General features: G+C 41.5%; 2 protein-coding genes across 13 annotated transcripts; one reads left to right on the top strand and one right to left on the bottom strand.

Annotated features, from left to right (window-relative positions):
* Nucleotides 1-34,312: 34,312 nt before the first annotated feature.
* TGS1 (trimethylguanosine synthase 1) lies at nucleotides 34,313-85,748 on the bottom strand. Of its 4 annotated transcripts, XM_033203697.1 has the most exons (14): nucleotides 85,176-85,463; nucleotides 75,432-75,496; nucleotides 74,308-74,466; nucleotides 72,359-72,531; nucleotides 71,189-72,017; nucleotides 67,655-67,772; nucleotides 65,289-65,375; nucleotides 61,943-62,117; nucleotides 58,880-59,186; nucleotides 55,810-55,959; nucleotides 53,392-53,535; nucleotides 47,187-47,403; nucleotides 45,075-45,153; nucleotides 34,313-35,188 (listed from the first exon to the last, which is right to left on the bottom strand). In XM_033203697.1, exons 1-14 carry the CDS (start codon nucleotides 85,274-85,276, stop codon nucleotides 35,066-35,068), a joined length of 2,727 nt encoding a protein of 908 aa, XP_033059588.1. In that variant the 5' UTR covers nucleotides 85,277-85,463; the 3' UTR covers nucleotides 34,313-35,065. The 4 variants fall into 4 exon arrangements, with proteins under 4 accessions (XP_033059588.1, XP_033059590.1, XP_033059591.1 ...); XM_033203699.1 differs by lacking the exon at nucleotides 74,308-74,466 and having other exon boundaries at nucleotides 85,176-85,748; XM_033203700.1 differs by lacking the exon at nucleotides 47,187-47,403 and having other exon boundaries at nucleotides 45,075-45,138; nucleotides 85,176-85,465.
* Nucleotides 85,514-125,126, top strand: TMEM68 (transmembrane protein 68). Of its 9 annotated transcripts, none has more exons than XM_033203702.1 (9): nucleotides 85,514-85,626; nucleotides 96,961-97,005; nucleotides 97,890-98,283; nucleotides 105,053-105,220; nucleotides 110,097-110,290; nucleotides 117,219-117,279; nucleotides 120,151-120,290; nucleotides 120,678-120,788; nucleotides 123,653-123,770. In XM_033203702.1, exons 3-8 carry the CDS (start codon nucleotides 97,959-97,961, stop codon nucleotides 120,768-120,770), a joined length of 981 nt encoding a protein of 326 aa, XP_033059593.1. In that variant the 5' UTR covers nucleotides 85,514-85,626; nucleotides 96,961-97,005; nucleotides 97,890-97,958; the 3' UTR covers nucleotides 120,771-120,788; nucleotides 123,653-123,770. The 9 variants fall into 9 exon arrangements, with proteins under 9 accessions (XP_033059593.1, XP_033059596.1, XP_033059600.1 ...); XM_033203701.1 differs by having other exon boundaries at nucleotides 85,524-85,662; XM_033203703.1 differs by lacking the exon at nucleotides 85,514-85,626 and adding an exon at nucleotides 89,661-89,718.
* The last annotated feature ends 19,053 nt before the right edge of the window (nucleotides 125,127-144,179 follow it).

Here is a 144,179-nt window from a genome sequence, read left to right as displayed (position 1 = left end):
AAGCCTATAATCCCAGCATTTTGGGAGGCCAAGGCAGTCAGATCACAAAGTCAGGAGTTCAAGACCAGCCTGACCAACATGGTGAAACCGTGTCTCTACTAAAAATATGAAAATTAGCTGGGTGTGGTGGCGTGCACTTGTAATCCCAGCTACTCGGGAGGCTGAGGCAGGAGAATGGCTTCGAACCTGGAGGAGGAGGTTGCAGTGAGCCGAGATCGTGCCAAAAAAGAAAAATTAGTCAAATGCCGGGCGTGATCACTCATGCCTGTAATCCTAGCACTTTGGGAGGCCAAGGCGGGCAGATCACCTGAGGTCAGGAGTTTGAGACCAGCCTGGCCAACATGGCGAAACCATCTCTACTAAAAATACGAAAATTAACCAGGCAACAGAGTAAGACTCCATCTAAAAAAAAAAAAAAGAAAGAAAGAAAAGAAAAGAAAAAGAAACAAGAGAGAGAATGATTTCCGACTGTACCCATTTTCCCTGCTATATTTAACTTCTGGAGGGCAAGGAGAATATCTTGTTCAAGGAGAATGTCTTGTTCACTCTGCATTCCCCAAGGGTTCAGAACTTTCGAGCACATAGCATGAACTCAATAAGGGTTGAACTAAAGAGTGACTGCATCAGTGAGAAAGAGAAAGGGTCAGGCCGGGTGTGGTGGCTCACACCTGTAATTTCAGCACTTTGGGAGGCTGAGGTGGGCAGATCATGAGGTCAGGAGATTGAGACCATCCTGGCCAACACGGTGAAAACTCGTCTCTACTAAAAAATATAAAAATTAGCCAAGCATGGTGGCACATGCCTGTAGTGTCAGCTACTCCAGCGGCTGAGGCAGGAGAATCGCTTGAACCCGGGAGGCGGAGGTTACAGTGAGCCGCGATTGCACCACTATACTCTAGCCTGGGCGACAGAGCAAGACTCTGTCTCAAAAAAAAAAAAAAGGTCTTGCTGTTCACTATGTGTGGTTAGCTCCTGACCAGTTTCTGTTCTCTCTGTTCATGTGGTGGACAGTTTGGTGTCACAGCTTGGGGTTTTCTCCTAAATCACAGTCTACTTAGTTTTTCAAGATTCTCTAGGCTGGGCGTGGTGGCTCACGCCTGTAATCCCAGCACTTTGGGAGGCTGAGGTGGGCAGATCATCTGGAGCTGGGAGTCCGAGACCAGCCTGACCAACGTGGAGACACCCCGTCTCTACTAAAAATACAAAATTAGCCGGGTGTGGTGGCGCATGTCTGTAGTCCCAGTTACTCAGGAGGCTGAGGCAGGAGAAACGCTTGAACCCAGGAGGCAGAGATTGCAGTGAGCCGAGATTGTGCCATTGCACTCCAGCCTGGGCAACAAGAGCAAAACTCCATCTCCAAAAAAAAAAAGATTCTCTAGCAAGTACAAGAGGTCAAATGTAAAATTGCTGTAACTCTGATTCTCCCTCTTTCTTCTTTTGCCACTGGACATTTACTTAGACCCTAAAAAGTATAAAATCAGATTTAATCTTACAGGTGTTAATAGCAGCCTTTCATTCTGCTCTGTACTGGACAAGTGGCCGTAATTTCTCAAATGAGAGTTAGCATTTGCAAACAGAAAATTTTACATTAGTGAGCCCAGGAGTTTGAGGCTGTGTTGAGCTATGATCATGCTAACCTGGGCAACAGAGTAAGACCCTGTCTCAATAAATAAATAAATAAATAAACAAATAAATAAATAAAATTTTATTTTATTATTTCCTGTTGCCCAGGCTGGAGTGAAGTGTCACGATCTCGGATCACTACAACCTCTGCCTCCCGGATTCAAGTGATTCTTCTGCCTCAGCCTCCCAATAGCTGGGACTACAGGCGTGCGCCACCACACTCAGCTAATTTTTATATTTTTGGTAGAGACGGAGTTTCTCCATGTTGGCCAGGCTGGTCTCTAACCTCTGAACTAAGGTGATCTGCCTGCCTTGGCCTCCCAAAGTTCTGGGATTACAGGTGTGAGCCAACGTACCTGCCCATAAATAAAATTTTAAAAGAAACATTTTAATTGGGACTTTCTGTCACATCTGGTCATCGTATCACAGGAGCTGCAGTGGCGTTTCTTGCATATGCTGTGGAACAGAATCTCTGTCGAGCAGGAAGGGCTGCCATGAGACCAGCTTTGAGGCTGACAGGAGGAGGAAGGGAAAGGGTGCCCAGGGAAGGACATCATGTTCCGTTCCCAGTGACCAATCCTCCATGGGTCCTGAGGATGGTTGTGGACTGGGAAAGAAGGGGGAGAAGAAGGAAGGGCACCCCAAGATGATGAATGGGAAAGAAAAGGAACCCCGGGGTCAGAAAGCCATCTGGCTGGGACCCTGCTCCCTGGTCGGTTACTGTTCAAAGATGACCGTAGGTGGGGACATGTAAGACAGCTAATCACAGGCCCTTCTGCCACCCTCAGAGATACCAAGGATGACAGAAACTGATGAGTGGAATGTTGTATGGGGGCGGGGTGTGGATAGATGATTTTGTCACTTTAGAGGCATTCATGGAAGCTAGAACCCTAATGAACTATGCAGGAAGTGTGGAGATGCATGACTATTTGAAGGTGATGCCAAAGCTGGGTTACGCACCAGGCAGCCTGTGCAGGTGCACAGGCCATGAGCAAAGCAGGGAGGGCCAGAAAGAAGGGAAATAGAAGGTGGGAAGCAAGGGAGGGAAAGCATTACCTCAAATTTAACAATCTATTCAGCAAATCTAGGCCAGGCAAGGGGGCTCACGCCTGTAATCCTAGCACTTTGGTATGCTGGGGCAGGAGGATCTCTTGAGCCTAGGAGTTCAAGACCAGCCTGGCAACATACCAAGACCCTTTCTCTACTTAAAAAAAAAAAAAAAGGATATCTAGAATGAAGGTATATTGTTTCAGCATACATATATTTTTGTATTTTATGGCTTATTCTTCTATCCCTTGGGTTTTGCCCCACATGTGAAGTGTGCTGAGGGGCAGGCCAAAGGAGAAGGGAATGCAGCCACCAGGGGCAGACCCTGTCAGTGAGGGAGATGTCCGCCTGTCTGACCTGGCAAGGCATGGTTTATATTTACAAAGGTCAGTTCAGGCTGGGCACAGTGGCTCACGCCTGTAATCCTAGTGCTTTGGGAGGCTAAGGCAGGAGGATCACTTGAGCCCAGAAGTTTGAGACCAGCCTGGGCAAGGCAACATAGTGAGAATTTGTCTCTACAAAAAATGAAGTTCAGTTTGACCTTTCAATCATTTCAAAATAGAACTTTACAGCTGGATACAGGTTTTAAAAAATACTGGAAAAGCTTCACTGCCTTCAAGCCTTTGCAAAATTAAACAGCTACTTGCTAGGTGTTATGATCCTTGTCTAATTTGCTTCATCTAACTGTTGCAGGACGTGCGTGATTGTGTAACTAGGAATGTGAGACACTATTCCTTGAAACACTTTTTGGGGAAAAGCTACAGACCTGTGGTGACTGAAAACAGACAGCAAGGTAGCATGTCCTGAAGACAAATGGAGCAAGAGAGGGCTGGCTGGCAGACCTCCCTCTGTCACTGCAGCCATCCTGCAGGCTCCCCACTGAGGAACCAGTTCCTCCAAGAGACTTCCACATTTTCCTGGAGATTCCACGTCCCCACCCCACCCCTACCCCACCCTTACCCCACCCCTACCCCACCCCTACCCCACCCTTACCCCACCCCTACCCCACCCCCACCCTGCTGTCAGCCTGGGGGTTGGGAGACCTCTGGTAGGTTCTGTGGCTGAACTTGAGCTGGACCTAATCCACTTTACTGTGCTTTCCATGGGAAGGACTCTGCAGGGTAAGCAGGCTTAGGATTGGCTGGCTTGGATCATTTCAGGGGCCTGGGGAATATGGGCTGTTCCATAGTTGTTTGGTCCTTGGCCCTGGGCAATTAGAACAGGTACATAATGGCCCTAAGTGTGAGAGCCCTTTAATAAAGCAGATGGCGGGGAGAGGGCTCTGGATTGGATGCTGTGTTCTTCTCCGTGTATGGCCAACTGCAGCCTCTCCCAAAACCTTAGCAGATGGTTTGCTTTGTGCTCCATTCCGGAAATAACTTTTTGCCACTTGGAAAGGGGCCGGTCAATTATCAGAAGCCATCTGTATTTGGGTGTTGCTGTCTGTTTCCTCACGCTTCTATGACCAGGAACTGCCTTGGCCTGTACTGTGCTGTCTGTGGTCGGTATAAATCTAGTTTCCTACAGTCTTTTCAGACTATACCGCTTTAATAAATCTACAGCTGTCTTTATACCAGTTCCAAATAGGTAAATGAAAAGTTAAAACATTTAATCAGACGTGGTGGCTCACGCTTATAGTCCCAGCATTTTGGGAGGTCAAGGCAGGTGGATCACTTGAGCCCAGGAGTTCGAGACCAGCCTGGATAACATGGGGAGACCTTTTCTGTAGAAAAGAACAATAAGGCCGGGCGCGGTGGCTCAAGCCTGTAATCCCAGCACTTTGGGAGGCCGAGACGGGCAGATCACGAGGTCAGCAGATCGAGACCATCCTGGCAAACATGGTGAAACCCCGTCTCTACTAAAAAATACAAAAAACTAGCTGGGCGAGGTGGCGGGCGCTTGTAGTCCCAGCTACTCGGGAGGCTGAGGCAGGAGAATGGCGTAAACCCGGGAGGCGGAGCTTGCAGTGAGCTGAGATCCGGCCACTGTACTCCAGCCTGGGCGGCAGATCGAGACTCTGTCTCAAAAAAAAAAAAAAAAAAAAAAGAACAATAAATAAATTAATTAATTAAAAAAGAAAGCTTTTTTTTTTTTTTTTTTTTTTTTAGATGGAGTTTCGCTCTTGTTGCCCAGGCTGGAGTGCGATGGCACAATCTTGGCTCACTGCACCCTCTGCCTCCCAGATTCAAGCGATTCTCCTGCCTTAGCCTCCCAAGTAGCTGGGATTACAGGTGCCCACCATCATGCCTGGCTAATTTTTGTATTTTTAGTAGAGACAGGGTTTCACCACGTTGGCCAGGCTGGTCTTGAACTCCTGACCTCAGGTGACTTACCTGCCTCGGCCTCCCAAAGTGCTGGGATTATAGGCATGAGTCACCATGCCCGGCAAGGAAATATTTAATCAGATGTTTTGGTAGACAAAATGGACCATTCAGATGTTCCCAGACACCCAATTGTTCAGCATCATGTAGATGCATCCTAAGAGCGTGTTGTCCTAAGAGCATGTCAGTTATCTCCCTGTCTCTTATCATTTATCAAGCATTCTAACTCCCTAAAAGGTAGAGAAAGTCTTATCCCATGGGCAAGTCATAGTAAAAAGATCACACTTCATGGGCACCAAAAGAATGTGAAGTTAATTTTCCCCCTTTATATGCACCAAAAAAATATGAATTAGATAGCCCAGATGTGGAGGCTCATGCCTGTAATCTCAGCTCTTTGGGAGACTGAGGTGGGAGGATTGCTTGAGCCTGGGAGTTTGAGGCTGCTGTGAGCTATAATCTACCCACTGCACTCCAGCCTGGGTGACAGAGTGAGACCCTGTCTCTAAAAATAATTTGAAAAATAAAAACAATACAAATTAGATAGAAATCCAGACAAGGCTGGAACTGAGATGCCTGCTCCTTGAGGTCACCATTGCTCTCCTAAGCTCTGTGCCAAAGGATGTGCCGAGGCCCTCTGGCTCCTCTATGTAGACATGCACAGGTTGTGTTGGTAGAATGGGGTCCTTAACTATCCAGCAATAAACAATCATCCTGGATGTTGCATTTTCCTCAGAAAAGGGCTCAAGTGATTCTCCTACCTCGGCCTCCAAAGTAGCTGGGACTACAGGCATGTGCCACCTCGCCTGGCAAATTTTTAATTTTTCGTAGACACAGGGTCTCAGTATGTTGCCTAGGCTAGTTCATTTTTCATGTTCTAATAGCCACGTTAAAAAAGCAAAAGAAGTGGCCGGGCACAGTAGCTCATTCATGCCTGTAATCCCAGCACTTTGGGAGGCTGAGGTGGGCAGATCACCTAAGATCGAGAGTTTGAGACCAGCCAAGCCAACATGGAAAAACCCCGTCTCTACTAAAAATACAAAAAAAAAAAAAAAAAAAAAAAAGTTAGCTGGGCGTGGTGGTGCATGTCTGTAATCCCAGCTACTTGGGAGGCTGAGGCAGGAGAATCGCTTGAACCTGGGAGCAGAGGTTGTAGTGAGCTGAGATCACACCGTTGCACTCCAGTCTGGGCAACAAGAGTGAAACTCCATCTCCAAAAAAAAAAAGGAAAAGAAGCAGGCCAGGCGCAGTGGCTCAGGCCTGTAATCCCAGCACTTTGGGAAGCTGAGGTAAGCAGATCATGAAGTCAGGAGTTCGAGACCAGCCTGGCCAGCATGGTGAAACCCCGTCTCCACTAAAAAATACAAAAAACTAGCTGGGCGTGGTGGCATGCACGTGTAGTCCCAGCTCCTTGGGAGGCTGAGGCAGGAGAATTGCTTGAACCTGGCAGACTGAGGCTGCAGTGAGCCCAGGTTGTGCCATTGCACTCCAGCCTGAGCGACAGAGCGAGACTCCGTCTCAAAAAGAAAAAGGAAAAGAAGCAGGGGAAATTAATTTCACTGTACTATATATTTACCCCCAAACACCTAAAATATTATTATGAAATGTGTAATTAATATAATAATAATCTTTTTTTTTTGTAGAGATGGAGTCCCACTATGTTGCCCAGGCTAATCTTGAACTCCTGGGCTCAAGCGATCCTCCTGCCTCAACCTCTCAAAGTATTGGGATTACAGGCGTGAGCTACCATGCCTGGCTAAGAACTATTAATATTCATATATTTTACACTCATTTTTTTGTACCATTACTTCAAATCAAGTGTGTGTTTTCTTTTGTTTTTTTCTCTTTTGAGATGGAATTTCAATCTTGTTGCCCAGGCTGGAGTGCAACAGCATGATCTTGGCTCACTGCAACCTCTGCCTCCCGGGTTCAAGCAATTCTCCTACCTCAGCCTCCCAAGCAGCTGGAATTACAGGCATGCGCCACCACACTTGGCTAATTTTTTTGGTATTTTTAGTAGAAACTGGGTTTCTACAGGCTGGTCTTGAACTCCTGACCGCAGGTGATCTGCCCGTCTCAGCCTCCTGAAGTCCTGGGATTACAGGCATGAGCCACCGCCGCTGGCCCCGAGTGTGTGTTTTTGTCTTGGACTGGCCACATATTGCCCTTAGTCACATGTGGCTTTAGCTGTCCTTCCAGGCAGGCTATTCCGGGGCAGAGGTGACCATCCCTGTAACCTCGAGCTTCCAGCTCCTCTTCTGGAAGCAGAAAGCAGAGACTATGTCATTAGTACAATCAGAAGCCTGGTTCTTTGGACTGTAGTTACTATTTTTTTTTTTTTTTTTTTGACAGGGTCTTGCTCAAGGCTGGAGTGCAGTGGCATGATCATAGCTCACTGCGGCCTCCAACTCCTGGGTTCAGGTGATCTGCACACCACAGCATCCCAAAGCTCTGGAATTAAAGGTGTGACCTCTGCGTCCTGGCCTGTAGTTACTCTTTAAGTAGTTCCTTCTTTGGTTGCCCTCCTTTTTGTTTTATAAATGCCAGGCTGCTGTGTTGTCCTGAGTAAATCTTGGGAGTTCATTGTATGAACTTTTCATGGGAATACTTCAAATAATGTAGAGGGAAGCAGCCTCGGGCTGGAGACATGCTGGGTCGATGAGGAGGGAATCCCAGAGAGACGCACAGGATTCTGAGCTTCATTGGAGGATTTGCGGCCCTGCCTACTTGGGGCTCTTCCAGCATTTTCAGTGGAAACCCAGGAAAGCAGCCAAATCAATGCACTTCCAGGAGATCAGGTAAGTGGGACATGGAAATAGAGGAACATGGAGGGAAAGGGGAATAAAACAAATGGTCATTGATGGAAGATAAAAATAGAGAAACAGCAAGCTTATTAGTAATACAAAGCCAGTAGAAGCCACATGCTGGGACTGCCGCTCAATGTGGCACAAGTAATTCAGAGTGTGCTACAAACCACTGGAAAGAAAAGAGAAAGGTAGATCAATAATTACAATAAGGCTGGGTGCGGTGGCGACACCTGTAATCCCAGCACTTCGGGAGGCAGAGGCAGGTGGATCACAAGGTCAGGAGTTTGAGACCAGCCTGGCCAAAATGGTGAAACCCCGTCTCTACTAAAAATACAAAAATTAGCTAGGCGTGGTGGTGGATGCCTGTAATCCCAGCTACTTGGGAGGCTGAGGCAGGAGAATCACTTAAACCCGGGAGGCAGAGGTTGCAGTGAGCTGAGATTGTGCCACTATACTCCGGCCTGGGCAACAGAGTGAGACTCTGACTCAAAAGAAACACAAACAACAACAATAATAATAATTACAATAAAAGAAACCCTCTTGAAGGGCAGAGCAGCCCCCTGGGCTTTTCTGGACCATTCAGTGTGAATGAACACAGGGTGACCTGGCAGTAAAGGAAATAATTATACTAATCAATTGTTTGAGCAAAGCTTTTGACACCCCCCTGGTAATCAAAAATAGGCTCACAGGTAATTTAGTGTATAAAAACAAAACAAACCAAAAATATAATCCTGAGAAAGAAAATCCTTTTGTCCAAACTTCATTGCAGACCAGGCATTTGAAAATGTCATAAACTGTAAACAGCCATTTAAAGTGCTTCTGGGGAGCAGGCCTTGGGATTAGAGCACTTTTTTTTGGAAAACAGCAATTTAGAACTGAGGCAGCTTGCTCAGAAGTTCCAATCCAGTGAAGAGCACTCAGTCCCTAGCAAAGCAGATGGAGACCTCCTGCCCTTTTGACTTCAGCACCGGGACTTGCATGCAGGTCTGTCAATGAGCTTTCCTGCAAACCTCAGAGAAGAGCACGGGTTCTGACCGTGCCCTTCCCTTCTCCCCAGGAGAAACTCCCTTTGGTTTGTGGAGTTTTTCTCCTCTCTTCGTTCTGCAGAACTCCCGAGTTCACATTCATGGGGAACAACAGAGCCTCGTTCAGCGAGTTACAATGGGAAGTTGGCAGGGATGGCTGGGATACCGTGATATCCCACTGGGGTTTCCCTTTGAAATCGTCCTATGGTCTGAGACCAAAAACAGTAATCAGCGAGATCACTGGAAGGAGGAGAAGTTGCATGAAAGGCATTCAGAAACCTACACTTACCTCTGGGGGCCTCCACCCTGTCCTTTGAAGCCATCAGAGGGTTCTCTGGAGAGTGCATGGCAGTTGAAGTCACTATCTTCCTCCTCACTATCTCTCCAACCCTGCCCTGATTCCTCATGACTCAGCCTGAGGCTGGGAGATTAAGAATTCAGACTGTGTAATTACCCCTTTGTTAAAACACATCGCTACACATTTCACATATATGTGTAGATGTATATAGGTTTTACTTTAATTTTGAAAAAAGTGTCCACTTCTTATCTGTAAAATATTCTACATCTGCACATGGAGACAGATGCTGAATGGAAAGGGATATGGGATCACTTTTCACAGCCCACAGACACTTTGATTTTTTGCTCAGAGGACTTCATTAACCCAGCGCCTTTCATGAGGTCAACTTTGTTCTAGGTACCTTGCTAGGCATTGGGGATACAAAGATGACTCTCGCTGTATCTGGGTAGACAGCTCTTCATCCACCAACAGAAGGTCCTGGAGAGTTTTAGGGTTAAATGTGCACGTTAGGGCTGGGTGTGGTGGCTCACGCCTGTAATCCCAGCACTTTGAGAGACTGAGGCAGACAGATCACTTGAGGTCAGAAGTTCGAGACTGGCCTGGCCAACATGGTGAAACCCTGACTCTACTAAACATATAAAAAAAAGTTAGCCAGACATGGTGGTGCACACCTGTAATCCCAGCTACTCAGGAGGGTAAGGCAGGATAATTGCTTGAACCCAGGAGGCAGAGGTTGCAGTGAGCCAGGATCACGCCACTGCACTGTAGCCTGGGCGACAGAGACTCTGTCTATAAATAAATAAATAAATAAATAAAATAAAAGTGCACCTTAGATAAAGTAAAAATAAGGTAAGTGTGCTGCTGCATTGCAGATATACCTAGAGAGGTACATAACATATTTTTGGTGAGGTTAGAAAGATAAAGGTAGGGTAATTACAGAATATAGTAGAAACTTTTAAGCTAGAAGTTGAAGAGCATTTTTGGATTTTTGTTTTAAGACATGAGGTACAGCCAAGCGCGGTGGCTCACGCCTGTAATCCCAGCACTTTGGGAGGCCGAGGCGGGTGAATCACGAGGTCAGAAGATCGAGACCATCCTGGCTAACACTGTGAAACCCCATTTCTGCTAAAAATACAAAAAATTAGCCGGGCGTGGTGGCGGGCACCTGTAGTCCCAGCTACCGGGAGGTTGAGGCAGGAGAATGGCGTGAACCCGGGAGGCGGAGCTTGCAGTGAGCCGAGATCCTGCCACAGCAGGATCCAGCACTCCAGCCTGGGTGACAGAGCCAGAATCCGTTTAAAAAAAAAAAAAAAGATACAAGGTACTTAAGATCAGGTGCTAGAGACTGAAGCTGGAAATCTAAAAGGTAACTTATTTTTTATTTTTATGTATTTATTTTTTTGAGACAGGGTCTCTCACTATCACCCAGGCTGGAGTTCAGTGGTGTAATCACAGCCCACTGCAGCCCCAACCTCCTGGGCTCAGGGGATCCTCCCACCTCAGCCTCCTGAGTAGCTGGGACAATGCCTGGCTAATTTTTGTATTTTTTTTTAGAGACAGGGTTTCGCCACGTTGGCCAGGCTAGTTTTGAACTCCTGAGCTCAAGTGATCCTCCAGCTTTAGCCTCCCAAAGTGCTGGGATTACAAGCATGAGGCACTGCGCCCGGCCAAAAGGTAATTTAATAATAACCACAAGGTCATCCAAATTACAAATAAGACAAAGCAAAGCAATGATGGGTGGGGGGCAACGAATTTGAAAGTTCTTTAAAAGCATCAGCTATCTTCCTGAAGGTTATGAAACCGTCTTTGCAAAATTATAACTGAGGCAGTGAAAGAGATCTAACTTAACTAACTCCATCTTGCTTCTAACCTCTAAGCTGTCTTTGTTAATTCCTGGGCATAGGCTGAACTAATTTTGGGAGAAAGTTTGTAGTTTGTAGTTTATAGTTTGTTTATTTATTTATTTGGAGACAGAGTCTCGCTCTGTCGCCCAGGCTGGAGTGCAGTGGCGTGATCTCAACTCACTGCAACCTCCACCTCCCAGGTTCAAGTCATTATCCTGAATCAGCCTCCCGAGTAGCTGGGAGAACAAGCACGCACCACCACACTCGGCAATTTTTTTAAATTTTTGATAGAGACAGGGTTTTGCTATGTTGCCCAGGCTGAACTCAAACTCCTGAGCTCAGGCAGTCCACCTGCCTCTGCCTGCCAAAGTGCTAGGATTACGGGCATGAGCCACTGGGCCCGGCCTTTTTTTTTTTTTTACTTTTTTTTTTTTTAAGAGGCAGAGTCTTGCTCTGTTGCCCAGGCTGGAGTGCAGTGGCACAATCTCGCAATCTCTGCTCATTGCAACCCCCACTTCCTGGGTTCAAGCAATTCTGCCTCAGCCTCCTGAGTGGCTGGGATTACAGGCGCACATCACCACGCCTGGCTATTTTTTTGTATTTTTAGTAGAGAGCGGGTTTCTCCATGTTGACCCGGCTGTTCTCAAACTCGTAACTGTGATCTATAGTTTAAACAAGACCGCAACAGCCCTTTCCCAAAACAGACCTCCTTCTTGCCTGGGGACTAGACTAACATTAGCCACAAGATTAGAAATTATGGTTTAGGAGTCATGCAGCTGGAGGCTACAAGATTCTGACCCTCCCTAAACTGCTTCTAAAATCAGTGCTTGAGATATTTTGCAGACCCTGCACTTGATGGATCAGCTGGCACCACCCAGGTTGATAAACCGGCTCATCTGATCTTGTGGCCCCTACGCAGGAACTGACTCAATGCAAGAAGACAGCTTGGTCCCCCTATGATTTCATCCCTGACCAATCAGCACTCCTGGCTCACTGGCTTCCCTCCACCTACCAAGTTATCCTTAAAAACTCTGCTGGCTGAATGCTCAGGGAGACTGATTTAAGTAATAATAAAACTCCGGTCTCCCGCACAGCCAGCTCTGCGTAAATTACTCTTTCCCTATTGTAATTCCCCTGTCTTGATGAATCGGCTCTGTCTAAGCAGCGGGCAAGGTGAACCCCTTGGGCAGTTATATTTGGAGTGTTCTCTGTCTTCGTCATTGTTTTTAGTTTGCATCACCCAACCCTGAGTGGGGAGGGAAGTGGAGATAGGTCTTCTCAGTGTCTCAGGTGGGTGTGGGGGCTTCCACGGAGGCGGAGATCTAATTTTATTTACCCAAACCCTTAACTATTGGAGAAAAAAAAAAAAATCCCTTAATTAGCATATAAATCCTTCCTGACTAAAAGTGTTTAGCAGCTATTCTCATTTGTTTACTGAGTTTATGATGAGAGAAAAGAGGGCTTGCAGCCCCAAAGAAAGGCGGGAGGGACCCAGGGGAGCTGGGGGCTGCCCGCCCTCTGGCCTTCGCATAAAGAGTGCCTTAGGTCTACTGAGAAGGGGCCAGCTGTTAGCCAGCTGGTCACTCAGGAGGAAGCCCGGGGAAGAGAGAAGTGAGAACGTTTCAGCCAAGTAACTAAGTGCACAGCCACCCTGACCGTGGCCGGAAAACCGCGAATGGAAAAAGAAAAACTGCCCCGAGAAACTCTGAGAACTTGCAGTAAGTGCACAATATCAGTACCGGAGCTTAATTTCTTTACTTTGTTTTTTTAATTGTAGCGACTTCTCTCCTGTGCTAGCACGAGGTCCGGAGTCTTACAAAGGGCTGTCTTGCTCCTTTCCCTATCTTGTCATGCCAGCCTCCTCTACCCATCCTCCAGGTTAACATTAGGATTTCAAAACCAAAGTGGAATAGGTGCTTTAAATTCTTATCACACCCAGATGTGTAAAGAAAAGTGAATGCGTGGCTCAAGCCTGTAATCCCAGCACTTTGGGAGGCCGAGACGGGTGGATCACGAGGTCAGGCGATCGAGACCATCTTGGCTAACACGATGAAACCCCCGTCTCTACTAAAAAAATACAAAAAAAACTAGCCAGGCGAGGTGGTGGGCGCCTGTAGTCCCAGCTACTCCGGAGACTGAGGCAGGAGAATGGCGTAAACCCGGGAGGCGGAGCTTGCAGTGAGCTGAGATCCGGCCACTGCACTCCAGCCCGGGTGACAGAGCGAGACTCCGTCTAAAAAAAAAAAAAGAAAAAAAAAAAAAAAGAAAAGAAAAGTGAATGCGGCCAGGCGCGGTGGCTCAAGCCTGTAATCCCAGCACTTTGGGAGGCCGAGAAGGGCGGATCACGAGGTCAGGAGATGGAGACCATCCTGGCTAACACAGTGAAACCCCGTCTCTACTAAAAAATACAAAAAAAAACTAGCCGGGCGAGGTGGCGGGCGCCTGTAGTCCCAGCTACTGGGGAGGCTGAGGCAGGAGAATGGCGTAAACCCAGGAGGCGGAGCTTGCAGTGAGCTGAGATCCGTCCACTGCACTCCAGCCTGGGCGACAGAGCGAGACTCCGTCTCAAAAAAAAAAAAAAAAAAGAAAAGAAAAGTGAATGCAAATGTATGTGGCTCTCAAAGCCCAACCAGAGACATTGTACGGTAACAGGACTTCTTGATGCCCTTCTCTTTTGCTCTTTTTCCGTTTTGCTTGCCTTACAGTTTACCCCTACCATTCCTCTACCAATGTTCTTGCTGAAGGTGCCTACCTATCCTGTTCTCTTAGGGCTTTGCTCTTAACCAGCTGTTAGCTAACTTCAACTGTTATTTGATACTGATGAGAGTTTTTATTTCAAGAAGGATTTGTCTTTTAATGAGAGATTCTTCAACTAAAAAGCACTTATTATGCACAAGAATGAATTTCACATTATAGAAGGTCACGGAGTAAATTCTGGACAGAGTTTCTGCTCAAGATCTGTTGCTTGATCAGGTTATTTGTATTTACCAAAGTGGAGGCATGGAGTCTATACAAAGAAGTGGATGTTCAGAAACCAGAACAGAGTTTTATAACAGTTATAGCTGTATGTGGGACCACAGCCTCTTAGCTTTCATGTAAGCTTATACTAAATTTTCAGCATTTCAGTTCCAGAGGTTTTGTATTTATATATTTATATGATAATCAGGGCATTATGTCCATGAAGGTAAAAAAGGGTTTTTTTAAAAAAATGTAAGTGGACACATTTTTTGATATATTTAATTTTTCTTATTTTTAGTTGAGAGTGCACGATTTGTGAGTCCTCCTCAGCTTGGTGTTTAAGGAGAGCGGGGGTGAGCTCAGTGAATGTGGTTTAGCAGGAGAGCATTTGAATCTCACAGAGGAGTCAGCCTATGCCCTAGTTCTAAGGCGCCTCTGGTCCTGTGTGACCACGCCTGGGAGGCAACAGCCCCCTGAGCTCAGTTTCCTCCTCAGCAAAATGTAGCCAATGGCGGGTTGTGAAGTGTGAATGAGATCAGGTCTGTGAACGTCACTTTGTAAACCCTTAAAGCACCATTTCAATCTTTCATTAAATATTAACTGAAAGGAGCACTCACATAGAAATGTCACTGTCTACCCCCAACTAACTTTCCCCTCTTTTCTCACTTCTTCTTTTTCACAGAACCAGGCTTCATATCTTGTCATTAAATTTAATCAATAAACATCTAGTGAGTTCTACTCAAGACACTGAGCTAATTGGTTTATGTTCAACACCTTCAAGAACCTTACCATCTAGTGGAGAAAAACCACACAAAACACATTTGAAGTTTTTAATGGTACTCATGTCAAATTATGAAAGAACAATGGAAGAGGTCTCTCCCTAGCAAATGATTAATTACTGCATTAGTCTGCTAGGAGTGCCATAATAAAGTAGCACAGACGGGGTGGTTCAAACATCAGAAATTAATTTTCTCACAGCTCTGGAGGCCAGAAGTCTCAGCTCAACGTGTTAGTAGGACTGGTTTCTCCTGACACTTCCCTCCTTGGCTTACGGCCATCTTTTCTCTGTCTTCGCAGGGTCTTTCCTCTGTGTGCTCCAGTAGCTCCTCCTGTATCCAAATTTCCTCTCCTTATAAGGACACCACTTATATGGGATTAGTGCTCACCTCATGACCCCATTTTAACTTAATTACCTCTCTAAAGACCCTGTCTCCAAATACAGTCACATCCTGAGGGTCACGATTTCGACCAATGAATGTTTGGGGAGACAGAATTCAGCGCATAATCATTACCAAACCGGAGTTTAGATGCTGTCAGAGGAGTCTTCTTACAGAAAGATCCAAACATGCAATCCTTCTTGGGTTCTTTTGGTGACAGGCTGACTACAAATTCGTGCTATTTGTACTAGTGCTACAAATTTGGCTATCTTCTAGTTAAATAAATTCAATAAAATTACTTGTTTATTTTTATGTCTACAGGATATTATATTAAATATTCAAATTGAATAAAAATATTTAAATCATCATTTGAATAAACGACTTCTCTTGTGAAAAACAATATGTTTATTGCAACTTAATTATTTTTATCTTTTCCCTCTCTCCCTCCCTTATTCCTTTGGAATGAGGAGACCCCACGGGCTGTGGAGATTTTTGACCATGAATGGGCTGTGGTAACTACAGCCACAGACTACAAATGCTGAACCGAGGGGTAGGAGAGGCGTGGAACCTCTTAATAGAGGAGGTGGCCTTAAACTGGGGACCAGTAGATTGATATATCCAGAAATCCATTTCTGCCAGATTGTCGTAATGACTGCACAGAAGTTCTCCACTGAGTTTTACACAGCATCTCTACAGTACTTCTACATAGTGTTGCTCCACGTGGATGAACCACCACCTATTTCAAAATTCATGATTTTGTTGGGAAATTGGTATAGGGGAGTGAAGCACAGGTGCACGTGTTAGGACCCCAAAGATGGTGAACTATGCCTGAGGAGGGCGAAGCCAGAGGACACTCTGGTGGAGATCCATTGCAGTCCTGTCGTGCAAATCCATCGTCCGACCTGGGTATAGGGACGAAATTGAGCCATCTACTAGCTGGTTCCCTCAGAAGTTTCCCTCAGGACAGCTGGTGCTCTCCCAAAACCCAGCCCGCACAGTTCTATCCAGTAAAGTGAATATTTGAGGTCCGGGGGCCAAAATGATCTCAACTTATTCTCACACTTTAAATGGGTAAGATTGTTATTATTATTTTTATTTTATTTTATTTTATTTTATTTTTTTGAGACGGAGTCTCGCTCTGTCGCCCAGGCTGGAGTGCAGTGGTGCGATCTCCGCTTGCTGCAAGCCCCGCCTCCCGCGTTCACGCCATTCTCCTGCCTCAGCCTCCCAAGTAGCTGGGACTACAGGCACCCGCCACCACGCCCAGCTAATTTTTTTTTATATTTTTAGTAGAGACGAGGTTTCACCATGACAGCCAGGATGGTCTCGATCTCCTGACCTCGTGATTCAACCACCTCGGCCTCCCAAAGTGCTGGGATTACAGGCGTGAGCTACCGTGCCCGGCCTATTTTTGTTTTTTTTTGAGATGGCAGGCTGCAGTGCAATGACGCCATCTTGGCTCCCTGCAACCCCCACCTCCTGGGTTCAAGCGATTCTTCTGCTTCAGCCTCCCAGTTAGCTGGGACTACAGGCACCCACCACCAGACCTGGCTAATTTTTGTATTTTGTATTTTTAGAAGAAACAGGGTTTCACCATGTTGGTCAGGCTGGTCTCGAACTCCTGGCCTCAAATGATCCATCCACCTGTCTCAGCCTCCCAAAGTGCTGGGATTATAGGCATGAGCCACCCACACCTGGCCTGAATGGGTAAGATTTAAAAAAAAAAAAAAATCATGGCTTTGGGATATCTAGGCCTTTTTCAAGTCTTGACTCAAGAGTTCTCAATGAACATGTATTTATTTATTTATTTTATTTTACTTTTATATATATATGTATTTATTTATTTATTTATTTTGAGATGGAGTCTCGCTCTGTCCCAGGCTGAAGTGCAGTGGCATGATCTTGGCTCACTGCAACCTCCACCTCCCGGGTTCAAGTGATTCTCCTGCCTCACCTTCCAAGTAGCTGGGATTACAGGCAAGCGCCACCATGCCTGGCTAATTTTTGTATTTTTAGTACACACAGGGTTTCACCATGTTGATCAGGCTGGCCTCGAACTCCTGACCTCATGATCCACCCGCCTCGGCCTCCCAAAGTGCTGGGATTACAGGCATGAGCCACCACACCTAGCCTCAGTTTTTTTTTTTTTTCCAACGAAATTTTGCTCTTGTTGCCCAGGCTAGAGTGCAATGGAGCAATCACGGCTCACTGCAACCTTCGCCTCCCAGGTTCAAGCGATTCTCCTGCCTCAGTTTCCTGAGTAGCTGAGATTACAGGCATGTGCCAACACACCCGACTACTTTTTGTATTTTTAGTAGAGACACGGTTTCGCCATGTTGGCCAGGAGCTGGTCTTGAACTCCTGACCTCAGGTGATCCACCCACCTTGGCCTCTCAAAGTGCTGAGATTACAGGTGTGAGCCACCACGCCTAGACTCAATCTTTTATAAATGTGAAAATTATTCTTAACTTGCTGGCCATCCAAAAACTGTTGGGCAATGACTCAGACTGTGGGCCATAGTTGGCTAATTCCTGACTTAGAAATGAGAAATTAGAAATATTTACTGCTATCGTCTGCTTGGTTACAAGAAAATGAAGGATGGTTGCTTGGTGCAAGGTATATAAGATATGGCATGCCAGCCACAGGACGAAGCTTCTTGTTTTAAGTATTTCTAGAGACTGGCGATGGCCATGGGTGAGTCTGGACCTGCTGGGTCCCCTGGCTGCACTGGCTGCCTGTTGCATGACAGCTTTCAACAAGGGCCACAACATGTTTTGAGTGAAGGAACACCTGCCTATGATGCTACCCAGACGCAAAGGCAGAAAGCATAGCAAATGAAATCTTTCCATCCAAGCAGGCTTTTCCGGTAGTGAAACTAAAAAAGCAGCAGCACATACCAATGAATGTTTTAACATTTCTACTTGAGGGCATGATGCAGCGACCACACCTGGAGCTCGTCTACCCTGAGTGAACAGTGGAAACTAGCAGGTTTCCTAGGTGGGGGGGCTATTCATGAACAAGTCCATGGATGGGGCCCTTAACTGTCCTTCATATTGGCTCTGCACTGAGTCCCATTTCTTTCTTTTCTTTTTTTTTTTTTTTTGAGACAGAGTCTTGCCTTGTTGCCCAGGCTGGAGTGCAATGGCGCAATCTCAGCTCACTGCAACCTCCACCTCCCGGGTTCAAGTGACTCTCCTGCCTCAGCCTCCTGAATAGCTGAGATTACAGGGGCATGCCACCATGCTTGGCTAATTTTTTTTTATCTTTAGTAGAGACGGGGTTTCACCATGTTGGCCATGCTGGTCTTGAACTCCTGACCTCATGATTCCCCTGCCTTGGCCTCCCAGAGTGCTAGGATTACAGGCATGAGCCACCGCTCCCAGCCCCCATTTCTTAAAAGTTGTTTAGGAAGTAATAGGAACAATAAGCTGTGTTTTCTTAGCACTTCCATGCCAGTACAGCATCATTACCATGTCACAGTTTAAGCAGAGGAGGTTCAGGGAGACACTGAACCACAGACACAGGTATTAATGACTCTAAAGTTGTTTGTTTGTTTTTGATAGAGTCTCATTCTGTCACCCAGGCTGGAGTGCAGTGGAGTGATCTTGGCTCACTGCAGTCTCCCACCGCAGCCTCCCAAGTAGCTGGGATTACAATCATGCACCACCACACTCAGCTAATTTTTGTATTTTTAGTACAGATGGGGTTTCACCATGTTGACCAGGCTGGTCTTGAACTTATGACCCGCCTTGGTCTCCCAAGGTGTTGGGATTACAGGCGTAAGCCACCACGCCTGGCCGATGACTCTAAAGTTTTTAAGCACTAAAATTTTTAAGTACACAGTCTCTTAATTTATCCTCCTGATAATTTTGTAAAGTGGGATTTTTTTTTTTGACAGAGTCTCGCTCTGTCGCCAGGCTGGAGTGCAGTGGCGCGATCTTGACTCACTGCAACCTCTGCCTCCTGGGTTCAAGCGATTCTTCTGCCTCAGCCTCCCAAGTAGCTGGGACTACAGGTGTGCGCCACTATGCCCAGCTAATTTTTGTATTTTTAGTAGAGACAGGGTTTCACCATGTTGGTCAGGATGGTCTTGATCTCTTGACCTCATGATCCGCCCACCTTGGCCTCCCAAAGTGCTGGGATTATAGGTGTGAGCCACCGCACCTGGCCTAATTTTTGTAGTTTTAGTAAAGATGGGGTTTCACTGTGTTGGCCAGGCTGGTCTTGAACTTCTGACCTCGTGATCCGCCTGCCTTGGCCTCCCAAAGTGCTGTGATTATAAGCGTGAGCCACTGCGCCTGGCCAGGAATTGTTAATTATATTTTCATGAGCAAAGTGTCAGAGACACTGAACGAATTGTCGAAAATCATAGAATAAGTGCCCAAACTGGATCAAATTACAGTCTTAAAGCCCCAAGCCCAATATCAAGAACTGTTTATGACTAAAGCAATGTGATCAGGAAGGTGAAGGTTTTAGGATTCAAAATAACAAAACACCGTAACTCAATCTTTTACCTTTTCTCTTGGTTTTCTTGTTCTCTTTCATTTGTTTGGTTTATTTTTTTGAGACAAGAGTCTCTCTGTGTCCCCCAGGCTGGAGTGCAGTGGTGCAATCTTGGCTCACTGCATCCTCTGCCTCCTAAGTTCAAGCAATTATGCCTCAGCCTCCCGAGTAGCTGGGACTATGGGCACCCACCACCACGCCTGGATAATTTTTTTTTTTTTTTTTTTTTTGAGACGGAGTTTCGATCTTGTTGCCGAGGCTGGAGTGCAAGGGTAGGATCTCGGCTCACTGCAACAACCTCTGCCTCCTGGGTTCAAGCAATTTTCCTACCTCAGCCTCCCAAGTAGCTGGGAGTACAGGCACGTGCCATCACACTGGGATAATTTTTTTTTTTTTTTTTTTTGAGACAGAGTCTCGCTCTGTCGCCCAGGCTGGAGTGCTGTGGCCGGATCTCAGCTCACTGCAAGCTCCGCCTCCCGGGTTTACGCCATTCTCCTGCCTCAGCCTCCCGAATAGCTGGGACTACAGGCGCCCGCCACCTCACCCGGCTAGATTTTTGTATTTTTTAGTAGAGACGGGGTTTCACCGTGTTAGCCGGGATGATCTCGATCTCCTGACCTCGTGATCCGCCCGTCTCGGCCTCCCAAAGTGCTGGGATTACAGGCTTGAGCCACCGCGCCCGGCCACACTGGGATAATTTTTGTGTTTTTAGTAGAGACTGTGTTGGCCAGGCTGGTCTGGAACTCCTGACCTCACGTGATCCACCTGCCTCGGCCTCCCAAAGTGCTGGGATTACAGGCATGAGCCACTATGCCTGGACTGCCAGGCTAATTTTTAAATTTTTCATAGAGACAGGGTTTCACCACATTGGCCAGGCTGGTCTCAAACTCCTGACTTCAAGTGATCTGCCTGCCTCAGCCTCCCAAAGTGCTGGGATTATAGGCATAAGCCACCATTCCCAGCCGTTCTCTGCCTTTCTCCACATTCTAAGACACCACAACTCTAATAGAATGCCTCTAAAGACTAATTTGCAAAAAGAAATCATAAAATTCTTAAGAAGGTAGTTTTCACGTAATTAAAATGGAAGGTTTCTTTCTTTCTTTTTTTGAGATGGAGTCTTGCACTGTTGCCCAGGTTAGAGTGCAGTGGCACGATCTTGGCTCACTGCAAGCTCTGCCTCCTGGGTTCACGCCATTCTTCTGCCTCAGCCTCCCGAGTAGCTGGGACTAACAGGCGCCCGCCACCATGCCCGGCTAATTTTTTGTACTTTTAGTAGAGATGGGGTTTCACTGTATTAGCCAGGATGGTCTTGATCTCCTGACCTCGTGATCCGCCAGCCTTGGCCTCCCAAAATGCTGGGATTACAGGCGTGAGCCACTGCGCCTGGCCGTAAATGGAGGGTTTCTTATTAGCATTCTTGCAACCGTCTTTGATCCCTCATTTTTTCTTTATAATGGCTAATACTTAGTGAGTGCTTACCAGGTGCCAGACACGCAGAGCACTTTACAAACATTAATTCATGTAATCCTTATGACCGTTTATGAAACAGGTGTCATTATCTTTATTTTTGAGATGGCGAAACCAAGGCACAGAGAGAGAAACTCATTTCTAGACTCACCTCACCTCTGTATCCCTTAGGTCTAAGGCATAGAGGGTCATCAGTTCAAGTCTCATTTGGGCAGAAGGGCGTAGTGATTCTGGAGACAGAGTACCTTAGTGTGAATCTTGGCCACTATACTTACTAACCAGCTCTTTATTTATTTATCATTATTTATTTATATTTTATTCATTTATTTTTTGAGATGGAGTCTCGCTCTGTCTCCCAGACTGGAGTGCAGTGGCACGATCTCAGCTCATTGCAATCTCCGCCTTCCAGGTTACAAGCAATTCTCCCACCTCAGCCTCTCAAGGAGCTGGGATTACAGGAGTGTGCCACCACACTCAGCTAATTTTTGTATTTTTATTAGAGACAGGGTTTTCCCATGTTGGCCAGGCTGGTGTCGAGCTCCTGACCTCAGGTGATCCACCCGCCTTGGCCTCGCAAAGTGCTGGGATTACAGGCATGAGCCACGTTACCCGGCCTTATTTATTTGTTTACAGACAGCGTCTTACTTTGTCACCCAGGTAGAAGTGCAGTGATGCAATTGTGTCTCACTGCAGCTTTGACCTCCAGTGCTCAGGTGATTCTCCCACCTCAGCCTCCCGAGTAGCTGGGACTACAGGCGTGCACCATCAGGCTCAGCTAATTTTTTTTGTTTGTTTGTTTGAGACAGAGTTTTGCTCTTATTGCCCAGGCTGGAGTGCAATGGCACAATCTCAGCTCACTGTAACCTCCGCCTCCCAGGTTCAAGCAATTCTCCCGCCTCAGCCTCCCAAGTAGCTGGAACTACAGACATGCATCACCATGCCTAGCTAATTTTTTGTATTTAGTAGAGATGGGATTTCACCACGTTGGTCAGGCTAGTCTTGAACTCCTGACCTCAGGTGATCCACTCCCCCCACTACTTGGCCTCTCAAAGTGCTGGGATTACAGGCGTGAGCCACCATGCTTGGCTGATTTTTTATATTATTTTTTTGTAGAGGTGAGAGCTCCCCGTGTTGGCTAGGCTGGTCTCGAACTCTTGGGCTCTAATGATCTGCCCGTCTTGGCCTCCCAAAGTGTTGGGATTACAAGCGTGAGCCACCGTGCCCGTCCTATGCTTTACATTAAAGATATCATTTACTTAGGTCATCCATTAGTAAATATTTTAGAAGATATTTTTCAAAATGATGCAAAATTCAAAAAATAATTGGGAAAATGCAAATTACATTTTAATGTCTCATAAATGGAATTACTAAGAAGCAGTAATGAATATCTGATGACAGTTCAAATATCTACCTTTCATACCCTCTGCAGTAATTTGTCCATTTTTTCTATGACTCTTTTCATGTTATATATACTGTGTGATGGTTTTATTTTCATATAATACAAAATCTCAAATCAGATGGTGTCCCACCTGTTATAGTTGTCTGGTAAAATGCAACTAGAAAACATTTATCTCTAGAGAGAACTCTGACACCAAATGGTGCTACTATCACTAGCAATCTGATGAGAAATTAAAAAAAAACTAAAAGCCCTTTGTGTGAAAGTCATTTCTGGCGAGATGAGCCGCAGCTGTGTCAAACTGGTCTTCATTTTCTCTAAGACAAGAGCATGGGGCCATTCCAAGCAACAGTATCTTTCCTAGCACAGGTGTTAACTTTTGTGGACATGTATACACGTTGTAAGTCTGCAGTGGGGCACAAAGAGCGCAAATTGCCTGAGTGTGCTGGGGTCCTAATTACCCTTTTCCGACCTTGAAATTACCCTTTTCAGACCACTCTTGGCTCCCCTGGGGTCTCTCATGTTTGTTTGAGGTAACCAAGGACAGAGTAGGACAATATAGATGTGACGGCCCCTGCAACACTGAGCAGACAGTAATCACAGGACCCACTCTGGTCAACCACAAGGTGATAGCCAGACATAAGAAAGGGGCCACAGAGTGCTCTACTTTGTGCCACAGAATATGCCTTAGAGATTCTTTTGAACTGTAAACAGTTTGGAAACAAGCATGTTGTTTTCACAGTCTTTTTTTTGTTTTTTTGAGACCAGGTCTCACTTTGTTGCCAAGACTGAAGGACAGTGGTATGATCACAGCTCACTGCAGCCTCAATCTCTGGGGCTCAAGTGATCCTCCCACCTCAGCCTCCCAAATAACTAGGACCACAAGTGCGAGCCAGGATGCCCAGATAATTTTTGATACTTTGTAGAGGCAGTCTTGCTATGTTGCCCAGGCTGGTCTCAAACGATCCTCTCACCTCAGCCTCTCAAAGTTCTGATATTACAGGCGTGAGCCACCATGCCCAGTCTTGTTTTCATAGTCTTAATAATCACACTGCATAAGGACTACATAACACTACATTGAATGCAGGCAATAAAATTTACTTAGCTGTACCTCTCCATGGAACATATGGGCTGTCGGACCGAGGCTGCACCGCACCAAGGGCTGAAGACCAAGAGGCCAGGATGGATCAAGTCAGTGTCTGAAGGCTAACTGGAAATAGACAGCTCGGTAGCCAGTCTGATCAATGCATCACTGTAGAGAGTTGAGTAGGAAAAAGGCGACAGACAGATGCCAGGGACACCAGACAACAAATTGCATGAGAATAAAAGATACCTACTTGGATCCTCCAGCTATGACCACAGGCTTGGGTTGGAAGTGAGCTTTAAAGAGCTCTAAGCCATCTTGCATAGTTTTTGCAAAAGGCACTTGTGATAGCATGGCCACTGAGTGGGTGAATGATTTTTATCACAATAGACTAGCATTTGCTAGTCTTCAGCACATCTGTATTGTCCTACTCTGTCCTTGGTTACCTCAATCAAACATGACAGAGACCCCAGGGGAGACAAGAGTGGTCTGAAAAGAGTAATTTCAAGGTCTGAAAAGGGTAATTAGGACCCCAGCACACTCAGGCACACTTCATCCAAGACCCATATCCAGTCTAGGCCCAAAAAGAAGTGGCTGTAACAATTATAGTAGTTCCCCTTATCTGTGGGAGATAAGTTCCAAGAACCATAGTGGATGCCTGAAACCTTGGATAGTACTGAGCCCTATATATACTATGGTTTTCTCCTTTACATACACATCTATGATAAAGTTTAATTTGTAAGTTATGAACTGGAAGAGATCAAGAGCAACAGCTAATAATAAATAGAACTATAGGCCTGGCGCGGTGGCTCAAGCCTGTAATCCCAGCACTTTGGGAGGCTGAGACGGGCGGATCACAAGGTCAGGAGGTCGAGACCATCCTGGCTAATACCGTGAAACCCCGTCTCTACTAAAGAATACAAAAAACTAGCCGGGCGACGAGGCGGGCGCCTGTAGTCCCAGCTACTTGGGAGGCGGAGGCAGGAGAATGGCGTGAACCTGAAAGGCGGAGCTTGCAGTGAGCTGAGATCCGGCCACCGCACTCCAGCCTGGGCGACAGAGTCAGACTCCGTCTCAAATAAATAAATAAATAAATAGAATTATAACACATACTGTAATAAAAATTTTCAGAATGTGGTCTCTCTAAGTATCTTATTGTACTGTATTCACCTGTGTTCCAACCATGACTGACTGAGGAGACTGAAACTGTGGAAAGCGAAACTGCAGATGAAGAAACTACTGTTTAACAAAACCTTTGGCATGTACGTTTACTATTTTAAATGTCAGTTACATAATTCTCAAGTTATTTGAAGGATTAAAAAAATCATGAATTAACTTCAGTTGGGACTGGAGTTAACTGGGCATTGTTGCAATCCTAATTTAGGACTTCCTAAACTCTTATTTTAAATACACGAAAAGACTGATCTCCATATTTCTAGGTCTAAGGAGGATTTACAGTGTTTCATCCTCTATGCTGTAAAATGCAAATTTGGTAATTTCACTTTCTGGGTTAAAGTCCTGTGGCTCCCTATCACCTAAGGATGAAGTCCACATTCCTAAGCATTGTAGCTTTAATTATAAAATAACAAAAGCCTCAAAGTGCAAAATAGCATGCTCTTTGTTCTCCAAAAATCTAGATCTGCATTATCTAAATGGAATTCTTTAGCAACTAGCTACATGTGGCTGGTGAAAATTTGAAATATAGCTGGTATACACTGAGATGTGGTGTTAAGTTTAAAATGCACAGTTCATGTTGGCCGGATGTAGTGGCTCACGCCTGTAATCCCAGCACTTTGGGAAGCCGAGGCAGGTAGATCACCGAAGGTCAGGAGTTCGAGACCAGCCTGGCCAAACATGGCGAAACCGTCTCCACTAAAAATACAAAAATTAGCCAGGCTTGGTGGTGCTTGCCTGTAATCCTAGCTACTCTGGAGGCTGAGGCAGGAGAATCACTTGAACCTGAGTTGCAGTGCGCCAAGATTGTGCTACTGCACTCTAGCTGGGCAAGGAGAGTCTGTGGCGGTAGTGTGTCCGGAATTCGTGGGTTCTTGGTCTCACTGACTTCAGTGAAGCTGCAGACCCTTGAGGTGAGTGTTATAGTTTTTTTTGTTGTTTGTTTTTTTTTTTTTGAGACGGAGTCTTGCTCTGTTGCCTGGGCCAGAGTGCAGTGGCCGGATCTCAGCTCACTGCAAGCTCCGCCTCCTGGGTTTACGCCATTCTCCTGCCTCAGCCTCCCGAGTAGCTGGGACTATAGGCACCTGCCACCTTGCCCGGCTAGTTTTTTTTTTTTGTATTTTTAGTAGAGACGGGGTTTCACCGTGTTAGCCAGGATGGTCTGGATCTCCTGACCTCGTGATCCGCCCGTCTCGGCCTCCCAAAGTGCTAGGATTACAGGCTTGAGCCACCGCGCCCGGCCTATAGTTCTTAAAGATGGTGTGTCCGGAGTTTGTTCCTTTAGACGTTCAGATGTGTCTGGAATTTCTTCTTTCTGGTGGGTTTGTGGTCTTGCTGACGGGAGTGAAACTGCAGACCCTCACGGTCAGTGTTACACCTCTCAAAGGTGGCGGCTCTGGAGTTGCTCGTTCTCCCCAGCGGGTTGGTAGTCTCCTCTGGCTTCAGGAGTGAGGTTGCAGACCTTCATGGTGAGTGTTATAACTCATAAAGACAGCATGCACCCAGAGTGAGCAGCAACACTTACTGCAAACAGGAAAGGAACAAACCGCCCAGCATGTGAAAATGCACCCTACTGGTTTGCCGCTGTTGGCGCGGGCAGTCTGCTTTTATTCCTTTATCTGACCCCACCCACATCCTGCTGATTGGTTCATTTTACAGACAGCTGATTGGTCCATTTTACAGAGGGCTGATTGGTCTGTTTTAACAGAGTGCTGATTGGTGCATTTACAATCCTCTATCTAGACATAAAAGTTCTCCAAGTCCCCACTAGGTTAGCTAGACAGAGTGCTGATTGGTGTGTTTACAAACCCTGAGCTAGACCCAGAGTGCTGAATGGTGCGTTTACAATCCTTTAGCTAGGCACAGAGAGCTAGACCTAAAAGTTCTCCAAGTCCCCACTAGACTCAGGAGACCAGCTGGCTTCACCTAGTGGATCCTGCACCCGGCGACAGTGCGAGCTGCCTGCCAGTCCCCGGCCGTGCACCCACACTCCTGAGCCCCTGGGCAGTTGATGGGACGGAGCACTGCAGAGCAGGGGGCGGTGCTCCTCCAGGAGGCTCTGGCCGCTCTGGAGCCCACTGCGGGGGCGGGGAGGGGGAGGGTCGGGCATGGCGAGCTGCAGGTCTGGATCCCTGCCCCCCGGGAGGCAGCTGAGGCCTGGCGAGATGGCACTGCTGGGGGACCCTGTGCCCCCACTGCAGCTGCTGGCCCGGTTGCTAAGTCCCTCACTGCCCTGGGCCGGCGGCACCTGCTGGCCGCTCCGAGTGCGCGGCCCGCCTCGCGCAGGCCCGCCGAAGCTCGCACTGGACTGTGAGTACCTGGCGCAACTCTGGTTCCCGCCCGCGCCTCTCCCTCCACATCTCGCGGCAAGCAGAGGGAGGTGGCTGCGGCCTCGGCCAGCCCAGAGAGGGGCTCCCACAGCGCCCTGGCGGGCTGAAGGGCTCCTCAAGCACCGCCAGAGTGGACGCCGAGGCTGAGGAGGTGCTGAGAGTGAGGGCTGCTAGCAGATTGTCGCCTCTCAGTAGCTCACGCCTGTAATCCCAGCACTTTGGGAAGCCGAGGTGGGCGGATCACCTGAGGTCAGGAGTTTGAGACCAGCCTGGCCAACATGGAGAAACCCCCTCTCTACTAATAATACAAAAATAAATAAATAACTAACTAGCTGGGTGTAATGGTGCACGCTGTAATCCCAGCTACTTGGGAGGCTGAGGGCAGAAGAATGGCTTGAACCTGGGAGGCCGAGGTTGCAGTCAGCCCAGACCACGCCATTGCAATCCAGCCTGGGTGACGGGTGAGACTCCGTTTCAAAAACAAAAACAAAACAAAAAAACCCATAGTGGATATCGAAAATTTATTTAAAAAGATCAGTAAAAATCTCTCAATAATTGTTTATGTTGATTTCATGTTGAAATGATATTTTGGGTAGCGTTAAATGTATTATTAAAATTAATCCCAGCACTTTGGGAGGCCGAGACGGGCGGATCACGAGGTCAGGAGATCGAGACCATCCTGGCTAATATGGTGAAACCCCGTCTCTACTAAAAAAATACAAAAACTGGCCGGGCGCGGTGGCGGGCGCCTGTAGTCCCAGCTACTCGGGCGGCTGAGGCAGGAGAATGGCGGGAACCCGGGAGGCAGAGCTTGCAGTGAGCTGAGATCCGGCCACAGCACTCCAGCCTGGGCGACAGAGCGAGACTCCGTCTCAAAAAAAAAAAAAAAAAAAAAAAAATTATTTCACTTGTTTTAACTTTTAAAATGTGACTACTTGAAATTCAAAGTTACATGTGTGGCTCACATTATATCCCTATCAGACAGTGCAGGTGTAGATGATTCCCATTAATATGCTTTTTTTTTTTTTTTGAGATTGAGTCTTACTTTGTCGCCCATGCTGGAATGCAGTGGTGGAATCTTGGCTGTACTGCAGCCTCCACCTCCCTGGTTCAAGCAATTCTCCTGCCTCAGCCTCCCAAGTAGCTGGGACTACTGGCAGGCGCCACCATACCCAGCTAATTCTTATATTTTTGGTAGAGATGGGTTTTCATCATGTTGGCCAGGCTGGTCTCAGACTCCTGACCTCAAGTGATCTCACTTAATTACAGAATGCCTATCCCATTCAAAGCTTGAGAATAAAGCTATTTTCTCTTGCTGAAAAGATAACTTTGTTTTACCAGGTTTAAAGAAACTGATAATGGTTTGGGAAGAGTAAGGCATTGCCCTTGGGGCTATGCGAATTTGCCTCTGTCCTGTGACCTCTGCCTCCAGAATCTCTCTCAAATCTGCCCCTCCCCTCTTTCCCCAGGTTTGACTGAGCACCCCTCAAGGTGTATATGGTCTCCCTGCTTCTTGTCTGGTCTAATTCTTCTGTGTTAGAGTGACCTCTCTAAGAAGGGGCTCTTCACCTGGAAACTGCAAACCACTAAGAGGATCATGGACAGGATTTAGGCGGTCTGTGAACGTGGATGTCAACACATCAAACAAACAAAAAAAGCTTTTAGCAGTATCTGTGCTTTGCCACTGACAGAAAGGTATTTTAATGTAATATTCTAGCTGCTGTAATACCACCACTGAAATTGTAGTACTAGTAGACCTTCCAGTAGATGTTAATGTGTTAATGAAAAAGCACACATTTATTATACCACACATATTTTCTTGACATTTTCATAGCCACTTTGATATAGTGGGATTGCTCTGTAATTCTAGGCGTTTATTCTTGTTTATTTATTTACTTATTTTTGAGACGGAGTCTCCCTCTGTTGCCCAGGCTGGAGGGCAATGGTGCTATCTCTGCTCACTGCAACCTCCACCTCTCGGATTCAAGTGATTCTCCTGCCTCAGCCTCCCAAGTAGGTGGGATTACAGGCACCCGTCACCACTTCTGGCTAATTTTTTTATTTTTAGTAGAGATGGGGTTTGACCATGTTGGTCAGGCTGGTCTAGAACTCCTGACCTCATGATCCACCTGCCTCGGCCTCCCAAAGTGCTTGGATTGCAGATGTGAGCCACTGCACCCGGCCTCTAGGCTTTTATTCTATGCATTTATTTTAATTTTAATTTGATTTAATTTAATTTATTTTATTTGAGATGGAGTCTCGCTCTGTCACCCAGGCTGGAGTGCAATAGCATGATCTTGACTCACTGTAAACTCTGTCTCCCGGGTTCAAGCAATTCTCCTGCCTCAGTCTCCTGAATAGCTGGGATTACAGGCATCCACCACTGTGCCCGGCTAATTTTTTTTGTGTTTTCAGTAGAGACAGGGTTTCACCGTGTTGGCCAGTCTGGTTTTGAACTCCTGACCTCAAGTGATCCACCTGCCTTGGCCTCCCAAAGTGCTAGGATTACAGGTGTGAGCCACCGTGCCTGGCCTTATTCTATGCATTCAAAACCTTTTCTTTTTTTTTGAGACGGAGCCTTGCTCTGTCGCCCAGGCTGGAGTGGTGCAGTGGCAAGATCTTGGCTTGTTGCAACCTCCGCCTCTCGGGTTCAAGCAATTCTCTGCCTCAGCCTCCTAAGTAGCTGAGATTACAGGGACCCGCCATCATGCCCGGCTAATTCTTTTGTATTTTTAGTAGAAATGGGGTTTCACCATCTTGCCCAGGTTGGGCTTGAAGTCCTGACCTCATGATCCACTCGCCTCGGCCTCCCAAAGTGCTGGGATTATAGGCCTGAGCCACCACGCCCTGCCTAATTTTTTTTTTTTTTTTTCTGACGAGGAGCCCTTAGGCTTTACCAAGCTTTCAAAGTCTGAAAGGCTCCCACCGCCTTCAGGATGCAGCCAGCCTTTACTCCTCAGCTCAGCACAGGAGACCCTGCTACCTCATCAGTCATAACTTCAGTGACTTCTCTGTGAATTCAGCATTTACTGACGCCCACATATGCTCAGCCTTCATTTGCCTTTGTGCCTTCTAAATGCTGTTTCTTTCCTTGGAATGTCTTGTCCCAACCTTTTAACCTGGAAAATTTCTACTGTGTCTCCTGTGATTACGTACCATACAGTTCAAAGGGCAGCCTTTTCGTGTACACCGGCACATGTGACACATCCTCGTTCCTGGAGGGGGCAATATGGGTCTTTATCTTTATTGTTCATCACCCATTCCAAGTTTCCCCGAAGTGTGGTATGCAGTGTTCTTTTTTGTTCTGAGATGCAGTCTGGTTCTGTTGCCCAGCCTGGAGTGCAGTGGTGTGAGCTCGGCTCACTGCAACCTCCATCTCCTAGTTCAAGCAATTCTCCTGTCTCAGCCTCCCGAGTAGCTAGGACTATAGGCGCATGCCACCATGCCCGGCTAATTTTTGTATTTTTAGTAGAGACAGAGTTTCACCATATTGAACAGGCTGGCCTTGAATTCCTGACCTCAGGTGATTCACCTGCTTCAACCTCCCAAAGTGCTGGGATTGCAGGTATGAACCACTGCTCCTGGCCTGCAGTGTTCTTTTAGGTAAAAAATTAATGAACATTTTTCATATTAATATGCATATATTAAGAGTGATTTCTCATTTGTGGCAGTATTTTAATTCCTTTACAAATCACTTTTAAGTTTAAAAATTAAGTAAACAACAGTATATATTGACACAGACATGGCAACATTATGATGGCAGGATAACAACTGCGTTCACTTCTGAGTAGCTGGAGATATTCTTTGTACTATTTTTCAGGCTTTTTTACAAGTCAGAAATTATTCAAAAATGAAGTTAAAAAAGAATTAAAACAAGTATGAGATAATGTATTAACTTTATATTGTCAAAATCTAAATAAATAGCTATTTTCTGGGCAGGCGCAGTGGCTCATGCCTGTAATCCTAGCACTTTGGGAGGCCAAGGCCAGCGGAACACTTGAGGCCAGGAGTTCAAGACCATCCTGTCTAATATGGTGAAACCCCATCTCTATAAAACTGCAAAAAACTAGCTGGGTGTGGTGGTGCACATCTGTAGTCCCAGCTACTTGGGAGGCTGAGACATGAGAATTGCTTGAACCTGGGAGGTGGAGGTTGTAGTGAGCTGAGATCATGCCACAGCACTCTAGCCTGGGTGACAGAGACTCCGTCTCAAAAAAAAAAAAGTATTTAAAAAAATGCTAGGCCGGGCGCGGTGGCTCAAGCCTGTAATCCCAGCACTTTGGGAGGCCGAGACGGGCGGATCACGAGGTCAGGAGATCAAGACCATCCTGGCTAACATGGTGAAACCCCGTCTCTACTAAAAAATACAAAAAACTAGCCGGGCGAGGTGGCGGGCGCCTGTCGTCCCAGCTACTCAGGAGGCTGAGGCAGGAGAATGGCATAAACCCGGGAGGCAGAGCTTGCAGTGAGCTGAGATCCGGCCACTGCACTCCAGCCTGGGTGACAGAGCGAGACTCCCTCTCAAAAAAAAAAAAAAAAAAAAAAAAATGCTGACATTTGACTAAATCAGAATAATAAACAAATAGAAAGTAAGTTTAAAATAAAAAATAGCTGCACTCCTAGCCTGGGCAACATAGTGAGACCCTGTCTCTAAAAAAAAAAAAAAAGAAAAATTAGCAATTAGCTGGACATGGTGGCATATGCCTGTGGTCCCAGCTACTCTGAAGGCTGAGGTGGTAGGATTGCTTATGCCTAGGAGGTCGAGACTGCACCACTGCACTCTAGCCTGAGTGACAGAGCGAGACTCTGTCTTAAAAAAAAAAGAAGCTGCAATCAAAACATCTTGCTCAGAAAGTTACCAGGCCCAATCTTCACGCAGTTCCACCAAGAGTTTAGTGAACAGACATTGCCAATGTTATTTAGGACACAGAACTATTTATTGAGCACTATATTCACTATTTGGGTGATGGGATCAGTAGAAGCCCAAATGTCAACATCAGGTAACATATCCATGTAACAAACCTGCACATGTACCTGTGAAATGAAAATTATAAAAAAAGAAGGCGGGGCGGGGGGCAGGGAGAAAGAAAAAAATGAAACACTTACTAAAGCATTCTGCCGGAATAGCTTAACTTGGATGCCAAAACCAGGCAAGGTGCTCAAAAGCAAATGTAAACAAAACAAAACAAAGTAAATTTATCAAATGAAACCCAGTAGTGAACTATTTAATACATTATGATACAGTTGGATTTAATGAAAGGAACACAGATAGGGTTAAATAATTTGAAAATTTTAAGGTAATTTAGACTTTCCTACATTAAATAAAAAATTGGAACCCCATGATTTGAGGAAGCCTAAAATAAAAATAAAAAAAAAGGAGAGGCAATATCTTAATCTTGATGTGAGCTACAATAACATTTAATAGAAATGCTTCTAACCTTTCACTGCAAAATAAGAAGGAAAAAGTGCTATTATTACAACATTCCTGGCAGTCCGAACCAATTCAACAGGAAAATAAAAATTAAGAGGCTTACATTTTGGCAAAGAGAAAAACTCATGTGTAGATGTCATGACTGCTTATTTAAAAAATCAAAGTGTATCAATTAAAAACTATGGGGGGGGAAGCAGGGGGGAAACAAACAAAAATTATTAGAACTATTAAACGAGTTCAGTAAGACGACTGAATATAAAGACACAAAAATCAAAAGCATTCTTTTTTTTTGGAGACAGAATCTTGCTCTGTCACCCAGGCTGGAGTGCAGTGGTGCAATCTCAGCTCACTGCAACCTCTGCCTCTTGGGTTCAAGAATTTCTCCTGCCTCAGCCTCCCGAGTGGTTGGGACTACAGGCTTGCACCACCACTGTAATTTTTGTATTTTTACTAGAGATGGGGTTTCACTGGTCAGGCTGGTCTTGAACTCCTGACCTCAGGTGATCTGCCCACCTCAGCCTCCCAGTGTTGGGATTACAGGCGTGAGCCCCCATCTCCAAATACGTAGTAGATACCAATCTGTACTATCATTTTTAATAGACATGGCACAAATATATGAGAACTGCTGTAATCATTAACAAATTATGGTTACATACTTATTTTTTGATTTAGGGGTCTCACAGGGGAAAGTAAACGTGGCAGGTGGGGAGTACTTTCACTTTTTTTTTTTTTTTTTTTGAGACACTCTTGCTCTGTTGTCCAGGCAGGAGTGCAGTGGCACGATCTCAGCTCACTGCAACCTCTACCTCCTGGGTTCAAGCAATTCTCCTGCCTCAGCCTCCTGAGTAGCTGGGATTACAGGCGTGTGCCACCCCGCCCGCTAATTTTTGTATTTTTAGTAGAGAGGCAGGGTTTCACCATGCTGGCCAGGCTGGTCTAGAACTTCTGACCACAAGGTGATCCGCCCACCTTGGCCTCTCAAGAGTGCTGGGATTACAGGTGTGAGCCACTGCACCCAGTCTTTTTATCCATTTTATGTATTTGTCTTCTTAATAAGATTTTTTTGAACCTGATTCACACAATGGACTAGAACGCTTCTGAAGTCCTATTGAGTACTGACAATCTTAACAGTCTATTAATTAGTTTTATCCCTGTGTGATTAGTGGGCAGGAATATCTTAGTTTTAGCTAACTAAGGCTAAGCTTCCTGTTCTTCTCATATAAGATCATGTATGTTCAGGAAGATGAGTTAGTTTTATTAATATACAAGTAAGAAAATCAGTTGTGGAAATAAGTATATGCATGTATACTTGTATACAATAAGTATATGCAAATATGTATACTTGCAAATAAGTATATGCAAGTAACAGAAAACTAAAAAAAATTGGTGATTTTGGAAATCTGCCTTTACTTCACCTGCCATCTCCCTAGTGACTTTAAGAATGCTACATAAAGTTTAAAAACCAAAAACATTTAGACAGATTTTGAAGGTGCGAATTAATGAAAAAGTAATTTCACCTTTAATGATCAGCTCAGTTACTACTGTACTGCAGAGCAATCAAGACATAAATTGTGAAGTTTCAAGACACTAAAATTAGCATACTCTAACAAAGTTATTTATATAACAGCTAATTTTCTAGTGTAATTTTCCAGTATTTCTTGGAAATTCCCCAAATTTATTTCAATTCCCTAATCTTATCTCAGCCAATATCATGTTCTGTTTAATGTTTAACATGCTCATATTATTAAAATATAGAAGTCCCAGGTCTAACCTTCAATGGACAGAGTTGTATGTCACTATATTTTTGCCCCAACACACTTTTTAGATGAATAATTAAGCAACACATATCCCTTTTGCTTTCATTGCCATTTTAATAAAAAAAGAATATAAACTCCTATATTACAAAATATATTTCGTATTGATGTCGCAATGGAAATTTTACAAACAGACTTTATAAAAGGGTGTCAAGAAGCCAATTCCAGATGAAGCAAAGACATGAAAACAGGAAAGTTCTAGAAAAAGTCTAAATAAATGTATTCATATTGTATGAGTGGAAAAGATACTTCAAAAGGACGTCCGTAAGGCTGGGCACAGTAGCTCATGCCTGTAATCCCAGCACTTGGGGAGGGTGAGGTGGGTGGACTGACTTGAGCCCAGGAGTTTGACACCAGCCTGACCAACATGGTGAGACCTTGTCTCTACAAAAAATACAAAAATTAGTCTGGTGTGGCAGTGCCCACCTAAAGCCCCAGCTACTGGGGAGACTGAGGCAGAAGGATTGTTTGAGCTCAGAAGGTTGAACCTGCAGTGAGCTGTGTTCAAGACACTGCACTCCAGACTGGGTGACAGAGTGAGATCCTGTCTCAAAAAAAAAAAAAAAAAATTACAAAGAACTCATATATATTAATTTTGTATAATTCCTCTAAAGGAATTATTCAAAGATCTCAAAATATTCACTGATATCTGAGTCCTGTAAGTTTCCATTTCATACAGTGATATAAGACCATGGGTAGAAAATATCAGCGAATAAAGGAAGACATGCCAAATGTCTCATCTGAATGTTTTGACCACTGCATGATCTTTGGTTCTCACACTGCTGCAGAGTTAGGTTTCAGAGGCTGGTCTTCGAATTAGGTCACCAAAATATGCAGTGATTGTCTTCAATTTATTGTTAAGGAAGTTCTGTTCTATTTCCACTTGCCCTCCAGGCCCAGCTAAGGATGCCACCTAAAAAGATGAACAGAAGAAAGTCACACACACACATAAGCATAATTTCAAAAGTCTTCCATTCGTACTGTTTTATCAAATAATAGGAAGACTCTGGCTTTTAAGTCCTTTGAATAACGTGGCATCTCAAATGTTCACTGCTACTTTCCAGGCGTCGATGCAGTATTTGGAGGTAGGAATACTTGTTGTTTCAGGTCCTTTTGATATGATAGGAAAGTTCATGGTGTTATGCTGTTGTATAGGACTTGATCTCTCCAATGCCATAGCTAAAGAACTCAGAGGAAGAAAAAATGAACAAATCCTTCCCAAACATCAGATTTATTAAAAATTTTTATTTTTATTTTTAAATATTAGAGGCAGGGTCTCACTTTGTTGCCCAAGCTTGTCTTGAACTCCCGGTCTTAAGCATTCCTCTCACCTCTGCCTCCCAAAGTCATGTTTATTTATATTTTTTGTTTTTTGAGATGGAGTCCTACTCTGTCGCCCAGGCTGGTGTGCAGTGGTGCGGTCTCGGTTCACTGCAATCTCTGCCTCCCGGGTTCAAGGAATTCTCCTGCCTCAGCCTCCTGAGTAGCTGAGATTACACGTGCATGCCACCATGCCCAGCTAATTTTTGTATTTTTTTTTTAGTAGAAATGGGGTTTCACCAAGTTGGCCAGGTTGGTCTTGAACTCCTGACCTGGTGGTCTGCTCGGCCCAGCCTCCCAAAGTGCTCGGATTACAGGCCACTGCACCTGGCCTAGGTTTATTTTAAAAATATTATTACTATTTTTCTCATCCTTTTTCCTCCTCCTCCCCAGGTTTATTTCTTAACAAAAATATTTAAAGATTATTTCCCTTTCCTGAAAGCCTTTGTCCTGTTCATCTTACTGTCTGCATCTCACCCTCTCATTCATTCAACAGTATTTACTGAGTACCTGATACATAATCCTAGCTCTGATCCAGGCCAAGATCCCTACTCTCATGAGAAGTCTAGCCTCTAGTGACTTTTCCTTCTCTCACTGATCTCCTTTCTTTTCTCCCACCTTGGACCACTTCTTCTACCTGCCCCTTTGTGTATTTTAAATGCTTTCTACAACAATTTTGGTAAAATACACTGCTCTTTTTGAGGTCTACCAGAATACAGTGACTAACTCCTTTATTAGGAAGCTGAAAGCACTGCTCCTTCCCCACCTCCACAGTTGGCATCAAAAGGATGCTAGCCAAATGACCAGCATTTGACAGGGGAATGGGGCAGTTAGCTGCTAAAGATTCTTTTGTTCCATGACAGTAATGCTTGCACTCACCCTGGTACATTATAAAGTAGTAATGTTTTACCCTAAGTTCTTATACAGGTAAGGTTTTGTTTTTGTTCAGTACTTTTTTCAACCAAACTCTCAGAAATCTTTTAAATAGCAAATATGTTATTTTCTAACTCATGATTATTTCACCAGAGATCAGTTTTTCAGGGTAGTAAGAGGAAAGATCAAGAGAAGGCAGAATGCAGTGGGGAGCCCTGACAATCAGAGAACAGAATAGAAGAGAAGACACAGCAATAGAAAAAAGCACACCCAAAGTATTAGGGACAGGCATAAACAACAAGAAACAAGCATTTTCTGTAACTGTAATCAGCAAAATTATAGTTGTATATTTTGTAAAGAGAGGTGCTCAGTCAGTCTGGTTTGGTTTTAAGGGTTGAGAGAATGTAATCTCAGTGGTGGTATGCATACTACCCCAGCTTCTGGTAGAAGGGAAGATTTATTGTGCATTTCCAGTGAGTATGTAAAAAGTCACAGACACAGAAATAGGGAATAATCAACCAGTCATTCCATGGTACACTATGTGAAAATAAGTCAAATACAGTATCCCTTATAATGATTAAAAGCACCCCCCCACTATTTTTTTTGTTTTTTTTTTGGTAAGGAATACTTAAAGTGAAACTAGAAATGTAAAAATAGCCAAGTAGACTCACAGTAGCAATTATTAGGAATAAATGTTTTAAATTCTATTTTGGTATCTTTATGCCAGTCTGATTTTTTTACAAGAAAGGGCAAAAAAAAAAAAAAGTTATTTTGTCTTTAGCCAATAAAAGCCATTTTGAAGTTTCTTTTCCACAATAATTTTTCTTTGAGATATAACTCAAATGTAGCATTTCTGCTGTGCCTTTTAACAAATAACTTAAAAATCCCCAGTTCTACCAATAATTTGCTGCATTAATTTAAAAAGCCATTTTTAGGCCAGGTGCGGTGTCTCATGCCTGTAATCCCAGCACTTTGGGAGGCCGAGGTGGGCGGATCACGAGGTCAGGAGATAGAGACCATCCTGGCTAACAGGGCGAAACCCTGTCTCTACTAAAAATACAAAAAATTAGCCGGGCGTGGTGGTGGGCACCTGTAGTCCCAGCTACTTGGGAGGTTGAGGCAGGAGAATGGCGTGAACCTGGGAGGCAGAGCTTGCAGTGAGCTGAGATTGGGCCATTACACTCCAGCCTGGGCTACACAGCGAGACTCCATCGCCAAAAAAAAAAAAAGCCATTTTTGCTGTTGTTAAGAAAGCCACTAAAATAGGCTTTGGCTTTCTAAATCCGAAAAATAGGAATACTGTCTATCTCCCTAAAAGAGCATTTTAAAGAAAAGAAAAACCATTTCTGAGGTTTACTTGAAAAAAAAAAAAAAAGGTACTATAAATATAGATAATTATTATTTCTTATGTAAGCCATAAATAGGATTACACAAAAACCAATTTCTGAGAAGATAGGGTAGTTTTTTTGGTATCTCCTAACACCTTTCAGAGGGTTGTCTAGATGTGGCTGCTTGGGATTACAATAAAAACCGGAGGTAAGATGGGAGTTTTCTCAGAAATCGTTGAGTTCTGAAGTCTGTGCAAAAGAGTTCATAAATTACTTTATTCAATAACTATTATTGAGAGCTTACAGGTAATCTGTCCTAGGTAGTGTAGTATAGCAAAAAACAAACAAAAATCCCCACCTTCATGAATTTTACATTCTAGTTGGGAGAGTCAGATGATGGACAAATAAAACAAATATTGTTCCTAATACTGAAGAAGAGGGTGAACCTATGTGACAAAATATAGTGAGAAAACTCTTATCTACTTAGTGTTTAGAAACAATTTTTTTTAACTTAACATGCTATTTTCATGTGTTCTGATTACGAATAATTTCTAACTTTAGCCTTTTTGTACTTTTTCACATTTTCACAACTACATATATTTTAAAAGTTAGAATTTTGGAGTTGGAAAGACTATAAATTTAGTAATTCAAGCAAATAACTTTGCTTCAGACAAATTTAATGAATGCCATTTTCTAGCTGTCCTTATTTTTCACTAGAAGGTTTAGCTGGCAAAATGTTATTTGGTTCCCTCCCCTTTCTTAGAATTTAGTGAACTGTGAGAGGAAGAGAGGGTAGGAAGGACGGAGAGAGGGATAACGGCAGGTAGAAACAGATAAAGATTAGCAGCTCTAGATTACTTTCCACTTTTTGGCATATTACCTAAATATATTAATTTTACCAAAATAAATCCCATTTGGAACAAAACTAGAATTAAGGACTGAACTCTCGACTAGATTTGACATCAGGCAGTAAAGTTATTTGGGGACTGGGAAAGGAGAAACAGAAAAGATCACAATGAAGGTGTTAAAGTACAGAAGATTTAAGCATCAAATATACATTCAAAACTGCATTTTTTTTTCTTTTTTTTGAGACGAGTCTGGCTCTATCACCTAGGCTGGAGTACAGTGGCACAATCTCGGCTCACTGCAACCTCTGCCTCCTGTGTTCAAGCGACTGTCCTGCCTCAGCCTCCCGAGTGGCTGGGATTACAGGCACCCACCACTGCACTTGGCTAATTTTTGTATTTTTATTAGGGATAGGGTTTCACCATATTGGCTAGGCTGGTCTCAAAACTCCTGACCTCAGGTGATCCATCCACCTAGGCCTCCCAAAGTGTTGGGATTACAGGCATGAGCCACTGTGCCCGGAGCAAAACTGCATTTTTTCAAAAGAAACTGAATTTAAAGTAAAAGTGCATGATAACTGAATGAGAGAAAATAACCTCCCAACTGCATCCTACTGGAAGAATATATAATAATTACTAATCACAGATATACTTTACTACAAGAAAGACACAGAAATATCAGAGCACTGAAAAATGCCCTATTACTAAATGGAAGAGATTGTATCTATGATATGCAGAAATGTGGGTAGAAGATAACTGTACCAGATAAAAATAAAGAGCATTTTATGTGGCCTTCAGATCTGTGTCAAATACAATGCTAGCAGCAGCAAGCATCTGAAATACGGGCTGTGACTACAAACCTAATGTCACACAGGCCAAGTAAGTGCCTTACCACTAGTTCTTTTTGTCCCTCTTTTCTTTTGCTAGATCCAACTAATAACCACACGAAAATAAAGTTGGGAAAACATTTCTGGTAATTAAAAGTTCTCTGGGAGGTGAAAGAAGAAAATATTTTTTAGTCAGCAGAAAATCAGGCATCATTCAAACTTAAAAATATTCATTAAATTAGTTCCATTCTCTGCACATGGTAAACAGAAATGAGATTTCTATGCTTAAGTAAATAAATCTTAAAGCCACCATCATCAACAGGAACACCTGGTGCTAGGTCAAAAAAAATTCTTCCAGGCTGCCGGGCATAGTGGCTCACGCCTGTAATCCCAGCACTTTGGGAGGCTGAGGCGGGCAGATCACCTGAGGTCGGGAATTCGAGACCAGCCTGACCGACATGGAGAAATCCCGTCTCTACTAAAAATAAATTACCCGGGCATAGTGGTGCATGCCTATAATCCCAGCTATTTGGGAGGCTGAGGCAGGAGAATGGCTTGAACCCGGGAAGTGGAGGTTGTGATGAGCTGAGATCAGGCCATCACACTCCAGCCTGGGCAACAACAGCAAAACTCCGTCTCAAAAAAAAAAAAAAAAAAATTCTTCCAGGCATCACAAGCTAACTTACACTGGTGTCCTAAAAGGAGGCTACCAGGCCAGTTACAGTGGCTCATGCCTGTAATCCCAGAACTTTGAGTGGCTGAAGTAGAAAGACTGCTTTAGCCTAGAAGTCCAGCCTGGGCAACATGGTGAAACCCTGTCTCTACAAAAATAGCCAGGCGTGGTGGCCCGTGCATATGGTTCCAGCTACTCTGAAGGCTGAGGTAGGAGGATTGTTTGAGCTTGGGGGGTTGAGGCTGCAGTGAGCTGTGATCATGTGACTGTACTCCAGCCTCGTGGATAGAGCGAGGCTCTGTCTCCAAAGAAGGAAAAAAACCCCACCAAAACCCAAAAACAACCAGTTCACTAAGTTCTGTCCTTCACTCATTCTCAGAACCAGATACTGGAAACATGAAGACTGTTCAACAAATTACAGAAAGCACAGGCTATCAGTACAGGACTGGCAGATAGCACTGTGTGGCACAGAAGAGCTGGGTATCCCTCTAATTTCTATCTTCATCATTTAGTGAGGAAAGTTACCCACAGTAGTGAAGGAGATACACGCTATATTTAGAAGCATTTCAGCAAAACTGCATTTGTGTCTTCCCAAGTCAACTACGAGGCCAATCAGTTCCACAACCCCTCTAGAGCATGACAATATATACGGTTTAAGAACAAACGATTCTGCTCTAATTGTGCAGCAGCAAACTTCCCAAGGGAAAAGCTGGCTAGTAAATATTAGAAACTGATCACATATTTATCATGAATTGCAGTGTATGATTAAGCAGTGATTTCACTAAGAATCGAGTTGGTCTAGAATACTGGGAACTGGGCTGGTTCATGCCTGTAATCCCAGCACTTTGGGAGGCTGAGGTGGGTGGATCACGAGGTCAGGAGATCAAGACCATCCTTGCTAATATGGTGAAACCCTGTTTCTACTAAAAATACAACAAAATTAGCCGGGCGTGGTGGTAAGTGCCTGTAGTCCCAGCTACTCGGGGAGCTGAGGCAGGAGAATGGCGTGAACCCATAAGGCGGAGCTTGCAGTGAGCTGCACTCCAGCCTGGGCCACAGAGAGATACTCCATCTCGAAACAAAACAAAACAAAACAAAACAACAAACAAACAAAAAAACTGGGAACCAGGCTGGGTGCAGTGGTTCATGCCTGTAATCCCAGCACTTTGGGATGCTGAGGTGAAGAATAGCTGGCCAACATGGCGAAACCCCATCTCTGTAAAAAAAATATAAAAACTAGCCAGGTGTGGTGGTGCACACCTGTAGTCCCAGGTACTCAGGAGAGAGAGGTGGGAGAATCGTTTCAGTCTGGGAGGCTGGAGTGAGCTGTGATCATACCACTGTCCTCTAGCCTGGCTCTGTCTAAAAAAAAAATTGGGAACCAATTACTGAAAGAGTCAAATTCTACTTATTGCTCCAATCTCATGGTGAGCTAATATTGTGGTAACAGATAAATCTGTTTCTTCTTGGTAACGAACACTGTGTCAGTGGGAGACAGCAAGGTGTAATAAGACTGTCACTGTGCGGCAGAATGACCAGGCAAATCCCCATACCTCCATAGTTTAGCCACCAATGAGATCAGGTGCTCCAGAAACATACTGCTCCAGAATCTCATGATGAGTCAATGAAATGGCTAAGAGGACACTGTACACCCTAAGCATGTATGCCAGCTCCTATGCTGTAGATGTATAGTGTATGAATGCAGGGTATTGTTAGTGTAATAGGATGAACGCACTGGAGTGCTATGAGTTGTAAAGGCTATCTTCAAGTAACTAGCTTGGAGTCTACTATTCCAACATGTACCAGAAGCCCAATCCAGTTCTTAGCCTTCTTTTTACTCTCTCATGCTTCTGGTTCCTAAACCTGGACTAATGTTCCCTACCTATACGAGAGAGCTACTATTAGATTAGATTTCCACTATATTAACTTAATTCAGAAAAATTTGACACAAATTTAAAAAATCGAATATTTAGAAACCAGTTAGGGCCCAATCTTCCATTTATTAAATACACAGACACTATAATTACTCAGAATATTTGCAAATAAATCTGTGATAAATTTTTATTGTATTTAGCCAAAACCACCAAAAATGCTAATAAACTGAATTTATATTTAAAACATTTTCCACATAACAATATTACCTAATAGTTTTTCATATTTACAAACAGTTCATAATTCAAATACTTACAATTCTATTCTTATATATGATAAGTTTTAGAAATATTACCTATAAATAAGTACCTCATTCCTATACCAAAATAAACTATTAGAAGTGATTGTTACAATAAGGAACGTTTCCCTTCCTAGACATTATAGAACAAAATATAAAAAGACAATTGGAGCCTCAAGTACTCTGCCAACCAAGGAGATGAGGGCCAGGTGCGGTGGCTCATGCCTGTAATCCCAGCACTTTGGGAGGCCGAGGTGGGCGGATCACGAGGTCAAGAGATCGAGACCATCCTGGCCAACATGGTGAAACCTGTCTCTACTAAAAATACAAAAATTAGCTGGGCATGGTGGTGTGCACCTACAGTCCCAGCTACTTGGGAGGTTGAGGCAGGAGAATCGCTTGAACCCGGGAGGCAGGCAGAGGCTTCAGTGAGCCGAGATTGTGCCATTGCACTCCAGCCTGGGTGACAGAGCAAGACTCTGTCTCAAAAAAAAAAAAGAGAGATGAATCCCATTATTAAATCGAACGTCAATTTTATACTTAGGGTTTATTTAATTATTAGTTAATTTGTAAACTTCTCCACTTTATGAGGAAATAAAAAAGGTAGGGTTTGCCTGGCCCAAATGTTACCATGACATGTGCCTGGGGAAGCCATGGAAGGGTACAGTGTGTCTGCTAGACAAAGGCCAGGAATTAACACGATACAGTTCATTTTTAAACATAATTCTTAGGGATGTTGCTTGATGTTGCCCTGCTCTCTGTATTGACAAGATACATACTATAATATAAAGATAAGTAACTTAAATTATCTTACCTGGAAAGTACAAACGCTATCACTCTTCTGAGACTAGATGTTTTATGTCTAATTATAAAATTAAACAAGGATAAGGAGCTGTCATATCAAACAGACCGGCAGACTTCCTCTCTTCATTCCTGCCTTGGGCTAAGAGACAAGACTCCTTATGTCAGAGATTCCACCCACAAGGATTTCACACAAAGGTGGTGTTTGATAATTGCTGCCTACATCTTCCTTTGGGAAGGACTAAGTCCTTGTCTGTTCAGAGATTTTATCTATTAATATATTCAATAGGTTTACCACTTGAAAGAGAAACCTTTCATGTTTGTGAAGCATGGTAAATCCAAAGCTAGAATTAGTTGGAATTCTCCGGCTGTCCAAGGAGAGAAAGAAAGGAAAGCACGGCAAGATACAGGCATCAAGCAGATAAAATATGTTTACTCTGGGCTTTTTGAATTGTATTTGAGATCCTAGCATTTTAGAAAGCTGAGGCAGGAGGATCACTTGAGCCCAGGAATTTGAGGTTGCAGTGAGCTATGATCATGCTACTGCACTCCAGTCTGCGTGACAGAGAGAAACCCTATCTCCATTAAATAAATAAATAAATAAATAAATATTAGTTCTTGGGTTTCAACAGCAATTTCAAACAGTAAGGTATATACCTTACCTCCAAAGGGCCTGTTACAAAAAGATATTTTTCTAAATTACTCAGTTCTTAGCAAGAAATGCATGTCTTGGAATCATCTCCGAATAGAAAAAAGTAATAGAAGATTGAGGTAATAAGGGACCTAGAAAAACATTTCACTAGATACAGAAAACAATTAGCATCATCTCTTACATGGAAATATTTGAGATAAGTTGCATTTGTATTGAGTCCATGCTATTTAGGATGATACAAACATTATCTAAGAGTACAATCTCCCTGGATGGGAAATTTAACTATCCTTCACAGACATTTCTATGAGAAAAATGCAGCCTGAGTTTCAAACAGTAGACTGTGACACACTTGGGAACCCAAACCATCCGTAAATTCAGGTTGTTGTAACATTCTAAAAGTTCCTTAACAAAAAAAAAGTCAATTTCTTTGCAACTGTGATTTCTCTAAATTTTTAGTACTGTCTCCTGTCATTAAAAAGTTCCTGGCCGGGCGCGGTGGCTCAAGCCTGTAATCCCAGCACTTTGGGAGGCCGAGACGGGCGGATCACGAGGTCAGGAGATCGAGACCATCCTGGCTAACACGGTGAAACCCCGTTTCTACTAAAAAATACAAAAAACTAGCCGAACGAGGTGGCGGGTGCCTGTAGTCCCAGCTACTCGGGAGGCTGAGGCCGGAGAATGGCGTAAACCCGGGAAGCGGAGCTTGCAGTGAGCTGAGATCCGGCCACTGCACTCCAGCCCGGGCAACAGAGCGAGACTCCGTCTCAAAAAAAAAAAAAAAGTTCCTACATATGGATACATTTTCTTCATTTAAAAAAGTTGATTTCCCGTTGTAATCTGATCTAAATTTGATAGCAAAAAAAAAACACTTGAAATAATAATAATAATAATAAAATAATACACTTGAAATCTCAGTCTTTCTTAGTTTCATTATTCCCTAGTGTCATTACTCCCTCTAGAGGCAAAAAACATGAATCACCAACTCCAATTCTGGAAAGTTTTTGAAATAAACCAAAAACACAAGTTAAAGAAAAAGTTAACTTTCTCTTTGTGAAAGTGTTAATGTAACTAGAAAAAGTTAATCAGCATAAATTGCATGATAAACAGTGATTTCCTCTCATTATTCAAGTACTCAAATGAGCCTGTCTACATTTAATATAACTTCCAGATACTTCCAGTTTTCTAAGAACAGTCAGTGAGTCAGGGACTTCTCAAAAACACATTCTCTGGTAAGGAAACGTCCTGTATCTTGTACTGCACTTGTAACAGTTAAGACAGAAACTCATGGAAGCTTTTCAGTAATGGCTTACCTGGTCAATATCAGCATTTCTTGGAAGAAAATAAACAATATTATTAGTGATCTTCTTGGAAAGTCTGAAAATTTCAAAGGTGGACAGCAGTTAAGGAAAAATAACGAAAACAGCAGTTAATTTCTAATCAGAAAGAGGTATGTTTTACTTATCGTAACTGAAATGTATTTCAAAATGTAACTAAAAAGCAAAAACTTAAACCCTTTAATGGAACCTAAAAGAGAATTACATACAAAATTTTGTAATTCAGCAAAATACTGTCTCGATAATTCAAAGACTAATAGTTAAATCGATTTCAGTTACCCTAGTGGTAGGTACTAGGCAAGAGTCAGAAATACAGATCCTTTCTCTGTCATTTCCTAATTATTGAAAAATAGAATAGGAAATAGGAAAGCACAATACCACATATTCCCAGTAAAGAATAAAGTAACCATGGCCATCGTAGTCTACACTCTAAATTTTGTTTTTTAATTTTTGACTTTATTTATTATTCTTGAGACAGAGTCTGGCTCTGCTTATTCATTTATTTTTGAGACAGGGTCTGGCTCTGCTGCCCAGGCTGGTGTACAGTAGTGCAATCTCAGTTCACTGCAACCTCCTCCTGGGTTCAAGCGATCCTCCTGCCTCAGCTTCCTGAGTAGCTGGGACTACAGGATTATAGGCATGTGCCACCACGCCCAGTTAATTTACACTGTAAATTTTTTTTTTTTTTTGAGATAGAGTCTTGCTCTGTCATTCAGGCTGGAGTGCAGTGGCAGGTTCAAGCGATTCTCCTGCCTCAGCCTCCTGAGTAGCTGAGATTACAGGCACCCACCATCATGCCCAGCTAATTTTTATATTTTTAGTAGAGACAGGGTTCAGCCATGTTGTTCAGGCTGGTCTTGAACTCCTGACCTCAAGTGATTTGCCTGCCTTGGCCTCCCAAAGTGCTGGGAGTACAGGCATGAGCCACCACACCCCGGAGTATACTCTAAATTTTAATAGCAATTTAGAAATGTTTCCTGTTAAGAGTCAAACAGATGATTACTGTGGAGTGGCAGGTAGCGAAAGGGACAAATAACAAACGTTACTCTATGAAATAAGGTTTTGCTTTGACATCTTGGAAGAGTAACAGGAAAAATGGGAAGATACACAGCAAATTAGTCAGCATCAGTGTCAACTGAAGAGTTATAGAATGGTTACCGACAAACTCCAGGGATATTTTTTGAGGAAATTCCCAATTCACAAGACAGTAAGTCCAATCTTTGTGTTCTAGTCCTTGTTTTATAATGGTAAAATAGAATAGCAAGCAAGGGAAACATGACCTCTTATTTGTCATCACTTTTGGAGATCGACCCCCACATAATTTTTACATACCTGCTTTTTATGTAAAATAAACTAGAATTTACCAAATGCTGTTAGGTAATATTCCGTCTCTTCACTAATTTCTCTCTCTCTCTTTTTTGAGATGGAGTCTCACCCTGTCGCCTAGGCTGGAGTGCAGTGGCACAATCTCAGCTCACTGGAACCTCAGCCTCCGAGGTCCAAGCGATTCTCCTGCCTCAGCCTCCTGAGTTGCTGGGAGTACAGGCACGTGCCACCACGCCTGGCTATTTTTTTGTTATTTTTAGTAGAGATGGGGTTTCACCGTGTTAGCCAGGATAGTCTTGATCTCCTGACCTCGTGATCCACCTGCCTTGGCCTCCCAAAGTGTTGAGATTATAGGCGTGAGCCACGGTGCCTGGCCAATCTCTCTCTCTCTTTTGAGACAGAGTCCCACTCTGCTCCCCAGGGTGGAGTGCAGTGGTGCGATCTCAGGTCACTGTAACTTCTGCCTACTGCGTTCAAGTGATTCTCGTGCTTTGGCCTCCCGAGTAGCTGGATTACAGGCACGTGCCACCATGCCTGGCTAATTTTTGTATTTTTAGTAGAGATGGGGTTTCATCATGTTGGCCAGGCTGGTCTCGAACTCCTGACCTCAGGTGATCCACCTGCCTCAGCCTCCCAATGTGCTAGGATTACAAATGTGAGCCACCCCGCCCACCCTCCCACACTCCCGCTTTCTCTCACTCTCATGCTCCTTTCTCTCCACAATCACTGTTTCAGTAAACTCTTAAGACTTCCAAAGGATATCCATCAGGAGACATCATCGTCCTAATGTCAAAGGTCTCTGCAGTGGCATAGTCTGGCCCTCCCCAAGGCGGGCTGAGGAACACAACATCAGCCTTTAAACAAGCAGCCAGCAGTAAGAAATCTCCACAGATGAACTCTATCTTGTCTGCTATCCCATAAACTTCTGCATTATTACGAGCAAGGGCAATCTTAACAGGATCGATATCAATGGCAATCACTAAAAATGGGAAAAGAAAAAAATGAGTTAATTGACACTGATTATTATATAAGCTAGTTTATCTTTCGAATAGTCTGTCATCTTCTGTATAAGAACTCTTTTTAAAGAGGAGGAGACATTTGGCCACATATACCCGATATATAGACTTCAGTTTAAATTTTTTATTTAAATTAGAAAGATTCACTTGTGTTATACCAAGAAAATGTGACTTGAAGGTCTTGGCTTTCTTGTCTCATTCTACAGCTTTTCCTAAGCAAGTGGTAATACTTGCCACAAAATATCTACTGAGTGCCAAATATGTGGCCACCACTGTGCTGTGCTACAGCCTGAGCAGGAAATACTTGAAAAGGTCACTGTATGGACAGCCTATAATGCTAGGTTTTGGAAAAGACAAACTTGCTCAAAATGTAGCAATGCCCAAATGAACGCAAATTCGACAATTTCTAAGGAAAACCAAAATAAAACACATTTTTACAAACTTATATAGCCAAGTGATGAAGAAGAAGTGTAAAAACACCTGCCGATAATGTTGAATGAGACATTTTAGGTAGAGGAAACAGATAATATTATGTTTTCAGCAAATGGACTTTCATTTACTTTATTCCAATTTTATAATTAGCAACATAGACATAATTTAATTTTAGCCTATCCATGTTTTGCAGTAAACTACTCAGTACACTTGCATGTGCACTAGTGTTAATGGCAGTATTCTTTATTTGAAAGGGCTAAGTGGAACAGTGACGCTTACAGCGTGGTTGTCATGGAAATGTAGTTGTTTTCCAGAAAATGCTAGTTCCCAAATTTGTTAACGTTTTTGAGAAATAATGTGCTAAATCACTTGAACAATAAATATAAGCACCAATTATAATGCATTGCAAACTCATATATTTATGATGCTGTTTTTCCTGTTCTAAATAAACTAACATTCACATTTGTAAGAGAAAAGATCCTTTTCAGCTGCTCAGTCTGTTACATTTATAGTTCAGAGACAGGGAAAGATATGCTGATAATACTAAAAATTCAAAAGAAAAAGTGACTTTCAACATCAAATCTATTCAGTTAATCCTATTTTCATCTGTATTTCTTTTGAAGGCAGACTTTTAGGCCTAATAAGAATGGAAGCATTCAATCTATCACATAAAAGAAATGCTGGCTGGGCACAGTGGCTCATGCCTGTAATCCCAGCACTTTTAGAGGCTGAGGCGGGTAGATACCTTGAGCTCAGGAGTTTGAAACCTCATCTCTATCAAAAACACAAAAAATTAGCCAGGTGGGGTGGCATGTGCCAGCAGTCCCAGCTAGTCAGGAGGTTTAAGTGGATCACTTGGTCCTGGGAGGAGGAGGCTGCAGTGAGCTGAGACTGTGCCACTGCACTTCAGCCTGAGTGACAGAGCGAAACACCTCCACCCTACAACTGAAAAAAAAAAAAAAAAAAAAAAAAAGCTGACAAATGTTACTCCTCAGCCACTCTAGCACACCTCAACTGCTTAATAGCCACATGTGGCTACTAGTCGGCTATCATATTGGACAGTACACACATAGAACATATAAGTCATCGCAAAAAGTTCTACCAGGCAGTACTGTTGCTAAACTACCGGAACACATACAAAGGGGAAAGATATCTTTAACAACAGCAACATGCAAAACTTTACAGATTCCCTAACCCTTCAGTTATGCACAGACAGCAACTATCTGAGTGGAAATAAATCTGGCACAAAGGGATAATCTCAACTATATGCAATGCCATCTTTTTGTATGTATGTTGCATATATATGTAAGTGTATAAATACACATACAGTTCAAGCATAACTGATTATATGAATGTGTATATGAGCACACATGAACATACATTTATGATAGGGAACTCAAAACAGTGAAGTGTAATTGATTATATGTATATACATATATTTACATATGTACACACAAACGCACTAAATCAATTATACTTTAATTGTTTTGAATTCCCCGCCATAATGTAGTTAGCTCAACCATCCTAGGGGGATACTAGGAGGAGTACTGATAACTGACATTCATGGAACACCTGTGAACTACCACTTCTGGTTCGGGGGGCAAGTTATGGGACTCCACTACCCTGAACATGCTGGAGGGTTCCTGAGTTTCCAGTACCACATGCTGCAACGGCAGAAGTTACGTCATGACAGCACTGGGAAGGCCACGGGGTTTGCTGTCTGCCTCTTTTTTTCCCCAGAGGCCGGCAATCTCTAAGGGTTAGTCCCTTTAGCTTGGGACCCACATTAGACATCTTCCTTTAGTAAATGTGCACGAAATACAGAAAGCCTCGGCAAAAGACCTATACTCCTAGAAATACAAATCTATGGGCTAAGGGCGGTGGCTCATGCCTGTAATCCCAGCACATTGGGAGGCCGAGGTGGGTGGCCAACATGGTGAAACCCCATCTCTACTAAAAACAAAAAGTTAGCTAGGCGAGGTGGCAGGCCCCTGTAGTACCAGCTATTTGGGAAGCTGAGGCAGAAGAATCACTTGAACCCGGGAGGCGAAGGTTGTAGTGAGCTAAGATTGCGCCACTGCACTCCAACCTGGGCAACAGAGTGAGACTCCATCTCAAAAAAAAAAAAGAAATATATACCTACATATAGACGGTTTGAGTAATAAATCTGAGAAAATTTTCACATCTCTTTGCTACTTTATCAGGGAGCAGGTGTTTCAATCATCGTGTTATGATGTAAGGCCAAAATGAAGATACATTTTACAACTTTTAAGGAAAAACCATTTTTAAGGCAATAAACATTGATTTTAGCCCATAGGAATGGCTTATCTGGCAAAGTCTGAGAAGAACTTTGATAGTAAATAGTAAATTCAAGGAAAAAAGAAAATAACCACTACTCTAGTAAACATGAAAGTAGCTTATCTCTAGGCTATCAGGAGACCATGTAAAGTTAGCAAATATCATGCCTTGGAGCATAGGAGTATTAAAACAGGGGCCACATTTCATCAGCACTGACCTTAAAAATCTATATAATGGCAAGGCAATAAGATCATTTTCAGTGCAACTTGATTAAAGTCAGTTTCTCTGACTAGACTGAGCAAGGACTGAGTCTGTTTTTTCTACAGCTACTACGTGCTTTCCAAAATCATATTACGCTTCCTACTTAACATTAACTTCACATAAATTAATGAGATTCAGTAGAAATCTGTTGAAATGAAACTATCATTGATATGTATAATATGAAGATATTTAAAAATATGCATCTTCAGAATGAAAACTAAATAAAAACTCTGCTTCTCAGTGTGGTGGCTCATGTAATTCCAGACTTTTAGAGGTCAAGGAGAGGACTGCTTAAAGCCAGGGGTTTAAGACTAGCCTGGGGAATACAGCAAGATCCTGTCTATACAAAAATTTAAAAAAAATTAGCAGGGCATGGTGGCACATGCCTGTAGTCTCAGCTACTTGGGAAGCTGAGATGGGAGGATCATTTGAGCCCGGGAAGTCAAGGCTGCAATGAGTCCTGATCATGCCACTACACTTTAGCCTGGGAGATATAGTGAGACCCTGTCTAAAAACAAAACAAAGAAACAAACAAACAAGAAAAACCCTGTTTTATGACCCAGCTATATCAGTTTGGGCAGAATGTTTAACTTCTTCAACCCATTTTTTCCCCTGGGGAAAAGCACATTACCTATCTGACACAGTTACTGGCAGTTACACAGTGGTAGGGGTTTTCTTCCTTGTGATCCCAAAGTCAAGCAACAAATATTATATGACAATGAGGTAATATTTAAATAATTTGTAGTCTCTGAAATTTAAAGCTTTTTGAAAGGTGTCACAGAGGTCATCTAAATTCAATGTCTCCTTTAAATTAAGGTTAAATGATGTCCAAAGTCATAAAGATAGTGACTGCAAAGGCTGGGACTCCCTGTCTACTGTTCAATACTCTCCTGTTTTGGTATTTCTGGTTTCATAAAATATTACGATCTTGGCTTCAAGTTAGTAGGTGTGTCAGTATAATCTTGGGCAAGTTATTTTATCTTTTTATGTCTCAGTTTACCTGTGAAACACAGATAGTAAGACATAATTCACAAGATTGTTGATTAAATAAATTAATACATATAGTTGGTCCTTAACATGGACATTAGGAGCCCTGACCCCTTGTGAAGTCAAAAATCTGTGTATAATTTTGGACTCCCCAAACTTAACTTTTAATAGCCTACCGTTGACCTAAAGCCTTACCAATAATGTAAACAGTTAATTAACACATATTTTGTACATTGTATGTATTATACATAGTATTCGTAAAATAAAGGAACCTAGAGAAAAAAACTTACTAAGTAAATCATACGGAAAATACATTTACAGTACTGTATTTATTGATAAGGTAGGTTTTTTTTTGAGATGGAGTCTCACTCTGTTGCCCAGGTTGGAATGCAGTGGCATGATCTCGGCTCACTGCAACCTCCACCTCCCGGGTTCAAGCAATTCTCTTGCCTCAGCCTTCTGAGTAGCTGGGATGACAGGCATGCGCCACCTCACCTGGTTAATTTTGTGTTTTTGGTAGAGACGGGGTTTTTCCATGTTGGTCAGGCTGGTTGCGAACTCCGGACCTCAAGTGATGGGCCCACCTCGGCCTCCCAAACTGCTGGGATTACAGGCATGAGCCACCATGCCCGGCCTATAATTTTTTTTAAGAGCTTGGGTCTCACTCTGTTGCCCCAGCTGGAATGCAGTGGTGCACTCCAGCACCACTGCAGCCTGCAACTTCTGGGCTCAGGTCATCCTCCCATCTCAGCCTGAGTAGCTGGGACTATAGGCACACACCACCATGCCTGGCTAATTTTTAAATTTTTTCTTTAGATGGAGTCTCATTTTGTTGCCCAGACTGGAGTGCAGTGGCATGATCTCAGCTCACTGCAACCTCTGCCTCCTGGGTTCAAGTGAGTCTCCTGTCTCAGCCTCCGTAGCTGCGACTACAGGTGCGTGCCACCATGCGCAGCTAATTTTTGTATTTTTAGTAGACGGGGTTTCGCCATGTTGGCCAGGCTGGTGTCAAACTCCCGACCTCAGGTGACCTGTCCACCTCAGCCTCCCAAAGTGCTGGGATTACAGGCATAATAAGCCACTGTGCCTGGTCAATTTTTAAATTTTTTTCTAGAGACCAGGTTGGTCTCAAACTCCTGGCCTCAAGTGATCCTCCTGCCTCTAACTCCCAAATTGCTAGAATTATGGGCATGAACCACAGTGCCCAGGCAAATTTTAACTTTTTACAACAGATCTGTGCATATTTTATAGTAGTAAATGATAAAGCAAACTAGTATCTACATATGTTTGATGTATTCAAGACATTCTTTTTTTTTTTGTTTTTCTTTTTGTTTTTTGAGGCGGAGTCTCGCTCTGTCGCCCAGGCTGGAGTGCAGTGGCCGGATCTCGGCTCACTGCAAACTCTGCCTCCCGGGTTCACGCCATTCTCCTGCCTCAGCCTCCCAAGTAGCTGGGACTACAGGCGCCCGCCACCTCGTCCGGCTAGTTTTTTGTATTTTTTAGTAGAGACGGGGTTTCACTGTGTTAGCCAGAATGGTCTCGATCTCCTGACCTCGTGATCCGCCCGTCTCGGCCTCCCAAAGTGCTGGGATTACAGGCTTGAGCCACCGCGCCTGGCTGGCATTCTTAACTTTTAAATTATTTCAATGTATCTAGGCTACAGGGGATTCATCTGCATTTTTTTTTAATTGTCACAAATCTCCAGAACATTTTCCAATGTATTTACTGAAAAAAATCTGGGTGTACATGGACTCATGCAGTTCAAACCTGTATTGTCCAAGTGTCAACTGTAGGAAGCATTTACACCAGTATGTAATACAAAGTATATGCTTAATATATGCTAGCTATTATATCATTTCATATTAAATTATTAATTATATATTAAACCTCAGTAAGATAGGCTGTAGCAAAATCGAAACATTTACTGAATAAACTGGACATAAAATAGTTCTCTTCCATTGATGGCTAATTACCTCTCATTCCTGTTAAGGCAAACTGAATGGTATTTCCTCCAACCCCACAGAATGCGTCTACTACAACATCACACTTGAAGGACTGACTAACACGGCCAGCAATGTGTTCAGCAATCTTCTCGGGTGTAACTGAAAACCAGCCCTCTGCAAAGGAAGAATATTTGTGTTAACATGTTCAATTTCAAGAAGCCACGGCAAGCATAAACATAGCAAACATAACTATCTTACATACTTTTAAAAAGCTTAGTTTCCCTTTTTAAAAAATTATAAATTACCCAGTTTTAAAGAAAAAAAATTCAAAGTTTGTTACAAAAAGCAGTACCATTCCCAATTTACACAGAAATGACCTCATTCTTAACCTAATTCTCCTGTAATACTGTATACCTCCATCTTTGCAATAACTGAATTACAATTTTGATGTTTCTGTTTGAGGCTTTAACTACTGACTCCTGTGGAAAATAGAGAACTAGCTGCTCTAATTGGCTAGCTCCCCACACTCCACTGAGTTTCCCAATAATTTCACTCCTAAGGTTGAAGCAATAGCCTGGATTTGTATTGGACACTCCAGAAGAAACTGAATTTTTTTTTTTTTTTTTTGGAGACAGTGTCTTGCTCTGTTGCCCAGGTTGGAGTGCAACGGCATGCATGATCTTGGCTCACTGCAACTTCTGCCTCCTGGCTTCAAGTGATTCTCACGCCTTAGCCTCCTGAGTAGTTGGGACTACAGGCACAAGCGACCACACTCAGCCAATTTTTGTACTTTTAGGAGTGATGGGGTTTTGCCATGTTAGCCAGGCTGGTCTTGAACTCCTAGCCTCAAGTGAAGTGCCTGCCTCAGTCTCCCAAAGTGCTGGGATTACAGGTGTGAGCCACCATGCCTGGCCAAAACTGCATGTTTTTAAAGGGTCAGAAAAAACAGGAGCTGATAGCAAAAGGCCACAGGGCTGCAGAAGTATAGGAGGAATAGCAGAGCCCTCATTATTTTCAGAAATGAGGTCCTGTGTCCATTCTAGAGGAAACAGAATACTGACCTCCTTCTTTCCTAGTAGCAAAAATTCACATTTTTCAGAAAGACATTTATCTGAACAAAATGATGTGCTGGGCTGGGTGTGGTGGATCACTTGAGCCCAGGAGTTTGAGAGCAGCCTGGGCAACATGGCAAAACCCTGTCTCTACAAAAAATTAGCCAAGCATGATAGTGCTTGCTTGTAATCCCAGCTACTTAGGAGGCTGAGGCATGAGGACTGCTTTAGCCTGGGAGGTGGAGGTTGCAGTGAGCTGAGATTGTGCCACTGTATTCCAGCCTGGGTGACAGAATGAGACCCTGTCTCAAAAATAAATAAATAAAAAAATAAAAATAAAAGAAAAAGAAAAAGAAAAAATAAAAATAATGTGTGTGTGTTAATTTTCCTGTTGCCTCCCCTTACCAAAACTTTAAATGGCTCTTCGATACTGGAAAAATAAGAACATACACTTTTATATAATTGCAAGTGTTTTCCACTCTTATTTCTCCTTACAAATTCCTATGTACTTCTTCCAATACACAGCATTTTGCAAATTGTTTTAAAAGGGTCAGAGAACCCCTGAAATTCCATCATAGATTAAGAACTTCTGATTTTGATAGTTAATAAAAACCAATATTTAGGTAACCCCAACATGAAAATGAGCATCAGTCTGTAAGACTGAGTTAAGTAAGTTGTTGCAGATCACGGCAGGAAAGCTGGAGAAAGAATTCAAAATTTGCAAAGTTAATTAATTAAATTGTATCTTTCTGCACTAGGTATTTCTTGATCAGGTTTTCCATTTAATAACTTATCAATCGCTTTTGCTATCTATCCTAAGGTGCTAAAAATACAGATTAAACCCAAATCTGAAGTTTTAAAAATACACACACATATATATATACCCAAATTGAAGGACATTCTATAAAATAAATGGCCATTGACCCTTTCAAAAATGTTAGTCATGAAAGACAAAAAAGGCTAAGGAAAGATTCTAGATTAAAGGAAACTAAAGAACATGAAAAATAAATGCAATAAATGATCCTATACTAGAAGGAAAAAAAATATGATAAAGGACAAGATTAGGACAATTGATGAAAATAGAGTATAAACTGTAGATTATAATATTGGAACAATGTTAAATTGATAATTTACTGTTTTAAACAACAATATACTTGTTCTTAGGAAATATACGCTAAAGTATTAAGGAGTATGGGCATGATGTGTGTTAAGTACTGATCAGAAAAAGATACACACACATACATATGGAGACAGAATGAGAATGTAAATGGGGCAAAATGTTGAAAATAGCTGAATCTGGGAAAGGGGATATGAACATTCCCTGTATTAATCTTACAACTTTCTGTAAATTTGAAATGGTTTCAAAATAAAGCTAAAAAATACATATATACTTTACCTCTGTCCAACTTAATCCCATCATCAAAACGGGAGAAGAGCCTGTACCTCTGGGCCCAGTATTTTGCCAGCTCAGGAACAGCAGCTATTTCAGGAGGCAGACCATTCACCTTTTTGTTCTTCTTCTTGTTCTTCTTCTTTTTAACTTCAGCTAAAATAAAATATAAAGAATATGGATGCTAAGAAAAAATTAGTATCACAGGTGAGTTTATCTAAAAATGAAGCCACACCAAATAATTACAAGCAGAAGATGTATATAATGACACACCCAGAGAAACAGGAAAGCCTGATGGAAACACCACTGGCTTCAATCACCGCCAGCACTTTGCTACTTACTGGCTTTGTAAGCTTGGAAAAGTAACCGAGGCTCTTTAAGCTCCAATTATTAATTTCTATAAAAGGAATGAATGGGCAGAGCGCGGTGGCTCACATCTGTAATCCCAGCACTTTGGGAGGCCGAGGCAGGTGGATCACCTGAGGTCAGGAGTTCGAGACCAGCCTGGCCAACATGGTGAAACTCCATCTCTACTAAAAATACAAAAATTTTGTGGGCGTGGTGGTGGGCGTCTAATCCCAGTTACTTGGGGGGCTGAGGCAGGAGAATCGCTTGAACCCAGGAGGTGGAGTTTGCAGTGAGCCGAGATCGCGGCACTGCACTCCAGCCTAGGCGACAAGAACAAAACTCAGTCTTAAAAAAGAAAAAAAAAGAATAATGGGGCTGGATGCAGTGGCTCACGCCTGTAATCCCAGCACTTCAGGAGGCTGAAGCAGGTGGATCACCTGAGGTCAGGAGTTGGAGACCAGCCTGACCAACATGGTGAAACCCTGTCTCTACTAAAAAGAGAAAAAATACAAAAATTAGCCTGGCATGGTGGCAGGCGCCTATAATCCCAGCTACTTGGGAGGCTGAGGCAGAAGAATCGCTTGAACCTGGGAGGCGGATATTGCAGTGAGCTGAGAATGCGCCACTGCACTCCAGCCTGGGTGACAGAGCAAGACTGTCTCCAAAAAAAAAAAAGAAAAAAGAATGAATGAGTTAGTGAGTGGTATTTTACTAACTTAATTCACAGCAATGATAGGAAATATGTAGAAATACTGCTATAGACATAAAAGTTATTACTTCTGTTAGCCAAGATACTGCTTTATGTGGTGAATTATAGAAATCTAAACATTTCCTTTCTATCAAGGACTAGATTAGGCTCTAGCTCTCAGCCACATCAAAGTCACCTGGCATCTGAGAACCTGAAACAAGGGTCACCAGCTCCATTCCACAGAAAAGAATCTCATTCATTCAGAGGCTGATTTTTTTCCTTTATCAGTTTGGTTATTTGGTTTCAGTCCTCAGCAAATCAGAAGCAACAACATAGACAGATGAGACTTTTGTCAGAGTTAAGTATAAAAACAAGAGGCGATGGCTGACAAAGAATAAGACTCCATTACACACTCAAATGGTCCTCAAGGATTGGGCTATGTCCTAATACATTTATCTTATCATTGTAAATAGTAAAAAGTGTCATCATGAGTCAGTAAGGTCAGATCTTCCCATCCCCAAAAAAGTGTCACCAATAGGAAAGTACGGTGATTATTTCTCAACAGGGAGTATAATGACATTGTGGGTAGAATAATTCTTTGTTGTGCAAGACCATCTCATACATGACTTAACATTAAGTAACAGAGTACTAAAGCCAGAATTTCTAATGTCACTCTAACAACCAGCATCTTCCAAATGCCCCTATGAAGGTGGTACTACCCCAGGTAGGAACAACCAGCATCATGAGAACTGGTGTTTATGGAAGTGGGGTAGTGCAGGAAAATGGGACTTAGCAATCGGAGAAGGTGGTAATGAGTCCTAGCTATGCCACTTACTTGGGTTAATTTTTATATTTCTCTCAGCTTTTCTTTCTGTATTTCCAGAAGGGAAAATAATTCCACCTACTTCCTTAGGCTACCTTACAGATTAAAGAAGAATAAGGCACATAAAAGCATTTCAGAAACCTACAAATGTCATATGAACATCAGTTATTGTAACATTGACAATAAAAGAAATGTAAACTACTGTAGGTATGCTGTTTAGAATGCAAAGAAATAAGTGATAGAAAGATCAGAGATATACATGCACCCACACTTGCACTAAGACAAAAAAAAAAATCAAGACTCAAGTTATTTTCCATAGAAATAAATTAAGAAAAATGATGATCACAATAAATATGTTTCATAATACCATTATTAAACTATATAAGAGCTTTTGCTACAAAAATTCTAATACAAAAGTACATAAATTGAAGATGTTACTCAGTTCATTCATTAGAGCCAACTGCTCTGAATACTTTTTAAATTAATGTGCCATCGAGAACACATGACTATCATCAACCACACACACAAAATAAAAAAATATCAAAAGGAAACCAGTCCAAGCATGGTGGCTCATGTCTGTAATCCCAGCACTTTCGGAGGCCAAGGTGGGAGGATTGCTTGAACCTCTGGCAAGCAGCCTGAGCAATATAGTGAGACCCTGGATCTCTACAAAAAAAAATTAAAAAATTAGGCAGGCATGGTGGTATGTGTATGTAGTCCCAGCTACTCAAGCTGAGGTGGGAGGACTGCTTGAGCCCTGGGGGTCAAGGCGTAGTGAGCTGTGATCACACCACTGCACTCTACCCTGGGTGACAGAATGAGAACCTGTCTCCAAAAAAAAAAAAAAAAAAAGGGAAGAAGTAAACCAAAGCTACACCACATGTGCAGAGGTCAAAGGATGGTCACCTTTAGCCGATGGAACTGAGTGGCAGCAGAGGCCAAGCTGAACTGCAGACAGTGGTCTGTAGGCACAATGCTCCCAACAGTCTTTCCTTTTCAACTTGATCATGTTCGCTCAGCCAAGAGTGAGGAGTGCTATGGGTGCTAAGTAATAGCCAGTTAGAACATGTACACTTAATATGCCTTCTCTCACTTAAAAATAAATAGCAGTGACTCCTTAGGTACAGAAGATTCACAAGTGAAAACTAAGAAAAAACATATTAATGAAAAAAAATTTATCTAAATTCATTAGCAAGTTGAAGCATATTTAGTGTTACCTTCAGTTTCTGCCTGGAAGGAATCTGGTACTTCCTGAATAACACAATCCTGCTCATCTGGAACAGTTGCTACCAAGCTGTCTCCTTCACAGTTTTCTGTTTCAAGTTCACCAGCTGAAGATACGCTCTGACAATGTTCAGGTTCTGGATTACTAGTCTCCAGGAGGTCATCACCTTTTTTAACAGACATGTCTTGTTCCTCTGAATCACTACTTGTGGAAGTGTCATGCACATTGTCATGAGAAGACGATTCTTGTGATGCTTCTCCATCCATTGGTTTGTTAACCCATGCGAGGAATTTTTCTACCTTAAATTTTAAGATGACACCATGAGCAGGAATTCCAAACTACACAGACTCTTCCTACCTTTTACCATCTGTGACTTGACTGACAAGTTGTGTCAAAATTATTGGCTTTGAAAAGTAGACTGCATCACACAAGCTAATAGTAATTCTGACCTAATCAGAATGTTATCCGCGCATGCTATGACCTTATTAAAGTTTTCTTTAAAAGGAAAAAAGTATCAGATTAAACACTTCCTGCTATCCATAAACACTAAGAGGATAAAGCCAAACTGTCCCAGTGGCTTTTCCATAAGGATTCCTAACAATTTAACTGTGCTGTGTGCAACAGCTACATTACAAATGTACCTACTTACTACTGAATCATTAATTTTAGTTTTTCAAATTATATAGACTTTTCTGCAATGTTCAAGTTGCAATCTATATAAATATTACTTAGCATCAAAGATGAACCCTAAAAAGTTTTAGGGCCAATTTTTCTGTAAGAATAGAAGCAGTGTATCTTGGAAAAAATGAAAGTTGCCTTTTAATGCAACAGTAGAGCTAGTAAGATATGTCCTAGCAAGTGTTTGTTCTTTGAAATGTAAACAAGGCTCAGCATCAGATCATATACTTCTTTGCATCTTCTGTAACATGAATATTCTTCCGAGCTTGTCTTCATGACTTTTCTAAGAGGGAGAAAATTAGAATGGAAGTGGTGGACATGATGAGCAACAACCCAGAATCTTCCTCTAAGGGAATATGCCTATAAACAAATTAGGCGTCTAAGTTAGACATAGCAGTCACATACCTTTTTTCCTCAGGAATGCCTAGCAGCTATGTTTCTGCACTCATCTATAGATGAATGCATGGGGGCTATTACATCCAACACATTATGGAAAGTCCTACGGCACTGACTGGACTAATATTAGGCAGTCTGTTTCAGATATAACTAGCACCACTAACGTATTTATTAAAATATCACCAGTAGCCAGTCAACCTGAAATGTAATACAAAATAAAACCAGTTATATATATGTAGCATATTTTACAAGTATGCTGAAGTTAGGGAGAACAATGTTTCTTGAGGGGAAATCAGAGTCATCTGACTAGCCTTAAAAACGAACAACAGAAACAGAGTCATCATGGAGTCTAAGATTACGGTCTACTGTCCCAAAGAGCTGCTGGAGATGTGACTGACATCAAGGTTCTGCTCATTAGAAAGTGTTTTTTATCCCTTTGAATAAAGAAGGGTAATTCATCACACAAAGCAATTTCCTAACTAATGTTGTTTCCCAGGTACTTGGATGGCAGATACAGCAAAGTCCAAGAGAGGGAATATGAATATTTCAAGTAATAATGTGAAACAATAAATTGGACTTATGTTTCATGCTATCAGGGTGAACTTGTTACAGGTATAAACTGATCACTTCTGGAAGAAATCAGAATTAAAGCTTGTAATATTAAGCTGTATCAGAATTTGGACTATTAGATCCTACTGGTATGGTTTGGCTGTGTCTCCACCCAAATCTCATCTTGAATCATAGTTCCCATAATCCCCACGTGTTGTGGGAGGAACCAGGTAGAGATGGTTGAATTATAGGGGCGGTTTCTCCCATCCTCTTCTTGTGATGGTGAGTTAGTCCTTATGAGATCTGATGGTTTTATAAGGTGCTTCCTCCTTTGCTGGGCACTCATTTCTCTCTCTAGCTGCCATGTGAAGAAGGAGTTGTTTGCTTCCCTTTCCACCACAACTGTAAGTTTCCTGAGGCCTCCCCAGCCCTGCAGAACTGTGAGTCAATTAAACCTCTTTCCTTCAAAAATTATCCACTCCTAGGTATATCTTTATTAGCAGCCCGAGAACAGACTAATACACCTACTTAGCTTGAAACAGAAGATAAACTGCTCCTTGTTCTTGTCTGTTACTACATAGGCAAGGCTGTGTTTTTGTTTTTTGAGATGGAGTCTTACTCTGTCAGTGGCGCGATCTCAGCTCACTACAACCTCCGCCTCCCAGGTTCAAGTGATTATCCTGCCTAGCCTCCCGAGTAGCTGGGATTACAGGCGCTTGCCACCACGCCTGGCTAATTTTTGTATTTTTAGTAAAGATGGGGTTTCACCATGTTGGCCAGGCTGGTCTCAAACTCCTGACCTCAGGTGATTCATCCACCTCGGCCTCCCTAAGTGCTGGGATTACAGGTGTGAGTCACCATGCCTGGCCAAGGCTGTGTGTTTTTGTTTGTCTGAGACGGAGTTTTGCTCTTGTTGCCCAGGCTAGAGTACAATGGCGCCACCTCGGCTCACCACAACCTCCGCCTCCCGGGTTCAGGCGATTCTCCTGCCTCAGCTTCCCAAGTAGCTGGGATTATAGGCAAGTGCCACCATGCTGGCTAATTTTGTATTTTTAGTAGAGACGGGGTTTCTCCACATTGGTCAGGCTTGTCTGGTACTCCCGACCTCAGGTGATCCCCCCACCTCAGCCTCCCAAAGTGTGGGATTATAGGCGTGAGTCCCCCATGCCCAGCGGCTGCTTTTTTTAAAATCATGTCAGACACTACTACTTTGTAGCTTTCAAACACTTCCTTTTCACCCCACCTCAACTTGCCTTTTTGCAGATTTAGTTTACATAATATATGTCTTCAAGAAGCAAGTCAAAAAAAAAAAAAATTCTGTACCTTGATACCTGCGTAGAAACACGCTTCCTACTTGAATACAACAATTTTAAAAGGTCAAACTTACAAAACATGATTCTATCTACAAGTATGCAACAAAATTTATACATACCTTACTCAGAGTTTTGCTTTTCTTGAAAAATGGTTTTTCTGATTCTTTGGTAAAGAAGATGTGTTTGTTTTTCATCTTTACTTGTCTGCGCATGTCCAGGTACTTAGACTTATGCTTCATATTCTTCTCTAAATATCTGACCTGCCGATGACTGAAATTTGGAATTCCACCATATCTGTGACCAGATCAAAACAAGTGATTCACACCTTAAATTCCAGGATTATATTTCCTTATAGGAAAAGAGAATGAAACTAACACTTTCACTTATTTCTACACCATTTTAATTCTCTTTTTAAAATTATGAAAATGAGAAAATCAAGTTCTACTTGCAGAAGGGTTGATGGTCTTTTACGTTAATTCTAAAGCAAATGTGTAACACTAAAGTTGGGAAGCGCAACATATCTAATATAGAGCAGAAAGTGGAAATTACATAGTAGACTGCAATAAATAGTGTGTGTGTATATATATATTATATATATATATATAACCCTATTCCCTTGTTAGCAAAATATAAATATTCTCAAGGTGGGGTGATGTCAAAGCTCTTTAACACATTTCTGGATGGGTTTGAATTATCTAAATCTGAGCTTACAAAAAAAGCAAACCCTTAGTATCTAAATAATTAGAGAATGTCTGATTTAACCATCTGAAACTTTCCAGTCCTAAAAGATATGTATCTGTTATGAAGCCCCTTTTGATTATAGTAAGCCTCAATTAACTCCCTCTCCTACAAACTGTTAGGGACTTAAGAATGTCACATACACTTTAGCATTTATAAAATCCAGAATACTTTGGGTTTAAATGTCAAGTCTTACTTTGTAGCCATATTATAAACTTCTTTTAATAAACAGGATATTTTATCCTTCTCTTTTAAGTAGAATTGGGTGCTCCAAATAGAAGAGTAGTTAAGTTAAATCTCAGGCAAGAAAAGAAATAGATCTCTACAAGAGCATACAACCAAAATCAACCCAAGGATTCCTCAATAAAACTACATGTGCATAGTAATAAATCCTGCCAGGAATTTAAGAACCTTTTTACATTGCTAAACTTTATGATCTTAGCCTTTAATGATTACATGAACTATTGATTATATGACCTATAATTGCCTTGAAATACCTAAGGGAGAAAAACTGATAATCTTTAGAAACTGTAAGAGTCAACATGTACTTCTGAACTAATTTGAATTCAATTCAATTTTGAGGCATTCCTCATGTCCCTTTCTTGCTGATTTCATAATGTGTAGGTATCTGTATTTCACAACTTATGAAATAGATAAGTAGGACCTGAAATCTCAACCCTTAGAAACATCAAAGAACCCCGTCATGGTTTAGATTACTGGTGTAAGCTGTCTTCATCAGGCCTTACCTACTCAGTTTAGTCTTCACGTCATGTGCGATAAAATCTCTAGCTGTTCTAACACAATTACCTAATTATTCAAACATGTTCCTTTATATTTAATGCTTGGGCATTTAATCCCAGAGACATCTTATGTCTTCTATACACAAATGTTCATAGCAGCTTTGTTGACTTTTGAAAATTCATTTTATTTTTTTATTTTCTGCCTTGCTATGTTACCCAGGCTGGTCCTGACCTCTGGCTCCAGGCAATCTTCTCACCTCAGCTTCCCCAAGGGCTGGGATTACAGGTGTGAGCCACTGCACCTGCACTGTCGCTTTATTTGTAATAGCAAAATGCCAGAAATAATCCAAATGCCCTTCAATTGTTGCATGGTTGAACAAATTTTGGTACATCCATACATTGGAATTCTATTCAGCAATAAGAAGGAATAAATGGACTGGGCACGGTGGCTCATGCCTGCAATCCCTGCACTCTAGGAGGCTGAGATGGGAGGATCACTTGAGGCCAAGAGTTTAAGACCAGCCTAGGTAACATATCAAGACCCTATCTCTATGAAAAAACTTAAAACAGCACTGCACTCCATCCTGTGTTACAGAGTGAGACCCTAAGGAAGGCAGGCAGGCAGGCACACATAATAACCTGGAGGGACCTTCTAGGGTATTATGCTTAGATCTTAGGAAACAATTTACATGTTGTTAATTAGGACAACTGATAAAACACAATACCCTCATTTACAGAATTAGCTAAATGTTTCTACCAACAAGTGTCCATGGTACACTGTTGAGGGAGAAAAGCAAGCTGAAGAGTACCTATAATATGACCTAATTTTTCTGTTTTACACAAAGAGAAGCAAAATGTGTGTACATGGCCAGGTGCAGTGGCTCACGCCTGTAATCCCAGCACTTTGGGAGGCCGAGGTGGGCAGATTACCTGAGGTCAGGAGTTTGAGACCAGCCTGGCCAATATGGTGTAACCCTGTCTCTACCAAAAATACAAAAAAAAAAAAAAAAATAGCTGGGCGTGGTGGCGCATGCCTGTAGTCCCAGCTACTTGGGGGACTGAGGCAGGAGAATCGCTTGAACCCAGGAGACGGAGGTTGCAGTGGGCAGAGATCGCGCCACTGTGCTGCAACCTGGGTGACAGAGTGAGACTGTCTCAAAAAACAAAACAAAACAAAACCAACAAACAAAAAATGTGTATACATGTACGTAGTCATAGCACACAACAATAAATTTGGAGGGACATATGCCAAACTCTGTTTTTTTGAGTCTCACTCTGTTACCCAGGCTGGAGTGCAGTGGCATTACCATGGCTCACAGCACCCTCAACCTCCCGGACTCAAGTGATCCTCCCATCTCAGCCTCCCAAGGAGCTGGAAACACAGGCATACACCACTAAACCCAGCTAATTTTTAAATTTTTTGTAGAGACGGTGTCTCCCTATATTGCCCAGCCTCCCAAAGTGCCAAATTCTTTAAAACACTGCCTACATCTGAGAATGACTGGAAGCAAAATATTTTTTACTTTTTACTTGTTATTTGGGTTGTTTTAATTTTACTCTTTCATAATAAAAAGAGGCTATTGCAGATTTCAACTTTTCATGGCATGTTTGCTATGGTCTTCACATGTACACATGTGAGATACTAGGTGAGAAGAGAACCATGCTTAGAAGTCACAAAAGCTGGGCCTAAATTCCCTCTCCAGTAAATAATGTGATCTTGACCAAGTCAAAGCCTCTGTGAGCTACAGTTGCTTTATCTATGAAACGGAGTAACAACACTGGATTGCTATAAAGGGCAACTGAGTTAAAGCATATGAACACATCAAATGTACAGGGATATCTCTACCACAATTCTAACAAGAAGTGTTTTAATTAATGATAACATCTCAACACATGATCATTTATTAGTTAGCTGAGTATCAGAGTGCTCTAAGATAGCTGAAGTGGTTAGGACTTTGGGAAAACAATAGCTTTTATGAATAATTACTTTTGTCCTGAGCCATACTTGAATCCTAGAAGGGAACCACTGTCATCAAAGTCTGAAGCTGGGTTTTCATCAATGTCCAGTTCATGGCTAAACAAATAAAGAAAAGATAAACAGTGATCAGCCATTACTACCAGAGCCCACCAGTTCAGATAAATATAAAAAAGGCAATATAATCGACCCATGAAACTTCCCATCACCATAATCAGCCATAGTTCACAGATCCAGGAAACCAGAAAAAAGAATAATTAGAATTTTCCAAATGAGGTAAGTATCCAGGAGTGTTTGGATAAGTACTCCCATCTTAATCCATGTCAAGTAATGATTTCTATTCCTGGGTATGGTACAAATATCATCTCTCAATTTTCCCGAAACAACACCAGTAAAAGCTGCAGCCTTAAATTAATCTCCCAAAGTGATTTCTCCAGAGGTTTCCCTTAAAAACAAACAAGGAAAGGTTTGGTAAGTATCAATCCAATCCAAAAAAATTTTAAAAGAAAAAAAATATTAAAAAGAATAACGTTGTGATACAAGTGATGTTAGGTAACCCAGGAGAATCCACCTACCAGAGATCTTTTAGTAACCAGTGACTACCACTGGCCATAATTCCAAGTAAAGGAAAATGGTGAGAAATAATTCTTACAAAGTTTGTCCTTAAAAATAAGTTATGCTCATTGAACACACATGATCTTTGCCTTCAGTAACTAGCAGGAACTGGGGAGTTAACAAGCAATGTCTACCATATAGAGGGAGCACAGTTAGAGGCACGCTTGTTTTTCCAGAAGCCATTTGGAGTACAAGTGTCTTACGTGGAGCACCTCATATCCTGTCAGAGAAATGAAGTGTCCAGCTAACTTCCAAGTTCAGTAATGATGCATCCTTTCCTTGCTACTTACAGCATTAGCATCTGACTACATCCCACCTTACATTATTCTCTACGTGTTTAATTATGTGTAGAAGTGGTATAAACCTCCAAGAAAAAAATGTAGGGATGACCACCAAAAAAAAAAAAGAACTTTTATTTGGTTATAAAACACAAAAACAGAACTGCAGTTTGGGACATAAGCACAGAATGAGGTGGCCTCATGAAATGTCCAAAGAAGAAAGGAAAAGGTTAGAGTTTCACTGAGGAAAGAGGTCACGCACGTTGTTTAGAAAGTTAGTTCACGGGCACTGGCAGCATCTTACAACAAACAGCTGGTGAGCTTTCATTAGGAGAGCCAGAGGTTGTTAGGTGGAACTTGTAATCTGAGAGTCTAGGTTAGGCCTCTGCAGTTTTGAATTGGGGTTGTGAGACTGTGTCAGGCACATGTTCCTGTATAAACAGCTATCTGTTCTTGTGTGATGTTTTGGCTTGGAAAAATTTCTTGTGACAGTTCCTGTTATCAGGCAAACAGTGCATGAGAGTCTTTCATGGCCTTCCCTGGCGACATTTTACCAGTGTTTGACACAAGTGACTGTTTTGACTCTTACAACTTTCACAGTGGTAAACAGAAATTGCACTGCTTTGAGTAGGTGGTCTGGGCTCTGGCTTTAGAACTGCCATTGCTATGAAGACACTCTGAGCAAGAAAGATACTCACTCCTATTTGCCTCAGTGTTCCTATCTATACAATGAGAGCATGACCTTGAGGTCTTTTTCAGCAATACAAATCTGGGATAAGATATATCCAGACTTTTGAGAAACATTAGAACTGGTGAGAGAGAGAGGATATGAATCTAATTATTAGTTAAAAGTTATGATTCACTAATAGCTACTGTCAGATATATTACATGCTAGCTCCTGTCCACCCAATGATCCAAAAAAGGCATCAATCCAATCTTATAGATGAGAAATTAAGAAATGTACTTAGGCCGGGTGTGGCCCACACCTGTAATCCCAGTGCTTTGGAAGGTCAAGGCAAGTAGATCACTTGAGGCCAGGAGTTTCACAGCAGCCTGGGCAATATAGCGAGACCCTGTCTCTACAAAAAATTTTAAAAAACTAATCAGGAGTGGTGGCACACGCCTGGAGTCCCAGCTACTCAAGGCAGAAGGATCAACTGAGGTGAGGAGTTCAAGTTCAATTGAGCTGAGGAGTTCAAGATCATAGTGAGCTATGATTGTGCCATGTACTCCAGCCTGAGCGATAAAGCGAGACTGTGTCTTAAAAAAAAAAAAAGAAGGAAATGTACTCAGAGTTTCTGAGTGGCAGAGTTTGGCTCTGACCACAGGTCTAGGTCCAAGGGCTCAGAATCTTACCAGTAGACCTTGCCTCTTCTTACATGATTACCAATGTTGTGAACATAACAATCATTTAATAACCACTTGCTTACGGATACAAATGCTTACTCTAACACACTCTGGTGAGAGAGGTCTCATGCAACTTACCTCCTCTTCAGTTTGCTTGGCTTATGCTCAGGTGGATCTTCCTCACTTTCATCTCCATCAGTACCACTGGCATGTCGTCTGTCTTTGCTTGTGTTTGTTCCTGAAGACTTCTGTGAATCTAAAGAGGCAGAAATATTGCAGTAGGTTTTCCCCCTTGGTTTGACAACTTTTCTGCTATTTGCAAAGCCAATCAAAATATTTTAGCACCTTTTCTGCAATGAACTGTACATGTGCATCAAAGTACCAGGTCACATCTACCTGTTTGTGTGTCTATATGCAGAGTCTGAGCATTTTAAAAATCCTAACTATAAGGTTTGTTAAATTAAATTTAGCCTAAAGCTGTCCGTGTACACATTTTAAGCTCAGCTTAAAGGTTTCTCCACACTTAGTGAACTGTAACCTAATTGGTTGTATAAAAAGACTATAACCTACTCTTGTACCAATCACAGTTTTGGCTAATCACAGGCAGCCAACTGTTCAAATGGTGTTCAAGTAAGGCAAAAACTGGGCTGTAACCAATCTAGCTGTTTCTGTACCTCACTTCTGCCTTCTGTACATCATTTTTCTTTCTCTGTCTATATATGTTATTCCAATCATGTGGCAACACCGGAGTTGCTCTGAACCTATTCTGGTTCCGGGAGCTGCCTGATTCAAGAATTGTTCTTTGCTCAATTAAACTCTATTAAATTTAATTTGTCTAAAGTTTTTAACAGGTTTTAAAATGTTCATGATCTAACTACTTAAAAAAAACAACAAACTAAAACTACTTCTTCATAGCTGCCCAAATCTACACAAATTAACCCACAAAGCTGCCTTTGCGTAGCTGTTAGCAGTCACATTCTTATGGAATTTTAATTGAAATGACTGTAAAGGGGGCATACTCACATTGATTAAGAAGAATTTCTCTTCATTTGTCTTTAATATAGTATGAAAGTAACATTAGTAATGAGAGTAACAAAGACAATACTATCTTTAATTAGAGTTCTTTAACTTATGGTGACAAAAACTGAGGCACAAATCTGTCTTTGTTCTCTATCTTGTCAGACTGGAAGAAAGCGGGTAGCTGAGACCAGGAGGAAAAAGATGTCTGCAGGGTAGACAGTGGGAAGCTTTCACTCTTTCAGAAAAGCACCAACCACAAAGAGTAGAAAACATACTTACATAGAAGCATAACCTATACTTTAAATTTTGAACTCACGGGAGGATCTAAAACAAATCAAAATCTAAAACCCTCATATTCATCCTGACGGCAGACAAACTGGAGTTATTACAGTAGTGGACAATCTATAAACATAAGTAAGGGAACAGGCAACAGAAGGCAGAGACTGTGAGAATTACTGTGTTTGGCAAAGAAAAAAGCGGGCAGATGAGGGAGGAGAACCAAAGAGGGTAAATGAGACAGTAAGTCAGAGGCCAAAACAATGCCCAATATGTATATTATAAATTTTATGGTCAAAAAATGTACAGAAAGGTATCAGGAGAGTATAGAAGAGTATCAGAATATTAATATAAAATCTTCAGATAAAAAAGGATGGCTGTGCATGGTGGCTCACGCCTATGCACTTTGGGAGGCTGAGGCGGGAGTATCACTTGAGGTCAGGAGTTTGAGACCAGACTTGCCAACACAGTGAAACCCTGTATCTACTAAAAATACAAAAAAAAAATACAATTAACTGGAAGTGGTGGCACACATCTGTAATCCCAGCTACTCGGGAGGCTGAGGCTGGAGAACTGCTTGAGCCCGGAGGTGGACCCTGCAGTGAGCTGAGATCGTGCCACCACACTCCAGCCTGGGCAACAGAGTAAGACTCCATCTCAAAAAAAAAAAAAGGTGAAAATATATCACCTAAATAGAAAGGAATGAGAATATTATAGTGAGGTAGGTTCCACTATAAGAATCTAAGAATACAGAGAAAAAAGCAAGTTGGCAGAGCTCTTTAGAAACTCTCAGCTGGATGAAGTATTATCAGCAATCTGAGATAAGCAAAGCAAATCTGGCCGGGCGCGGTGGCTCAAGCCTGTAATCCCAGCACTTTGGGAGGCCGAGACAGGTGGATCGCGAGGTCAGGAGATCGAGACCACCCTAGCTAACACGGCGAAACCCCGTCTCTACTAAAAAATACAAAAAAACTAGCCGGGTGAGTTGGCGGGTGCCTGTAGTCCCAGCTACTTGGGAGGCTGAGGCAGGAGAATGGCGTAAACCCGGGAGGCGGAGCTTGCAGTGAGCTGAGATCCGGCCACTGCACTCCAGCCTGGGCGACAGAGCGAAACTCCGTCTCAAAAAAAAAAAAAAAAAAAAAAGCAAAGCAAATCTGATGGTTAAGTAAAAGGTCAAAACCATTTGATAAAGGAGTAAGGCTGAGAAGAAAGTTCCTCTATACTAGATGTCCTCAGCATGTAACATCAGGATGCTAAAACTTCAGGATATGCAGATGTCACAGAAACTCCCTCCTCTCCCATTTTCCTGGTGCTGTTAATTGGCAGAACTCTCTCCTTAGCAAGAACACTGATATGGTTTGGATGATTGTCCCCTCTAAACCTCATATTTAAATGTGATCCCTAATGTTGGAAGTGGGGTCTGGTGGGAAGTGTTTGGGTCATGGAGCAGATCCTTCATGAATGGCTTGGTGCCTCCCCATGGTAATGAGTTACTGCAATATCTGATTGCTAACCAGAGCCTGGGACATCCCCCCTCTCTCTTGCTGTCTCTCTTGCCATGTGGCATGCCTATTCCACTTTCACCTTCTGCCATAATTGCAAGGTTCCTGGGGCCCTCACCAGGAGTTGATGCTGAGGCTATGCTTCCTGTGCAGCCTGCAAAACTGTGAGCCAAAATAAACCTCTTTTCTTTATACATGCCTCAGTCTCAGGTATTCCTTTACAGCAACGCAAAGTAAACATTCTCATTCCACCCTACTCTGATTAACTCCTTTCAAAGCACTTCTCATTGGCATTCTCTAGTCCTGAGTGGCACCAGTTTGCACAACAAGCCTTTTTTCTGTTTGATCAGTTATTCAGGAATCAACCAAGTTCCTTATCCTGGATATTTTATTTGAGAATCCTGAAATTATTCCAGTTATAAATTAATTCTGGGCCCCGTTGAGATCTTTTTTCACAGCAAGACTTCGCTTGTCCAACATGAATTCCACATATGACTCATAAGACATTTGCCTAATGTCAAATGTACGTTCTCAATTGCTTTCTAACATGCCTCTTATAAACTCATTTGCTCTGAAAAACTAAAAGTTCCAAGCTCACTCTAAATCAGATTTCTTAAGAGATTCCACGTTTTCCTTCATTAGCCACCAAAGTACAAGAAGGAATGGTATTTTCGAGAACTGTATGCAAATACTCTTATTAACAGAAAAGGGTAACAACTTGTGATATGAAAATAGAATGGATTAAATCATTTCATTATTATATGAAATGTAGTTGGTATTATTTAACTCTACAATAAAGGATTAGTAGTTATTTTGCTGAATGAATTCATTTTGCTAACCATTACATGGCAGAATAAATCTTGGTTAATCTTACCCTGAGCTGGTGGGTCTGTGCTTGTATTCCCTGGTGAGTTGCTTTCCTCATTGGTTCCTCCATTACGTGGTTCACTTTGGCCGGAAGCAGGGCACTCTCTTCTGCTACTAACTTCACTTAGCTGTTGATGACAATCATGACTTGTAGAGGAATCTAATTGGCTCTGTTTTACATCCTCTGAATTCAGTTTTATGTTACTAATTCCATCAAGTATTTCACTACAATCCTTATCACTTGTACCAGAGCTGTCATTATCAACTGTAATAGGCGAAGATGGAAAAGATACTAAGTCAACTTCCAAGCATTTTTCATCTTTCTTGTTGTCAGCTTCTATTTTAGATGTGTAAGTATCTGTATCACAGCTTTGCAAAGCATCAAAAGTCCAACCCTGAGCTTCCCAATACTGAAACTGTTCCAAATAATACCAATAAAGTTGACTATAATGTTGCTCCCATTCTTCCTTTGTATCAGGAAAGTTCCAAGGTTCAGAAGATAGTGCTTGATCCGGATGTTTTTCTTGCCAACTTTGCCACAATAGTCCTCCTCCATATTCATTCCAATACTTTTCCCATTTCTCTGTAATTTCTAGCTTTGGAGATAATGTATTTTCCACAGGAAGATTCTCTGTCTCAGTATCTTTTTTGCTTTGAAGTTCACATATTCTGGTGTTCTCATACTGTTCAATTGAAGATGGATCACCTGAAGCCAAAATGTGTTCTTCTTCATATTCTTTTCTCCAAGATTCTTGCATAATTTCATCTAAGTATTTCTTTTGATGTTTTTTCTTTTTCTTTTTTATTTTAACTTTATTTCTAGTATTCATAGATACCTACATCAGATAAATAATTTGAATATAAAATGCACTTCATGAACTATACAAGAAAGCAGAATCCAAGTCTATTTTGACATTAAATTAAACAAAATACTCTCAAAGTCCCACTATGGGTTTTCAGCTCCACAAACAAGTGACATACTGTCTAAGTTTCCAAGAGGAGGAAGAGTCACATGTGGGACATATTACAACTTGCAGTTCTGGTTAATTTATAAATACATACATTTAAAAAGAGGCAGAGAGTGCTGATTGTGAATGCATTTAATCTGATAAAAAGTAATTCCCTGCGATATTTTATAAAGAAAACTGAGAGAGAATAAAAGTAAATTAATATTTACCTCAAAATTCTTATGTGCAGATATCCTACCAAATTGAAGTGGCAATCCCATACTTCTCATGAGTTCAGCCTCAGAATCAAGCTCACTTTCATCTAGGCATATGCCTTTGCTGTCACGTGATTCCGCAGTACCACAAGAATAACCACCTTCCTCCTCTTCTGTCGCCTGGTCTCCTATAGATAGCATTTATTAGCTTAGTTTTAAGGAAAACTTAAGACGCAGGTTTTCTTATTTTCATTTAAAAAAACCCTGAGATCCAGAGTGACTGATTACAGGACCTGCCCAAAACAAAGGTAGGCAAATGTTACAATTTTTTTTTATTTTTTATTTTTTAGAGATGGGGTTCTCACAGTACTGCCCAGGTTGGAGTATAACAGCTATTTGCAGGTATGATCATAATGCACTAAAAAGCTCTGAACTCCTGGGCTCAGTCAGTTCTCTTGCCTCAGCCTCATAAGCAGCTAGGATTACAGTTGCATGCCATCTTGCCTGGCCTGCAAAGTTACAATTTTTAAAGGAAAAAAAGAAAACAAACCAACAAAAAACAACTGACGGTATGCTGGGCACGGTGGCTCATGCCTGTAATCCTAGTGCTTTGGGAGACTGAGGCAAGCAGATCACCTGAGGTCAGGAGTTTGAGACTAGCCTGGCCAACATGGTGAAAACCCGTTTCTACCAAAAACACAAAAATTAGCTGGGCGTGGTAGCAGGTGCCTGTAATCCCAGCTACTCGGGAGGCTGAGGCAGGATAATTGCTTGAACCTGGGAGACGGAGGTTGCAGTGAGTCAAGATCGTGCCACTATACCCCAGCCTGGGTGAGAGAGCGAGACTCTGTCTCAAAAAAAATAAAAAACAAAACAAAAAAAACCAATTGATGGTAATATGGACTAGTAAAAAAAAAAGCCAATGAAGAATCAAGAGACAATTTCTCATTGGGCTCTGCCTGCCACTATTCATCCAGCTGCCCATTTAACTTACGCTTATTGAGCATCTGCTCTACGTTGGGCACTGTGCAAAATACTGAGGATGGAAGGAAGACAACAGGCCATGTAACCCTGGTCTGTGGAGAAAATATTTATATGTTCACATTCTTCACCTGCAAAATTACTGAACAAAGTCAGTGAATTTAAAAATAATGATTTGCGAAGTTATTTTAGGAGGTGTTAACAAAAGCAGGTGAGAATTACGTCTTCATGCCCCCTCACAGACAGTTCAATACATCTGGGACTTAGGTTCTGGGATTTTGTGGAAGAGCTGATTTAATGAAAGGATCCTGCTATCAGAAGTCTGAAATCCTGGGGCTGGGCACAGTGGTTTATGGCTCTAATCTCAGCATTTTGAGAGGCTGCTTGAGGCCAGGAGTTTGAGACAATTCTGAGTAACACAGCGAGACCCTGTCTCTACAAAAAAACAAAAAACAATAACAAAACTACCCTGGTGTGGTGGCGCCCACAGTCCCTGCTACTTGGGAGGCTCAGGCGAGAGGAATGCTTAAGCAATCGCCACATGGGCAACAAAGCAAGACCCTCTTTCTCTCTAAAAAAAAGAGAAAGGTTTCAAATCCACTGAACTGGAATATTTTTTTCAAGCTCTCTGACTCTAATTCTTATAGAAAAACCATTTATTACAACAAAGTAAGTTTTACTTTACCCTAATATGGTTATCTAACAGTAATTATACCATTAATGGAACATATGCCATTCAAGTGCTCTATCAACTATTTAATATTTAGATAACAAAAATCATTTTATATATTAGCATACTCAATTAGCACTGGGCTGCACTCCAGCTTGATGATCTCAGGCAACAGAACAGTAAATCTGACATAGCCAAAATGAAGACTGAAAAACAGAAATCTCATGTGTGCAAATTCTACTACAAGAGGGAGAAAGATACCGTTCTAAATAATGAAGGGGATTCCACTTGCTACTCCATTCAATATACTTACGAAAGCTCAGGAGACAGCAAAATGGAGAAGATGAGTTAAGTTTTACGTTCCTTTCATAGTATGCGTATTTTCTTATGCTTGAGGAGCCTAGTGTTATAGGAACTTTATTTGTATAGCATAGCACTGAAACACAAACCGAACATTCCATCCAGTGATCAACTGAAAAAAACAGTAATTTGTTCCATCACTATGAGAGTTAAAGGATTTCCAAAGGTAACTATGACACTGTACTTGGGCTGACTTTGGCTTCTAACTCCATGCTGTAATTTTCTCTGTGTCTAGAAACACAAAAGGCCTATGTGGAAGGACAAATGCAGTACGGAAGTTTGAGAGACCAAAGTGAGGCTCAACATACAGTATAAATTATATTTGTTACTTGGGAAAGTTAACCAAGATGACAGTCTCTTTACTTCAGGCAAAAGACTATAGATGTTCACCTGGAATTTTTGTCCTGCAGCATTTACCTACATAATACACTTCTGATGAAGTGTATTATGATTAGAATTTACATATTCTAAATTGGAGATGGAGTCTTGCTCTGTTGCCCAGGCTGGAGTGCAGTGGCACGATCTCAGCTCACTGCCAACTCTGCCTCCTGGGTTCAAGGGATTTTCTTGCTTCAGCCTCCCGAGTAGCTGGGATTATAGGTGCCCACCACCATACCTGGATAATTTTTGTAATTTTAGTAGAGACGGGGTTTCACCACGTTGTCCAGGCTGGTCTCTACTCCTGACCTCAAGTGATCTGCTTGCCTTGGCCTCCCAAAATGCTGGGATTACAGGCATGAGCCACCACATCCAGCCAGAAACCACATATTCTCTACTTTTCAAAGTTTTAAATTCCAGGTTGCTCATATCTAATGGCGGCAACTCAGGAAAGACCACTGCACAGGGCAAAAGAGGCTACATTGTCATCACAGGAGCTATAGAAAAATAAAAGATCTGCTTTCATAGAGATTCCAGAACCACGTTATAAAAGAAAATAAAAATTGTCTGATTACAGAATTATTTGGCATTTATTTTTATGCTAACAAATCAATACAATATTATAACAAATTACACATAAATAAACACATTATGGCTAATTTTAGCAAAAAAGGATTATATAATTTTATACTATATTACCTGAATTGTTGTCACTGTCTCTGATGTAACAGCCTTTTAATCCCAAATTGTATAATTTTCGATCCCTGCAAAGCAGATTAAGCAGTTCATATTGAAATGAATTAAGCCATAAGTTTAGAGGGAAAGAAATCTCAAGCCATCATAGATTAATTAATAAAAAGCTTATGAAACAGAAAAGCAATCTGCTAACACATTTTCCTCACTTATAACGTAGAGGCAATAATACATTTCTCATGGAGCTGTTGTAAGGACTGACAGTATATGTAAAATATTTAGCACAATGCTTAACACATGGTAGCATTTATTACCATAACTACTAGTTACTAAAATTAAGGCCAGGCACGGTGGCTCACACCTGTAATCCCAGCACTTTGGGAGGCTGAGGTGGGCAGATCACCTGAGGTCAGGAGTTTGAGACCAGCCTGGCCAACATGGTGAAACCACATCTCTAGTAAAAACACAAAAATTAGCCGGGTGTGATGGCAGGCACCTACAATCCCAGCTACTTGGGAGGCTGAGGCAGGAGAATTACTTAAATCTGGGAGGTGGAGGTTACAGTGAGCTGAGATCACACCACTGCACTCCAGCCTGGGCAACAAGAGCAAAACTCCATCTCTCAAAAAAAAAAAAAAAAAAAAAAAAAAAATTAACGGTAATTTTTCCTGGACATTGGGGGAAGAATCTGATATTCCTTTTGATACATAAACAATGGGTGTTCTCTAAATTTTGTTGTGAGTATAAAACAGTGGAAAGATTTAGCTTATATACACATAAATCAATATGCACACCCTAATCCATTTGCTAATAAGACAAACTATCCATTGTGAATAGTAGACAAGGTATTCATGGTCTGAGCAAAGGCTACCAAAATAAACCTAACAGAATACTTAAAAAAAAGTGAAAGATTTTGCTTTTAATATCTTCCTGACTATAAATTCAGTTGTAATAAATGCCACTGTAACTGCCACAAGAAGGCCAATTACAAGTGGAAGTTAACATAACTTTTCTAATGGAGCTACAATCAATTTAACTAAATAAAATTCTAGTGTACTTGCTCTATTTCACATCCTCTTGTTTCTTTTTTGGAGATACTATATGAAATGTAAACTCAGCAGGATGGTGAACAGGCAACGGGGTGATGTGCAAACGTGCTTTGGCAGCAACTGGTCCCCAAGAACATGTGCATTGGGGGTGGGGAGCAGGAGATGCACACGGGGCATCACTGGTCTCCCCAAAAGCACCTAAAGATATGAGGCACTGAGGTGTCAGGTGAAGGACAGGACCAGTATGGTTTCAAGTTGGTTACAATGAGCAAATATGTAAATATGTTGAAGATAATGTTAGCCAAGATTCTCCTTGTTGAAGGTTACTTATTTATTTAATATTTTAAAATTTATCTTAATGTTTTTAAATAAATTTTTTAAAAATAGAAATGAAGGTTATTTAAAAACAAGGTGGGCTCAAGACATCATCTGATAGGAAGGCAGGCTAGAAAGAACCCTCAGGTGTTGGGTCAATATTAAAAATATTGTTATAAACTCACGGCATTTAAGTTTATATACACAGCAGACATAAAAATAGTTTTCAAAAGTGTTATGTATGTGTGTATATATGTATGTATACACACATATATAGACATATTCATGCATGTGTGTAAAACACACATCTATATACTGCTCAACTCTCTCTACTAAGAGGGCACAGGAGCAATAAGCACAATGAGCACCCAGCTTTTGGTTTCTAAATACTATTTTCCACTAAAAGAACCAAGTTGCCCTGGAGAAATGACAATTCCAGGTTGGAGCATGAACTGTAAAAGATAAACCTGGGTCATCTTATGCCAGAAGGTTAGGAAGCACTCAACGCTACAAATACCAAAAGGACACAGGAGCCACTTTAGAGTTCCCCACTGGCCAAATTAGAGACAGTATCAGCACCAAATTGATGTTAGCAATGGAATATAACCTGTTAGTAAACTAAGAATCTAGATTCCGTGTTAACATAAATGAATAAATACATGGGGAGAGAAGGGAAAGCGCTCCTTACAGAATGCTAACTAATAAATGCAGTAGGAGTGAAGGAGACAAGAACCACTCCTTGGCATCCTTAACAGAGGTACCTGATTCAGGCGGAAGTTATCAAAGAAGGGCAAGGCTTGTGGGTTTACTGGAAAACAGGACACTGATACGACACTGGAATATGCCCCCACAAAATACTGATTAATACAGAGGGAACCATTGTGACTTTATAGTAGAAAACCTGGCATTCAGCAACATCACCCATGGTGGTATACTATCTACAAAAAGTGCCTCCTGAGGCCACACAGAACTGGGCACAGTCATCATTTCTGTGGCATTCCTGCTAAGACATGACCCAACTATTCCTGATGAAACATCAGACAGACCCAGGTTATGCAAGGTCAGGCCCCATCTCTAGAAAAAACAAAAAAAATTAGCCGGGTGTAGTGCACACCTAGGGTTCTACTATGGGAGGCTGAGCTGGGAGAAATCACTTGAGCCCAGGAGCTTGAGTCTGCAGTAAGCAATGATCATACCAATGCACTCCAGCCTGCGCAGCAGAGTGAGTCTCTGACTCAAAAAAAAAAAAGCCATGCCAGACAAGGTGGCTCATGCCTATAATCCTAGCACTTTGGGAGGCAGAGACGGGTGGATCACTTGAGTCTAGGAATTTGAGACCAGTCTGGCACACACGGTGAAACCCTGTCTCTACCAAAAATAACAAAAATTAGCTGGGTGTGGTGGTGTGGGCCTGTAGTTCCGGCAACTTGGGAGGCTGAGGCATGAGAACTGCTTGAACCCAGGAGGTGGAGGTTGCCACTGCACTCCAGCCTGGGCAACAGAGCAAGACTGTCTTAAAAAAAAAAAAAAAAAAAAAGAAAAGAAAAGAAAAAGAAAAAAAAGAATACGCACGAAATTATTTGTAATGAAAAGCATACATGTTTCAGTTCAAAAAGGTTAAATTCAATGGAATCGATAAGATGGTCATTAAACAGTGTTTTAGAAGTCATTCTGATTCAAATCCAATTGTGTATTATTTTCTGGAGGTGTGAGTTGTGAAATCTTCTCAACTTTTTATATTTCATAACTTACATTCTCTCTCTCTTCTCTTTTAGAAGTATGGCTTCCTAAACGTTAACATCAGTACCCGATCATACTGTGGGCCGTGAATTAAGCATGTAGTCTTGGCTGCCATTGACTACAAAATGACTCTCCTTTTCTGGCCTGCATCTCCTACATAGAGCCAGGTATTTTTTTTTAGTGCGCTTCTTGGTCCCACCACAGTGCTAGCCTGTAAGCCTTCTGGAGAATGGGCCCAGCTTAACAGGTCAGGTCCTGAGAAAGCGGCAGAAAGGCCTCTCCTCATGGGTGAGAGGTAAATCAGATGTCCAAGGTTATTACTAGTATGTTCCAAGGCTACTGTTAATTTGAGGCAGAAAGATCAGCAACAAGAGAATACCAGCTCTTAAATTTTTATGAAAACTGTTTCTTACTTAAAACTTTCAAGTATCTCCAAGAGCATTCATCAACGGGAATGATGTATTTCTAATGCCTGGCATTTGAAAAATTTCCATTATGCTTGCTAAGTATTCTCTATAAAGCCGTCTTTGAGTTTGATTAGTGTAACTTAATCCACAGAGCATAATGACTCTGGATGAATTGATGGCCTCAAAAATAGAGAAGATTTGTTGTAATTTCTGGACCTGGCACATGTAAGGACTAAATAAATCTTAACTACTGACTTGAATTATAAAGCAGGAGACCCAAACTGGATTGCAGTAATCCCACCAAGATACTGCTCTCCTTAGAGCCCTAAGCAGCCACCTGAATTCTTATCCTCATACCTCTGAATACAGCAATCATCACCATGATGCCTAAGTCATCTTTCTATTGCAGCACCCGACACTTGGGTGGCTGAAATAAATGCTGAATAAAAGATTCTTGGAAATCTCTGAAGTACAAGTAGCAATTCCTCTTTTGCAAAGGGACTGTGAATCAGCTTCATTTTCCTTTAAAAAAATTGTTTTTGAGACAGTCTCACCCTGTTGTCCGGGTTGGAGTGCAACGGCGTGATCTTGGCTCACTGCAACCTCCACCTCCTAGGTTCAAGCAATTCTCCTGCCTCAGCCTCCCAAGTAACTGGGATTATAGGCGTGCACCACCACGCCCAGCTAATTTTTGTATTTTTAGTAGAAACAGGGTTTTACCATGTTGGCCAGACTGGTCTTAAACTCTTGACCTCAAATGATCTGCCTGCCTTGGCCTCCCAAAGTGCTGGGATTATAAGCGTGAGCCACTGCACGCGGTTGGATTAATTTTCAAGTAGTAAAATGGAAAGGAAGTCCTTTCTGAAAGTGTTAAAAGGGGATCACAGAAGTAATATGTGACTTGCCCAAGGCCACACAGCTGAGTTTTTTTTTTTTTTTTTTTTTTTTTTTTTTTGAGACGGAGTCTTGCTCTGCCACCCAGGCTGGAGTGCAGTGGCCGGATCTCAGCTCACTGCAAGCTCCGCCTCCGGGTTTACGCCATTCTCCTGCCTCAGCCTCCCGAGTAGCTGGGACTACAGGCGCCCGCCTCGTCGCCCGGCTAGTTTTTTGTATTTTTAAGTAGAGACAGGGTTTCACCGTATTAGCCAGGATGGTCTCGATCTCCTGACCTCGTGATCCGCCCGTCTCGGCCTCCCAAAGTGCTGGGATTACAGGCTTGAGCCACCGCGCCCGGCCACAGCTGAGTTTTATAAAAGCAGATAGATATGCTGTCTATAAGGTCACTACTCTTTTAAATTCTGACTCAGGAACCTGTTGGGGGGAAAACATATCAAACAATTTTTTTGTATCCTATATGAAAGACTAGAGATCACCATTAGACACTGTCACATGAGTATGATCAGAGGGAAATACAGGCTCTTCAGTTTCCAGAATAGTCCTCTATCTCCACGAATCTATATTAATGTTAAAGTATCTGAACAGAACACCAGTTGTTCTAGTGACTTTAGACTACTTAAATACCTTAATGAGGGAGATTCAATGAAAATGTGTTTTATGCCAACTGGTAGCATAGTAGAAAGGCTCTCATGTCATACAGATGGGGGGTAGAATTCCAAGGCTGCCATTTACTGGCTATGTGATTTTTTTTTAGGCCACTACTGAGACTCTGAGACAGGGTCTCATTCTGTCACCCGGACTGGAGTGCAGTGGTACAATCACGGCTCACTGCAGCCTCTACCTCCTGGACTCAGTCTCCAGAATAGCTGGGACTACAGGAGTGCCCCATCATGCCTGGCTAATTTTTTGTATTTTTAGTAGAGATGGGGTTTCGCCATGTTGCCCAGACTGGTCTTGAACTTCTGAGCTCAAGCGATTTGCCTGTCTCAACCTCCTGAAGTACTTGGATTACTGGTGTCGGCCACCACAACCAGCCAAGACTCAATTTTCTACTTGAATAAAGTGAGGATAACAAGACATACCTCATGGGGCTGCTAGAAGGCTTAAAAATTTTTTAAATTATTCTGACATTTGTTAAAATGGAAAAGAAAGGCTTTATTTAGGATAACTGTGATAGTAATCAACATAATGGTAGCCGCACGCATGTAATCCCAGCACTTTAGGAGGCCAAGGTGGGCAGATCACTTGATGTCAGGAGCTCGGGACCAGCCTCCAAGGTAAAACTTCATCTCTACTGAAAATACAGAAATTAGCCGGGTATGATGGTGCACTCCTGTAATCCCAGCTCCTTGGGAGGCTGAGGCACAAGAATTGCTTGAACCTGTGAGGCAGAGGTTGCAGTGAGCCCAGATCATGCCACTGCACTCCAGCCTGGGCAACAGAGTGAGACTGTCTCAAAAGAGAGAAGAAAAAAAAAAAAAAAAGATAATGGCAATGGAGAGAGAAATTTTGCTTAACTTCAAGTACAGCAAAGACAGGTGAAGACAGCCAATGGGCAGAATTCAGGGGGCGTGGTCAGTGGATGGAAAATTACTGAGGGGAGATATCCAGGGTAGGGGGATTGTTGCTATACCAACAGGATTCTTGTTGAGGGCAGGCCAGAGTGATCAGATTCTTGCCACATGGACTTAGCAGGATTCTAGTTAAAAAACAAACAAACAAAAAACAAAACTAAGGGACTAGGCTGGGTGCAGTGGCTCACACCTATAATCCCAACACTTTGGGAGGCTGAGGCGGGAAAACTGTTTGCACCCAGGAGTTTCAGATCAGCGTGGGCAACAAGGTGAGATCCCTGTTGCTACAAAAAATAAAAAAATCAGGCAGGTATGGTGGTGCACAGCTGTGGTCCCAGCTATTTAGAAGGCTAAGGTAGGTGGACTGCTTGAGTCAGGGAAGTTGAAGCTGCAGTGAGCCGTGATTGTACCATTGCACTCCAGCCTGGGTGACAAAGTGAGACCCAGTCTCAAAATAAACCTTCAAAGACTTAAAAAAAAAACAAAACAAACAAACAAAATACCCAAGAACCACCCCACCTCCACCAAAAAAAAAAACCAACAAACAAAAAACTAATGGACTTGGAAGGATTCTTGTTAAAACTGGACCAGACAGGTTGAAGACAAGTCCCAAATGACAAGGCCTAATCAAAAGGAGAGCTCACTCAGAGGAGCCTGTGTAAAGTTTGGTTAAGGAGTGCCTCTGTCAGCACAAAATGTAAAACAATTAGTAGCGGCACTTAATAAGTCATCTAAGGGAGGAGACCACCCCTCATATTGTCTTATGCCCAATTTCTGCCTCCAAAGAAAGAAGTAAAAACTAAAAGGCAGAAACAAAATCCACAAGCAGACAGCCCAGCACCACACCCTGGGCCTAGTAGTTGAAGACTGACCCCTGACCTAATCGGTTATTTGCATAAAAAAGGCACTGTGCGGGTGCCATGGCTCACGTCTGTAATCCCAGCACTTTGTGAGGACAAGGTGGGTGGATCACAAGATCAGGAGATCGAGACCATCTTGACTAACATGGTGAAACCCCGTCTCTATTAAATATACAAAAAATTAGCTGGGTGTAGTGGCAGGCACCTGTATTCCGAGCTACTTGGGAGGCTGAGGCAGGAGAATGGCATGAACCCAGGGGGCAGAGCCTGCAGTGAGCAGATATCACGCCACCGCACTCAAGCCTAGGCGACAGAGCGAGACTCTGTCTCAAAAAAAAAAAAAAAAAATAAATAAATAAATAAAAGGCAATGAAAAGGACACTGTGAAGACCCCTGTCCAGTTAGGTTCCTTTCTAATTACCGGTGTATGCAGCCCCTGGTCACGTACCCTCTGCTTGCTCAATCAATCACGACCCTCTCACGTGGACCCCCTTAGAGTTGGGGAGCCCTTAAAAAGGACAGGAATTACTCACTCAGGGAGCTCGGCTCTTGAGACAGGAGTCTTACTGATGCTCCCGGTCAAATAAACCCGTTCCTTCTTTAACTTGGTGTCTGAGGGGTTTTGTTTGCAGCTCTTCCTGCTGCAATCAATCGATCCAAGGGATTTAGTCAATTCTAGTGGATACTTTTAGTCCTCATTTTGCTTGATATTTTGGCAGCTTTCCAATGTTGACTATACCTTCACTGAAACACTTGGTGACAGTGTACTTGGGCTTGTCTGTTTCCTAGTTAATCCATCTCTTCTTGTCTTTAAAAAGTGTTGGAATTCCTCAAAGATAGATCCCACTCCCCCACACTTCATTAATGGGTTCAATTACTATCTAAGGCTAAATGGCTCAAGTTTTTAAAACTAGCCCAGACTTCTCCAGTGCTCCAAATCAATATATCTAACTGCTTATACTCTTGGTTATCTCACAAGTACCCCCAAATCAAAATATATAAAATCAAACTCATGATCTCATCTTCACTGACCCAAAATAAAACCCATGATTCTCCAGTGATCCCTACCTCAGTGAAAGGCAGCAATACAATTCAATCCCCACCCCCAACAAGTTTTCTCCTATCTTTCCACCTTTCTCCATTTCTACTGCCATCTATCCTAATTCAAGTCACTATAATCTCTTGCCTAAACAATGGTCTTAAGTGATTCTCTTCCTCCAAACAATCCTCCACACTGTGGCCTGAGTAGTATTTTAAATATGCAGATCTGATCGCGTCATTCCCCAGCTTAAGGTTTTCCTATAGTCTACAAGTCCTGCAGGTTTTGACCCTGCTCACCGTGCACACCCTATCTTCTTTCTTTCCCAGTCTTTTTTTCTTTTCTTTTCTCTTTTTTTTGGAGGGGGGACAGGCTCTGTCACCCAGGCACGACAATGGCTAACTGCAGCCTGGATCTCGTGGGCTCAAGAGAGCCTCCGGCCTAAGCCTCCCGATTAGCTGGTACTACAAGCATGTGCCACCACATGCTGGCTATTTAAAAAAAAAAAAAATTTTCAGTACAGATGAGGTGTTGTTATGTTGCCCAGGCTAGTCTCCAACTTCTGGGCTCAAGCGATCCTCGCTCCTCGGCCTCCTAAAGTGCTGGGATTACAGGCGTGCACCACCGTGCCCACCGTCCCTCCCAGCCATTTTGTTCAGTTTGGCAGGCTTTCTTTTGCTCCTTCAAGGCCCTTACTGAGTTCAGCCTGCAGAGAACGCTTCCTTCCACTGAAACTTACCCCAATTTATTCCCGTTAGACCTCTTTGCAAAAGCTACTTCCTCAAAGAAACTTTTGTGACCCTTCGAAAAACTTGTTTTCACAGCACCCTGCACTTCTCTCTCATAGCACTTATAACTATAACCAACCAAGTAATAAAGTAACCAATTGTCTTAATATTGATCTTCTTTGCTAGGAAGTAAACTCAAGACAAGTAGGGACAGAATGTCTTGTACCTCAGTGCCTACCAGCATACTTGATATACAAGAGCACAAAAAACATTTTCAGAATGATTGTATGATTACATGCATGCCTGACTAAAAAAGGCTACAATACTTTTTACATTAAATTTAACACGCTTAACTTCTTTTTGCGTTTTCAAATTACTCCACAAAATTACACGAGAAAAATGAATTCCTTCAAACTTAAAACCTACTATATTAAACTATATTAAAAGTCTATCACATAAAATTCAACTCCACAAGATTTAACTCTAACAAAATAAGCATGTGAGATTAATATACCCGTTATAGAGATTCAAGTGGCTTAACTCACGCATTTAATATAAAGAAAACAATTCCTAGAATTCATCTTGACGGTATTTTTCCTGCATACTAGCTCTTTTCCATGTAGGGCAATTTTTACCTGATACAAAGATTTCCCCAAAATAAAGATATCACAAAAACTGATGTAAATATGGTTGTCTTTTATCTCAACTACTTTGAAGTTTTAATTATGTGCATTTGGGCTTAAGTAGATTTTCAGGTTTAAAAAAAGACGTTAACCAAAGCAAGTCACTCAACTTTAAAACTTTCACTTTATGACATCATATCCACTAGAGATTTCATTTTACACGTAGCTTTCCCCCAATTTTTAAATGTCCCCTCGATTTACAAACATGAGATGGCATATGGCACCTACGACATTTTTTCATAGCAGCCTAACAAGCAGATGTAGTCCTTCCCTTAAAAATAACGGCAGTGGGCGACCACTACGTCATGTCTGAGGGTTTTGTTTTTCTTAAACATGACAGTGCCCAAGGGTCAGATGCTCTGGCTGGTTTCAGAGATAAATTACAACCACGTTTGCAATACCTACATTTCTGGGTAATGACTGTGCTAGAAAATGAAGAGATTCTCGTTTCTACTTACTCTACAAATGCCCTGGAGCAAAGGCACAGGATCTTAGAATCCTCCCGCTCCTCAGTGAAGAGAAACATTTCCGCCACGCGGCTCCACTTCTCGCAGCACATTTTACCACTTCTGAGGCAGCTCTGCCGTTCGCAGCCCGGGTCGCGCCTGCTCGGCCTCGGCTCGATTACTGGAGACCTAAACCAGGCCTCCCCGGCAAGCCCTGGATGAGAAATTAGGAACTGGACCGGGGCCGTTCGCGCCGGGAGCTAGCCCGGACGCCGCCGCCGGAAGTGGCTCTGGACCGCCACCGGAAGGGGCGGGACTACGAGCGGTGTCACCCCCTTCGCGGCCCGGCCTGCAGCCTCCGCTTGACTTCTTCCACACGGTTAGCTTTGGAGGAATCCGCCGCGCAAATCTGTCCGTCCCCTTGGCCACTGAGCCCCCGAAGAGCTTCTGTCGCCGCTCTAGGGTAAAGGAGAGCTGCTCCTGCCCCCGCCTTTCTGAGGTGCGTCGGCCCCCGCGCTTCTCCCGCCCGGGCGTCCGGTCTGGCGGGGCTGGGAGCGGCAGAGGCCGCGCGCGTCCAGTCTCCCAGAAGCCGCCTCGGAATCCCCAGTCTCTGCGCGGGCAGGCTCGGCTTCCCGCCGGGCTCCGTCGCCAGAGTGGCCGGGTGTGGAGATCCTTCCTCCTCTGGGTCAAATGAGCTTGCTCTTCCCGCCCCTTTTCTCCCCTCGCGCTCTAAAACCTTCGGTTCGGTTAGTTTCATCCTAACGCATCTGGTGGGGCGAGGCGTCTCTAGCCTCACTAGAGGCCTTTAGGCTTGCCCATTGACTTCGCTGGTTCCGGGACCCAGGTCGAGCCTCCAGTGTAAAAACCGAGGGGAAGTGTGTGGTGATCCCGAGAGTGTAGGGGGAAGGCCGCGTGGGTAGAGCGTTCGTATCCAGACCGATCAGGCTTGGAATCCTGGTCCTAACCTGTGACCTGGGCAGGCGACTTCACCTTTCTGAGCCTAACTTTGATCACCTGTGAAATGGGGACAATTAATAGTAACTACTACATGAGGCTGCAGGGAGAACTAAACGAAACGATGTATATTACACCTTTCTTTTGTGCTCTTAATCGTTGGCGTCGGTTTGGACCTTGTAGGCGCCAAGTGCTGTCTCGGTCCCTGGGGTTTGCAGCCTGTAAAACAGGTCTCTGCCTTCAAGTTACTAATTAATAAGAAAAAAACGTTCATGTGCGCATAAATAGGATGGAGCAAATGGAAACAGCAGCATTGCTGCATCTGTAAAAAGCAGTGTTTGGTGTGTGCTATTCATGGAGGCTGCACTGGCAGCTTCTTCAGAGACAAGCTCAGACTTGAGAAATTGGAGCGCTTAGGACGTGGTTGGTGCTACGAAATGCCAAAATAGTATTGGTACTTCTTTAGAACTATATAAAAACTGAGCTAATATTCCGGCATTTTGAATGGTCACTAGCATTTTGGCCACCTTTACTAGTTAGTGGAAGTATTCATTTTCAAATGTTTATTCCCACCTCCTTACTGCTGCCCTGCTTTGAGGTCAGAGATAGATTGATTTTAGTGGTTCAAGAAGGTAAAAGTGCTGCACAGTTACAGATATACCAGTATAGATGTGCAGCATTATTGGGATGAGTAGCTGGGTTACGATAGTAAGAGCAGAACAGTAATTATGAAACAGAGTGTAAGATTTTAGCTAGAAGTTGGGCATTCTAGGATTAAAAAAAAAAGTCTTGAAGGGTAATTTGTATCAACCCCGAGTTTAAAGCTTGAAATAAAAAAAGTATTAAAGCTAAACGGATAAGATTTACCAGCTATCTTGACAGATACTAAACTGCAGCTTTATTCATGGTTTGAAGTAGAAGTCTTATTCAGTAAAACAGTGCTGTGCCTCTGTTAAACCATTATTAAATATGCAGAAAGGAAACAGGAAAACTTGTGTTTCAGTGACTATATCTTTTAATTGGCATTTTCAGAATGTTCTCAATGTGGCTTATGTACTGAAAGTAAAATGGAAAGTACTGGTAATGGGTGTTCAAAATATGTATTCCTTCCTTCCTTCCTTCCTTCCGTCCTTCCTTCTGTTCTTCCTTCCTTTTTTTTTGAGATGGGATTTTGCTCTGTCACCCAGGCTGGAGTGTAGGGGCGCGATCTCGGCTCACAGCAACCTCCACCTCCCAGGCTCAAGCAATCCTCCCACCTCAGCTTCCCGAGTAGCTGGGGCTACAGGCATGCCACCATGCCCGCCAAATTTTGTGTGTGTGTGTGTGTGTGTGTTTTTGCGTTTTGTAGAGACAAGGTTTTGCCATATTGCCCAGACTGGTCTTGAACTCTTGGGCTCAAGTGATTTGCCTGCCTCAGCCTCCCAAAGTGTTAGCATTATAGGCATGAGTCACTGAGCCCAGCCTAAAATAGATACATTTTCTTAAGGTTTTATTGAAAGCCAAAAAGTTCTCTGTTCTGATGTATTAATTTTTGAAAAACTCTGATTTTTAACCATCTATAGGGTCCATATCCTCACCATCAATGTCAATATGGTGATATTTGAGCTTGTCAACTTTTTTTTTGGAAATGGAGATTCCCTCTTTTTGCCCAGGCTGGAGTGCAATGGTGCGATCTTGGCTCACTGCAACTTCTGCCTCCCGGGTTCAAGTGATTCTCCTGCCTCAGCCTCCCAAGTAGCTAGGATTACAGGCATGTGCCACCACACCTGGATAATTTTGTATTTTTAGTAGAGACAGGGTTTCTCGACATTGGTCAAGCTGGTCTCGAACTCCTGACCTTAGGGGATCCTCCTGCCTATGCCTCCCAAAGTGCTGGGATTACAGGCATGAGCCACCGCGCCCGGCCTTGTCTACCTGTTTTTACAAAAGTTACATAATTTCTAGATAGGAAAATTAAGATACTTCATATATGATGCATTAGACTATGTTTATTTTAGATTTTTAGGGGCAGGGGAAAATAGCCTGGAATTTTGGTAACTAAAATATTGTATTTCTCCCAAAACATCTTCTAATACATAGAGTTTTGGTTTTTTTTTCTACCCTCTGAGACAGGGCCTTGCTCTATTGCCTAGACTGGAGTATAGTGGTGTGATCATTATAGCTCAATGCAGCCTTAACTCTGTGGGCTCAAGCAATCCTCCTGCCTTGGCCTTCTGAGTAGCTGCAACTTACAGGAACGTGCCACCATGCCTGGCGAACTTTTAATTTTTTTGGTAGAGACAGGGTTTCACTATGTTGCCCCCAGGCTGGTCTCAAACTCGTGAACTCAAGCAGTCCTTCCACCTTGGCCTCGAAAAGTGTTGGAATCACAGGCATGAGCCACCCCGGCCCATGTCATTTTTCTTGGATTGAAATAAAGTGATAAGGAATCAGTTACATCTCAAGGTAAATTGACCGGGAAGGGGAAGGGCCAGGCAGAAGTATAGGGAAGACAGAAATTGCAATCTTAATATTTTCAGTCTTTCTGTCAAGAGAGAAAAAGAGAGATATATCAAAGAAAGTGTATTGGAAGCCAGACCAGGAGGTAAGAGGACTAAATCTTAGTTTTAGTTCTTGTCTTTTACTGGATTAGTTTAGTAATTTTAAGCAAGCAAACTTGGCTTTCTGTGTTTACTTTTTTTGTTATCTGCACAATTAAGGGGTTGCATTCATTGAGATTTAAAGACACTTTGTCATATTATCAAAAGTAAGTGCTACATTTTATCTACTGAAAAGCATTTTATTCAAATTCCTGTGATAGTTCCCTAGTAGCAGGTTTTAGGATACCATTTTCATCCAGGTTTTTATTAAAGATTTAGATGAGGCCAAGTGGGGTGGCTCACACCTGTAATTGGAGCACTTTGGAAGGCGGAGGCGGGCAGATTACTTGAGGCCAGGAGTTCCAAACAAGCCTGGCCAACATGGCGAAACCCCATCTCTACTAAAAATACAAAAATTAGCTGGGTATAGTGATGCTTGCCTGTAGTCCCAGGTACTCAGGAGGCTGAGGTATGAGAATTGCTTGAGCCTGGGAGGTGGAGGTTGCAGTGAGCCGAAATCGAACCACTGTAGTCCAGCCTGGGTGTCAGAGCGAGACTCTGTCTCAAAAAAAAAAAAAAAAGTTTTAGATGAACACAGTTCAGTTGTATATTTAGCCAGCATTTGTTAGGTGCCTACTATGTGCCAGAAAGTATTCTAAGTGTTTTTCGTATGTTTTCTCAGATAACTATTTTATTTACTGATATATTTAGAATAGTATCTGGCACAAACTTCTCAGGGCCATCCACTTGTACATTGTATCCTGTCCCCTTTGGCCTAGTCAAGGACAGAGCTCTAACAATTATCTCCTCTGCTACATCATCCATTTCTCTCTCCCATTGATGAATTATTGTTGACATTGAACATGGCTATGTTTTCTCCTTTTTTTTTTTTTTTTTGAGATGGGAGACTCGTTCTGTCCCCGAGGCTGGAGTGCACTGTCAGAATCTCGGCTTACATAACCTCTGCCTCCTGGGTTCAAGCAATTCTCGTGCCTCAGCCTCCCAAGTAGCTGAGACTACAGGTATGTACCATCATGCCTGGCTAATTTTTGTATTTTTAGTAGAGACAGGGCTTTACCATGTTGGCCAGGCTGGTCTTGGACTCCTGACCTGAAGTGATCCACCCACCTTGGCCTCCCAAAGTGCTGGGATTACAGGCATGAATCACTGTGCCTGACCTTTTTTTTTTTTTTTTTTTTTTTTTTAAAGACAGCGTCACTTGCTGTTTCACTGAGGCTGGAGTGCAGTAGCTTGATCATGACTCACTGCAGCTTCTACCTCCCAGGCTCAAGTGATACTCCCCCTTCAGCCTCCCAAAGAGCTGGGACCACTGGTACGTACCACCATGCCCGGCTAATTTTTAATTTTTTTTTCTTTTTGAGTGGAGTCTGACTCTATTGTCCAGGCTGGAGTGCAGTGTCATGATCTCAGCTCACTGCTCTCCACCTCCTGGGTTCAAGCCATTCTTGTGCGTCAGCCTCCTGAGTAGCTGAGATTACAGGAATGCACCACCACACCTGGCTAATTTTTACATTTTTAGTAGAGATGGGGTTTCACTGTGTTACCAAGGCTGGTCTTGAACTCCTGGCCTCAAGTGATTTGCTCCCCTTTGGCCTCCCAAAGTGTTGGGGTTACAGGTGTGAGGCACTGCACCTGGCCTATATTTTTTTTTAGAGATGAGTTTTTACTATATTGCCTGGCTGGTCTTGAACTTATGGTTTCAAGTGATCCTCCTGCCTCAGTCTCCCAAAGTGCTGAGATTATAGGTGTGAGTTACCATGCCTGGCCTCTATCTTAAAAGCAGCAGCTGCAGCAGCAGCAGCAGCAACAGCAAGGAACAACTCACCTGTGTTCCCTTCTAGATACCCACCTGTTTCCTCTGTGAGTTTTTATATTTGCTATTTCCAATTCCTTTTCTCCCATTCATTCTTGAACTTCAAGGGTAAAGGGGAGCAGCTCCTGTCCTCTCCTGTCCAAAGTGTTTTGTTCCTCACAATACCAAAACAGCTCTTATCAGGGTTTGCCAGTTTCCTCTGTGTTGTAAAATCCAGTGATCAATTATCATTTGTTTCTTTTTTTTTTTTTAAAGCTGTCTCCTACAGGAAGGAAGTGATCTCTTACCTTACTAGTCCTGTCAGCAGCATTTAAAACAGCAGAATATGCCTTCCTTCTTGAAGCTCTTACTTCCAGGATACTACTGCTGCAAGGAGGAAGCTGGCTTGTCATTGTCTTCCCAATTTCTAAATTGTTGGGTGCCTCAAGACTCAGTCCTGGAAATTCTTTTTTTTTGAGACTGAGTTTCTGTTGCCCAGGCTGGAGTGCAGTGGCATGATCTCGGCTCACTGCAACCTCCGCCTCCCAGGTGCAAGTAATTCTCCTGCCTCAGCCTACCCAGTAGTTGGGACTACAGGTGTGTACCACCACGCCTGGCTAATTTTGTATTTTTGGCGGAGACAGGGTTTCTCCATGTTGGTCAGGCTGGTCTCGAACTCCCGACCTCAGGTGATCCTCCCGCCTCGGTTTCCCAAAGTGCTGGGATTACAGGTGTGAGCCACTGTACCTGGCCAGAAATTCTTTTTTACTCTGCATTTGTTCCCTGGAGGGATTTTCTCTAGTTCCATGGTTTAAAATATTGTCTATATGCTACCAATTCCTAGATTTATATCAGGGCCATCCACTTATACCCTATATCCTATTCCTGATCTTCTGCTAAACTACTGATGTCCAGCTGCCTACTTAATGTCTTCATTTGGATGTCCAGTAGACATCTTAAACTTAACATGTTTAAAGTGGAATTCCTGATCTCCATCCCACTCTGAAACCTGTTCTTCCTGCAACTCCATTTTTTTAGAAGCAAGCAAATAATAGTGATGATGATGATGATAGCAATAGTTAATGCTTATATGGCAGAAAGCACTCTTCTAAGAGTTTTTTAACATGTAATCTTCACGATAGTTTTATTAGGTAGATGCTGTTATTTTTATTTTACGGATGAAGAAACTGAGGCAGAAAGATATTTAAATACTTGCTAGGTCACACGGTAAGTGGCAGAGTCTCCCAGGATACAAACCCAGGTTGCCAAAACACCATATAATTATCTCAGATTCTACGTCAGTTTATTAGCAAATCCTGTTGGCTTTATCTTCAAAATATATCCAGAAACTGACCATTTCCTACTGCCTTCCCTCTGCCACATGTATGCCACTTTCATCACTCATCGCAATTATTGCAATAACTTCCTATTTGCTCCCTGTGCAGTATATTCTCAACACAGCAGCCACTTAAAACCCAAACCAGGCAACCTCACCGTTCTGCTCAGTGCCCTCTGATGCCTTCTCCATCTCAATCTCACTTAGATAAAAGCATGCATAGAAAGCTCTACGGTGTTGCCTCTCTGGTCTATTTCCGAGTGCCCTCCCTGTCACTTTCTCAGCCTGGCGTCCTTGCTGCTCCTCAGGCCACACCAAGTGCACATATTTTGCACTTGCTGTTCATTTAGCTAGGAATCTCTTCCCCTAAGTATCCACATGGTTTGCCTCCTTACTTCCTCAGGTTTCTGCTCAAAAATATCTTTTAGAGAGGTCTTCCCAGAAAGTCCTATATAACATAGCAACCCCCTCCTTTCCCCTACTTCTGTGCCTGACATAGAACTCCATATTCTTCTTACACTGCTGTGTATCTATCTCCCTAGCACCTGTCATCATCTGACCTAGTATGTATTTACTAGTTCTTTGTTTATTGTCTTATCTTCCCCCTCTAGGATGTAAGCCACTTGAGGGTGTAGACTTTGCTTTATTTGCTTCTGAGGAAATGCTTGGTACATATTAGGGTACATAGGTGCTAAATAGGTCTTTTTTTTTTTTTTGAGACGGAGTCTTGCTCTGTCGCCCAGGCTGAAGTGCAGTGGCCGGATCTCAGCTCACTGCAAGCTCCGCCTCCCGGGTTTAGGCCATTCTCCTGCCTCAGCCTCCTGAGTAGCTGGGACTACAGGCGCCCGCCACCTCACCCGGCTTTTTTGTATTTTTTTAGTAGAGACGGGGTTTCACCGTATTAGCCAGGATGGTCTTGATCTCCTGACCTTGTGATCCGCCCGTCTCGGCCTCCCAAAGTGCTGGGATTACAGGCTTGAGCCACCGCGCCCAGCCTAATAGGTCTTTATAGAATGATTTATCATCTTCATTTTCAGAGAAACAGTGAGACACAGAGAGGTGTAACTTGCTTAAGGTTGTAAAGCCAGTATTCCAGTATGTGCAGTCTGGCTCCTGAGCCCATTTATGTCATCCACTGTGTTCCTGAAACAGACTGAAAGGATGGGCTATGTCTTAGCCTATACCATGAAAGTTAATAAGCAGATTAGATGTATAATCTTTGCCGGACTCAAAAAGTTTTTTTTCAAGTGCAGTTTGTAGAGATGTAGAAAATAGTAGCATATTTTTAGCTGAATGAGTTAGCATGATAGAGTTACCAAAAAAGCTGCTGTGATTCTGTGAATGATAGTGATAGCAAACATGTAACACTGATTACATGTAAGGTATTGTGCCTAGAGCAATCTTTACACAGATTAGCCCATTTAATCACAGTAATCTCATGAGGTAGATAGGATTATTATCCTAGTTTTATAGGTTTTAGCAAACTGAGGCACAGGGGTTACCATACACGGTATTGTCAGTATCAGATAACTGGAGTCAGCAACTCGGAGTGGTCTTGAGTGCCGAAAGGTTAAGAAACCAGGGGCTGATAAGTGGTTGAAAGAATTAAGGATTCTGACTGGAGAAGGAATTTTGTGGCTCATGGCAGCTGTTTTTAAACTTACAAGGTTGTTTAGTGGAAGAGGGTCTGTGGTACAGAACTAGGTCCAGTAGGGAAAAGTTGCTGGGGAATAAGTATAAGGAAGACCTTTTTAGTAGTTCTGATGGATGGTTGTGGAGACTGAATGGGACACCTTTTGAGTTTCGGTTCTGAAAGGGTTTAAATCAAAATCAAGTTTGAATGACCATTTGTGGGCAGGGATCTTACATACAGCAGTGTTAAGGGACTACTAGGTCTCGACAAAAGTTTCCACGTAGTCTACTCACTGGATCTCTGCCTGTACTGTGACCCTCTTCCCATTACTGTGTTCTTTAAGTATGTATAATCAATCACAATGTAGATTAGGAGGATAAGAAGTGTCATTCTATTACCAGTTTGTCTGGGGAGGCCTGAAACAAAGTTTTTAAATCACAGAATTTGGCCTGGTGCAGTGACTCACAACTGTAATCCCAGCAATTTGGGAGGGTGAGGTGGGCAGATCACATGAGGCCAGGAGTTGGAAACCAGTCTGGACAACATGGTGAAACCCTGTCTCTCCTAAAACTACAAAAATTAGCCGGGTGTGGTGGTGCACGTCTGTAATCCCAGCTACTTGGGAAGCTAAGGCACAAGAATCGAACCCAGGAGGTTGCAGTGAGCCACTATACTGTAGCCTGGGTGACAGAGTGAGACTCTGTCTCAAAAGAAAAAGAAATCACAGGATTTTACTATCCTGTTAAAAATTGATAATGTGGGCTGGGCATGGTGGCTCACGCCTGTAATCCCAGCACTTTGGGAGGCTGAGACGGGCAGATCATGAGGTCAGGAGATTGAGAACGTCCTGACTAACACAGTGAAACCCTGTCTCTACTGAAAAAATACAAAAAGTTAGCCAGGCGTGGTGGCGGGCACCTGTGGTCCCAGCTACTTGGGAGGCTAAGGCAGGAGAATGACGTGAACCTGGGAGGCGGAGCTTGCACTGAGCACCACTGTATTCCAGCCTGGGCGACAGAGCGAGACTCCTTCTCAAAAACAACAAAAAAAATTGGAAATGTGACTAGATTATTGTAGGAAATTTTGTTAAGCAGTAGTTAGGGTCAGATCATAAAAATGCTGATTGGTTTTCAGGGCTAGGAAAAGCTGCTTTTAACATATATGAGGGGTTATATATTTCGTTAATTTATTAACAACATTTAAAAGCTCTTTTTAAGTTGAGCTATAATTTACCATAGCATTCACTATTTAAAAGTGTATAGTTCAGTGGTTTTTAGTATATTTACAAGATTTTACAACTATTACTACTAATTCCAGAACATTTTCATTATCCCAAAGATACCTCTGTTTCTTCCATTAACAGTCACTCTTCATTCTCCCCTCCCCAGCCCTGACAACCACTTAATTTTTCTGTCTGTATGGATTAGCCTGCTCTGGGTATTTAATAGAAATGGAATCATACAGTATGTGACTTTTTTGAGGCTGGACAACATCCTATTGTATGTATATGCCACATTTTATGTATCCACTCAGTTGTTTCCACTCTTTGAGTATTATAAATAATGCTGCCGTGAACATTTTTTTATGTGAATACATAAAAATTTTGTGTACAAATTTTGATGTGAATACATATTTTCAGTCATTTTGTGGATATATACCTAGGAATAGAATTGCAGGGTCATATATAGTAACTCTATGTTTAGCTTTTTGAGGAACTGCCACACTGATTTCCACAGCAGCCACCCCATTTTACATTCCCATGAGTAGTATAGGAAATCCTAAATTCTCTACATGATCATCAAATACTTGATAATTTCCATTTTTGGTGATTTTCTGTAGCTATCCTAGTGGGAAAAGCTCTCATTTTAAAAAGTATTACATTTCAGCTGGGTGCAGTGGCTCACACCTATAATCTGAGCACTTTGGGAGGCCGAGGCGGGTGGATCACCTGAGGTCAGAAGTTCAAGACCAGCCTGGCCAACATAGCAAAACCTCATCTCTATTAAAAATACAAAAAAAAAAAAAAAAAAAATTAACCAGCCGTGGTGGTGCACACCTGTAGTCCCAGCTACTCGAGAGTCTGAGGCAGGAGAATCACATGAACTCGAGAGGCAGTGGTTACAGTGAGCCAAGATTGCCGCTGCACTCCAGTCTGGGCGACAGAGTGAGAATCTGTCTCAAAAAATAAAATTAAAAATAATTAAATAAAACTTTTAGATTTTGCTATGTTGCATTCTAAATGATCAAACATAGGTAAATTATAGTGATTTGACTTTTTTTATTTTTTGAGACGGAGTTTCACTCTTGTTGTCCAGGCTGGAGTACAATGGTGCAATCTTGGCTCACTGCAACCTCCACCTCCCAGGTTCAAGCGATTCTCGTGCCTCAGCCTCCCAAGTAGCTGGGACTACAGGCGTGCACCGCCACTCCTGGCTAATTTTGTATTTTTGGTGGAGATGGGGTTTCACCATGTTGGTCAGGCTGGTCTCAAACCCCCAACCTCAGGTGATCCGGGTGCCTTGGCCTCCCAAAGTGCTGGGATTACAGGCGTGAGCCACCGCACCCGGCCAGTGATTTGGCTTTTTATGTGGATTGATTAGATTATGATGTAAATAAAGCCCAAGTTGTGGGCTCAATGTTTGCTATGTTCATCTCCTGTTACCATAACAGACCCAGACTTCTCACAAGTAAATGCTATTGGTTACAAGGAAGTTAGATGAAATGTTTCATTCCTGGGAGAACAAGTCAGTGCCTGCCCTCCTAATAAGCCAGTTAGCAAGATAATCTTGGAATAAAAACAGTAAATTTTTCTTATATGTACATCTCCTCCTCTCCTTTCATCCTTTGCTTTCATTTATTCATTTTTTGCCTCAGATACAAAGGACTTGAGATAATTTTCAGTAAGTTTATATAGTATGGAATAATGATTAAATAGCTGTAAGTATTTAAGTAAGTTGTAAGTACTTAATACTTAAGTACTTAATTAAGTACACAGCTTAATACTTAAGTACTTAATTAAGTACACAGCTTAATACTTAAGCTGTAAGTATTTCTCCAAAGTATGGAGAAAGGAAATCTTTTGTAGGAAAATATTATCATAGGGCTAATATAATTGTGTAATTGAATATTATGTTTCACCTTCAGCTTATCTGGCAAAGTTACTAAAAAGAATCATAGTCAGTTATACATTTTCATAGTTTTTCTCCTAAGAAACAAAGCTTTTGAAAGCTTTGTTTAAAAAACTTCTTAGATGGGGCTCTATATAGTGACACTAAACAGTATAGAGTTGTCCTCACCAAAGCAATGATAGCATGAATGTACTTTTTAATTGTAATATACCAGTGTGGGCCTATGATCATATTTCTCAAACATTTATGAATGTCTCCTGCTGTTGATTTTATAGAAATTCGAATTTTAGGTATTAATGATTATCTTTTTTTCTTAGTAATTTATTTCTTACATTTGTTTACTGTGCTTTCCAGAATACAGACATTGAAGTTTGGGACAAGATATTTATCTAACTTCTGGTAAGTCAAATAACTGTTTTACAGAGGGAATTCGTAAAATAATTATACAGCTATATTTTCAGTCATTTAAGATTTAAGATAAAAGCAGTACTGATAAATTTGTATTGCATAATGAACTTTTTTGTAAATCTGTTTCTCTATTTAAAAAAAATCCATAAATGTATGTCATCATTTCCTAAAGAATTGGGTTACTTTTACTGAATTAGATAAATATTGATTTTTTTGTGTGTGCAAAGTTATCTCAATATGGCTGGGCACGGTGACTGATGCCTGTAATCTCAGCACTTCGGGAGGCTAAGGTGGGTGGACCACTTGAGGTCAGGAGTTTGGGACCAGCCTGGCCAACATAGTGAAACCCTGTCTCTCCTAAAAATACAAAAATTAGCCAGGCGTGGTGGCACATGCCTGTAGTCCCAGCTACTCAGGATGCTGAGGCTGGAGGATTGCCTGAACCCGGGAGGCGGAGGTTGCAGTGACCGAGATCGTACCACTGTTCTCCATCCTGGGCAACAGGGTGAGACTCCATCTCAAAGAAGAAAAAAAAAAATGATCTCAATATGACCTGGTTTAAGATCTAAGTTTTCAACATGATCCAGTTAAGATAGGAGTCAAATTATTAAAATCAATCTGAAATTGTTATCCTTATCAGCTTTATTTTCTTCTCTCAATTATAGTGAATTATTTCAAAAGCTAAACATGACACACTTCATGAACAGCTAGATGAAACCTTATAATTTTCACATTTAAATCTGCAACAAAGTTAACCATTAACCATCTACTCATTTTTGGTATTAAGAAATGACTCTATATACTATTTAAGTAGAGTAAAACATTTAACTTTATAGCTGTGGAGAAAATAATGCTGGATTATTTTTCTCTTCTAGTGTCAAAATTAACGACCTGCTACGGCAATGAAGAAAGAAACTGAATTTGTCATTTTCACCTAAAGAAAAATGATAGACAAAAATCAAACCTGTGGTCTAGGACAGGATTCTGTGCCCTATATGCTTTGTCTGATTCACATACTCGAAGAATGGTTTGGTGTGGAGCAATTGGAGGACTATTTGAATTTTGCAAACTATCTCTTGTGGGTTTTTACACCACTAATACTTTTAATACTTCCGTACTTTACTATCTTTCTTCTCTACCTTACCATTATTTTCTTACACATTTATAAGAGAAAGAATGTATTAAAAGAAGCCTACTCTCATAATTTATGGGATGGTGCAAGGAAAACGGTGGCAACTCTGTGGGATGGACATGCAGCCGTTTGGCATGGTAAGCAAGGATACTTTCACCTCTGTGTTGCCATTCATATGTGCTGCATTGGAACCATGTTACCTTCCATTTTATTGATTGAGAAGATCCTGAAACATACAATAGAAGTGATATTTACTATTCCCTGTTATCTGTTTGCATGCATTGTGCATATGCACGTGTGTTTCTTAAAATGAGTTTTCCCATAGACATTAGTTTCCATTAACCAACCACGCAGTACTGTAGACTATAAGCTGAAATATGAAAATTTATATTTAAACCATCTAAAAGAGTAAGATACTAATTAAAGCTATAGAAACTGCTTTAAAAATGCTTCAGTTGGCTGGGTGTGGTGGCTCACGCCTGTAATCCCAGCACTTTGGGAGGCCGAGGCAGGTGGATCACGAGGTCAGGAGATCAAGACTATCCTGGCTAGCATGGTGAAACCCCGTCTCTACTAAAAATACAAAAAAAATTAGCCGGGCATGGTGGTGGGCGCCTGTGGTCCCAGCTACTCGGGAGGCTGAGGCAGGAGAATGGTGTGAACCCAGGAGGCGGAGCTTGCGGTGAGCCGAGATTGTGCCACTGCACTCCAGCCTGGGTGACTGAGCAAGACTCCGTCTCAGAAAAAAAAAAAAATGCTTCAATTATTTAGCGTTTACTTCTGTTCAAAATAAGTTTGACTTTACCAGTGTGGATTTAATAAAATGAAGTATTAAATAATATTACATTAAATATAATTTGCATACCAAAATTTACGCATTTTCTGTTGATTCATTCCTGAGGTTGAATCCTGAGGTTGGTGTGTCTTTCTGAATAAATAAGATAGCAATAGGTTTCTCTCCAGGATAGTCATTCTTTTCTTTATTACTCGACAAATTTTGATGTTGTATACTTAATGATTGGTGGTTCTTCTTTGTTTGGCCATCATGAAAGTTGCCCTCTGGTTTTTAAGTGTTTAGTGTTTCACTCTACCAACTTTTACTTCATTATTCCACCAATACCTAGTTTGTTGGTCTCTTTTGTTTTTAGACTACACAAAATTACTGAAGGTTCAATAGCCATGTAACAAACATTGGCTTTCTGTATTATGTTGTTGAGCATCAAAGTGGTTTCATAGAAGGACATGGAAGGAAGCACAGACTTTAAAATGACGCTTGAGGATATATATCACTGAACTATTAGGCTGCTATTAGCAAAAATCACCAATGACATGCTTATTAGACTAATGTGTTGTCATTTTAATACTACATACATATTTAACGAACCTACAAATTTTTTTTGAGCACCTACTATGCCAGACACTATCAAATGCTTAACATAAATTAACTGCTTTAAATCTCATAACATAATGGAGTCTATGTGGTACCCCAATTTTACTCATGAGGAAATTGAGGCACAGAGAGGTTGCTATTTGCCGAGGGTATAGTAGGAATAGAGCCAGGTTACAACCCCAGATACCTGGGAGTATACATTTGAGAGAGCTCTTGGAGGTAAAATAGACAGAACTTGGGGACTGAGTGTAGAGTCTTGAGGGAGGAGGAGTTAAAGTGCAGTAAGATTTCTACTGCTAGACAGGGAAACATGAACAGGAAGTGCTCCAAGAATAGCAACCACGTGAGCAGAAGCACAAAGGTGGAAAAGTAATCTAGGAGCCACAGTTAGTTCATATGATATATGAAATAATGTAATGTCACTTCATAGGCAATGGGGGCCTCAAGGGGCTTGAAAGCGTTGGACTAGAGTGGTAATGCACTGCTACTTTCTCAGCAGGGACTAGTATGATCACATCTGCTTTAAGAGTTACACAGTTAAATAGTACTAGGTTTTCATGTTTACTGGCACTATAGTAAACTTTTATAAAAAAATATTTGATTAATTGGATTTTTCTGCTTTCAACCAGGTGGTTTGTATTATGTGAGTAGTTCAATTGTTTATTATTATCGTTATTTTTTTTGAGACGGAGTCTCGCTCTGTGGCCTGGTCTGGAGTGCAGTGGCCGGATCTCAGCTCACTGCAAGCTCCGCCTCCCGGGTTTACGCCATTCTCCTGCCTCAGCCTCCCGAGTAGCTGGGACTACAGGCGCCCGCCACCTCACCCGGCTAGGTTTTTTTAAGTATTTTTTAGTAGAGACGGGGTTTCACCGTGTTAGCCAGGATGGTGTCGATCTCCTGACCTCGTGATCCACCCGTCTCGGCCTCCCAAAGTGCTGGGATTACAGGCTTGAGCCACTGCGCCCGGCCCAGTTGTTTATTATTTTAAAACATACTCTGTAAAGACAGAGAGAACCTTGGTAATATTCTATATAGAATCCTTCAGGGGAGTTTCTTTATTGCTCAGAAAATGTATTTGATGGGACAATTGATCCTCAGACAAACTCAGTGACTGTTTTGTAGAGCTTAAAGTAAATTGAATTACTTGAGTTAGAATTATATAATTGGAAAGAAATTGTATAATATGGAAACATAAAATCTCGGAATATCATTAAATTATTTTTCAAAACATTCTCAAGTCCATTTGAGTAGCTTATTTCATACTAGAATCACAGTTATCATACTTAATTTAATCTGTTTTGTGAAGATCTTATAAACTACTTTAGAAATGTATTTCCTGCTCTGAAATTTAGACTGAAGTCTTTATGTTTTGAATGTTTATTTCTTAGCTGATCAGACAGGAATACACTTAAGGAAAGAAACAGACTGATATTTTCAGATTTCCGTATTCTGGACTTTAGTTTTGTCTTCTATACAAATGACAGCCTTTCTAGAGACAGCTGTTCTATGTGGAGGAATATGGCCCTAAGAACTTACTTTCCTATTACAACCACTCTAGATTTCCTTCTTTTTCATCCTTTTTCTTTGATCCTGATTCTGCCCTTGATCTCTGGATGCTCACTTTTTTCTTTTTGCCAGGACCAGTGGAGGCCGTGTCTGTAATGGTGTGTCTGACAAATACATAGGATATTTTCCTCTGAGGCATAGGTGGATCTTACTTAAATCTCTTCTATTCCCTACTAACTGCCAACAGTACAGCATTGCTGTAAGAAATAAATTTGTTGGCCTTGGTAGCCATATAGAGGACAGCAGGCAGGTAATGTTAGCTAAGGGAGGAGAACAAACCGCCAGCCTGGAACTGGGCGTATGTTAGCAGGAAGCTTCCAGATATCATCCTCTCTCCAGGTCCGCCACCTTTCATCCTGTCATTTACTCCCACTGCTGAAACCCTTTCTTCCGTTTGCAGAGACGTAAAATAGGGCTTGCAGCGTGGAAGGAAGGGGCAGGGATGGCATGAGCCTCTGATCTTGCTTTTACTACAGGACAGAGATTTTCTTGTAATCTAGTTCAAATCTGTGATTAAAGTTTTTCCCCCACATGTAATAAGGTTGTACAAAATCATTTTTGTTTTTTTCATGAATAGAATGAGGACATTTCTAAGGAATTGTTTAAATACATAAAAATGAAGTCTTATGTTTGTGAATGAACTTCAAGTTTACAGCATTGTGGTATCTGTGTATATGTAACAGTGTAAATGGTATTTTATTTTACATTGGGTCACTAATAATTTTTCCTGTTTTAAATATATGTATTTTTTATTTTTATTTATATTTACTTAGTTTTGAGACAGAGTCTCTCTCTTGTGTCCCAGGCTGGAGTGCAGTGGTGTGAGCTCAGTTCACTGCAACCTCCGCTTCCCAAGTTCAAGCGATTCTCGTGCCTCAGCCTCCCGAGTAGCTGGGACTGTATGTGCATGCCACCACACCTGGCTAATTTTTATATTTTTAGTAGAGACAGGGTTTCACCATGTTGGCCAGGCTGGTCTCGAACTCCTAACCTCAGGTGGTCCTCCCGCCTCACCCTCCCAAAGTGCTGGTATTATAGGCATGAGCCACTGTGCCCGGCCTGTATTTACTTAAAAATTTTTTTTTTTTTTTTTTTTTTGTAGAGACAGGGATTTCACTGATTTGCCCAGGCTGATCTTGAACTCCTAGCCTCAAGCAATCCTCCTGCCTTGGCCTCCCAAAGAACTGGCATTACAGGCTTAAGCCATCACACCTGGCCTACTTTTTCTGTTTTTATTGATGAATTATTTTATGACTCATTTTTAAATTTACTGTAGGTCATGTTATCTCAGAGAAGTTGTAACTTATTTGATGGCTTCTGCAAATAAGGATGTTCTCATACTTAACCTCAGTAAACCCATTAAAATTGGAAAATTAACATTGTTATGTTACTAACATCAAATCTTTAGAGTTCATTTAAGTTTACAGCCTTCCTATTTGACTCTATTTTTTTATAATTTCCATCTTTCTGCTGAAATTCCTAATCTGATTGCACATGTATCCACCTTTTCCACTAGATCCTTTAAGTTTATTTATTCATTTTTATTTTTAGAGTCAGGGTCTCACACTGTCACCTGTGAGTTTAGCCAAACCCAGCCTGGAGTGCAGTGGCATGATCATAGCTCACTACAGCCTTCACCTTCTGGGCTCAAGCAATCTTCCCGCCTCAGCCTCCCAAGTAACTGAGACTACAGGCACATGCCACCATGCCCAATTAATTTTTTTTATGTTTTTGCAGAGATGGGTCTTGCCATGTTGCCCAGGCTGGTCTCTAACTCTTGGGCTCAAAAGTCCTACCACCTCAGTCTCCCAAAGTGTTGGGATTACAGGCTTGAGCCACTGCATTCCTCTTTAACTTATTAATCATAGTTATTTTATAGTTTCCATCTGATAGTTTCAACATTTGGGTGTGTTAATTGTTTTAGCTCTTGACAGTGGGTTTTTTTTCTTGCTATTTTACGTCATTTTTTAATCCAATTCTGGCCATTGTAAAAGAACAATGGGTAAATCGTATTTATGACTGAGAATTGGCTCATAAATAGTATTTATGACTAAGAATCTGTTAGGCCATTGGTGGTTGGTTGGTGGTGGATTCAATTTACTGAGTGGTGGAACTGGATTTGGCTTTTATTGCTGCGCTGCAGCTACCTTCAATTCAGCACAGACTTCAGACTTCTACTGTTATCTTGTGCATAGTGTAGGGCCTGAAGTAGAGGGATTTTTTGGTTGTTTCTGCTCCACCTTCAGTCTTGTATGCCTTTGCCACAGGAGGAGTCTCTTCATGCCCCTCCTGTGACCCCAGGAAAAGGTCACCTTTGCTTATAACTCCACATGGGGGTACATGGGGACTCCTCACACCCCTTCTTCATGCCCCTGCCCTCATTCCCCCAGGAGCTGAGGTATAGCACTCCTCAGTTTTCAGGTTTAGCTAAAATCTTACTGGGCTCTTTATTCCTGCGGCTTAGGGGTGAGGCTTTCTGTGTTCCCTTCCCTTCTCCTTGTGTTGGGGGTTTTTGTCATGGGAACAAGTTTGCTGCCACTGCCTCTGTGGTAGATCTCTGATTTATGTCACTTAAGTACTCTGGGCCCCCCAGAATTTCCTGCCACCCACCCCTACTGCCCAGCGGTAGATATTTTGCTTCTACCCCTTCTCTAGAATAGTGAGCTTTCACCTGACACTGGGCTGGTGAGGGTGGAGGAGTGTGTGGGGAAGGGGAGTGGAGCTCTGCCCCTCCCAGCATTACATGCCTTTTGCATATACCCTTTTCTCAGAGGGAGTGAAAGGGTTTCCTGCCCCTTTCGCAGTGTCTGACAGGTTTTGCTTCTATGAGAGAAAATTCCAGGAAGTAAGTGGGGATTTTTGTTCCCTGTACCATTAGCAGGGGCTCTCTTTACTCTCCAGCTTCACCTCTAATCTTTCTTGTGAGCACACACTGAGGTCTGTGGAGAAGTTGGAGAGTGACTACTTGGGGCTTCCAGAGTTTCTACATTCAATACTAGCCCACCCTGGGACTTGAAGTATTTTTTAATGTGTCACTGCTTACCTACTTTTATGGCATCTGTCTCTTCCTCCCATTCCCAGTTTTTATCTTTCCTTAGAGGGGTTTATCACCCTTTGAAGTTCAGTTCTCCTGGTTGCCATATGACCACTGCTCTCTGACATGCTTAAGAAAAAAGATTTGTATTCCAGGCTTTTTCTCATTAGTAGGGTGGGAGTGATGTTCCCTTCTGGCTACAGAGTTTCTCCTATTAATAATACTCTCCTTTTTAAATGTTTTCAACCCCGTCCTCTCACAGTGAAACCTGGCTCCCATTATTCTTGCTATGTTGACTCATTTGATCAGTCCCCCTGTGTGTTACCCATCTCCCATCATTGCTGCCTTCCCCTAGAACTCATGGATGCCCTCTCCTTGCTTGTGCCAGGCCACCACTCTATACAGTGCCCTGGCTAGCCGCTGAGGCTGTGATGCCCCACACCAGGCCACCTGTTTTGGGCTCTGGCCCCTCCTGCCAGGCTGCTGCTGGTTGTGGATGCCCCCATTTCATTCAGGCTGTGACCCCCCAAGCTTCCGTGACCCTTGCCTCCTCTCCTCCCCCTCAGCAGCCCTCCACCCTGTGATAGGCTGTCTTCTGTGTGGTGCCCTCATGACTGCTCTGGCTGACTCCCCACTCCACGCCACCTGTGTTGGTGCCCTCCTTAGTGTCTGGCACCAATACTCCAGGCCACCTCTCCAAACAGGTGTCCGCTTCACTGTAGCCCACCTAATGGCTGTAGGACTGATTTGTTCAAGAAAGAAAGAGAAGAGGAAAGAGAGAGAAGAAGGGGGAAAGGGGAAGAGAACCAGAAAGACTAGTGGACTTTTGTGAGAAAAGGCTGAGCTACCAACCATCCTTTAGTGTAAACAAATTAATGAATTTATTTTAAGTGTATGCATTTTGTCTTTCGAACAGGTTATGAAGTTCATGGAATGGAAAAAATACCAGAAGATGGACCAGCACTTATAATTTTTTATCATGGAGCTATTCCTATAGATTTTTACTATTTCATGGCCAAAATATTTATACACAAAGGCAGAACTTGCCGAGTAGTAGCTGATCACTTTGTCTTTAAAATTCCAGGTAAACTTTCACCGTAGATAGTAATGTAAAAATGTTTTATTAACAAAACCAAGTTATGTGGTCATCTCTATCTTGAGCTCTCTAATGTCATTTGAAAAAGCTTTTTGCCTTTTTAGGGTGTATGTAACAAACTTGTAACTCTAATATGGGAATATCTAATCATCCTTTTTAGGCAATATATCTAAAAATAAAGACATTTTGGCCAAAAATGTTAGCTCATTTTTTATTTTATACATTTTTAAATTGTTTATTTTTAAGTGAAAATTGTACTTTATGGTATACAACATAATGTTTTTTAAAAATGTTTTTAAATTTTCCTTTTTTAAAAAATATATTTTTATATATTAAGGGGGTATAAGTGCAGTTTTCTTAATGCATCTATTGTGTAGTGGTGAAGTCTGAGCTTCTAGTGTACCCATTAACTACATAGTGAATATCTACCCAATTAGTAATTTTTTCCTTTTTAAGCAGGTATTTACTTGTTATTTTTCTAAGTTGTATCTTGAACTGTAACTTTAAAAACATAAAATGTGATTTTTGCCAATTTATACTTTGATTTAGAGCTCAGTTGATTTTTCATGTAATGAATTTTTTCATGAAATACTGATTTTTGGAGTTTAATTTTGTTATAATTAGAGTTTGATAACTCTCAGTTTGATAGCAAATTAAAATTAGTTTAAAAAAAATAAAAAGTCGTGATATATTTTGTCTTGGCCGAGCACAGTGGCTCATGCCTGTAATTCCAGCACTTTGGGAGGATGAGGTGGGCAGATCACCTGAGGTCAGGAGTTGAAGACCAGCCTGGCCAACATGGTGAAACCCCGTCTCTACTAAAAATACAAAAATTAGTCCAGTATGGTGGCTAATAGGCCTGCTGTAGGCCCAGCTACTCGGGAGGCTGAGTCAGGAGAATCACTTGAACCTGGGAGGCGGAGATTACAGTAAGTTGACATCGTGCCACTGCACTCCAGCCTGTGCAACAGAGTAAGACTCCATCTCAAAAAAAAAAAAAAAAGGTGAATTTTTGTCTTCACATAATATTATACTACCTTAAAGAGTATATATATCATGTCTCTTATCATGTGTAACTTGCCTGATAAAATTTATAACAGTAAGATTGAGTACTACATTATTTATAATTACTTATTTAGATATGGGGTCTTACTATGTTGCCCAGGCTGGTCTGAAATTCCTTGCCTCAAGTGATCCTCCCACTGTGGCCTTCAAAAGGTTTGGGATTACAAGTGTAAGCCACTGCACCCAGCCGTGAAGATCACATTTAAAAAAATCTGTTTTGTAATCCCAGCACTTTGGGAGGCCAAAGCGGGTGGATCACAAGGTCAGGAGATCGAGACCACGGTGAAAACCCGTCTCTACTAAAAATACAAAAAATTAGCCGGGCGCGGTGGCGGGCGCCTGTAGTCCCAGCTACTCTGGAGGCTCAGGCAGGAGAATGGCGTGAACCTGGGAGGTGGAGCTTGCAGTGAGCCAAGATTGCGCCACTGCACTCCAGCCTAGAGGACAGAGCGAGACTCCGTCTCAAAAAAAAAAAAAAAAAATATGTTTATAAAGGTCATATGTGTGTGTGTGTGTATATATATATATATATTTTATTTTGAGACAGTCTTGGTCTGTCACCTGGGCTAGAGTGCAGTGGCACAATCTTGGCTCACTGCAACCTCCGCCTCCTGGGTTCAACCAGTTCTCGTGCCTCAGCCTCCCAAGTAGTTGGGATTGCAGGCGCCTGCCACCACACCTGGCTAATTTTTGTATTTTTAGTAGAGAGGGTTTTACCATGTTGTCCAGGTTGGTCTCGAACTCCTGACCCCAGGTAATATACCCGCCTCGGTTTCCCAAAATGCTGGGATTATAGGCATGAGCCGCCATGCCTAGTTGGCCATATGTGTGTGTGTGTGTATGTGTATGTATGTGTGTATATGTATGTGTGTGTGTTTATGTATATATTTATTTATTTATTTTGCGAAGGAATCTCACTCTTGTTGCCCAGGCTGGAGTGCAATGGTGCAATCTCAGCTCACTGCAACCTCCGCCTCTCGTGTTCAAGTGATTCTCCTGCCTCAGCCTCCCAAGTTGCTAGGATTACAGGCTCCTGCCACCATGCCTGGCTAATTTTTGTACTTTTAGTAGAGATGGAGTTTCACCGTGTTGGCCAGGCTGGTCTCGAACTCCTGACCTCAGGTGATTCGCTTACCTTAGCCTCCCTAAACTACTGAGATTATAGGCATGAGCCACCGTGCCTGGCCACCCCATATATATATATTTTAAAAAGATTAATTAACCAAATGGTTTAGAGTTTTACAAATATCATTCTTGAGTAAACTCATTGAGATTAAATCTTGCTTTCTTTTGTCACTGAATCACCAGAAACAAGCCAAGAGAGTTGATAGTATGTTCTGTGGAATAAAAGCAAAAGCTGACATATCAACCAGACAAACACAACCAAACAATGAATTAAGTAATGATCTACTTCATTGCCTATAACAGCTAATGCTTTGGGTATCCGTGTGTCACTAAAAAACCGTTTGTACTTTGTGTATAAGCAGTATTGGCTATGTTTTCTGTAAAAAACTAACATGATCACTGTAGTAGATTTGGAAACTAAAAAACAGAACATCATTATAATTTTACTATCTTAACATAATGTTACCATTGTTTATTTAGTTTATTTTTTTACTTACAGTCGCATAGGCAATTTTGTGGGGTTTTTTTTAAGATTTAATGTTAGCATTAACATTTTTACCATGTTTTATAAGAAAAAGGTTTAGTGTATGACTAGAACATTTACTTAACTGTTTTTCTCTTGTGGAACATTAGGTTGCTTCTTTTTTTTTTTTGTTTTTGTTTTTAGGAATAATAAAATGTGAATATTTTTAACATTTGCCTTTTTCAAAACATTACCCTCTTTATGATTTTTTAAATATTTTGATGCTAATTTACCTTAAGTCCTTCTTTGCTTTCTGAAGGAATAAAATCATAATTCTCAGCACAAGAGAGATTTTAGGGTGAGTGCTGTGGCTCACAGCTATAATTCCAGCACGTTGTGAGGCTGAAGTGGAGTGTTGCTGGAGCTCAGAAGGTTGAAACCAGCCTGGGCAACATAGCAAGACCTCGTCTCTACTAAAAGTTAAAGAAAAAAACATCAGTCAGGCATGGTGGCACAGTGCCTGGAGTCCCATCTACTTAGGAGGCTGAGTGAGAGGATCGCTTGAGCCCAGTAGAGCAAGGCTCTAGTGAGCTACTTTTGTGCCCCTGCATTCCAGCCTGGGTGACAGAGCAAGACCCTGTTTCCAAAAAAAAAAAGAAATTGTATGTTTTATTATGTATGAATCCTCCCCTGTTCATTCATTCATTATCAGAATGCATCTAGTTGAATCAGTGAACATTTAATATGATGTGGAGTGACAAATTTTTATTTTTACTTTTTTTGAGAGAGTCTCGCTCTGTTGCCCAGACTGGAGTGCAGTGATTTGATCTTGGCTCACTGCAACCTCTGCCTCCTGGGTTGAAGCCATTCTCTTGCCTCAGCCTCCTGAGTAGTTGGATTACAGGCACGTGCCACCACGCCAGGCTGATTTTTGTATTTTCAGTAGAGACAGGGTTTCACCACGTTGGCCAGGTTGGTCTTGAACTCCTGACTGTAAGTGATCCGCCTGCCTCTGTCTCCCAAAGTGCTGGTATTACAGGCGTGAGCCATCGTGTCTGACGAGTCTGCGTAGTTTTTAACATCAAATGCATCCCTATATTTCCCATTCTCAGGGAATAATGTATACTAACATCAGTCCTCAGAAGTTCCAGTATGGGATTTGATTAAAATATTTAATTACAAACAGGATTATTTCTTTCATCCATAAATAGTTGTAATTTGGGCCGGGCGCGGTGGCTCAAGCCTGTAATCCCAGCACTTTGGGAGGCCGAGACGGGCGGATCACGAGGTCAGGAGATCGAGACCATCCTGGCTAATACGGTGAAACCCTGTCTCTACTTAAAAAATACCAAAAACTAGCCGGGCGACGAGGCGGGCGCCTGTAGTCCCAGCTACTCGGGAGGCTGAGGCAGGAGAATGGCGTAAACCCGGGAGGCGGAGCTTGCAGTGAGCTGAGATCCGGCCACTGCACTCCAGCCTGGGTGGCAGAGCAAGACTCCGTCTCAAAAAAAAAAAAAAAAAAAAAGTTGTAATTTGGAAAGCAGTAAAATATTAAGACTTGGAATTAACTGTTCTTGAGTCAAGCACTCTCACTTTATTAAAATCTCTTAATGATGTTTGCTATTATTATTTTAAAAATTTAATTATAGAATTAGCATCTAACTTTTAATTTTAAATAGATTTGATCATGGTCTTGCCACTTTTGGCAGAGCTAAGCATAGTTAGATTAACATTCTCCTGAGTGATTCTCTTTTTTATAGGGTTAATGGAAGATTAGATTTCTGATTGCTAATGGAATATCATTTTTGAATCCCATCAGAATCCCATTTCTGGAGTCTCTGCCCTGCCACTTCTTAGATGTGTGACTTTGAGCAAGCTATTATTCTGTAAGCCCAAGTTTTCCCATTTGTAAAGGTGGGGGAAGAATACCTGTTTGTCAAGATTGTTGTGAGTTTTACTTAAGAATTTGAGCCAGGGTAGTAGGTAGTCAGTATGAGATGGTAATCAATGGTAGGTGATAAGTAAGATGCAGCTATTACTTAACCAACAATATCAAGCTTAAGTTAACCTTTTGGGTTTTTGTTGATTTTAAAATGTAAAAGTTATGATTTAAGTATAAATAGTAAACTATGTAGTTTGTGAAGATTTTTGCTTTAGAAGAATCAAACAAGAAATAATTATGTCATATCTTCATACTCATGTTTCTTACAGGCTTTAGTTTATTACTGGATGTGTTTTGTGCTCTACATGGACCAAGAGAAAAATGTGTTGAAATTCTGAGGAGTGGCCACTTGTTAGCTATCTCACCAGGTGGAGTTCGAGAAGCCCTAATTAGTGATGAAACTTACAACATTGTATGGGGTCATCGCAAAGGCTTCGCTCAGGTTGCAATTGATGCAAAAGTGGTAAGTTGTATAAAATTAATTATTAAAGTAAAGCTTAGTCAAATTTAAAATACATGGTTAAGTAATGAGCCAAAGTGTATAAGAACTTAGACACTTTCACTGCAATACTTTGAAAATTAGTACATAGGCCAGGTGCGGTGACTCATGTCTGTAATCTCAGCACTTTGGGAGGCTGAGGCGGGCGGACCACGAGATCAGGAGTTTGAGACCAGCCTGGCCAACATGGTGAAACCTCGTCTCTACTAAAAATACAAAAATTAGCTGGGCATGGTGGTGCATGCCTGTAATCCCAGCTACTCGGGAGGCTGAGGCAGGAGAATTGCTTGAACCTGGGAGGTGGAGGTTGCAGTGAGCTGAGATCGCACCACTGCACTCCAGCCTGGGTGACAGAGCGAGACTCTCTTTCAGAAACAAAACAACAACAACAAAAAAAACATGACTGGAGAATTTGAATGTCATTTTGTTCTTTTTTTTTTTTTTTTTTTGAGACGGAGTCTCGCTGTGTCGCCCAGGTTGGAGTGCAGTGGCCGGATCTCAGCTCACTGCAAGCTCCGCCTCCCGGGTTCCCGCCATTCTCCCACCTCAGCCTCCGAGTAGCTGGGACTACAGGCGCCCGCCACCGCGCCCGGCTAGTTTTTTGTATTTTTAGTGGAGACGGGGTTTCACCGTGTTAGCCAGGAGGGTCTCGATTTCCTGACCTCGTGATCCGCCCGCCTTGGCCTCCCAAAGTGCTGGGATTACAGGCTTGAGCCACTGCGCCCGGCCGTTCTTTTATTTTGGCTTTGGAAAGTATTGCCTAGCCTTTTGGTCTCCATATTGTACTTTAGCCTATGAAACACTTATCTATTACCTATGGAATGTTTCTCCTTCGGTTTCTGTTTAATTTTGATTGTCAGAAAAAGAAGTTATGTTTGATAGAGTATTGTTCTTTTTCCAGGCCAGTTAAAGAATATTGTCAGTAACTTAGTTTTTTAGTTGTATAGAAAATGAATTATGGCACATTTTACTTATTTCCCAAAGTCTTAAGCACTGACGTAGAAAACAAAAACCTAGGCTATATGAATAATATAGAATATAAAAGGATATACGCAGTTATACAAAAATTAAGAATAATACAATGTATATGAAAACAATGATAAAAGCTAAAATCCTAATCAAAGATAAGGTTAAGTTTTCAAGTTTATATTTTCAAAGAATTGTTGCTTCAAAAGTTTAAGATAAAGATGACAAAAATAGATTTAAAATCACATAAATATGCCATGGGATTCTAATTCCTCATTCTTTAGTTTACATTTTCAACAACATATTGCTTGGAAGAAGACCTGAAAGGGATAAATGATATAGAGAAAAGAACTCTTTCTAATCTTCGAGTTTCCAGATAATTAATTTAAATAATCTAAATAATTTGAGATTTGTATATAAAACTTCAGAAAGTTTAAGAAATACCTTTCTATAAGTTTAAAAACAAACAAATCTTATATGTTTGATAAATATTGTGCCACCCTAACATCTCATAGCACTTTTAAACTCTTTCTCTTGTACTCCTATTCAGTAAGGAGGTGACGCATATAATTATTCCAATGTTGCAGATGAGGAGACTCAGGCACAGAGAGATGGAGGGATGGAAGGGATCTGGTCACTCAGCAAGGCAGCAGCAGAGCAGAGCACACAGTTCAGAACTCGAGGCAACTGGTACTGTTGCCATTCCTGACTACATTGCACAGTGAGTCTGCTGACATCCGAGACTGAAGGGGCTTCCCAGATACGTGAGGGAAACCTTTCAGTAATATATATATAGAGAGAGACAGTTGTAAGTGGCACAAGTATCCCATCTGGAAAATCCCTTAATAGACCTCACAAATTATAAGCTGTGAACAAAATTTAAGGCTATTGTTACAGGATTAACCACATTTAAATTGTGACATAGTAATAGAAATTAAAGGGGAAAAAGCCTGATTGTCAAGGCAAGTTCACAAAATATTGGTAGAAAATATTATGGTTTATTTGAAAGTGGCAGACTTTTGATATAATATAAATCACCCTGGTTTTGTGAATTCTTGAGACTTATGACTTTGATAAGAACTTTTAGCTAATTTCATGTCTAAATAAGTTGAGGAGAAAACTAGCCCATTTAATTGTAAAATAAATAGCAGATATAAAAGAAAATAATATTTTGTTTCAATAAAATTATATTAATTATCTCACTTTATCCATAAAAAGCTTTGACATAGAGATAATTATTATTATTTATCCCCATGTTTTGCATGAAGAACGTGAGGCTTAAACATGGTAAGTAACTTGTACAATGGCTACCACATTTTTAGTGACAGAGTTAAGATGTCAAGACCCCAATAATAGTTTTTAAAAATATACATTCTTAGCTGGACATGGGGGCTCATGCCTGTAATCCCAGCACTTTCGGAGGCCAAGGCAGGAGGATCACTTGAGGCCAGGAGTTTGAGACCAGCCTGGGCAACATGGTGAAACCCCATCTCTGCTAAAAGTACAAAAATTAGCTGGGCATGGTCTTAGCTACTCAGATAACTGAGGTTGGAGGATGACTTGAGCTTGGGAGGCAGAGGTTGCAGTGAGCCAAGATTGTGCCATTGTGCTCCAGCCTGGGCGACAGCAGGGCTCTGCCTCAAAAAATATATATATACATACTTTCTCTCTCTCTCTCTCTCCCCCCCCACTCTTACACACATACATATAGACACATTTATATATGTAAACAATTGAATTCTAGGTTGCTGATGCAACTCCTTTGTGTACAAAGTATGCATAAAAGAAGGAATGAAGGCTGAGGCGGGCAGATCACTTGAGGTCAGGAGATCCAGACCAGCCTGGCCAACATGGTCAAACTCTGTCTTTACTAAAAACACACAAAAAAATTAATTGGGTGTGGTGGTGCATGCCTGTAATCCCAGCTACATGGGAAGCGGAGGCAGGAGAATCACTTAAAAACCCAGAAGGCGGAGGTTGCAATGAGCCTAGATCATGCCACTGCACTCCAGCCTGGACAACAGAGCAAGACTCCATCTTAAATAAGAGGAATGAATAATTATATTGCAAGATCAAGTTGGGGTAAAGTAATGCTTGTGGCTTTAAGGATGAAAGCTTGAGTGCCAATGTAGAAACCATATTCCCAGACTATAGTGGGGAATATTGAGCCTGCTAGGGTAAGCTTTCTTTTATTTAGTGGGCTCTAGAAATGTCCAGCTTTTGGAGAGGTAGCTATTTAAGGAATGATATTTCAACAGAAAAGTCTTTATAAATGCATACATCAATACAGAATTCTGGGATCATGCCAGTCAGTAGATATAAATCCAGCCATACTGGTTGGAAGTGGCAAATGGCATATGCATGAGCTGAAACAGTTCTGTTTCTTCTTGGACATTTTCGGTTCTCAACTCTAAAGACATTTTATAACTATTTAAAACATTAGGATTTCAGCTATCCTAATATTTTATTTTACATAACTAATTTTATTTTACAAAACTAGTAGTGATTTCCAGATAATAATAATCAATAATATAATTATATAATTATTATATAATAATTATTATATATTATATAATAATAATAATTATTATTAAAGGCCAAGTATGGAGGCTCATGCCTGTAATCCCAGCACTTTGGGAGGCTGAGGCAGGAGGATCCCTTGAAGCCAGTTCAAGACTAACCTGAGCAACAAAGCAAGACCCCATCTCTACAAAAACAAGCAAATAAACTATATTTACTTATATGTATAAATAATTCAGTGTATTTTATCTTCTTTATCTTCTTGTGTTTTAGCTTTATGAGTTAACTCTATCAAATTTTAATTTCTTCATTTGACTGCTCTTTTTTATTATTTTTTTTGAGACAGAGTCTTGCTCTGTCACCGAGACTGAAGCGCAATGGCGTGATCTCTGCTCACTGCAACCTCCGCCTCCTAGGTTCAAGTGATTCTCCTGCCTCAGCCTCCCGAGTAGCTGGGGTTACAGACACTGGCCACCACGCCTGGCTAATTTTTGTACTTCTAGTAGAGATGGGGTTTCACCATGTTGGCCAGGCTTGTCTCGAACTCTTGACCTCAAGTGATCCACCTGCCTCGGCCTCCCAAAATGCTGGAATTATAGGCGTTAGCCACCATGCCCAGCGCTGCCTGCTTTTCTTTACCTAACTTTTCCCCTTTTCCTAACTGATTTTGAGATTACTGCTGTCTACTTCTGACTTTTGTATTCAGAGAGTACAAATTAATTCATTTAGCAGCATTGTCTCTTTGTTTAATTCCTCCGTCTCACTTTCTTTTAGCACCTAGTGGATTCCAGGCACTGTTCTAGGTGCTATACAGCAGTGAACAAAACAATGTCCCTGCAGTATATTAGGCATCTTCCTTCTGGTGAGAGGAGAGAGATATCAAACGATTGGTTAGTTATATGTGAAGTAGTAGGTTTTATGAAGGCTTTGCCTGTAGTCTCTTTCCTTCAGTCCACTGTATTTTACTGTTTTCCAAAGCTTAGTAGGAATGACTTTTAAGATATCAGCTTATTTAAATATCTCACTCATTAAGCAGGTAATTTGGTATTAGGCATTTACTCATGGTTGACTGTAAGTAATATAATATTCCCCCAACCAAAATTTTATCTATTCTGAAGCATCATTTAACTCAGTATATTATGTATATTTTCAAGTGTTTCAATTTTTTATCTACTTCAGTATTCACAGTGGCATAACCTCTTTACATATCAATACTTCATTATTTTATATGTATTTAAGGTCTTCATTATTAAAAAACATACTGAATCATTGATATTTTTGGAAAATAAAAATCATGAACTTATTAGCAGAAATTCTCTAACATCAAACAATTATGGAGAATTCTTTTTTTTTTTTTTGAGACGGTGTCTCGCTCTATTGCCCATACTGGAGCCCAGTGGTGTGATCGTGGTTCGCTGCAACCTCTGCCTCCTGGTCTTAAACAATCCTCCCACCTCAGCCTCCCAGGTAACTGAGACTACAGGCACATACCACCACATCCAGATAATTTTACATCTTTTTGTAGAGACAGGGTTTTGCCATGTTGCCTAGGCTGGTCTCGAACTTCTGGGCTCAAGTGATCCACCTGCCTTGGTCTCCCAAAGTGCTGGGATTACAGGCACGAGCCACTGCACCCGGCCAAATTCTTTAATATATGTGCTTTTCCTTTTTGTCTATGTGGTTGAGTCTTCTAGTTACTTTTCATTGATGTTGAGTATTTTAGATTTAATAGACCCACAAAAAATTGTACCAATTCCATGACAGCATCTTGCCAAAACTTGTCATTTAAATATACATAAATTTCCCTTTGGAGCCAGGTACAGTGACTCACGCCTATAATCCTAACACTTTGGGAGACTAAGGTAGGAGGATTGCTTGAACCTGGGAGGTTGAGGCTGCAGTGAGTCATGATCACACCACTGCAATCCAGCCTGAGCCACAGAGTGAGACTCTGTCCCCAACTCCCCCTGAAAAATTCCCCTTAGAATCCCTGCTTGCAACTTTTCTCCAGTGAGCATACTATTCAGTAGCCCACTAAAGCCAATTCAGTTTACCACATTCATTTTAAAATTGTAATCTCTATTTTGAGTTTCAAGGTTTTAGGTGAAATGTTAGGAAAATTGGTCAATGAAATATATATTACCACTGGAGGGTAGTGTTTCCAGTTTCTATTTTTACAAATGATCAAGTTGAATTTAGTTGATAAACCAATCGTGTGCTTTTATTTTAAAAATATTTTGTTTTCATAATATCAAACAGGCCCTCAAAAGTTTGCATAATCACTTTGTGATCCCCCACACTCCCATGCTAATAAATGTGTATACCTTTTCTCTTTCTCCTATGCCAGTACTAACCAGACCCAACCCTGCTTAGCTTCTGAGATCAGACAAGATTGGGCATTGTAGGGAGACCCCCTGAAACTATTGCTACAGAATAAAAGATGAAATGCTCCTGATTATTGTAAATGTAAAATTGCATGCAGGGTTGTGTAAAGACAATGCCAGGTTGGACTGCCAGAATGAGCCAACAGCACGTGATGTGCTTCCCCCTGCAGAGAGCCTATGAATGGACGTGCAGTCAGGGAGGTTTCACATCACCAAGATTCCTGTCCCAGAAAAGCAGATGTTCATAGTTCTGGGAATGGAATGTGACCCTTGTGGAGAGCCTGTAAATGGGCGCATGGGGGGGGCGCCTGTCCATATGGATAAGATAGGGCTATAAACACCCTCATCTTGCCACGGCTCTTATAGGCCTCTTTAGGGTTAAGGCATACTCCCTTCTGAGAATTTCTGGTCTAACTGGTTGTCTAGCTTCATATCCTGTTTCTATGGATTGTTTGTAACCAGCTCTTGCTGCAGCTGTTACTGCTGATTAATATCTTGCTAATCATAGGTTATGGAAAGTCTGTGTTTCTGTTTCAATGCTCTGGTAGAAATTACTGATGCACACACTATATTGTAAATTCTTATCTCTGTATACTGTACTTCTGCATACAGATGTTATGTTAAAGAATTACTTCATCCCCATGTGACCATCTCACGTCATAATCAAATGACCCTAAATCCCTCACTAAACTACCCCTGCCCTCACTAAACTTAATAATAAATGCTGGCATATCCAGTGCATTGGCAGCACCACGGGACCAGAAGGCGGTGACGCCCCTGGACCCAGCTTTCACTATCTTGTGTGTGGCTATTATTTCTCGACCTGCCAATCTGCCTGGGAACAAAGAGAGAGCCCTGTTGCATTGCGGGCTGCTGGCCTGATCCTGCAATAGGGCATGTTCAGGGTGGCATGGCCATAGATGCCTTTTCTCTTTCTTAAAAAAAAAAGTTTGCATTAGTTACTTTAATGGAGACATTGAATGGATTATTTACTTTTTAATTCAAATTCTCCTTTTCTTTAGCCCATTATTCCTATGTTTACACAAAATATTCGAGAAGGATTTAGATCACTTGGAGGAACAAGTAAGTTCTGATTTGTATGGTTTTGAATTACAATGTAATTTTTAAAATATTTGGGCTGTTGAACCCTATAAGGAAACCTTTTGAATTATTATCTTTAGAAAATTGATATACTGTTTAGACGTTTTTCGTTTAAAGTCCAAATGATAACTAGTTTTAAGTAATGGCAGTTCTTAATGCTCTATTTTTGTTGAGAGAATCATATACATACTGAAGTTCTTCAAATGGGCTTTTAAAAACTTTACAGTGAGGCCGGGTGCGGTGGCTCACGCCTGTAATCCCAGCACTTTGGGAGGCCGAGGCGGGAGGATCACCTGAGGTCAAGGGGTCGAGACCAGCCTGGCCAACATGGAGAAACCCCATCTCTACTAAAAATACAAAATTAGCTGGGCATGGTGGCGGGTGCCTGTAATCCCAGCTACTCGGGAAGCTAAGGCAGGAGAACCACTTTAACCCAGGAGGTGAGGGTTGTGGTGAGCCAAGATTGTGCCATTGCACTCCAGCCTGGGCAACAAGAGTGAAACTCTGTCTCAAAAAAAAAAAACAAAAAAAAAAACTTCACAGTGAATTAGCTAGTTTATTGTTTTAAACCATGGTGACAAGGTTTAGAATACATTTACAAAGTATCCCAACAGTCTCGTTCACTCACCCCAGAAGTTACAGCTTTAAAAATGGATGACAATATGATATTGAACTAAGATGAACTACCTAAGGAAATAGCATATTTGTTATCTTTGGTTTGTCACTTCTTGTTCTTTTTAAAAATATTTTACACCATAATACATTTACACTGGAAAGTTCTTTTTACCTATCCTTTATCGATTTTAAAAATCAGATTTTAATATAGTTATAGCAATGTTAATGATTGGGTGTGCTCATGGAATACTATGCAGCCATAAAAAAGGATGAGTTCATGTCCTTTGTAGGGAGATGGATGAAGCTGGAATCCATTATTCTCAGCAAACTATCGCAAGGACAAAAAACCAAACACCGCATGTTCTCACTCATAGATGGGAATTGAACAATGAGAATACTTGGACACAGGAAGGGGAACATCACACACTGGGGCCTGTCATGGGGTGGGGGGAGGGGTGATAGCATTAGGAGATATACGTAACGTAAATGACAAGTTAATGGGTGCAGCACACCAACATGGCACATGTATACATATGTAACAAACCTGCACGTTGTGCACATGTACCCTGGAACTTAATAATAAAAAAAAATGATTAGGTGTGCTTTTTCTTTGCAATACCTGTTTTCTTATTTTGAAATATTCAGCTTGTTGTACCCTATGATTTGCATATTATATTTAATTGATTGTATTACATATTCCTAGCATTATTTGCTTTGTTTTGCTTTTTATCCTAGCACTATTATTATTAGTGTTCCTATCCACTTACAAGTCCCCTTCTGAAGAGCTTTAAACTGCCCTTGTTTCTTATATGTATAACATTGCTATTTTGTTGATACTGCATTCTGTTTTTTAAGTCTTACTTTTTTCCCTTTTTATCAGATTTAAAGTGGAAAGGAAGATTGATGAGATCTTTAACTTTCATGGTGGATTTATTTCATCTATCTATCTATTTATGTATTTTGAGACAGAGTCTCTCTCCGTTACCCACACTGGAGTGTGGTGGCATGATCTCGGCTCACTGCAACCTTCACCTCTCAGGTTCCAGTGATTCTCCTACCTCAGCCTCCAGAGTAGCTGGGACTACAGGCATGTGCCAGCATGCCTGGCTAATTTTTATATTTTTAGCAGAGACAAAGTTTTGCCATGTTGGCCAGGCTGGTCTTGAACTCTTGACCTCATGTGATCCACCACCCTTCAGTCTTCCAAAGTGTTGGGATTACAGGTGTGAGCCACTATGCTCAGCTTATTTCTTCTAATTTTTTCTTGGCTAATTTATTTAGAATTTAGTGGCAAATCAGAAATTATTCCAGAAGTTTTGTTTATTTATTCATTTTGCCTGTGCTTTTTTTTTTTTCACTTTTTTTCACTTTAAAGTTGAATATTCCAAAAACTAGTATCTAGTGATTTTGTGTGTGTGTGTGTGTGTGTCCTGTAGGATAGGGTGTATTCTGTGTTTTGATATGTAAGCAATACTTTCAACTTTTGGTACAATCCATGACTGTGTGTTCCATATGGCCTGCCTATTTTGGATTCCTTTGATGATATTTTAGATTTTTAAAAAAATTTAGTCCATCAGTTTATTTTTACATTATTACCACTTTTATTCAATCCTGATAAATTTCATATTTGGTCATTAGTATTAGTAGTTATTTGCTTTGATGTGTTTTTCCTAATTTATAATAATGTTTTGTCTTTACCTAGTTTATTTTGCATTATAGTCTCATATTTACATAAATTTATTCTTCCTTTTTTTGGTCTTTTATTTATCGAAGTTACTTATTTGTGAGTCTCTAGACTTTTTCACCTCTAGTAGTTTGGTAGCAGTTTAACCTTTGTTTTGCAATAATAGTAACTTGTTTGCCTTTTAAATTACTGTATTTTTATTTTTATTTTTTCATTTTTTACTTATTTTTGTTAAATTTCTATACTTTTAAAAGCTCATTAAAAATAATTAATAGACTTTTTTGGGGGGCGTTTTTAGGTTTATAGAAAGTACAGAGAGTTCTCATAAATCTCCTCACCACCCCCCAGTTTCTCCTATTTTTAATATCTTGCATTGGTGTGCCATATTTGTTATAATTGATGAAAAACTCTTCTTTTTAAAAAATTGTATGAATTGCCAAGAAATGATACTTTTTGCCACCTTCCTGTAAGTTCTACATAATTAATTTGAAAGTTTACAATTACATGATCAGAATACTTAACAAGTTAAGATGATTGTGTTTACTCTAAAACAGGGTTATTTAGGTGGCTTTATGAAAAATTCCGCTATCCATTTGCTCCAATGTATGGAGGTTTTCCAGTGAAGTTACGGACCTATTTAGGTGACCCCATTCCGTATGACCCAAAGATAACAGCGGAAGAATTAGCTGAAAAGGTAAATTGCTTTTTCTTTTTTAGTTTTAGGACAGATTTTAATTTTCAATTATTATATTTTGAATGTCGCTGATTTATTTTTATATTCTACAAGCATGTCTAGGTCATTGGTTCTCAACCAGAGGTGATTGTACCCCCTAGGGAACATTTGCTAATCTCTGGAGACTTATTGTCACTACAGGCAGGAGTTGGGGTGTGAGGGGGTGCTACAGACATTTAATGGGTGGGGACCAGGGATAGAATTTATGGTAACCTATAGGATAGGAATATATTTCTATGCATAGGATTTTGGAAATATTGGACTGGAGTTTGGGAGAAAGTCAGAATTAATGATGGAGATTTCAGTCATTTGCACTGAGACAGTTACTTAAGCCATGAGCTTTATAAGGCAGGTGAGAGAGAAAGAAAAGTGCTGAGAACAGACTGCAGGAGATACAGCACTGAAGGAGAAGGCCAAGGAAGAAGTGCCAGAGCTGACTGAAAGGGAACTGGCAGAGAGGTAAGAGAACAAGTAAATTTGTGTGACAGAAGTCAGCAGGTCAGGTTGTAGTAAAAAATGGGAATGGTCAGTAATACTAGTTTTTGAAAAGAGATGAAGGAAGATGAAGAAGAGAAAAGCCTGCCCACCTTGTAATTATACTTTCAGAGAGCATAAAACTATAAAAAAAAAAAAATCCAACAAATGTCATGTTCTCTTTTTCTTTTTTACCCTGTTCTTGTTAAATGCAATAAATGTCATGTTAACTGAATCACTTAGAAAATGGGATGAATGGGCCATGCTTGGTGGCCCACACTTGTAATCAGATCACCTTGGGAGGCTGAGGTGGGAAGACCTGAGGCCAGGAGGTCAAGGTTGCAGTGAACTATGATTGTGCCACTGCATGCCAGCCTGGGCAACAGAGTAAGACACTGTCACTCAAAAAGTAAAATGGGATGAATGTATTTTGATTATGATTTTTATATAGTCTTTGGTGTATGTATAGTTTGATTTCTTTTGAAAAATATAAATTATGGTAAAAACACATATTATGGTAAAACATACGGTAAACACATAATATGGTAAAACATAGTAAAACAAATTATTCTGAAAACACGTACATGTACTGTCTTAACCATTTTAAAGCATACAGTTCAGTACTATTAAGTACATTCACGTTGTTGAGCAACAGATCTCTAGAATTTTTTCTTCTTGCAAAATGGACTATACCTATTGAACACCAACTTCCCATTTCCTCTTCCTCCAGCTCCTAGCAACCAACATTCTCCTTTTCTAAGACTTTGACCACTTTAGATACCTCATATGAGTGAAATCACATGGTGTTTGTCTTTTTGTGATTGACTTATTTCAGTTAACATAATGTCCTCAAGGTTCATCTATGTTGTATCATGTGATGGGATTTCCCTCTTTTCTTTCTTTCCTTTTTGATACAGTCTTACTCTGTAACCCTGACTGCAGTGCAGTGGTGCAATCTCGACTCACTGCAACCTTTGTCTCCCAGATTCAAGTGATTCTTGTACCTCAGCCTCCCAAATAGCTGGAATTACAGACACGCGCCACCAGTTTGTACTTTTTTACTTGGTACAAGTCTATACTTTTTTGCTTTATATACTCAAAGTCTATGCTTTTTTACTTGGTATTTAACTCCTTTCATGATTTAATTGAAATTAATTTTAAAGCCTTACCTCACCCACCTTTTGAATACCTGAAACTCCAGCCAAACTGGCTAACTCGCCATTCCTTACAGTGGTTTTTCCTGTTCTCTTTTCTCTTCATGCTCCTTCCTTTACCATTATTAGAATATTATGGGTCCTTGGAGACCCGCACCAAACAGTACCCTGTTCATGTGTCCTCCCCTGCTCACTGCCCACCCAGTGGGCTCTCAGGTCTGAACTTCTGAACACTTTCTTTTCATATTTCAGATGATACGCATCACCAATGATCTCACATTTTAGTTACTTTGTACTTGATTTTTCCTTTTAAGTTATGAGTTCCTTGAGATTAGAGACTTGTTTCACTAATATTATAATTTCCAAAGCACCTAATATTTTTTGAATGAATGAATAAAATTCTAGAGGTACACTTAATACACATCATAGAACACAACCTATGTGCCAGTCACTATGTTAAGTACCTGAAGATGTCCCTTCAGTTTCATGTAATCCTTATAACTGTATGAAGTAGTTCTCATTTTACAGGTATGAAAACTGTGGTTTAGAGGGACATTTTTTTGTTTGTTTGTTTTGCTTTGTTTTGAGATGAAGTTTCATTCTTGTTGCCCAGGCTAGATTGCAATGGTGCAATCTTGGCTCACTGCAACCTCCGCCTCCTATGTTGAAGTGATTCTCCTGCCTCAGCCTCCCAAGTAGCTGGGATTACAGGCATGTGCCACCATGCCTGCTAATTTTGTGTTTTTAGTAGACATGGGGTTTCACCATGTTGGTCAGGCTGCTCTCGAACTCCTGTCCTCAGGTGATCCGCCCACCTCAGCCTCCCAAAGTCCTAGGATTACAGGTGTGAGCCACCATGCCCAGCCAAAGGGGTGTATTTTTAAAGTACATCTTTGGCCTAGTGTTTATTAATCTTCTTTAAAGGTTAAAGTCTAAAAAAGTATATATGTGTGTACCATGAACTATGTAAATACATATATCAGAATTTTAAATAGCCATAAACCAATTTAAAAATAAAAATTGGCCAGGCATAATGACTCATGCCTGTAATCCCAGCACCTTGGGAGGCCAAGGCAGGAGGATCTCTTGAGTCCAGGAGTTCGAGACCAGCCTGAGCAACACAGTGAGACCTTGATATAATTGTTCAGTATATATGGTGATAAAAGAAAACATACATTAGTGTTTACTAATAGCTGGAAAGAACTAAGTCTTCCATTTGCCTACTAGAAAATTTTCTACTTTTTTTCCTTTTAATTTTTTTTCTTTAAGTCCCCTTCAATGTTTATCATGTACAAGGCATTGCTGTGCTTAATGCTGGAGAAATACTAAGACGTATCTTAAGGAGCTTACAGTCTGGTATAGAAAATAGACACGTGTACAACAACAATAATTCAAGGCTTAATAAAATAAGTATAAGAAATGTGCTGCAGCCAGGCACGGTTGCCCATGCCTGTAATCCCAGCACACTGGAAGGCCAAGGTGGAAGTATTGCTTGGGCCCAGGAGTTTGAGAACAGCCTGGGAAACATAGTGAAACCCCATCTCTATAAAAAAAAAAAAAAAAAAAAGAAAAGAAAAAAGAAAAATATATATGCTTCGGGTATACTGAGAAGGAAAGCATTAATTCTTAGGGGTGATGGGAGGTAAATCAATCTATATTAAGATCTACTAACAATAACTTTTATTTTCTTAATAGACGAAGAATGCTGTTCAAGCTTTGATTGATAAGCATCAAAGAATACCAGGAAACATTATGAGTGCTTTGTTAGAACGTTTTCATTGATAATAAAGGGTCAACTAGAAGATGATTTCATACATTTATATTTATATTAAGTGTTTGTATCTAAGGTACTGTCTTCTGAATTTTGTAGGTCCTATAATTAGTATTTTTTAAAAAATCATGTTAGTAAGCATCTTTCACAGAATTCATTGGTTTAAAATTGTATTGTCAAATTTGTTTTTGCTATTGTGTCAAATACTAACAAATTACACACCTAATAATTCAGAAAAATGTTTTATTTGTAAATTCCTAATAATGTATGCTAAACATATAGATTCTTAAGTTTATTAATAACAGCAGTTTAGGTTAAACAAACATTCCTGGATAATGCATTAAATTTCTGTATCTGTTGCCCTGACCTGATTTTGATAGATGGCGTAAGCTAGGGGTTAGTATAGTTGTTTAAATTAGAAAAAAAGTGCTGTTTTCTGCGCCTCATTCCCTTAATGACCTTGGGCAAGTCATGTAATGTTTTTGTGCCTCAACAATTCACTTTTTAAAAACATGATCGTATGGTGAATGATATTATTTTGTTATTTATATTTGCTGTGATTGATAACTATTGAACCAAAATTATATTTAATTTAAACAATGTCAAAATCCTTTAGGAGTTATGTATATATTTTCTCCATTATGTGTTTAAATTATGTCTTCAGATATCATATCCAGTTGCCAAGCACAATGAAAAAGATGTATTATTTTTTAAATTGAATAAAAAAGAAATTAGGAAAAATAAAATTTCTTATTATTTTTAGTATGATATTTTTAACAAGAGTCTATAAGCAAACAATATAGGGTGTGCTGTGCATTGTCACCCCTATACTATGGTCTTAATAACGCCAGTTAAAAATCACTGTTGTGCTCTGCATTTTGTGTGTTAGAAGCTGATTCTAAGCTGAGGAAAGCAGAGTTCTCTACTTTTGCTCACTATTGAGGCTTACCCAGTTTGACTCTGCGGCCAATTAAGTGATTTATTGCTTCAATAAAAATATACTTGAATGATAAATTTATTTATTTTTGTTTTGTTTTGTTTTTATTTAGAGATGGGGTTTTGCCGTGTTGGCCAGGCTGATCTCAAACTCCTGACCTTAGGTGATCCACCCGCCTCAGCCTCCCAAATTGCTGGGATTACAGGTGTGAGCCATGATGCCCAGCCTGAATGATAAATATATGTGAACACAGAGCCCTCTGAAAAATTAATGATTTTCAATTTGTCTTCTTGAAAAATGAATTTAAGTATTATTTAAACAGAAAAGTGTCAGAAATCAAATACAGTATCTCCCTCTCCCTTTTTTAAATGTTAAATTACTAGAGTTTTTGTATAGCTTTTTGTATTGTGTGTATTTATGATATGTGAAATGTGTATAAAATTAAACAATGTGAAAATAAACCTGAGTTACAGTTAATTTTCTTGTGAAATTACATGTGACATTTAAAAAAAAATTTTTTTTTTTCTTTTTTGAGATGGAATCTTGCTCTGTCTGTTGCCCAGGCTGGAGTGCAGTGGTGCCATCTTGGCTCGCCGCAACCTCCGCCTCCAAGGTTCAAGCAATGCTCCTGCCTCAGCCTCCTGAGTAGCTGGGATTACACAAGTGCGCCACCACACCTGGCTAATTTTTGTATTTTTAATAGAGACAGGGTTTCATCATGTTGGCCAGGCTGGTCTTGAACTCCTGGCCTCAGGTGATCCGCCCACCTCAGGCTCCAAAAGTGCTGGGATTACAGGTATGAGCCACTGTGCCCACCCTAATCATTTTAAATTGATTTTTTTTTTGTACTCTTTACACATTTCTCACCTAGAATCATATTCTTTTATCTAACCACAATGAAGAAACCTCACTTTCCAGTATAATAAATATATTTTAATTTTGTGGTCAATGAGAAGAGTCAATTAATAATTACTTGCAGTTTCCTCCCCCCAGCAGTGAGAAGTGTTTGGTTCAAAATTGATGAAATATTTCAGAATGAATGAATAAATGATCATAAAATGAATGAGAAATTTGTTTTGGGTCAACTATTGAGTTTTAACGACTGAAGTTAGCCAGGAGTGGTCGCGTGAACCTGTAGTCCAGCTACTTGGAAAGCTGAGGCAGGAGGAATGCTTGAGCCCAGGCATTTGAGGCTGCAGTGAGTCGCAATTGTGCCACTGCACAGCCTGGGTGATAGAGCAAGCCCCTGGTTCTGTTCATAAAGACTAAAGAAAGAACAGCATTTATTGCTAATGTGGCAAAAGCTATTATTTTTACAATATTTAAGTTTTACTGCTTTAGTTAAAACTTTTTTTTTTTTTTTTGAGACAGAGTTTTGCTCTTGTTACCCAGGCTGGAGTGCAATGGCATGATCTCGGCTCACCGCAACCTGTGCCTCCCAAGTAGCTGGGATTACAGGCATGTGCCACCATGCCCAGCTAATTTTGTATTTTTAGTAGAGACGGGGTTTCTCCATGTTGGTCAGGCTGGTCTTGAACTCCCGACCTCAGGTGATCCGCCCACCTCGGCCTCCTCAAGTGCTGGGATTACAGGCATGAGCCACCGCGCCCGGCAATTAAAACTTTTTTTTTTTTTTTTTTTTTTTTTGAGACAGAGTCTGGCTCTGTCGCCCAGGCTGGAGTGCAGTGGCCGGATCTCAGCTCACTGCAAACTCCGCCTCCCAGGTTCACACCATTCTCCTGCCTCAGCCTCCTGAGTAGGTGGGATTACAGGCGCCCGCCACCTCGCCCGGCTAGTTTTTTGTATTTTTAGTAGAGACAGGGTTTCACCGTGTTAGCCAGGATGGTCTCCATCTCCTGACCTCGTGATCCACCTGTCTCGGCCTCCCAAAGTGCTGGGATTACAGGCTTGAGCCACCGCGCCCGGCAAAACTTTTTTTTTTTTAAAACCCTGATATTCAGACTAACATCAGTGCTTCAGATCTTTATCTTTGCTATTTGAGTTTAATTCCCATTTATAAGAGTCAGAGAATATGACTAAATATAGAAATATGGCTGGACATGATGGCACACACCTGTAATCCCAGCCCTTTGGGAGGATTGCTTGAGGCCAGGAGTTTGAGACCACCTGGGCAACATAACAAGACCCCTTATCAAATAAGTTTTTTTTTTTTTTTTAAGCTGGGTGCAGTGGCTCACACCTGCCATCCTAACACTTTGGGAGGCTGAGGCAGCTGGGTCACTTGAGCCCAGGAATTCAAGACCAGCCTGAGTGAAACCCTGTCTCTACAAAAAAACCCACAAAAATCAGCTGGGCATGGTGGCACACACCTGCAGTTACAGCTACCTGGGGGGCTGAGGTGGAAGGTTGAGCCTGCAGAGATGAGGGCTGCAGTGAGCAATGATTGTGCCACTGCACTCCAGCCTCAGCAATAGAATGAGACCCTGTCTCAAAAAAAAGAGAAAAATTAAAAGAAACGTAAGTAATGGAAAGAAGGTGTATTAGGTTTTTTTTTTCATAATTTTTCTTTCCCTTCTTATCACTTCTATTCATGTGTCTTGACCCTTTTTTGAGGAGTGTTCACAGTCAGAACCTGATGCAAGCATGAAGAGCCTCTCTCCAGAAGCGTAAACGTGGCCCACTTATGGGAAGTTTTTCTTACTCATTTTTAAAAACTTTCATTCTGAAACAATTCGAAGCTTACAGAAAAGTTGCAATTGTAGTGCAGAGTACTCCCATATACTCTTCACCCAGATTAACCAACGTAACATGTCACATTTGTTTTATTCTTTTCACACTCCTGTTGCCCTCGCTGTCTCCACATATATATCTATACTTTTTCTCCTGGATCATCTGATAGTAAATTGCAAATACCATGCCCCTTACTGTTACCTGGACTGTGAGGTCATCCATTTATAAAACCACAAGACAATGATTAAAAAAAAAATCAGGAAATTCTTGATGGACATGATACTACTATCTATAGACCGCATTTAAATTTCACCAATTGTCTCAGTAATATCATTTATATCAATTTTTCTTCTTGATTCATCCAAGGAAGGATCACACATTGCATTTAGTTTTCCTATTTCTTCAGTCACCTTTAATCTGGAATGATTCCTCAGCCCTTCTTTGTCTTCAATGATAGTGACCTTTTTGGAGAGGAGGGACCATTTATTTTGCAGATAAGCCCTCAGTTTGTTTTTGCCTCACATTTCATTACGAGTTGATTCAGACTATGCATTATTTTAGAAATACAACATGAATGATGCTGCGGCTCTCTCCAGGACGTCACATCAGGAGGCACATATGTTGGTTTGTGTCATTAGTAGTGGCAATAACTTTGATTGCTTGGCTGAGATGGCATTCACCAGGTTCATTCCTTGCAGTTATTATTTTTTTCCCTTTTTAATAAGGAAAATTATTTTGAGATTCTTTGAGACTGTGTACAGTCATGCATTGCTTAATGATGGGAATATATTCTAGAAATGCATCATCAGGCGATTTTGTCATTATGTGAACATCATAAAGTGTACTTACACAAAGCTAAATATATTGCCTACTACATAAATAGGCTGTATGGAACAGCCTGTTGCTCCTAGGCTACAAAACTGTACCGCATGTGACTACTGAATACTGTGGGCAATTGCAACACAATATTTGTGTATCTAAACACAGCTAAACATAGAAAAGGTACAGTAAAAATAAGGTATTATAATCTTATGGGACCACTGTTGACTGAAACGTTACTATGTAGCACATAACTGCATGTAGCTGTTTCTCATCAAACCTTAACTCATTAACTTAGCATCTTTCGAATTGATTCTTGTGTGAATAAATTATTACTAGGGGTTCAAGAGTGTAATCTTCTCTTATCCTATATTTACTAGTTGGCATTCTTTTTTTTCTTTTTTCTTGAGACAGGGTCTCAGTCTATTGTGGGCAGTGGTGTGATCTCGGCTCATGGCAGCCCCCTGGGTTTAAGCAATTCTCATGTCTCTGCCTCCCAAGTAGCTGGGACTACAGGTGTGTGCCACCACACCTGGCTAATTTTTTATTATGTTTAGTAGAGATGGGTTTTCGCCATGTTGGCCAGGCTGGTAGTAGTTGGCATTCTATAAGAAAGAGCATTCCAGTTTCAGTACTGCCCCCACCCCCAGCCTTTTAAAAATAATTTCAACTTTTAAATTCAGGGGTTATATGTGCAGGTTTGTTACATGGGTGTATTGTGTGACTGCATGACTCTGAGGTTTGCGGTATGAATGATCTCATCCTAGTACCTAAGACCCAATAGGTCGTTTATCAGCCCTTAGCCTTTTTCCCTCTCCTCTGTAGCAGTCCCCAGTGTCTGTTGTTTCCACTTTTCTACCTATACTCTCTTTTGTTTTCTCTTTTCTTTTCTTTCTTTCTTTCTTTCTTTTTTTTTTTGAGGCAGGATCTCACTTGCCCAGGCTGGAGTACAGTGGTGTGATCACGGCTCATTGCTGCCTCTACCTCCCCAGACTCAGGTGATCTTCCCACCTCAGCCACCCGAGTAGCTGGGACTACAGGCATGTGCTGACCCACCAGGCTAATTTTTGTATTTTTTATAGAGACGAGGTTTCATCATATTGCCCAGGCTGGTCTCTAGCCCCTGAGCTCAAGTGATATGCCCCCCCTTAGCCTCCCAAAGTGCTGGGATTACAAGTGCGAGCCACCGTGCGTGGCCACCTGTTGAAATGTTGAAATTTATTACAATATTTCTCACTTATTTATCACTTATAAGTATTTTCCCTCAATATAATTGGGGCATGATTCTTTGACTCATTGGCCATTGGTGATTAAACTCAATCTGTAGCTCCTCTCCCTTCTCCTGAGGTAGGGATAGGGGATGGGGCTGAAACACACAGACACACACACACACACACACACACACACACACACCATATTTTGTTTATCTGTTGATGAATGTTTGGGGTGATTGGTGTATAAACGTGTCTGAGTCTCTGCTTTTAATTCTTTTGGGTATATACCTAGAAGTGGTATTGCTGGATCATATGGCAATTCCACATTTAAGTTTTTTTAGGAACCACGTGTAAACCAAAAATAAATTTCTGAGGCCCCTCAACCATCTGAATGGACCAAGGGCATTTTAAAGTTAACCTTCCTCTTGGCCAGGGGCATTTTAAAGTTAACCTGAAAAACTGGTTCAGGCCATGATGGGAACGGTGGGTCGGACATAACTCATTATACCTTCCTCCATTTTGGAATTCAGGAAAAGTCAACCAGCATTAACATCAACACAGATCTTAAGCCTGATGAGAAACATTTATAACCTATTCTCTCTGAAGCCTGCTAGTTGATAAAACCTTGGTCTCCACAACTTTTTATTGTAACGGAGACATTCCTTTCTATTGATAATAACTCTGTTAACAAATTGCCAATCAGAAAAATTAATAATCTACCTATGACCCCCCCATTCCGACTTCTAGTTGTCCTGCCTTTCCAGATCAAATCAATGTAAATCTTACATGTATTGATTGATGTATTATGTCTCCCTAAAATGTATAAAAGCAAATTGTATCCCAACCACCTTGGACACATGTCATCAGGACCTCCTGAGGCTGGCTGTTCACGGGTGCATCCTTAACCTTGGCAAAATTAACTTTCTAAAATGATTGAGACCTCAGATACTTTTGGGTTCACACACCAAACTCTTCCACAGAGACTGTATCATTTTACATTCCCATCAGCGATGCACCTTTACTAGCACTTGTTATTTTCAATTTTTTTTAACAATAGCCATCCTATGACTAGTGGGGAAGTGGTATCTCACTGTGGTTTTGATTTGCATTTCCCTAATAATTAGTGATGCTGAGGATGTTTTCATGTGCTTGCTGGCCATTTGCATATCTTCTTTCGAGAAATATCTATTTAAGGCCTTAGTCCATTTTTGGATTGGGTTGTTTTGTTGTTGATGTTGAGTTTTTGGAATTCTTTACATACTCTGGATATTAATCTTTTATCAGATATATAATTTGCACATGTTTTCCCCCTTTTTGTAGGTTTTTTATACTTCAGTAATGTCCTTTGATTAATAAAAGTTTTTAATTGTAATGAGATCCAATTGAGCTATTTCTCCTTCTTCTCTCTCTTTGGCTTGTTTCTGGTGTCATATCCAAGAAATAATGTCCAAATTCAATTGTATTAAGATTTTCCCTTGTGTTTTCTTCTGAGAGGTTTTAAGTTTTATCTGTTACATTTAGGTCTTTGATTCATTTCAGCTAATTTTTGTGTATAATGTAAAACAAAGATCCAATTTTATTATTTTTCAGGTGAATATCCAGTTTTCCCAGCACTCTTTGTTGAAAACACTATATTTTCCACACTGAATGATCTTGGCATTCGACTGAGCATATATGCAAGGGTTTATTTCTGGGCCGGTTTTTTTTTTTTTTTTTTTGAGACAGTTTGGCCCTTGTTGCCCAGGCTGGAGTGCAATGGCGCGATCTTGGCTCACGCAACCTCCGCCTCCCAGGTTCAAGCAATTCTCCGGCCTTAGCCTCCCGAGTAGCTGGGCATGTGCTACTATGCCCGGCTAATTTTGTATTTTTAGTAGAGATGGGGCTTCTCCATGTTGGTCAGGCTGATGTTGAGCTCCCGATCACAGGCAATTCACCCACTTCGGCCTCCCAAAGTGCTGGGATTATAGGCGTGAGCCACCGCTCCTGGCCCTGGGCTGTTTATTCTATTCCATTGGTCTGTATGTTCTTGTGTCAATACCATACTGACCTGATTACTGTAGTTTTGTAGTAAGTTTGGAACTGAAGAAATGTGAGTCTTCCAACTTTGTTTTTAATACGCAAACACTTCTTCCTCCCGCCGCCCCCACATTTTCCCCCCATATTGTTTTGGCTATTTGGGGTCTCTTGAGTTTAAGATAGGTTTTTCTATTTCTGCAAAAACAAATAAACAAAATGCAAGCCATTTGGATTTTGATAGAGGTTGCATTGAATCTGTGGATTGCTTTGGATAGTATTGTCATCTTAATATTAAGCCTTTCAATCCATAAACATGGGTTATATTTTCATTTATTTACATCTTTAATTTCTTCAAGCAGTGTTTTATAGTTTTTAGCATACGAGTCTGTTGTCTCCTTGGTTAAGTCTATTCCTAGATATTTTGATTCTATTGTAAATGTAATAGTTTCTTTCTCTCTTTCTCCCTTTTTCCTTCCTTCCTTCCTTTCCTCCTTCCTTCCTTCTTTCTTTCCCTTCCTTCCCTTCCTTCCTTCCATCCTTTCTCTTTCTCTTTCTTTCCTTCCTTCCTTTCTCTTTCCTTCCCCTTCCTTCCTTCTTTCCTTCCTTCCTTCCTTTCTTCTTCCCTTTCTCTCTCTTTCCCTCTCTTCCTTCCTTCGTTCCTTCCCTTCCTTTCCTTCCTTCCTTCCTTCCTTCCTTCCTCTCTCTTTCTTTCTCTCTCTAGCTCTCTCTCTCTTTTAAGGGATAGGGTCTTGCTCTGTCACCCATGCTGAAGTGTGATGGCACAATGCACAGTCATGACTCACTGCAGTTTTGACTTTCTGGACTCAAGTAATCCTCCCACATTAGCCTCCCAAACAGCTGAGACCACAGGTGCATGCCACCACAACTGGCTAATTTTTAAATTTCTTGTAAAGATGGGGTCAGTCTTGCTATGTTGCTCAAGCTAGTCTCAAACTCCTGGCTTCAAGTGATCCTCCTGCCCTGGCCTCCCAAAGACCTGGGATTACAGGCATGAGCCACCACACCCAGCCACAACTGATTTCTGTGTTAATTTTATATCATCAACTTTGCCAAGTTTGTTCGTATATTAACTGTAACAGTTTGTGTGTGTGTGTGTGTGTGTGTGTGTGTGTAATCTGTAGATTTGCAACTTATAATGTTATCTGTGAACAAAGATAATTTTGTCAAAGGCATGCAAACAAGAGTGACTCCATCTTGAATAGGGGATGGATAAATTGAGGATGTGATCTGCTGGGCTGCGTTCCCTGGAGTTTAGGTGTTCTTAACCACAGGATGAGATAGGAGGTTGGCAGGACTGGTGTGACAAGACACAGGTCATAAAGACCCTGCCAGTAAAACAGCATATGGTAAAGAAGCTAGCCCAAACCCTCCAAAACCAAGATGGCAATGAAAATGACCTCTGGTTGTCCTCATGCTTATTGTACACTAATTATAAAGCATTAGTGTGCTAAAATCCCATCCTTTACCCAGGACAAAATAGTCCCATCAGCATCATGACAGTTTACAAATGCCATGGTGATGTCTGGAAGCTACCCTATATGGTCTAAAATGGGCAAGAACCCTCAGTTCTGGGAACTCCCCACCGCTTTCCATGAAAACTCATGAATAATTCACCCTTGTTTAGAATACATTCAAGAGGTAATCATAAGTATACTCAGTTGAGCAGCCCATACCACTGCTCTGTCTATGAGTAGCCATTCTTTTGTTTCCTTACTTTCTTAATAAACTTGTTTTCACTTTGCTGTATGGTCTTGCCCTAAATTCTTTCTTGTACAAGATCCAAGACCCCTCTGTTGGGGTCTGGATTGGGACTCCTTCCCAGTAACATCTTTCTAGTGAACCGTGAAGGGATGATCCTGGAAAAACCCCCAACCCAAAGGAAATAGACTGCAGTGCTGGGCACAGTGGCTCATGTCTGTAATCCCAGCATTTTGGGAGGCCAAGGTGGATGTATCGCCTGAGCTCAGGAGTTTGAGAACAGTCTGGGCAACATGTCAAAACCCCATCTCTATCACAAATACAAGAAAATAGCCAGGTGTGGTAGTGCATACCTGCAGTCCCAGCTACTCAGGAGGCTGAGGTGGGAGGATTGCTTGAGACTGGGAAGTGGGGGGTGCACTGAGCTGAGATTGTGCCACTACACTCCAGCCTGGGTGACAGAGTGAGACCCTGTCTCAAAAAAAAAAAAAAAAAAAAAAAAGGAAATAGACTGCAGCCCCAATGGGCCAACTTTGGATTAAGTGCTGGAATATTTTGTTTGTTTTTTGAGATGGAGTTTCACTCTGTCACCCAGGCTGGAGTGCAATGGCACCATCTTGGCTCACTGTAACCTCTACCTTCTGTGTTCAAGCGATTCTCCTGCCTCAGCCTCCCGAGTAGCTGGGATTACAGGGAAGTGTCACTACGCCTGGCTAATTTTCGCATTTTTAGTAGAGACGGGGTTTCTCCATGTTGGCCAGGCTGCTCTCGAACTCCTGACCTCAGGTGATCCACCCGCCTCGGCCTCCCAAAGTGTTGGGATTACAGGCGTGAGCCGCAACACCTGGCCTAAGTGGTGGATATTTTAATCCTGGGTAAAGGATGGAATTAGGTTAGAGACTCAATTTAAAAGGGCTTGAGTCCCTCCTAAGAAACAGGGGGTTTAAGGTACCTCTCAGTAAAGGGCAAAGATTCTTGTCTGAAATTAGGTTAGATTCCCAACTTAGGAAGTTAGAGTCCTTCCTAAGATTTAATGGGTTAGAGCCCCCTGTATTCAGTAAAATCCCTCTTGGTTAGAAACAAATTTGGGGCTGGGTGCGGTGACTCATGCCTGTAATCCCAGCACTTTGGGAGGCCAAGGCGGGTAGATCGCCTGAGATCAGGAGTTTGAGGCCAGCCTGACCAACATGGTGAAACCCTGTCTCTGCTAAAATTACAAAATTAGCTGGGGCTGCGGCACATGCCTATAATCCCAGCTACTTGGAAGGCTGAGGCAGGAGAATCACTTGAACCCGAGAGGTGGAGGTTGCAGTGAGCCAAGACTGCGTCATTACCCTCCAGCCTGGGCAACAAGAGCGAAACTCTGTCTCAAAAAAATAAAATAAAATAAAATAATAAAATAAATTTGGCACTATGGGATGCTAATTGCTATTCTCTTTGAATTAATCCGCTCTTTGGTAGTGGCTGTGGGTGACGGGATTCGGCATATACTGGGTCATGGGACACGGGGAGCTTTTTTTTCCCCAAAGAGGGAAATGAGAGCTGATGCAACCACTGGAAAAGATCCCTTTGCGACTGACAAGCAACCTCCTGAACTTTTGATTCAATGTCGCTGCGAGGGGTGGGTTTTCTCTGACCCCTTGGGTTCCTCGCCTTCCCTACCCTGCTGCAGGCATGTATTTGTACCTTTCTCTCCTTTCCCTTTCCTATCTTTTCTGTTACTCAGGGTGACTGTCCACTCTTCATCTTTCTCAGATACCAAAAGTTGAAACTCCCAGTCGGTGGAGGTGATTCCACCCCACTTTGAGTGGATTAAGGATGACGGGGGGCCAATGGGGGCAAGTTTGAGCCTTGCCAGGTCGATACTGGGTGCTGAGTGGGGTAGCTAAGTGTCTACATTTTGTCATATGTATTTTGTTCTGGCTGGGGTTAAAAAATGTTAATTTGGTTCCCCCATGCAGACCATTGGGCAGCATCTTGCAAAATTGAGAGGCTTTTGCCTGTGGTTCCATGAAACACAAAAAGATGTATTTCCTTAGTGATGTGGCTTGGCCCACATGGCCATGGTGCAGCCAGCAGGGTCACTAGGACCACTCAGGGAAAGGGAACCCAGAAACCTGTCATGCTGGCAAAGCATAAGACTTTCTTAACCAGTCAGACTTCTGGCCTCTCAATCTCTCTCTCTCTCTCTCATTTTCTCTCTCACTCTTTCTTTGCAAACTGGTTGAATGAATGGTAAAAATCACTATCTCCTCTACAAAATTTTGATTAATGGGAAAAAGGATTTGTGAGACTGGTCTTAGGCTGTAGCAAATCTGGTGTACTTTGCACTATGAATTTGTCTTTGTGTGTAGTTCTGCTATAAAAAGGGTTACCATAGGGTTTAATGTGGGCCTAGGACCCCTATAAGCCTGCTATTCAAGCTGTAGCAGCAAGCTGGTCATTTACAAAGATTGTTGCATATTCCTGAAACAAAAACTAGGTAAATTTTCCTGTCCATCTTGTTTTATGTCCTTGGGAGCTTGACCTTGTGAGTATATGGGGATACTTTTTCTTGGTCTCCACTATCTAGAGGGTGAAAATTTTGGGGTTCATGTCAATAGTTGCCCTAAAAATTATAGGCCACTGAAAATTTTGGCCAAAACTTTTGGCCATTGAAATGGCCAAAACTATGATTACTTTTGCACCAACCTAATATCTTGGGCTCTTAAAAGCCTTTGTAAGCTCAGAATTGGCTGCTCTAGGTTCCTTCTGGGAAGGGCAATAAACACTGCCCGGTGCTGTATCTCAGAAGCTAAGGCTTTGCCATTTCACAATGGTGACTTGGGTTCAATTCCTAGCTTAGGGAATGAGAACTTTCTAGTTGATATTTGTGTGACCTTTGCCATTTGTTGATTCTCTTCACCTTCATGAACAACAACCTCTGACTTTCCAGCTTGAATTTTCCTTTCTCTGAGCTACCTTTGAAGATTCTAGATCTTGTAAAAACTGCTTACCACCTCTTTGAAAATACCTCATACACCCATGGTGAAGTCATAAACTTAGTTAAGGCTTATTGTTTCACCTGGGAAGTTACCTTTAGTAAAGTTCAAAACCCAGAAATACTGGCTGTAGATTCTTGCTAGAGTCTGGTAATAAGAGATCTGGTTAAACGTCAGCTTAAGTAAAAGCAGATTATTCAAGCTATACATATATTTAAAAGGTCTTTATGGTTTTTCCCCCCTCCGGTTGAATCTTGTTTTTCTGAAAAAAGTTATTTTCTTCTCAGTTGATTGAATTGTTTTTCTCCATTTTATCTTCTTGCCACTATTGACACCCAAATGAGAGGACCTAGGTAATTTCTAACAGCCTGGGACTCCTGGAGAAAGGCAGAGGAGGTGCCACAGACCCCATTTTGGGAAAACCTTCTGATTTCCTCATGGAACCCCAAGAATTGAAAGTGAATAGATCCCTTTCAAAATCTAAGGTTCTGTTCTGTTTTGCATTGAGTTACCTGACATCTTTGATGTTGGTGGGTATCAGAAATTACTTTGCATTATGAGAGAGCTGTAATGGTAATAACTAGGTAGGAAAATATACTTTTAGGGATGGCTAATGGCAATTATGGGGACATAACTCGGCTTTTTGCATGTTTGGATAAGGGAAGCATGCTCTTGGCCACCTAGAAGGTATGGATGGATACATCCCTACCCACTGCCACTGAGAAGGAAGATCCCCATGGAGGATAAGCTAATTCCCTCTTTTTGGTATACAGGACCTGGTATAAGAACTGAACTCTTAATTTTCAGCAATCTGTTTTTGCCTTCCAGCTGTGCCTTCTTATTTGGCCATAGAAACTCCATGCTTCCTGTTTCTTGAAGGGCTGTACCCAGAAGCCAGCAATCTAATTAAGAAACTTAAAAACTGGGAAATGAAAAATCTTACAAGGACTGGATCTTCTTCTGTTTCTGTATTTATATGTATTGTGTGTGTGATGTTTATATATGAGAGCTCTGCTTAATTGGCTTAAAAATAAGCACTTATTTATCAAAGATTTTCTCAGAAAAATAAAGACTTTAATGCCTTTTAGTTCATATGACTTTAGTAATCTTTAGGAAATAAAGACAGTTTTATTTTATTTTTTTTTTTTTTTTTTTTTTTGAGGCGGAGTCTCGCTCTGTCGCCCGGACTGGAGTGCAGTGGCCGGATCTCAGCTCACTGCAAGCTCCGCCTCCCGGGTTTTACACCATTCTCCTGCCTCAGCCTCCCGAGTAGCTGGGACTACAGGCGCCCGCCACCTCGCCCGGCTAGTTTTTGTATTTTTAGTAGAGACGGGGTTTCACCGTGTTAGCCAGGATGGTCTCGATCTCCTGACCTCGTGATCCGCCCGTCTCGGCCTCCCAAAGTGCTGGGATTACAGGCTTGAGCCACCGCGCCCGGCCAATAAAGACAGTTTTAAAGATTATTAGTAAAATAAAAATGCCTTCAAAATTTAGACATTTGGTCTAAATTAGGTCACAGATTTGATAAATGCCTTCATGTTATAAACTACTTCTTTAACTTGATAATTATTCAAATTACTTGCCTTGGAGCCACTAAATTCCAGATAAGGCAGGGGAAACGTGGAGTTAACCATATCCCCTAGCTATGCTGGAAAGAGTCAGACCTTATCTGTACTTCTGTCTGGTATCCTAGGCTCCACACCTGGTACCTAAATAAAATCACTTACTTGCCAGAGTTTTTACCAAAATAAAAGTTGCTAAGAGTTAATACTGAAACATATATAATTGAGACTACTAGCAAAATAGTTTTACATGCAAGGTGTGTAAGGAAAGTAAAATGTGTTTTAGTACAAGATTATAAGAAGGCATGGGAATGTGGAATTTTTCTATGTGCCTAGATTAGAAAGTTAAAGGCTTGTTTTAAGTTAGATAGACTAGAAATGAAGGGTTGTGAAAAGTTAATCTTGTAAAAAAATTCTGTATGTGAACCTATTGACTAAAGTTAAAGGAATATTATTTAGTTTTTAAATAAATTGAACATCAAAATAAAAGCACAGCAGGGTTTTTTTTTTGTTTTTTTTTTTTTAAGAATATTGATCTACTCTCTCTCTCTTTTTTTTTTTTTGGAGGCAGGGTCTCACTGTATCACTCAGACCGGAATGCAGTGGCATGATCACGGCTCTCTGCAGCCTCACCTCCTGAGCTCAAGTGATTCTCCCACCTTGGCCTCCCTAGTAGCTGGAACTACAGGCATGTGCCACCATGCCTGGCTAATTTTTGTATTTTTTGTAGAGATGGGGTTTTGTCATGTTTCCCAGGCTGGTCTCCAACTCCTGGGCTCAAGGAATCCACTCACCTTGACCTCTCAAAGTAGTGGGATTATAGGCATGAGCCATTGCGCCTAGCCTTAGCTAATTTTTTGTATTTTTTGTAGATACAGGGCTTTGCCATGTTGTCTAGGCTGGTCTTGAATTTCTGGGCACAAGCAGTCTACCCATTCAGCCTCCCAAAGTGCTGAGATTACAGAAATGAGCCACCACACCTGGCCTGATCTGCTGTTTAGCAGAAAATTGCTAAAAGGTTTATGATAATCTTACCTCATGGTCAAACTGATAAAGGTTGAATACTTTGTCTATAAGATTTTATTAAGAATTGGATTTGACATTGATAGTACTTTAATGCAAAGGTGAAATCTGGCTTTCTCTCAAACAAAATTTTCATGTAATATTAAAAGATAATGAAATATTTCTGTTTGCCTTTTGAATAAATTACAATAAAAAGACGGGAGAAAAGAGATTGTTTGGAAAATGAAGTCTTCCTTCTATCAATGAATACAGGCTTTTGCCTTTAAAACAATTTTTAGTCATCATTTTGGCTAAATAAATGACTAATGGTGACATGGAATTTTATTTTACAAGTATTTTAAACCTTTGATACTTGACAAACTTTCCAAAATCAAATTGTAAGTGATGTCTTTTTCTTACCTAACTAATCTTTTAGATATTAAGTTCCCTAAAGTCCAAAAATGACATATTTAGATTATTTTGGTATTAAAATCATACAGGTAGCATTGTCAAATATGAAATGGTATTTAGTTTTCTTTAGGTTGTATTTGTATAAGTATGTTATTGGTATGTGTTCCAAAATTATGGGAAAATCCTGTAATTTTGATATGACTTGGTATATGTTTTGAGTAATAAATATAATTATTATGTTAAATTGTTGTGTACCACAGTAGTAACCAAATTTTCTTATCAATTTTGTCTTTGACTGTGACTGCTCTAAGACTTTTTGTCATCCACAGACAACTGTTGTCTTATTTTGATCCTCCTTCAAAAGACAGTTTATAATTAGCTATACCACTGTCACGAGTACTCTTAAATGTAGTCTCTGATAATTTTGGGAAGTGTGCTATTAAAATAAAGAGGAAAGAACTTCCAAGATTCTCTTGGAAAACTAATGTGTTCATAAATGTTGAGCAAAACAGGAGTTAACTGTGAAGGCTAAACTAATAAAAGATAAAAGTAATCTTTTTATGACTTTTTGCTTAGAATGTAGCAGTTAAGTAAAGGATAGTCCCATAAATAAAATTTGGATCATATCTCTCTGCACCTGATTTTACCAGAATTTGGAAACTATTTGTGAGTATTTGTATGGCGATATAGTTATTTGTGTAAGTGCAATAAGAATCTGTTTTCTTTTGTAATAGGACACAATTGGAGAAATTTATTTATTTATGTATTTATTTTTACCAAGACTTTGACTAGAATGGCATGCTTTCAAATATAAACAGCCTGCTCTAAGGAATCAAAGTTGACTCATAGAGCCAATAAAAGCCCCTTGGAAAAACTAGCTTCATACCTTGCCTATGCAAATTCCCTGTACAGGGATTCTTGACCTGTGGTTAAGTAAAGAATTTCACTTTCTGACAGGCCCAGGAGCCCCAGGTTATCTTGAGACCTCAAGAGAAGAGGAATTTACCCAATTCATGTAGGTATTTACAGGCACAGATAAACCCATCGCTGAGCTCAAGGCTTCAAAGGTCCCATCTGAGATTCCTTATGGAACAAAGTTCCTTCAAAGCCAATTCAAAAAGAGCCTCTATGGCAAGTAATTATTCTTGCTGCACCTTATACAAATAATCAGGTCAAGTATAATAAAACTAAAACTTATTTTGCTGACAAATCCATCCTATTGCGGTTTGTTTTTAATAAAAATAGGGACTGGGGAGAGAAAAATTATGTTTCAAAAACTATGTTTTCTTTTTAATTAGATTCTAGTCTCAACCATTTTGAGATTTTCTGCATTTTAGACTGACTCTGCTTATTCCTGTGAACCAACCAGTGATCTCTGGCTGCAACTCAGAAGAAATAAGAGGGATGGGAAATGTAAAAATCTGGATCAATAATCTAATTCTGGGCACATATTGGAATCGGCGAGTGACTCCATATCAGCTTTGTTCCATCAGTTGTCTAGCTCATGGAAAGCCTTATTTAGTTTACTTTGGGATAATTTTACTTATTTTGCTTTACTGTTATGGAATATATTGCTGTTGTACTCTTTGTGTAGGAATGCAGGATAAGCTTACTAAACGTTTTCTTAAATGGAACACACATTCATCTTCCAGATATCACCTTTTTGTTAAGACTCAGAGTTACGAATGGCTCTCACTATTCTGATGCTGACTGAGCTCCTCTCTACCCTGAATACAAGAGGCCCTGGTAGTTAGGCAGGAATATCATTGCCCCATTCAACCTGAAGAATTCACAGAAGATGTATCTTTATCCCGCTACAACCCTTGGGATTAAGGGTCCCCTTTTAGAAGCTGGGGTGGGATATGTCAGAGGCATTCAAACCAGAGTGACTCCAACTTGAATAGAGAGTGGGCAAAATGAGGATCTGAGCTGCTGGGCTGCATTCCCAGGAGGTTAGGCATTCTTAGCCACAGGATGAGATAGGTTGGCAGGACTGGTATCACAAGATACAGACCACAAAGACCCTGCTGATAAAACAGAATATGGCTAAAAGCTGCCACCAAAACCAAGACGGCAATGAAAGTGACCTCTGGTCATCCTCGCTGCTCATTATACACTAATTATAATGCATTAGCATGCTAAAAGACTCCCACCAGCACCATGACACTTCACAAATGCCATGGTAATGCCTGGAAGCTACCCACATGGTCTAAGAAGGGGAAGAACCCTCAGTTTCAAGAATCCTCCACCCCTTTCTGGAAAATCCATGAATAATTCACCCCTTGTTTAGCATATAACCAAAAAATAACTATAACCTATAACTATACTCAGTTGAGCAGCCCATGCTGCTGCTCTGCCTGTGGAGTAGCCATTCTTTTGTTTCTGTGCTTTGTTAATAAACTTGCTTTCACTTTACTATATAGACTTGCCTCAAATTCTTTCTTGTGCAAGAACCAAGACCCCTCTTTTGGGGTCTGGATTGGAACCCACTTTTGTTAACAATTTTACTTCTTCTTTTCCAGTTGGGATACATTTTCTTTCTTATGCTTGCCTCATTAGCTCTGACTAGAACTTCCTATAATTTGTTGAATAGATGTGGTGAAGACACACCTAATTAGTTTTATATGATTATTTTTTATTTACTTATGTATTTACATTTTTATTTGCTTAGAACAGACTCTTGCTCCATCATCCAAGCTGGGGAGCAGTGGCACAATCATAGCTCACTGCAGTCTTGAACTCGTGGCTTCAAGGGATCCTCCCACCTCATCTATCTGAGTAGCTAGTACTATGAGCAGGTGCCACCACATTTTTTTTTTTCATTTATTTTTTCGGATAAGTCACTCCAGCTGTAGAGATGCCACATTTGGCTAATTAATTTTTTTAAATTAATTAATTAATTTATTGTAGAGACAGAGTCTTGCTATATTGCCCAGGCTGATCTTAACTCCTGGTCTTAAGCGATCCTCCTGTCTCAGCCTGTACAGGAATTATAGGCATGAGCCACCATGCTCAGCCTCATTTTTTATGTTCAGAGATGATGCCTATTTGTGTGAATGTAACTAAAATAATAAGATATGAACCTATAAATCTCTTCCATATTGCATACATTAACATCTACGCATCAGGCTGGCTGTGGTATTAGGGTTATTTTGGTACTCGAGAGACTTTATCACATTATTTTAGGTTTAAACTCAACATCTATGAAGCAGGGTTTTTTTGTTTTTAAAATATTTTTCACAAGTTATTTGGCTACAGGTGGTATTAGGTTATATGAGTAAGTTCTTTAGTGGTGATTCATGAGATTTTGGTGCACCTATTACTCCAGCAGTACACACTGCACCACATTTGTAGTCTTTTATCCCTTGCCCCCCTGCCCACTCTTCCCCCCAAGTCCCCATAGCTTAGCTCCCACATATCAGTGAGAACATACAATATTTGGTTTTCCATTCCTGAGTTACTTCACTTAGAATCATAGTGTCCAATCTTGTCCAGGTCACTGCAAATGCTGGTAATTCATTCCTTTTCATGGCTGCATAATATTCCATCACATATATATGATATATATAATATATAATAAGAAATTGTGATATATATTTTACATTATATATTATATCACAATTTCTTTAACCACTCATTGGTTGATGGGCATTTGTGTTGGTTCCACGAGTTTGCAATTGTGAATTGTGCTGCTATAAACATGCGTGTGCAAGTGTCTTTTTTGAATAATGACTTCTTTTCCTCTGGGTAGATACTCAGTAATGGGATTGTTGGATCGAATGGTTATTCTACTTTTAGTTCTTTAAGGAATATCCACACTGTATTCCATAGTGGCTGTACTAGTTTACATTCCCACCAGCAGTGTAGAAGTGTTCCCTGTTCACTGCATCCATCCCCAAATCTACTGTTTTTTGATATTTTTGATTATGGTCATTCTTGCACGAGTGAGGTGGTATTGCATGGTGGTTTTGATTTGCATTTCCCTGATCATTAGTGATGTTGAGCATTTTTTCATATGTTTATTGGCCATTTGTATTATCTTCTTTTGGGAATTGTCCATTCATGTCCTTAGCCCACTTGCTGATGGGATTGTTTGGTTTTTTTCTTACTGATTTGTTTGAGTTCGTTGTAGATTCTAGATATTAGTCCTTTGTCGGATGTATAGATTATGAAAATTTTCTCCCACTCGGTGGGTTGTCTGTTTACTCTGCTGACTGCTTCTTTTGCCGTGTAAAAGCTCTTTAGTTTAATTAGGTCCCAGCTATTTATCTTTGCATTTTGGGTTCTTGGTCATTAAACCCTTGCCTAAGCCAATGTCTAGAAAGGTTTTTCCAATGTTATCTTTTAGAATTTTTTGTTTTTGTTTTTGTTTTGAGACGGAGTCTCGCTCTGCCACCCAGGCTGGAGTGCAGTGGCCAGATCTCAGCTCACTGCAAGCTCCGCCTCCCGGGTTCACGCCATTCTCCTGCCTCAGCCTTCCGAGTAGCTGGGACTACAGGCGCCCGCCACGTCGCACGGCTAGTTTTTTTTTTTTTTGTATTTTTAGTAGAGACGGGGTTTCACCATGTTAGCCAGGATGGTCTCGATCTCCTGACCTCATGATCCGCCCATCTCGGCCTCCCAAAGTGCTGGGATTACAGGCTTGAGCCACTGCGCCCGGCCATCTTTTAGAATTTTTATAGTTTCAGGTCTTAGGTTTAAGTCCTTAATCTATCTTGAGTTGATTTTTGTATAAGGTGAGAGATGAGGATCCAGTTTCATTCTCCTACATGTGGCTAGCCAATTGCCCCAGCACCATTTGTTGAAAAGGGTATCCTTTCCCACTTTATGTTTTTGTTTACTTTCTCGAAGATCAGATGGCTGTAAGTACTTGGGTTTATTTCATGCAGTGGAGTCTGCACACTGGATTTGTGCCCTCCCCTGAGTTCTGGCCAGGAGGCTTCTCACCCCGTTCAAATTTTTACCAAGTTGGACATTTCCTTGTTCCCGTGTAGTTTTACCCTCTGCTCCTCTCCCATTGGATCCCTGTGGTGGCAGGCAGGAATGCCCTGCTAGGGGACCCAGTGAGCTCCCCTCACAGGGCCTATGTACTGCTTCCT

Source organism: Trachypithecus francoisi, unplaced genomic scaffold, assembly GCF_009764315.1.
Source record: "Trachypithecus francoisi isolate TF-2019V2 unplaced genomic scaffold, Tfra_2.0 Lachesis_group7, whole genome shotgun sequence".
Lineage (NCBI taxonomy): Eukaryota > Metazoa > Chordata > Mammalia > Primates > Cercopithecidae > Trachypithecus > Trachypithecus francoisi.
Note: the sequence above shows the minus strand (reverse complement) of the source record. Positions and strands in the feature narration are given on the sequence as shown.

Excerpts from the sequence above, each read along its gene's own strand:
- TMEM68 (XM_033203702.1), top strand. The coding sequence starts at position 97,959 with ATGATAGACAAAAATCAAACCTGTGGTCTAGGACAGGATTCTGTGCCC. Across the intron at positions 105,221-110,096 it reads CTTTGTCTTTAAAATTCCAG|GCTTTAGTTTATTACTGGAT; the intron begins GTAAACTTTCAC and ends TGTTTCTTACAG. Across the intron at positions 110,291-117,218 it reads TTGCAATTGATGCAAAAGTG|CCCATTATTCCTATGTTTAC; the intron begins GTAAGTTGTATA and ends CCTTTTCTTTAG.
- TGS1 (XM_033203697.1), bottom strand. The coding sequence starts at position 85,276 with ATGTGCTGCGAGAAGTGGAGCCGCGTGGCGGAAATGTTTCTCTTCACT. Across the intron at positions 62,118-65,288 it reads AAGTATGGCTCAGGACAAAA|ATATGGTGGAATTCCAAATT; the intron begins GTAATTATTCAT and ends ATCTGGTCACAG. Across the intron at positions 55,960-58,879 it reads CTTCCAGGCAGAAACTGAAG|CTGAAGTTAAAAAGAAGAAG; the intron begins GTAACACTAAAT and ends ATTTTATTTTAG.